The following is a 144179-nucleotide window of genomic DNA, read 5'->3' on the forward strand; positions in this document are numbered from 1 at the left end:
CAGAGTATACTCTTTTTTTTCCCGGTCCATAATCTACATGTGCGCCTCGACCACATACTAGTATCCACGTCCCTACTCGCTCTGATACAATAGTTTGACTACCTTGGTTGGACACACTATGATCATAATCCCTTGGTGATGCACATGGCCTGGGAGGCGCGACCTCCTCTGATTCCGGCCTGGCGCCTGCAGACAGTGGCCTTGGAGGACCCCCTCTTCCGCGGTTCACTGGAGACTGCGATAGTTTGCTATTTCGAACTCAATACAGCCTCCACGGACTCGGTTCTCACAGAATGGGAGGCCTTTAAAGTAGTGATTAGGGGTCAATGTCTGGGTCAGACTTGGAGTATTCGCAGACAACTCGACACTTCACTATCCCTCATTGAAAAGCAGCTGCTTCCACTTGAGACACGGGTTGCCCGCTGCCTGGATCAACAGCAGCGCCTGGATGGTGCTCATGTCGAGCAGGAGGTACTTCTGGACCGACTGAGGTGCCACAATTATTTGGCGTACTCGGCCCATTCTCACTCTGCGGCAGACAAGGCCGGGAGATTGCTGGACTACTTGATCAGGCAGGAACACCCCCAGCACCCCATACAGTTGCTGCTCGATGATCTGGGCCAGGAGTGAAGCACTCAGAGAGACATTCACACACTGATGACTGAACACTACACTCAACTGTATGGAACCCAGCTGGTGGGCAACGCCCAGGACGTGAGTTCCTTCTTCGACACAGTGGAGTTGCCTACTCTTACAGTTGACCAGTTCCTGGAGCTGGCAACCCCCTCACAGAGGACGAGATAAGAGACGCATTGTGATCCTTGTCCTCCGGTAGGATACTGGGTCCGGTTGGCATCCCGGCCGAGTTTTTCAAAACGTACGCGGAACATTTAGTACCACATCTCCAGTCGCTGTTCGCAGAGGCAATCTCGGATGGGGCTCTCACCCAGACCATGCGTACTGCTAAGATGTTTTTTTTGCTGAAACCTGGTAAGGACCCCACGTCCCCTGGCTCTTATCGGCCTATCACAATATTGAACACGGATTATAAGATCCTAGCAAAAGTCTTAGCCAACTGACTAGCCCTGCTCGTCCCTGATTTAGTGCACGCCGATCAGAATGACTTCGTTCCACAGTGTAATACTGTTTTGAACATACAACACTACTTTCTGGTGGCGGAATATACCTCAATCGATTGGCCACACTCGGGCTGCATGGTGTTAGACCTTGAGAAGGTCTTCGATTTGCTGGCTTGGAACTTCCTCTTAGCCGTTCTGGCCCATTTTGGAGTTGGCCCCTATTTCCTTAGTCTGGTGCAGCTGCTATATAACAATCCGTTGGTCTGGATTCGGGCGGGACCCTACGTTTCAGATCCAATCTAGGTGCTGTAGTGAAGACAGGGTTCTGCTTGCACACATTGCTATGTTAGCATAAGCGTATTAGTAGTTAAACGCCATTTTGACACCTTGCTGCTTTTGCACACAACACTACGTGTAACTGTTATTGTAAGTTAAACTGCTTGCTTTTCTTCACATGAGAATGGTCTGTTTTTCACATCCCTAGACTTACACCACGACCTCAGTCTGTACACTGTGTGCAGAAGTCTTCAAGGTCAAATAACTATGTATGCTGTTGATTCAGGTTGATCGACCCACACTCTAGACACAACACGCACACAGCTTCAAATATCTGAAACTCTGATGCCTTTAATATTGCATCGCATGCATGATTCTGGCACTCGAAGAAAAACCTTTCCAAACTACAGAGAGCGTTGCTTATCCTGTGATGTGATTCACATCAACTGATCTTGGAGGTATGGGGTTCCCCATTCAAACCTAGAGACCTTCTATTATTATAAAACCTTGCTCCTAGCCAGGGGAGGGTGGTACACAAGGTGCTATATGACCTGTTTTCACTATCATTGTAACATGATTTCTCCCTTTGCGTTTTATGGAATTGTAACAATGCTGATTGTTTTATTTCCAATCATTTGCCTGCTTATGTTAGCCAAAATACAGCATCTTAGAGCATGTAGTTAAAATGAAACATTTTAAATTTTCCATGTCTCTGATTACTAACGTTGTGGACTGGTATGAGAATAAAAACGAAAGAGTGTGCTTGATTCCCACCATTCCTGAGAGTATCCTAAGTTGCTTGTTCTGGGTTGTCTAATCATTGGTAGCTTCGCTGTAGTACGGAGAACGAATGAGACACTGATGCTAATCGTATAGAGGTTCTGGGTACTGAGGTGAGTGGCAGTGGAACCGCTGGCCGTCCATATTCGCACCCACGTTGACATGGGGATTGTACTGGGAGATGGCATTCATACCATTTCGCTATACGCAGATGACCTGCTGTTATATGCTCGGAACCTTCATAACATGTCCTCCACACTTGACCAAGCCCTCAGCCATTTTGCACGTGCCTCGGGACTACGAGTCAATGCAGCAAAATCTATACTCTCGTGGTTTCTGAGGGAGACTCCTGATCCGGGATACGTGCTGGGAAGGACACCCGTGAGCTGGTGTGTAGACCCTTTCCGCTATTTGGGGGTCTGAGTTTCTCGTACCAGAACTGATCTCTTCAATGGCAATGTAATCCGGGCCACCACGGCGATTCGGTCACAGATGGGTTTCTGGAAGACTCTTCCATTGGCGATCTCTGGGAGGATTGCCCTTATCAAAATGGTAGTTCTTCCCCGCCTTCTCTACTACTTCACTACTCTATCATCTCCCCCCCCTTTCTTCAGGCAATGGGAAAAAGTTGTGTGGGACTTTATATGGGGAACGTCACGCCACAGAGTGTCCATGTACTTGCCTACCGAACTGGGTGGCCTAGCGGTACCCAACTTTGAATATTACTATTTGGCTTCCCAGTTGCACTGGGTTGCCAGGCGGCTATCCTCCCATCGCTTACCAGACACGGCTTCTCTACAGCCCCCGCTGATGCAGGGTAGCCTTTTCCATCCTTGCTCCAAGTCCAGACCCCCTGATACACTTCTACTCAATGTGGCGTGCAGGTGGTTCTCTAGGTGCCTTTTTCTTACTAGAACCTTCATTCCCTAAGCACCCGCTATCCCACTACTGGGAACTCCACGAAGGGGCACTTACACGACGATGACTGAGTTACAGCACTGGGCCTCAGAGTGAATACAGGATGTGGGAAACCTTTTGCAGGACGCCACTCTCATCCCATACCAGGAACTCATAGCGGAGGGGACCTACGCCCTGGGCAGGAGGAGTACACTCACCCAGGAACCCCCATGCACCACACATTTACAATACCTTCATGTGATGGGAACAGTGGGACACCACACAGGCTGGTTCGCATCTTCCCTTCGGCACCACACAGATGTGGACCTCACTCGGCTTTGGCATCACTGGGAGGGGGCCCTGGGGAGGGCGTTTACAGATAGAAAGTGGACTGCCATCCGAGGTCGCCCTAGAAACATTCCCCGTAACAAACGGTTCAAACAAATTCAATTCTTTGTGCTGCATTGGGCTTACCTTACTCCAGCTCAAATTAATAGGTACTTCCTCCGCGTAGATGTGGCTTGTCCCCACTGCCGGCAGTTAGATGCTGACATCCTTCATATGCTCTGGCATTGTCCGATCTTAACTGAATACTGGAACAATGTGAAAATCACCTTGACTACTTGCACCTCCCAAACCATTCCCCCTAGCTGGGAAGCCCATGTATTACACCATTTTAGTAGAAAGAAAAAATATAGAGCCACCATACAATTTCTAGACCTGGGTCTAATAGCGGCCAGACGATTGATGACCAGGCGTTGGAAATCCCCTCTGTCGCCTCACCCACTTGCCTGGGGTCGCTCCCTGCTTAATTGGGCTAAAGCGGAGGGTGTGGCACTACATAGGGACGACCTACTTGGCATCCGTAAATTCCCCATAGTGCCTCAATGGGACACAATGGTTTCTAAGCTCCATGAAAGAGTCACTAACACAGGGGACTCAAATACTTTATCTGCGGCTGGTACTCAGGATCCATCCCTCACCAACAGAGGCGTAGAGTAGCACTGACCTCCAGGTTGATTTAGCTCTCCTGTTTCAGAACTCCATCACCGCCAGACCCTGGCAGCTTTGGCATCCCCGGCTACACTAGATGCAGCAGCAGGTCTTAAGCGACTCCTGTTTAACTTCCTTGGCTTATGTTGTCCTCATTTTGTTGCAACCTATGTCCCCAGTTGAGTTCGAACTGCACTATATTTGGCCCATTAGCATGCCACCCGCTGGTGAGACTCATCAGCACTGATCGGCCCTGTCTAGGGGTATTGACCCATGACTTCATGTGATTGCCGCAAACTACTCGCCAATTTCTCCTTTTGCTATTGAGTACTGCACATTATGCTGTTGGCAATCACTTTTCTTTCTCTCGTTTTTGCTGCATGAGCACTGTTATAATTGTATGTTTTAAAAAAGTGCAAAAATTTTAATAAAAAGATTTAAACAAAAGCAAAAAAAAATTAGTTTTTCATAACTCATTTGCACATCATAGAATCGTAAATCACACTGACAATTCATTATTCCGCTGTTTTGCAGGCGTATCTCCTTTCTTGCCACTTTTGGGATAAAAAATTGTTCTGTTGGTTTCCAAGCCCCTTTATCTGTTGGGGGTAGCCTCTCCCCGGAGTTATGCCCCAACTCGCTACCATGCTAGTCTCTTTTTGTGCCCTGCTGTCTGGCAGGGTCTGGACTGTGAGCGCCGTGTCCGTTTGCTACCCCCTTTTTGTCAGGCCTACTCACCCTGCCGTAAGCCATCCCAAAGTGAGTGGCACTCCTTCTACACACTACCCTGCCGGTGTGCCTCCATAACAAACCGTTGTACCCCTCTTATCCTCCAGCACCGTGACACTGCTGCTACGTAGGTGTGGGTGAGTGGGACTTGAAAATCCTGCTGCACCGGTCCCCAGCTCCACGATACAGTAATGAGTTTCAGTATGGGGAGCGGCCCCTTATAATCCCCCCATGATTTTCCCATCCGAGAAGGCGGATTGCTGCTATTGGGGGTGGTCCAAGCATCACCTGGCACCCCCATTGGCTAGGTGAATCGGCACCTCTGGCACGAGTTTGATGCACAGGAAGCACCCTTTCTGTTTCAGGGCGCTTACAGGTTCCTTTGAGGCCGTCCGTTATGGCCCTGGCCGTCGAGGCCCCCTTCGGGGGCGGCCTCTGCAAATAGCAATAACACAAAATTACAGAAACACAGCAGAATGAGAGGATTGAAAAGTCATATCTTCCTTTCTTTGATGCATGAAGAATTCTAATTTCCCAATTAAGCTACACTAAAAATGCTAAAGTAAGCTTCAATTAAATCCATAAAATGAAGAGAAAGTTGTCAACGTGAAACTTCAGTAAACGTTTCTAAATTAAAGTATTGCATAGTATAAAGCCATACAATGAGAATAAGGCATAAAAAGTAAGACACAGAGGTCTAAATCTCTCCTATCATGAAGAAGTCTCTGTGTAATGTGCGTTTAAAGCCACAGTACGTTGCCTAGGTATACTCTCGAAGACCCTCCTAAATTATTGTCATGGTCCCAAATAAAGACCACCTTCAAACAATACTATCTATAGCAGAACACACTCCTAATTCCTTCACACATATCTCAAGATGACCTTGCATTTATGCCTTCTTTCCACACATACAGTAAGTCTCCCCTCTGGTTGTAATTTCTTTCACCCGTGACTCCCTTCTCGCTTCCTTATCTGTTTCACAAAGAATAGCCTTCTTTCCATTCATTTGGTCAGTCGGTCGGTCAATCAGTCAATCATTGTTACTTTATTTTGACAATACAAAAATGGCATGAAAAGTATACTAAATATAATAAGGATAAAAGAGTTCCAAACATATAATTACATTAAAAAAACAAATAATTCATAGATAAAAACAATTATGATTTACCATTTCATTATAAATTTCATTTTAGATATATAATCATTTAAAACACGGCAGTATGGCACAGATGGGACACTGTAATCATAATCATACTGTCACAAAGCACAGGTTCTGTTTCCTCTTTTTTAGAACATACTGAGGAAAACTAGCCACACAATAGCAGGTAAAAGGATCCATTAATAATTTAAAAAAATATAATGCTGGGCGGCATTGTCTGAGATTTGACCTACGCAATAAAGGGACAATATAAGTCATCCTTTCCTCAGTATACAAACTACAAAAGAATAGAAAATAAAGATCACAATGAGGGGAGCAGGAATCACATGGACAAGGGATGAGGGCATCAATGGACTATATATCTGATGGATAACCCAGCATAGGGGGAATAAAATTCAATTGAAACCTTGTTAGTCAAAATCTGTGCCTAGGATGCATTACAAATGTTAAATACGAGGGAACGGTTGAATCCATTCTTGGGGTTGACAAATATAGATTAACACTGGGCTTAGTATGATTGGATACCTGTCTGTCTTTCCTATGCTTTTCTAGCAATAGGACTTTTAGAGCCGTCCTTGAGATTGACTTACATGTAATTGGATCATCACATAATTTGGCCAAGCCAATACCATAAAAATTGCTCTTAACACATTAAAGCCATTTTGTTTTAGATAAACCACCAAGCTTTAAAGAATCTTTTAAAATATCTTGTGAGAGCTTCAACTCGTCCCTCTTCCACACTAACTGCCACAAAAGAGGAGGGGCGATACGAATATGATCCCAAACTTTTTTCTATTGATGTCCCCCTATTAACCACCATATTTTTCCATTTGTTTTTAGAGTCAAATAATACCCCTGAGTAGCAGAAAGAATCCAGCACCTCAAACCTCCTCCCTTCTATATTCCATTTAGGGGTTATTTTCAGCCTTTTTCCTGCCTCAAGAATAAACGACTTTTCTTCATTTACTCTGAGTTCAAGATGTGTCATAAATCTTGTGGATGCCTCTATCAGAGACTGAGGAGCGTTGCCAGTCCGGCTAGCAACACCACATTGTCTGCGTAAAGGAGTAGGGGTACTGGGATAGAAATAATAATGGGTACATCAATAGTAGACTCGATCAGAGTGACTTCCACCCCATTAGTGTAAAGTGAAAATAGGAAGCGTGAAAGTACGCACCATTGCCTCGCGTGATACCAAAAGAACCAGTCTCTCGTAACGAACACAAGCCATAGCACCTGACTACATCTCACGCATGAAATCAATTATAGGTTTCTCTATACCAATACCTTCCAAAATAGACCATAATTTCTCATGTACCACGCAGAAAAAAACGTCTGACAGGTCCATAAAGGCCATATAAAGTTGGCCCCCCTTGATCACAGTGTATTTAGAAATTAATAAGTCTAGATTAAGGCATTGGTTGATCGTCCTTTTTCCCTTTCTGAAGCCGTACTGAGCATGTGATAAAATATTTCTTTCTTGGACCCAGACCGCTAGTTTGTTTAAGGGCAAACACCCCATTGATTTTGCGATGCTATCAAGTGGCGCAATAGGTTGGTAATTGTTAGGTATGTCCTTATCCCAGTTTATAAAAATTGGAATAATAGCTGTTTTTTTCCAGGATGAGGGAACGCCAACTTAGGCAATAATGTTAAAAACGTTACTAAGAAGTGGAGCCCAGAATTCTTTTCTAGTTCGAAAAAGATCTATCGGGACCAGGTGCTCTTGCTGCGCTACATTGGTTCAAGGCAACCTTTATTTGTCTAGGGTAAAGGATAGATATTCTTCTGGTGCAGTCACAGAGGGCAAGATAGCAAGGATACAGCCACATTTTGTTGCCCAAAAACCTCTCCGAAATAAGATACCCAGGCCTCCTCACTGACATGTAAATCAGTAGTAACTTCTGAATCGTCTTTGAGGAATGGGGCGTTGAGTATACTCCAAAAGGTGCTGCTGTTCTTAAAGACTGCTGCCTGAGCATGCTTAGCCCAAGTCTCATCTTTCAGGACCCCATATCTATTGGTTCTCGCTATTTTATACAAAAAGTGTAGCCGTTTTACCATAGCTACATCTCTTGGTTTTTCTCTTAATTCTATGTGAAGATTCTTCAGTGCCTTAGAACAGGCACCGTCAAACCAGCAAGCTACTCCGGGAGCCTTATTGCACGGGTATTGTAATTCTTTATGAATTTTAACTAGAATTCGTTCAAAAGCTTGGAATATTTTGTCGGTCATTGGGGGGTTCCCAATTTCCATGAACATTTTCACAACCATACTACATGTAAAATTTGGGGCATCAACCTTACCCCATTTCAACACTATCCCATTTTTCCTCTCAATCACAGGTTTTGGGAATCCTTTCCTGAGAGAGATATTACTAGAACCCCAGTATATTTGACAAATTAACCGCGGCATGATCACTAAAAACTCTAAGTTATTCATGGTTTGTAAAATCTGATTTGTTTTAAGTTCGGAGACGAAGATGTAATCTATTGTTGAATTATATGATCAAGAGAAAAATGTATGTTCTAATTGCCCTGTGTCGGTGTCTGAAGAATTCGTTATTACGAGATTATTGATCACTAGTAACCTGTTTAAGGCATTGCCATAGCCATTATGACAGAAATGGTATATTGGGTCCCCCAAGTCATCAATCATAACACACACCCCTCAGTATCTATTCTACTGCAGTTATGAGCGTTAAAATCGCCCAACCATATGATATCAAGGAATCTAGGATGGGAATTTATTAGCTGGTCAATACCCTTTTCAATTAGTTCTGTAACAGAGACCATACTTCCAGCAAAATAATTATTATAAAAAATTAATTTAAAGCCAGTCCCTTCCCTAATGACCCTCATTTCAGAGAATAAGGTAGCTGGGTGAAGTAATTAGGAAAGACATTACTTTAATCCTAGCTGCACTAGCTAATAAAGTGACCAGACCTCCACTCGAGTGACCTGCTCTTGATGGAATTGCTTCTGATTCAAATGTGCAATACCCGTTGATATGGATTTTGGCAATCTCCCATGTTTCTTGAAAATAAAAAATATTGTACTGTGAGACAAGGGTTAGTCAATCATGATTATGCCTCTTCTGATTATAACCAGCTATATTCCAGGAAATAATACCTGGGGTGGCCATTTCTACTCTAAGCTTGGCTGTTTCTTCCTGCCTAAGAGTTAAGGTGGTAACACCCTTATGTTTAGATAGATGGGGTGTATGAGGGGAGGTAGAGAGTGAGTTGCATGCTTTGAGATCGGTCAATGGTGCGTATCTTTTGCTAGTAAGGCTAGAAGGACTAGCCAGTACATTACATGAATTGGAGATGGGAGTGGGTCTCAAGCAGGGCCTCACTATATTGCCACAAAAAGTCCTGTGTGGTTTGTAAAAGAAGCCCAATGGAAGAGCAAAGATCTGAGTGTCAATGCATGGGGTAACAGGCAGAATATGCAAAAGAAACTCAACCAGTCGCTGGTGATTTAAATTGACGACTACACAATCCCCTTTAATTGATTTTGGCACAGGGGACGTGGCTTGGTAGCCGAAGATGGCGGACATGTGAGCTGAGAGCTCCGTGCTGGCTGGACAAATTATCCTGTCTTATCGGCGGCGGCCGGGGCCGGGGACGCATCGGTGGGGGCCTGACTTGCTCGGAAGAGAGCCGGCAGCTAGGTTGACCTGCCCGGAGCACGGGAGTGGCAGGAAGAGCGGAAGCCTGGAGACAAGTGTGCTGCCGGAGCACACGCAAAATCGCGGCCTAGACCCAGGAGGTGAGTGCAGCAAGGAGAAGGGCCGGGGCTGGGGAGCGCTTGCAGGTGCTCTGCTGACGAAAGACCAGGGGAAGGGAGAGCAGAGTGGAGGACATAGGCCGACTGTGAAGAGGCTGCACGAGAGACAGGACGACACCACGGAGGTGCTGCATCGGGGCCAGAGCCTGGAGCGCGAGTACAGGCCCGAGCCGACAAAGACCTGCTTAGTGGACCCTGTGGAGGTGTGAGCCTGGAGTCTGAAAGGCAGAGGGGCTGTACGTGATCCTGGCAGTGAGGCGGCGGCCCCGAATAGGAGCAGAGAACTGGATGTCTGTGGCTGGTGGAGTAGCCCCATGGAAGAGGGGCGGCTCACAAGACCAACGGTAGGCCCGGGTGAAGGTGGCGGCCGGAGGGCAAAACGGTGACTCGCACTGTGTGCGGTACGGACCTAGAGCTGCGCAGTGACACAGTCCACCGAGCCCGAAACAGGTGCGGAGGGAAGCCTCGAGTGGAGGCCTGGGCTGATAACAGGGAATACACTGCTGAAGGGACACAGAAGGCAAAGAGGTCAGTGTGCTCACCTAGCTGGCCCTAGTAAAAGGCGGGTCTACCAAGGCCGAAATGTACGTGCCCAGAACTGCACGGTACAGGGGAAGTGTAGAACTGGAGGAGGCTGATGGGACTGAGCATCCTTACAAAGGAGAGGACTTGGTTCCCCAGAGGGAGTTACCAGGGAGCACAAGACGTATGCTTAGTGCCGCTGAGAGTGGGCCCACAGGGTATATCGATACAATAGTAAATTGAAGGGGAGCGAAACACAGAGGCAGACTGAAGCCTGGAAGACCAGGCATTGGAAGCCCAGGGGGGTACAGGCCAGAGTCTCGACCGGACACCATCCCCTCCTTACGATGGAAAAGCCTAGAGAGAAGCAACCGGGGCCCGCACTGGAGCATGAGAAAACCGCGCAAGAGCAGGTGCAGAAGGAGCTGGGGTGCGAGCTCTCAGAAAACCCGGTTCAACAGCAATTGTCCAAAATGCTAGAGGCTATTAATGACACCAAGCAACGCTCCACCAGGACGTAAGCATAGTGGCAGTGGGTCTGGGCCTGCTGAGAGTGGAGCATGCCAAATTGGCTAACAGGGTGAAGCTGACGGAATCCTCTCTGGCGAACATGGCACCGGTGCAACAGGCATTGACACTCCAGATGGGGGACTTAACTAGCAGGGTCCGCACATTTGAGTGGAGAGCAGAGGATGCAGAAGAGCAGTATAAAAGGATTACTGTGGGGTCCTGGGGTTGCCTGAGGGAGTGGAAGGAGACAATGTGATTAAGTACCTGGAGGGCTGGCTCTGAGAGGTGGTTGCGCTAGAGGGTTTGTCACCTTTCTACATGTTGGAAAGGGTGCACTGCGTACCTGCTTGGCCGCCGACCCCAGGGAGGCCCCCGCGCCCAGTGGTGATGAGACTCCTCCATTTCAAGAACAGAGACACTCTTCTGCAAAAGTCATGGTCTGAGGGGCCTTATGTGGTCAGAAATAGTAAAGTCTCAGTCTTCTCAGACTATACTTTGGAGGTCCAGAGGTGGTGTACCTCCTTTTTGGAAGTTAAGAAAGCTGTATGGGAGGAAGGGATCAGGTATTCATTGATGTTTCCAGCTGGGTTGTGAGTTCTGTAAGATGGGAAGACCCCCTTCTGTGAGGATCCCAAAGCAGCATGGGACTAGATTGGGGCCTATAGAACGGAAGGCCTACCTGCAGTGCAGAAGACAGGGGCACTGCCTAGGGAACGAGAACCGGGTAAAGACTCAGGAGGCGACAGAGGTGAGGAATCTCTAAGAAGCCAAGCTCCTCGCAGACGGTGAAGGAAAGGGCTGAGGCGCTGCAGGTTTTGGCAGCCATGATGCAGAGCAGGAGATCATTGTCGGTGAAGGGATCTGGATCAGGGAGGGGGACTGATGGGTCAGACTCGGACTCGTCCCATAGCAGTAGTGTTAAACTGCCGGTGGTGACCCCCAATACAGCTGATGAGATTATTTAGTATGCTGTCCAACAGTTTCCCATTCCCTCTTCCTTCCTGTCTTACTCTCTTGTTTTGGCTCGGAGCTCCAGAAAGGTCATGGGGCGGCCGGGTGGGCCCCTGGGTGCCAAACAGATCAGCCAATCAAGGCTGATGCGCCACATGCAAACCTTATTGTCTTTTCTTGGTTACCTGTAGTGACTGCTATGCTCCCTTTAGGTCCTTACGCGAACTATTTTGGACCTTTACTAGTTGATGCAGTCCTATCTGCGGTTTGGGCGGATGGCCGTTGCTAGACCATTCTGGGGTTGGGGAGTTGTCCTAGGGAGATTTTTTGTTGTTGATTTTTTGTGTTTTAAGTGCAGAGGGGGGTGGGAGGGTATGACTGGGAGAACTAAAAGCTGGGAGCGCAGCAGGGACCGACGTGAGGGGGTGCACCGACACTGTGCCGTCCACACATAATGCACTAAAGTTTATAACGTGGAACATAAGAGGGATGGGGGTCTATGTCGAAGAGATACAAGGTGTACGCATACTTAAAGATGAGGGACGTTCATATAGCCCTTTTACAGGAGACCCACCTCATTGGTAGTGAAGTGGAAAATTTACTTCGGAGATGGAGGGGTCGGATATGCGCCACTACCTTCTCGGCGTATGCCAGAGGGTGTTGATATGGGTGAGACGTTGGGTCCCCTTCGACCACATCTGTACCAAGATTGATAGTGAGGGCAGGTACATCTTGGTCACCGGGAGACTGGCAGGGAGGGAGGTGATGCTTGGAAGTATGCATGCACCCAACACAGAGCAGGTGATGTTCCTTGATGCCCTTTTAGCCCAGATGGCTAGCTGTGCAGGGGGATACTCTGTGATTGGGGGTGACTTTAATTGCGTTGCAGACATCACAGCAGTCCTATCGCACCCACCTTTCCCAGGAGCACAGGCCCACCACGTGGTAGCAGGGTTCTGGGGTTAGATAGAACATTGGGGCTTAGATGATATCTGCAGGGTGCAACACTCTACTGGCAAAGAATACTCATACTTCTCCCCAATGCACCAGGTACACACCAGGCTAGACAACTTTCTATGCACGCCAGACTTTAGCACCTCCGTTACACATACAGAATACCTGGGTTGGACCCTTTCGGACCACAGTCCCCTAATAATGACACATCAACCTCTAGGGAGACGCCCCCAGATGCCACTGTGGAGATTGAACCCTTTGACATTGGAGGATGCCCTCTTCTGAAATTCCTCAAGGGCCCTTATTGACGTGTTTTTCCCAGTAAATGCCAACTCAGCGTCCTCGGTGTTGGTGGAGTGGGAGGCATTTAAGGTGGTGTTAAGGGGGCACTGCCTGTGCAAATAGATTGGTGCACAGTGGGAAATCAGGCAAGAGTTCTTGGATCTGGAGTCCAAAATCTGACAACTAGACAATATCCAGGGGCATGACGCCACCTCTGCAATGTGACAGCAGGAGGCCCATGCGAGATATAATGATACGCTGGAAAGGCTGAGGTGCCACAGCTATAGGGAATACCTAGAAAAAGTGCATAGAGAGGAAGGGAAGGCCGGTCGCCTGTTGGCGTGGCTGATATAACCTGAGAGTAGAGGGTCACCGATCACGCAAGCCCAGACGGACACCTGTGAGTGGGTATAGGACCCTGATGCCATCAATGATCTGTTCCGCACCTATTACAAGCAGTTGTACACCGCACCTGCGTCGGCTTCTTGCTCTATTATCAGGGACTTTCTGGATACGCAACCGCTCCGGGTGCTAGATGAACAAGTGCAAGAGGACCTGGGGGGCCCAGTGACCCTGCAAGAAGTCCGGGTGGCCAGTGCAGATATGGCGACCGGGAAAACACAGGGACCGGATGGTCTCCCAGCAGAAATGTATGCAAGATACGTGGACCAATTGGCGCCACTTTTAGTGACCTTGTATGTGGAATCCCTACACCTCGGGGGACTTCCTGAATCCACTCAGAGCGCACTGGTGATCCCTCTCCCCAAGACCAAGGAGACCAGTGCCCCAGTCACAGAGTACAGACCGGTATCTATGCTCAACCTAAATTTCAAGATTCGCAGCAAAATATTGGTGCTCAGATTGCTCCCGCACATGCACACCATCATACACTCAGATCAAAATGGTTTCATCCCTTTCCGTAACACATCCTATAATCTATGCTGGTTGTTCTCTGTTCTTTTTCATGACGAGACAAAATCTATGCCCTCAGCAGCTGTACTTCCGGTCGACTTAGAGAAGGCCTTCGATACAGTCGACTGTGAATACCATTTTGAGGCAATGATATGGCTGGGCCTGGGGGAGGGTTGGGTGAAATGTAAAACTTCTTTATTCATCCCCCACGGCGAGGGTTCGGACAGGGAAGACTGTCCTCCCAGTACCCTATATTGCGAGGTACCTGGCAAGGGTGCCCCCTCTCGCCTTTGTTTGCCTTAGCGATTGAACCCCTAGCACAGCCGATCCAGAAAGGCGGGGAGGGAATGGGTCTCAGGCTGGATGGGCGGATATACACTATTTCCTTGTATGCTGATGCTCTGCTGGTTTATTTTGGGACAGATGTGATGGGCACGGCAGCTGCCCTTACGCTCGTGGAGCGATAAGAGGCCCTATCGGGCCTGCAGGTCAATAAAAGGAAAACTTACCTCTTTCCGCTGGCGGAACCGATGCCTAGGCCAGCAATGCTACCGGCTGGCATTAACTGGGTTCCACACTCCTTTAAATACCTAGGCATAAATGTCTTTCATACCATGGAAGATTTGAAAGAAGGGAATTTGGTAGGGCACTGCAGTTTCTCCAAACCTGTGTGTCTTTCTGGCGCACTTTGCAGCTGCTCATCCTGGAACGGATCTCTTTGACTAAGATGGTCATGCTGCCTCGGTTATAATATTTCTTTGTGAACTTACCGACCCTGATGCCCCGAGGACGGTTCAGACCATTGAACTCCCAAATATGGGGAGATGGCAGATGAAGAGTATCTCTGAGGACGTTACAGCCTCCCATGACAGAAGGCTGCCTGGGAGTACCAGATTTCGAGCTGTATATACTAGCCGCCCAGTTGCAATGGCTAGCACAGTGGGTGGAGGGTGTGAATGTTGAACTTGGCTGATGGAACCAAACGATAGCCCTGAAGTATGGTTAGCAAAATTGCTAAGACCGACGGTTGTCACCCCCTATCGTTCAGCGTTACAACTTACAGCCCTGCAAACTTGGAAATGCTGCGTGCCCAGACTGTGGGGTGTCCCCGTGGTATATCCCTACGCTGACCTTAGTTGGGCCCCCACGTGGGGATCCTGTGATCATGTTCACGACCGAGCAAATGTTACCGTGGATGGAGGTAGGTCTGGATACTGTGGGCGACTGTTACCAAGATGGCTCCCTAGTCCCGTTCCCTGACCTGATGGGCAGCTGTGGTCTTCCCCCAGGCCAGTTCCTACAGTCTGATGCTTAGGTCCGTACCGTCGATCAGTTGTGCAGCATGGAAGGAGCTGGCGACCCACCCAGTACTACGATCACTGATCACTCTGGATACCGCGAGGCACCAAGTGAAGTGGCACCATTAAGCCTTGGTCTCCGTGTCCATCGTCCCATTGGGGGAACTCTGGGGAGGTGGGAGAGGGCGGTAGACAGAGAGCTTACAGATGGGGAATGGAGTAAGGTCCTTTGTTCCCCCAAGAAGATATCACGGAACACTAGACTCAAATATACACAGTTCAGCCACATACACAGGGCCTATATGACACCTCACCAAATCAATGCTATGTGTGGTGGAGAAGTGAGGAACTGCCCGAGGTGTAAACATGCAGATGCTGGCTTTATACACATGACTTGGAGCTGTGGCATCATCCACACATACTGGGAGGGGATTCTAGCCAACATCAAAGACACACTGGGGAGGGAAATAGAACCCCACGATAGAGACCTGCTTACTAGGGCTTTTCCCACGTCCAATTAAACGTAAGGTGGGGAACAGATTTATTGATCTGGCCTTGGGACTGGCCAAGCGAAGGATAGCTCTAGAGTGGAAGTCCTCTTTTGGGCCGCGGGTAGCCAACTGGAACTGAGACGTCATTAGCTGGGCCGGAGTGGAGAGTAGAGCCCTGAGATTGGAGGAATCAAGGGGCATACGGAGGCGGCCTATAGCAGATCTTTGGAAGGAAGCCCTGGCAGTCTGGGAGAATCCAGAACAAGAGCAGGATGCGGGAGAGTAGACTGGAAGAGACAGTGGGTAACCCACATTTTGCTACAATACATGGCTAATTTTCGTCCGAGACTGGCGTGCGCAGACAAACGCAAAAAGAACTGTTGATGGACAGAATGCAGAACAATGTCATACATTCACCCCAGTACAGAGATCTGGGCCTAAATCTATTGTTTTTTTGCTCACCATGCCATTCCAGTTTGGACCCAGCCATATGCAAATCAGTCTTGACCCTGTGCCCTATGGGAACAGTCCAGCCCGAACTGCCAGGCCAGGTCCTCCCTGGACTGGATACAAGCATCCTAGGACCAATTTCGGGGTTTCACCCCTCTTCAGCCAGGATAGCTTGATCCCAGTGGCATGGAGAGCACGGGACTCACGTCTGAGCATACCCGTCCCACACGGGGTGACAAATGCAAAAAGAACATTTGTCATCCTGGCAATAGGTCTCGCATTAATTAAGTTTGAGTTTTTGGCATTGCTAAATAATACAATGTTTTCAAAATGAGTATGTTTTTATAATTTTCTATGTTATGTTGAATAATAAATATACTTATTATAAGCAAAACAATCTATTAATATTTATTTTACATGCCAAAACATATGATACGTTATGCATGTACATCTCTCTCTGTGCATCACTGTTTCTGTGTGTACATCACTGTGTCTGTGAGTGCGTCACTGTCTGTACGCCTCTGTGTGTGTGTTCGTCTCTGTCTCTATGTGTACATCTCTATGTGTACATCTCTATAGTACGCGCACAATGAAACACTCACTCACCCTCACTTCCGACACCCCTCAGCGCCCACTGGGCCCAAGAATATCCAAACATCGGTTATGTTGTCCAAGGCGTAGACTTTTATTCACATCAAATCATATAAATCTACACAACCATTACAGGAGTAAAGTACTACTTGGATATATATCAGGATCCACAGCAACAGACTTTTTGCAACATCCACATGTCAAAGGCAGTAAGGAAATTAGGCATAACTTTATAATTGATTAGAGCTTCTCCATATGCATGTAATTAAATTTGTTGGCCGACTTGGCCTACACACTCAGCTGCACACATTGTGCCGGCAGGCCCCAACGCACTACAGAAACATTGCCACATGTCAAAGGCAGTATGGAAATTAGGCATAACATTATAATTGATTTTAGCTTTGCCATACACATGTACTTAAATTCTTTGGCCGACTCGGCCGGCCCACTCAGCTGCGCACATTGTGCCGGTAGGCCCCAACGTGCTACAGCAAACATTGAATTGCTTGAAATATTGGGCACCGCATAGCGCACTGGCCCACCGAGGTACCTGAACACAGGCAGCCTCCCAAAGAGTCCACACGGTCCATACGTTGCGGGATAGGGCAGTAGAGACAGGACCACCGGCAGGTCAGTCCCCTCCCCGCGCCTACCCTTGGCAGTAGAGTCCAGGACCACCAGTAGGTCAGTCCCCTCCCTGCCTATCCACTGCACAGTTCCATCATACCCCCTCTTGGGGTCCATCCAGTTGCTGAAACTCCATTGCTGCCCATGCCTCCTTTGGTGTTAACTGCCAGCGCTCCGCCTTGCTCTCATGCCGGGTGGGTGGTTTCCGACGTTCTTGCGGCTTCCCTGGGTCCAAGGAGACAAAGAGGAGGAGACCCCAGGGACGCTGCCTTATATACCAAAAACGAGATAGGTTTCAGTTCCCAAACGTGTACTCACACGTCATCGCGAAATCTGATCACCCAAACCAGCCTCTGCAACTGAAGCTCGGTTTTCATGGCGCGACTAAGGGCGCCCCTTCCCTAGGCGAGGGGGGCGCCTAGTCATGTGTGAGTCTTTGTCTATGCGTGTACATCATCAAAAGCAGATAGCTTGATATACCGCCACTGCATTGTCGTGGTGATGGCATTACCGCTTTAAATTACAACACCAGCCCAATATCTGAAACAATACCAGATTTGCCTTTTTTGCATGTACTCAGCAAAATGTTTTGCCCTTATTGTAGAACTTGTAAGTAGTGTATGTCGAAAACACATTTATGCTGGATGTTCGGTATTTTACATTTTTTTCCCATTTTATGCTGCACCTGTACTGTATGATTTATTTAACTTGCAAAGCGTCCGGCAGCACTGTGCATGTTTGCATACTGGTACAATAGAACCACTAATCTGCTTCTTGTCACCAGCTGTTGCACATGCGAAAAACAGCCACAGCCCTTGCCTAAACTGTGTCTACAGTGTATTTTATAACTCGTAACAAGTATACGTACGCAATACTTTCATGTCTTTAATCTTATATTTTGCGTTTATACATTACTATGCGGCCCCTGCAGTGTACTTTGTAACTTGTACGACAGGCGCCAGCAGTACACATGTTTGCACACTGATTTTATAAAGCCACTGGTCTGCTTCATGTAATAGGTTTCGTAAGTACAACAACAAAACACACACCTTTCGGAAAAAAACAAAATAACAACTAATTTTAGTAGGGCGGATAGGAGTATGGGAACAGGAGAAATATGGAACACACACAATAAGGACAGTGACAAACACAAGACACAAATGGGCGAAAGGGTGAAGTTTTCCGCTGCAGAGCGTTATTTGCACTGGTATAGTAGGAGGGCAGGATAGGACTATGGAAACAGGAGAGGTCTGGAACTCACACGCGATAAGAACAGGAACAAAGACGAGACACAAATGGGCTAGGTTAGGGTGATTTTTAGGTCTCGCCTTGCTATCGCGTAAGCAATTGCTTAAGCGAGACTATTGAATACGGGTTTCAAAAGTGCTCCCAAAACGCGGATTGCCTTGCTAGCACGCGCACAATCACGCGCATCGTGCCGCCATGCAATCCGCCTTTTGGGAGCACTTCAAAGGGTCCGCTCCCCCGCCCCCAAGCGCGCGTGCCACGCTCCACCTGGCTTGTCTTTTTTTTTATATAAAACTTTAAAAGCGCGAGGCGCGCTTCCGGCCAATGCTTGTTTCATCAGGTTTGGTACATTTTTCAAACCCTCGGATATCGTGCACGCGAAACCCTGCTCTCTTCCTGGTTTCACTACAGCCTCTCATTTCCTTCCTGCACTTTCCTTTCCTAGCCTAGGGATGCCACATTTCACAAAGTAAGTTCCCGGCGCATCGGTTGAACAAAGCGCTGCACCCCATGTTACTGTGGTCCGGCTGACCCAAAGCCCGCATTAGCCAGGCCTCGAGGGAGCGCAGGCAGGCAGTGGTCAGCTGGGTAGAGAGGCTGCTGCTGCAGAGCCTCAAATGTGGGCTACACCGATGCGTGTGTATGGGGCGCTAATCCCAGGCCACGCCGTGTTGCTGCTGGGCGCAAAAGTGGAGCTTTTACTTTTGCACACATGGCTGCTCTGCAGGCGGAGGTATTGCTCACCTCCAACTGAACAATTGCACCAGCAAATTCAGGTGAGTGTTTTGGTGGCGTACATTCACATACTGTACGATTCACCTGACCCTGTGGGAATAAAGATGTTGCCCTAGCTTCTTGTATGCATGGCGGGGAAAGTCGTGACGAGTTCGAGGAACTAATGAGCATACAGTCACCTACTGGTCCATGCAGTTTTGTTTTCCACCTTTAAACGATTTTTTACGTTTTAGGAGAGGACGCTTTGCAGTCTGGGACAAGTAGTTTCAGGTTTTACCATTACAAATAAGGCCATATACATCTTGCTAGCAATCTCCTGTTCTTAAGCATTGTGATGGTGCTATTGCGCAGTTACAAGTACTAAGTAACAATAGCACGTGGCAGGGCTCCACTTAGTAGTTATTAAGCTGACTTCACTATCAGGGGTAACTGAATAACGAGAGCAAGCTGGGCGGATTTAAGCATCGTAGTTCACCCAGTCACAGACAGATTACCCCGAATCGTATATAACCGCGTCAGCCTGCCTTAACTATATTTGTTGCAAACTAATTTATATTCTAGACTGGCCTGACTTGTAGATCCTGATTAATGTAAAACCTGAAACTACATGTCCCAGAATGCTCGTGCATTGCTGAGACTAGAAGGCAGTGTCACATGGGTGCACTTTGGGCAAGTCCTAGTAATTCCGGAGTTAATCTGCTTCAGCGCCACGATCCGGAAATAATGCGCTGCATTAATACAATTGCAGTGAGCAGTGTTCGCTTTTCGTAGCTCCTTCCCCCTCCCCAGGCGCATATCCCACATTCCTGCAAAACAAAAGTTCCAGCATTGCTATAGTTTCTAAAATAAACAGGTGCCCTAAGTGTGTGTTCCCGCGCGTCCATGTAAATGTTTGATGGTATTGTAAATATGCAGAATATACCTTTAACAAATTGTTATCTGCTTTACGTTCCTGTTTAGAACAAAAAATCATTTTTTTATGTGAAAAATAAATCCAGTTTTAGCAAACTAAAAGTGTTTGCAAGGTTAGTCTAGCTGTTTATGTATTCGAGGCTTTACAGCGACTCACTTTAAGTTACTCTCCCGTATCTTCCCCAAACACCTACCGCCCCTTACAGCTTGTTATTTACCAGTAAGATTGTTCGTAATTGTGCCACTACACCCATTTTGTGGAAAAAAACCTCACTCCCTTACATAAAGAACAAAATGCTGCACTGCAGGAAATAAATCAACTGATTACACGCCCAAAAGGACATTCAGCTGTGAACAGATATAAAATCCAGAGTGAAACATAATACGAAAATAAACAGCAAAGCACCAGCAAAAATACGGGCTTTCCTACTCCGCTTACCCAGGCTCCTCCTAGGTGGCTTACAACTTTCATTTCACTGCGTTTCCATAGGCCTTTTTCAATTTTGTTTTCCTCTGGCTGTTTTCTCTCCCATCCCTCCCACTTTCTGTTGCTCCACGCCCGTTTCCAAATATCCCAGACAGTAATCACCTGCTCCAACTGCTAATCCAGGAGGTGCCGGGCCCCCCGCAGCTCTCCAGTTGGCGCTCCGAGTCTGGGACTGGGATCCAGTGCAGATCGATTCATTGAGCAGGACAGCCAGGGAACTAATGCTGCCAGCAGCTACTTTTACCTACCTCACTTGTTCACATATGTACAATTATTAAGGCTGAGTGTTTTAATTGCTTAATTTCAATTACACCAGTCTCTTCATGTTTGGTGGATTCTCTGTGGAGGCTGCATTTTAGGCAAGTTCTGCACACATATATGTAAACAGCTTCTGTTATTGCCCCCCTCACATTCCCGTAAATGTTAATTTATATTAACACATTGGAACGCAGGAAGCTTCTTTGAAGACCTTGGTTTGGGAGAGGGTGACTCACTGGAGGCAGAAGCTGTAGTATTCTTGCTCTTTTCAATTTAAAACCTGTGCTCACAGTGGGTGGCGTGTTCTTGTAACCTTGCTGACCTAGGCTTTACGTGTCCTTTAAGCATTCTCACCCTTTACAGGCCTTCGCCTGTGGCTTTAGCCTATAACTCGGGCACAATGCGTTTGACATCGGTTTAGTTGACTGAGCTACTCTATATAGTTACATGTTAAACAAATGTACATATGTAATTTTGTGGGCCTTTAGCTGTTTGCAGTCCTCTTTTTGGTGTTCGTGAAGTGACATCGAAATAATCTGTGCCGAAAGCCTGGTATGCACTTACCATTCATACACTTCAAAATGGCGGAGAGGGTGTAGAAGAGAAGCTTGCAGTGCACGCATAAGTGAAAGGCCTTCATTTATAATAGAAGTTTGTCAAGCCCAGCACATCACGAATTCAGATGTGCCCCTTCTTACATACAAAACAGGCATTTGCAATGCAATAGGTCTCGCATTTAAGCTATTAGCATTGTAAATGACAATGCCTTTTATTTATGTTTTAAAAACCAAAACATAAATAAAAGTCATTGCCATTTACAATGCCAATAGCTCAAACTTGCGTAAATGCGAGACCTATGGCATTGCAAATGCTTGTTTTCAAAGCAGAGCGTTATTTGCACTGCTATAGTAGGAGGGCGGGGTAATTGTTTAGAAACAGGAGAGGTCTGGAACACACACACGTTAAGTTCAGTGACAAAGAGGAGATACAAATGGGCGCGAGGGGGAATGTTTTCACAGCAGAGCGTTATTTGCATTGCTTTGGCTTGCGTTTTAACCTCTTAACAATGTGCCCCTAAATCTGGACAGAGGAGCATGGATTCAGGACCATCTGTCTAGATTCTCTATTAGTGGAGGACATACCCGAAGACAGCAATGCTTCGCCGCAAAACAAAGATATCCGATCGACACACCTGTCGGTGATGCTCCAGAAAAACGGTGTGCACAAAAAAAGAGAAGTGGCAGCTCTGGGCAACGCGAAAGTTCTATTTCACACAACCAGAAACAAAGCAGTATACAGGAAGATAGATACATGTGGCTCAGATTAGTCACTTATTTTTACGTTTGCATTTTTTTTATTATAGCCCGAACTTGACCCAAAGATATGGGAGTGCTTTACACGAGCACCAGTTACATTACACAAGAATAGATTTTTTAAGGCACGGGGGGAAATAAGTAATTTGGTCAGAATCACAGATTGTTGATCACAGAGACTGGAATCTGGTTCTACAAATCGAAACTGGGCAGCTCTGGCCGCAACCTTAAGTGAGGTGCAACAAGTTTTCATTCAATCTTTTACCTTTACTTAGACGCAGTAAAAAGATCCCCCTGTCACACTTCCAAGCAGTGAATGATCCAGTTCCACTGGGAGTTTCATGCTCTGTAATCCCAGCTGGGCGCGGCCTGTGAACAAGGATTGTGAGCAAAACTAAACTGGAGTGGAATTTCTCGAAAGGCTTTGAAAACTAATACAGCAACATTCATTTGTGATCCCTAAACTAGCCATCAAAGCCATTAAGGATGCTGTGGCTGAAACTAACAAGAGTAAACCAGAAGTTAAGTAAAGCACTAGTGTCTGAGCTCTGAGCGTGCTGCGCATCTTGCACCAATTATTGGCCGTTTAGATAACTCACTCCACGTGCTTGTGTTGCTCTGAGTGGAATTTCTCTTCAAGTTCTAAACTTTGTATGTCCCACATTTCCTAATCGCCAATAAGAGTGGCAGACCCTAAGCATCATACTTCCCTCTGTGCCTTTAACAAAATGTACACACACACTAGCTCGCAAAAAACACATTTGAGATAGTTTTGCACTTGCGTGACAGTAAGCCATCTCGAAGGAGGATTCAAAGCAAATACATTATTAGAATTAAATAAAGCATTCCGCATTAGAGCAACAGTAAATCTGAATTGTTTGTATGAATAAGGGACTGAGATGTTGAAGGCTGAAATCAGTAAACTATCTGGGGTCTCGTTGTAAGACTGCAGAATACGATTGAGAATTTACACTGCTTCTCAGTAGAAGTATACGAACCTGCAGGTCTTAATGCAGTTTCACAGCGGCAGCGAGATTGCATCCAGTCATGGCAATCAGGTGGATCCTTGTGGATCTCGGACCCAGATTCGGGCCGGTGTCGGTGTCATATTCTGTCTTTGTCTCGGTGTAATTCAGTGAGAAAGTCAGGGGCGCCCACACTTTCCTTATTCTGTGCTCAGAGCAGCACCAGCAGCTGCGGTCGGTGGAGCTCTCTCAGTTTAAACTGCCACACTCAAATCCGTCACTTAATGGGCCATCAGCACTCTTTTTGTTCTAAACTCATCCTGGCTGAGAGCTTTACCATCCTTGCACCAATGCATTGCGTGTGTCACTTCACAAGAGCTTCAGCTATGCATGCCCTCGATGGTCAGAAGGTACACCTGCAAATGTTAATGATTACACCAGTAGCCATGTACTAATGCCAATATCAATCATTTTTATGAATTTTAAATTGAAGAAAGACTGAAAAAAATCCTGAAAGTTTCTAGGTGTGTGCATGCATCTCCGTGATGCTGTATTATAAGGGTTGTCAACCAACACCGCCACTCTGGTTCCTATCGATTGAGAGTGCAGCCCCTGTAACTGCTGAAAATATGAAAGCGATCGCTGTAAAAGGAAATACACGCCCGCGAGTGGTGCACGCGCCATAGCGAGCTATATGTTTTCAATTATCGCGCCCGTGACTGGGCGCGATAATTGAAACCACATGGGCTTTGGTGCGCGTAACATACACCAATAGGCCATGGGTGAAGCAATGCACCCGCCTTTGGCCATTGTGTGCTCTGTTAAAAAAAAACACGCACTCAAAGCCCAATAAGGGAACCCAAAAGGAAAAGCACACGCACGAGCGTGTGCGATTCCAGGGTCCGTTTCCAAACACTCCACAAAAGGGCTCTCGCCTGCACGAGCAGTGCTGCGCACTGCATCGCTAGGGGCGAGCCCTAAAAACTATGTTTAATAAAATATATATAGATGGGGAAAATCCACCTAGCTCATGGGCAGAAGCCACAGTTACACTAATTCTAAAACTGAATAAAGAACCGCAGACGATTCATATAGACCCCACTCAAATGCGTCACTTAATGGGCCATCAGCACTCTTTTTGTTCTAAACTCATCCTGGCTGAGAGCTTTACCATCCTTGCACCAATGCATTGCGCGTGTCACTTCACGAGAGCTTCAGCTATGCATGCCCTCGACGGTCAGAAGGTACACCTGCAAATGTTAATGATTACACCAGTAGCCATGTACTAATACCAATATCAATCATTTTTATGAATTTTAAATTGAAGAAAGGCTGAAAAAAATCCTGAACGTTTCTAGGTGTGTGCATGCATCTCCTTGATGCTGTATTATAAGGGTTGTCAACCAACACCGCCACTCTGGTTCCTATCGATTGAGAGTGCAGCCCCTGTAACTGCTGAAAATATGAAAGCGATCGCTGTAAAAGAAAATACAGGCCCGCGAGTGGTGCACGCGCCACAGCGAGCCATATGTTTTCAATTATCGCGCCCGTGACTGGGCGCGATAATCGAAACCACGTGGGCTTTGGTGTGCGTAACAGACACCAATAGGCCATGGGTGAAGCAATGCGCCCGCCTTTGGCCTATTGCATGCTCTGTTAAAAAAAAACACGCACTCAAAGCCCAATAACGGAACCCAAAAGGAAAAGCACACGCACGAGCGTGTGCGATTCCAGGGTCCGTTTCCAAACCCTCCACAAAAGGGCTCTCGCCTGCGTGCATCGCTTGGGGCGAGCTCTAAAATCTATGTTTAATAAAATATATATAGATGGGGAAAATCCACCTAGCTCATGGGCAGAAGCCACAGTTACACTAATTCTAAAACCGAATAAAGACCGCAGACGATTCATATAGACCCATATCCTTATTAAATATAGATTATAAGGTATTCTCAGGCATAATGTCATCACGGGTTGCAAAGGTTATAAAGGGGGTCGTCCACTCTGACCAGAGGGGCTTTATACCAGGGAGGCAGCTCAACGAGTTAACTTTTCAGATAATGGGGGCCATAGATATGGCAGCAGTTAGAAAGGTCCCATTAACTGTAGTGGCAATAGATGCTGCTAAAGCTTTCGATCAAGTGAACTGGGCATACCTGTGGGAGACCTTAAAAAGTTTTGGCTTCCCGAGAAACTTGGTTAAGACGGTGAAAAATGTATACCTTAGCCCCAAGGCAAAGGTGCTGGTGAATGGGGACCCAACAGATTGGTTTAGCATTACAAGAGGCACAAGGTAGGGGTGTCCCATGTCCCCGCTCTTGTTCCATTTGTATATTCAGCCTTTTTTTAACTGGCTCAGGACAGATATTCTAATGTCTCCTTTTAGTTTTGGCGAATTAGAAATTAAACTAGCCTTATATGCAGATGATCTGCTTCTTTACACGACAAACCCCCAAGAAGCAATTCGTAATTTAATGGAGAAGGCGGAGAGGTTTGGCAAGGTTTCGGTGTATAAGATTAATAGGGGAATAACAGAAATTATGGAGTGGAATCAGGGGGTGAGAAGCCAGGGAGTCAAAAATCAAATGTGATACTTAGGTGTAGAGCTAACTCAAAAACTGGAGGATATTGCTGTAGCAAACTGGATGAGAGTCAGTAAGCAGATAATGAGCTTACTTTCAGGATTGGCAAACCTCCAACTAAATATCTATGGGAGGATAAACCTGGTAAAAAGGATTATCATACCAAAAATTACTTTCCGCTATAATTCTATCCCCCTATCTTTCAGGAAAGAAGATACAACCAAGCTACAGGGAAAAATAGGTAGCTTCATTTGGTCCGCGAAAGGCCCAAGAATAGCTTGGAAAAAGCTTAGAAAGGGGCTCGATGCGGGTGGGTTGGCGCTACAGCATTTACTTACCTATTGTTTTGCCTTCCATTTAAAAAAAATTTGTATGTTGGCTAGTAAGACCGATAGATCATCATTGGGATTATTATTTGATGCCATGTTAAAAGATGTGTGTCAAGGTCAGCAACTTTTTCTCTTTAAATATGGAGATCCAAAGTTTTATAAGAAAGTAAGGCTAAAGATTTTGAGGGCGGCTTTAGAATCCAGGGTTTTCATAAGAAAGAGAATGACGAATCCATACTAAGCAGCACGGGCTCCGATCTGGGATTCTCCAGGCACTCCTGAATGCTTGAGAGATCAACTCAGCCAGCCTTTGAGAATGGGAGGTATAAATTACTGGGCTGATCTAAAAAAGGAATTTAGTTTAGTAAGCTGGGAAGTGCTCAGTAACCTTACAAGAGGGACATTGACCAGGTTCAAATATTATCAATTGTACTCTTGGTGGGCAACTCAAAACTGGTCCCAGGAGGAGGAAACCCCGAAACTGGATCAAGTGACAAGAACAGATAAGTGGAAGAAAGAAATATCTTTCTGGTATTGGGCCCTTTTGGAAACTGAGGATAATGTAGAAACTGAAATTATAAATCTATGGGATAGAGAATACAGAGAAGAAGTCATCAAGAAACACTGGTTTCATTCGTTTGGCATGTTACAGGCAGTAGTAAAACCTGCATCGCTTAAGAGGTACCACTTGTATACAGTGTACAGAGTCTACGGGTCTCCACAAAAGTTATCTAAAGTCACAGGTAATACGTATAACTGTCCAAGGTGCAAGTATCCCGCAGCAGATTGCCTACATCTGTTTATGGAGTGACCAAGAATGACATTTTATTGGATGGGGGTGTGCAATTTCTTGGAAGAAGTGCTGAGGACAACAATGGAAGTAAGTACCAGTTTGATATTTTTTGGACTTCCGAATGATTATCAGTTGAATGCACCTAGTTCTAAGTTTACGTTCTATGTAATAATTTTGGTGAGACAAGAGATATGCAGGCTGTGAAATCAGAAACTCCCCCAACCTGTGCTGAATGCTTAAAGCACATTATTTACGTCAGTGAATCAGACATGCATGCGACCGAAGAAGCAGAGATAGGATTTGGTCTGCACTGATGGACTGGAGGGAGAAGACAAGTGAGTCCAATGATTAAGCCAAGTTTGCTGTTGGTCCTGGCCTCCCCAGTAACACTCCGAGGAGCCCCATAAGTGAACAGGAGATGGAAGTGGAAACAGCATTATCTTTGTGGGGAATCTCTGCTCTCTCTATCACCCCCGAGGGTTGTTACATGCTGGTATAGAGAGACAGGGGGAATCCAAACAAGAGTATTAGCAGAATGAGGACAAAAAAAAGAAAAGGAATATTGGAGAGGACAATAACAAAAGGGCAAGCTAAAGGAGGGAGATCTAAACGTCCACCTTGCACAATATTCAAACTACGCTGAGAGCTCTTAAGGGGGTAGGCTGAGTCTCCCGCAGATCCACTGACATTCTTTGCATAATTGGTTCCGTAGTTATAACTGGGCCCTGTTTTTCCTGAATTGCAGACCGCTGCCAAATTGATGGGATCGTTTAGTGGGGGGTTTGGAGACCAAACTCCCAGGCTTACTACAGAAAAAACCCAGGGCTCCCGCCGGCACATCTAGGATTGAATCTGGTGGAGTTATCAAACGGCAAGCGATTTGAACTGAAAAAGTATGATGGGTCAAATTTTCAGGCTGTGTTTGTAAATAACAGTGAGGTTGTGAGTGACTTGAGCTACCATCTTGAATGGTCCCTCGCCTGGGCCACTCGTCCCTTTTCCTTTCTGAAGCCGTACTGAGTGTGTGATAAAATATTTCTTTCTTGGACCTAGACCTCTAGTTTGTTTAAGAGCAAACGCCAAAATTAATTTTGAGGTACTATCAAGTAGCGCAATAGGTCGGTAATTGTTTGGCACGGCATTATCCCCCTTTTTAAAAATTGGAATAATAGCTGTTTTTTTCCAGTATGAAGGAACGCCAACTCGGGCAATAACGTTATTAAGAAGTGGAGCCCACAATTCTTGGTTAGTTCGAAAAAGATCTATGGGGACCAGGTGCTCTTGCTGCGCTATATTGGTTCAGGGCAATCTTCATTTTGTTCAGGGTAAAGGATCGATATTCTTCCGGTACAGTCACAGAAGGGCTTGATGGCAAGGATACAGCCACATTTTGTTGCCCAAAAACCTTTCCGAAATAGGATACCCAGGCCTCCTCACTGATATGTGAATCGGTAGTAACTTCTGAATCGTCTTTGAGGAATGGGGCATTGATTATACTCCAAAAGTCACTGCTGTTCTTAAGAAGGACTGCCACCTGAGTAAGCTTAGTCCAAGCTTTGTCTTTCAGGACTTCATTTCTATTGGTTCTCGCTATTTTATACAAAAAGCGTAGCCGTTTAACCATAGCTACATCTCTTGGTTTTTCTCTTAACGCAATGTGAAGATTCTTCAATTCCTTAGAGCAGGCACGGTCAAACCAGAAAACTATTCCTGGAGCCTTATTGCACGGGTATTATAATTCATTACAAATTTTAACTAGAATTTGTTCAAAAGCTTGGAATGTTTCATCGGTCATTGGGGGGTTCTCTAAGCAGATAGAATTTTTCTTTAACATTTTCACAACAATACTACATATAAAATTTGGTGCGTCAGCCTTACCCCATTTCAACACTATCCAATTGTTCCTCGCAATCACAGGTTTCGGGAATCTTTTCCTGAGAGAGATATTACTAGAACTCCAGTATATTTGACAAGTTAACGTAGCATGATAACTAAAAACATAAAGTTTATTCTTGGTTTGTAAAATCTGAATGCTTATAGGTTCAGAGACTAAGATGTAATCTATTGTTGAATTATAAGATCAAGAGGCAAAGGTATGTTCTAATTGCCCTGTGTCGGTGTCTGTACTAATTGCCCTGTCTCGGTGTCTGTAGGATTAGTTAATACAATATTATTGATCACTAGTAACCTGTTTAAGGCATTGCCATAGCCATTATGACAGAAATGGTGTATTGGGTCCCTCGAGTCATCAATCATACCACACACCAAAGTATCTTATTCTACTGCAGTTGTGAGCATTAAAATCACCCAAACATAATATCAAGGGGTCTAGGATGGGAATTTATTAGCTGGTCAATGCCCTTTTCAATCAGTTCTGTAACAGAGACCATACTTCCAGCAAAATGATTATTATAAAAATTAATCAAAAGCCAGTCCCTTCCCTAATGACCTTCATTTAAGAGAATATGGTAGTAGGGTGAAGTATTAAGGAAATAAATTACTTTAATCTGAGCTGCACTAGCTAATAAAGTGACCAGACCTCCACTCGAGCGACCTGCTCTTGATGGAATTGCTTCTGATTGAAATGTGCAATACCCGTTGATATGGATTTTGGCAATCTCCCATGTTTCTTGAAAATGAAGAATATCATACTTTGAGATAAGGGTTAGCCAATCATGATTATGTCTCTTCTGATTATAACCCGCTATATTCCAAGAAATAATACTTAGGGTGGCCATATCTACTCTAGTCCAGGCTGTTTCTTCCTGCCTAAGGTTTAAGGTGGTAACACCCTTAAGTTTAGATAGATGGGGCGTATAAGGGGAGGCAGGGAGTGAGTCGCATGCTTCGAGGTCAGTCAATGGTGCATATCTGTTCCTAGTAGGGATAGATGGACTAGCCAGTACATTACCTGAGTTGGAGTGGGGTGTGGGTCTCAAGCAGGGCCTCGCTATGTTGCTACAAATAGGCCTCTATGGTTTGTAAAAGAAGCCCAATGGAAGAGCAAAGATCTGAGTGTCAATGCATTGGGTATCAGGCAGAATATTCAAAAGAAACTCAACCAGTCGCTGGTGATTAAAATTGACGACTGCACAATCCCCTTTAATTGATGTTGGCACATGGCCTACCCGGGTCACACATCTCGCCATAATGATCAGGTTATAAAGCTTAGGGTAGCCAATATAAAATTTTGAGAGCCAATGTAGACCCATATCCATCAGCTGCTCCGTAGTTTCCTGCTGACTCACTTTCAGTTCAGGAATATTGGGGATGACAATAACAAAAGGGCAAGCTGCAGGGGGGAGATCTAAACATCCACCTTGCACAATATTCGAACTACGCTGAGAGCTCTTAAGGGGGTAGGCTGAGTCTCCTGCAGCTCCACTGACATTCTTTGCGTAATTGGTTCCGTAGTTATAGTCAGGCTCTGTTTTTCCCAAATTGCAGACCGCTGCCAAACTGATGGGATTGTTTAGTGGGGGATTATTGGAGACCAAACTCCCAGGCTGACTACAGAAAAAACCCGGGGCTCCCGCCGGCGTATCTAGCATTTAATCTGGTGGAGTTATCAAACGGCAAGCCGTTTGAACTGAAGCAGTACAATGGGTCGAGTTTTCAGGATGTTTTTGTAAATAACTGTAAGGTTGTGGGGGACTTCAGCTACCCTCTTGCATAGTGCCACGCCTAGGCCACTTGTACCTTGCTTCAGCTTTAAGGATTCATTTTATGTTCTCCTCTATTTTGGACAGTCTAGTCAAGATGGGCTAGAAGAAGGTATTAAGTAAATGTTCTACCTTTTGGCACAGAAAATCGTCAAAAGGCAGTGTTGACGTACAGGGGGAGTAAAAGGCGCATGCGAAGCCTGAGGTGAAGCTATTGGTATATTTCTACGCATTTTAGTGGACTTTGTCACGGGGCAGTTTTTGGTCTCCCTTGTTTCCTTTTTCCCTGGGGTTCCCCTGAGGGGCTAATGACTGGTATTTGGGATTTGATTACCGGGCCCAACATGGATGGAACTTCATTATAAGCATACCCACCTGCTGACTTCTTTTCCGTATTACCCACTCCTGGAGTATCAGAGGCTAAAATAGGAAGTCTCACCTCCTCTAGGGAGAGACGGTGCTCTGTGCTCCCGACCTTCTTGGACAGTATGTCCGCTGCCCTGGTCAGGAAAGAATCCAGGGTATTAATGATTTCACCTCCCCCCTGTCTTGGAGCCCTTGATTTCCTTTTGACCATAATTTAGCTATGAACACACTGCGATTTTTTTGCACCAGGTGAAAGGGGGTGGCCCAGCCCAGCCTCCTCCAAGCGATGAACGGCCTGGACGGGCCCGCCCTTGTCCTGGGCTTTGCTTGGGCGCGTCCTACTTTGCAGGCCGATCTCGCGCTTTTATGCGTGTTCAGGGCGCGGGGAGTGATAGGATGTGAAGTCTACCGCAGTGCCCAGGTATGTGGTGCAACTTCCCCCAGCAGATCCAGCAGCCCGGAGTCAAGCGGAGCAATGTCTGCCGTGGGGTGACGGTGCGCTTTTATGCGCGTTCGGGGCACAGGGATTGAAGGGATGTGAAGTCTCCCGTGGTGCCCAGGTATGTGTTGCAACTTCCCCGAGCACAGCACAGGCAGATCCAGTTGTCCGGAGTCAAGCGTGGCAACATTCATCTGGTCATCGTACCAGGCAGTTGGAGAGGGGAGAAAACACTCCATCCGAGAAAACATTCACATTGAAAGTTAGACGTTGCGAAATCCTAATGCTTAAGACCTTTGGTCAAGTTTACAAATGTAAAACTTCAATACACGTTATACCTAAATAAATGCCGATACATTAACTGTCAAGTTATAAAAGTAAATGCATTTCTCATGTACACATATGTCCTAATATAGCAAAAAGAAAAACATTTTCTTATAATTACAAATACGCTATAACTCGTTATTTCTGAGAACAAAACATTAGCGAACACACACATTTAGAAAATTTGTGATTACATAGCATGTGCACGTCGTATCTGACTTTAAGTGCACTTTTCTCTTGCGGTTTACATAATATCTTATGAATACATAAGGCCTCAATATGCATATGCGGCCTAATCAATAATAATGAGGATAGAGCCAATTTTATGCTGCTCCAGTCCATCCTCTGATGGTGTATCAAGCCATCACAGATAATAATCAAATCTTATCAGACAAACCATCTAAAACTGTGTTTCTTGAGTCCTCCAGATATTTCATATCGTTATAGGATCTATCGTGACTCTGCTCTAGCGCTACATCTGCTCTTTTTCTCTTCACTCCCTGTCTAACCTGAACCTATCTATATCCCTTGAAGTTCAAGAACAGGAATAGCACACAAAAAGCAATTATCAGGATGGGCTTCAAGATAGCACCCACCATTCTTCTTCCAAAACGTCCAAACTATTTTCCCACAGGGGACAATCCATTTCCTGATAACTTTCCAAGTTCCTGTTGCTTTCAACCCTCCAAAATCCTTTTTCAACTTAGATATATTCCGGACATACTTATCCAGATCAAAATTCTCGTCAGGTATATAAGTTCAGCATTGCTGAACTTTGAGCATCCAACAGACTGTGCCCTCTTTTGTTAGAAGAAAGTCTAACGCAAGTCTATTCTGTAAAAATAATATTGAAACCCACCTCCTCCATAGCATGGTCTTATTAAAAGACTACATGTAGTTCAATATGACAAAGGTATGTAATGGTAGGTAGTGCTCTCAACTACTGTGGAAGGCAACTGCGTGCATACATAACAATCTCTCAGACTCATCGTTTCAACATACTCATGCAGCAACCAGAAATACACATTGGAATCATAATCTCCTCTTGACATATGTAGCATTTCAGTTCCCCATATTTGTACTTTATTGTCATCAGAATGTAAGGTAGGTGGTTCTAATGTTGAAATAATTTCTCCTCCCCTATATGTAGCTGGAGACAACCCTGTAAATATTGTTATTTATACTACTACTATGACTATTAACCCCTTCGATGCTCATGACGGAACGGTTCCGTCATGAGCATCGGTTGAGCTGTGCTCATGACGGAACCGTTCCGTCATGACCACGCCCGCGCTAGAACCCTTCAGCACCGCGGGGGAATCCGCGCAGCGCTGAAGGGGTTAATATGCCAGTTGTGATGCATCTATGTCTATTTGAATTAGTACTAAGTGTAATATCGGCTATAGAATTTGGTTTGGTATTGACTTCTATTTCTTATCTAAAATCTACGGTTTTGGGTGGAATGTAGCAGCTACAGAATCTTTCAATCGATTTCCACCTGTTCAAGCAGCACAAACAAGTTTGATCAATAAGCATCAGTCTAAAGTCTGTATGAGCCTTTCTTTTTTTTTGCACCCTATTCAATGTCTGCCATGATCAAATGCTAGAGTTCACTAACAATCAGTTCAAAAAGAAAGTGTTTCAGTTCATTGACTAACATAGAATACGTATTGACGTCCAGGAAAGGTAGTTCGGTCACGGTAAACATGAAATACCTCAAGGCACTCAGGCTTTTATTAGCAACAGAAGTTCAAATGTGAGCTCAACTGTAGATTAAGTTCCCTGGGATTCAGCTGAATTTCCACTACTATTCAAGGATTCAGACAGTTTGAACTCTCGGTCATTTGCAAAGAAATATGTCCACTCAAGAAAAGAGTACCTCTGACAAGGTGCCCTCGCTCTCTTTGACCATCTGAGTGTGTTTTCTCCTTCTCCAGTGTCACTGAGATTAGAGATCTCTGTGTCTCTCTGAATTTCAGCAAGGTCGCCATTTCCTTGTGAGATCAGTCTTCCCCTCTGTTGTTGTCTTGACCAACGTTCGCCAGCTGCCACTCGCGACTAAAACTACACTAAGCCTTTCGCTTGGGTCTGACTTGTGTTCTGTCACAGTCATTGAACCGATTTAATTTTCAACCTTAGGAATTGACCCTTCAAGACCTTCTTCTGGCTGAAGGAGTGCTGTCTTGAATTCTTGAGAATCGCCAACATCTTGACTAACTTATTCCCATGGTCGTTAGACCTCCACTGGCTCTTCTGGGACAGGAGCTGTTACCTCATTGAGGAGACACGTAACTTGGCGGGTGTAGGCAGCATGCAGTCAATTGGGGAAAACTCTGCACTTCACTTCAGTCATTGTGACCAAAATCATCTGGTACGGTCCCTGCCAATGAGGCTCCAAACAGCTTTTCCTCACGTTTTTCTTGACCAGGGACCAGTCAACAGTAGTCAGGCCATGGGATTGCTCTTGATGAGGCAGGACCAATGCAGCTTCGACCTGATGAGACACAGAGTGTACCACATCAACCACTGCTTTACAGTAGCCTAGCAACACATCATCAGTAATGTTGACAAGCACATTTGTGGGCACTGTACGCAGTCTCATTGTGCTACTCATTATAATCTCATGGGAGAACAATCCTGTCCTTCGATCAGGTATGCTGCGAAGGCTCATCAACACAAGCGGCAAAGCATCAATGACATGGAAACATACTTTGGCAACCAGAGTTGAGAATACGTTTATTAGGGCCCTCTTTAGTCTCCCTGTAAATTCACCCACCATACCATTGAGATTAGATCTGGCATTAAACCCAATACTTCTAACAATTGTGCTTAAACCCTTGCTGTACTGGATTGTACTTTGGTCCACCCAAGACTTAGCAATTTACAGGGATTCTGTTAAGGAACTGATAGCCCCTGATAAAGATGCATGTACCTCTTGACTAAATGTAATAAGGGAGCTGTCAAATAAAATAGGAATGAGAGAACTGTGGACGTCACCAGCGCAGATAGCTCAAGGAAATGCACAGAAAGCAAAGCATTTATATTGGGCCGAAGTGTTGCAGCAAACATGGAGAGTCCACCAGGAGGGGAGCATTCCTGGACTTTTCTTGAATCATAAATGTGTACCAAGGCTAGAGTCCTATATGGATAGAATCTATCCTTTCCAGGCTAAATGCCTATATGTGCAATATAGATCTGGTCTTCTTCCGCTGAAAGTTCATTCCTCAAGGTAGTCTAACATACCTTTCAACTTAAAATATTGCCCAAGCTGCTCATAAACTGTCAAGACTGTTCTTTTGCCCTCTTGATAAGATAGCACATAAAAATGGATAATTGCTATCTGCAGACTAATTGGTGTGAGGCACTACTGCAATGCTACAAGGCTATTGGAAAGTGATCTAAGAGAACAAATAGTTTTTGCGGTCTCATGGTTTCTCTATTATGCATCGAATCAAAGATACAAGGCCTTAACTCACTCTAAGCTCTGATAATTGATATTTTACATAGGATATTATCTCAATAATATCTGGATGCTCCTAATTCTTACATAGGGATTTGATTGTTCAAACCATCGGCTAATTAATTAATTAAGATTAAGGCTTCCAGTTTTCCGTTTTTACTGATTTTTACAGATAAATACAGAGAGAAAGCATTCTATTTCCTGGCTGCATTTATTTTTCAATGCAGAAAAATACAGAAAATTGTACTTCTTGTGAGTGACTCTCCTTGTTGTCCTTCATGAATTCTAGTCGAGCTGCTGAGCAGACAGACACCATGGAAATTTAAAAACAGAAATAGATTCCCTTAAATGCAGGCATTTAACATATATTTGTGTGTAATGTTAATATTTATCTGTCGCAGTGTTTTGTTATATTTGCTTGCTGAATTGGCTAAAACGCAACAGGCATCAAAGTATGAGAGTGCATGTTTATCAGTTAAATTAATGTGAAAATACTCAATTCATTCTCAAAACATAAAATAAATATGGATAAAAACCAATAAAATGGCCCAAAAATAAATATGGATAAATACTGATGTAAATGTTAAAAAATAAATACCATGAAACAGGGAGCCCTAATTAAGATGTACATATGATTTTATTTGATACAAATGTTCCACACATTTTTTTCGATGCCTAATTTAAAGTTAAAGTAGTATTAAAGTACTGACGTGTTGACATTGGATTAATTTGAAATTTTAACCTAATTTATTGTTTTAACTCGTGTGAGTAGGAGGAATATTTATAATATAGCCTTATAGCCCACCGTAGCGGGCTATACCAGCTATTAAAGGCCCGCTGCATCGTTAAAGGCCCGAGCCGAAGGCGAGGGACTTTAACAAAGCAGTCGGACTTTAATAGCCGGTATATCCCTGCTCAGAAGGGCTATACGGCTATTAGAACATTCTGCCACTAGAGGGCAGAATGTTCTAACAAATAAAACGAAGCCTTCAGGGAGCGCGAGGGGATTCAAATCCCCTCAGACTCCCTGAAGCCTTTGTTTACAGCCAGAACTGTGAACAAAGAAACATTGGAATGTTGGAGCTCCGGGCTTATACCAGCCATTATAAGCCCGGAGCACTCCATTGTTTTCAATGGAGTTTCCAACATTCCAATGTTCTAATATAGCCGTATAGCCCGCTGTAGCGGGCTATAGCGGCTATTAAAGGCCCAAGCCGAAGGCGAGGGACTTTAACAAAAGCAGCGGACTTTAATAGCGGTATAGCCCTGCTACGAAGGGCTATAAGGCTATTAGAACATTCTGCCACTAGAGGGCAGAATGTTCTAACAAATTAAACAAAGGCTTCTCGAAGCTCGAGGGGATTTAAATCCCCTCGAGCTTCGAGAGGCTTTTGTAAAACATTGGAATGTTGCTCTGCGGGCCTTTACCGGCCCGTAGAAGCATGGAGCACTCCATTGTCTACAATGGAGTACTCCACATTCCAATGTTCTAATATTGAATATGTGTTATTTTATGTGACTGCAAAACGTTTATGGCTTGGTAGCTGAAATAAAGTTATTTATATGTACATACTATGGCACGCCTTGATTTCAAAGTTCCATTGACCTGCTTCACCAGACCCAAAGCCTCAGGCTTGGATCTTTAATGCAGTCTCTGTTCAACTTGCAAAGCAGTGCACAGCATTCTCAAAACTTCATTGTAGAAGTGTGTCTGTCACTAAACAAGCTAAACCTAGGTATTAACTCCCTCAAAATTATTTTGCAACTGTTAAACTGCCATTCCTGCTTGTAAGATATGCCTCAAGTGTCTGCTGTTGTCAATAAAAGGTTGTAGTCAGTTTTGTTTGTTTCTTCATTTACATATTCATCATTAAGTGTACAAGAATTAAAGAGACAGTATTTTGCCAACTCATCTACATAACTATATCCAACAGTTACATAATCATCGCCCTTACAATATGCTGAGCACTTAACAACACCAATCTGAGCTGGCATTTACAATGCCTCTACGACAGGCTTCTCCAACGAGTAGCTCATGAGCTACTGGTAGCTCTCCAGCTACCTGTAAGTAGCTCTCCTGTGTGCAGCCCACTCTCATAAATTAGAACATTTCGATTGGTTGAATTAATATATGTATTCCAAAATTGAGAGAGCGTATTTGAGATGAAAATGTGTTTATTTTCAGAACTCATGAGCTGATATTTGAAAGAAAATGGGTCAACTTCCAAAGTATATTTAAAGCTGATTTTTTAGTAATAACCATGTGGCATTTAGGAGACTTCATAAATGTTATTACCTCGGTACCAGAGTCATTTTAGCTATGGCTGTTATGTTTTACCAATGTAGAGGCCCCCCATAAATCTTTTTTTATATTATTGCTGGCAGCCAAGACTGATGCACTATGGTGATCGCTAGTAGTAACCGTGCATATGGTGGCAACTAATGTATTATTGTCTGAGATTGCACACCCATCAGGATAAAGTCTGGTGGTGGCTAACATCCTATCCCCACATCCTCTTTTCCTCCGTGCCTCCCAAACAAGCCTTTCTCATTCACCCCCCGTCACTATGCTAAATACCTGACTAACCTATCAAAATATGCATCCAAACACCTCAAACACAGACTTCTTAAATCTTATTCAGAAACCCTAATCTGTGATCCTTACTTCTGTTCTAAAAAAGAAACTACAATAAGTGATTCCATCTTCTGCTCGAAAAGAAGAGCTAAATGAAGGAAAGCACTCCACTCACTACTCCTGATCACGTCCTCCAAAACATTCCCACATGGACCAAGGCTCTTGGCAGCCCCTTCATCCACATTCAGAGCTGCTGCTACCATCTTCATATATAACAATGGGATAATCCTCATCCCAGCAGCAGACCATAATCTAGGGGCCTTTGAGGGCATTTTCCCCATCATGGACAATTCTATACCTAACTGTGACCCCAACACAACGAACAGGTGGCTTAGCTCTTCATCCATTCCACAGGGCCCCCAAGCAGTCTCCTTACATAGTTCCACTCACTTATTCACTCCACCATATTCCCCCCTTAACTCCTCCACTTCAAGCAGCACAAACTTTCCCAACTCTCAACCTCTTCTGGCAGAGTCTGACTCTCCCACGGGGATCCAACATTCTAGCCAGCAGCCTCTTTACCCGTCTAATGCAGGCTTACATAGCAATGAATCTCTCTCAGCCATTCTATTTCTATCCACATCCTTCAATGGCTCCTGCTTACTCACTACTACCCTAAAGTCTGAGCCCCCAATCATGAACAACATCAGTACTCATTCGACCCCAGCATCTCTACATAATCAGCTCATGAGTTCTCCAACGCTCCCAGACAAGCTTTGCTTCCTTTCCAACTCAACCTCCCCCCCTCTGGCCCTTCAGGCCTGCAGCACCAGAACTCCATTCCCAGGAATGCCTCGCCACCTCCTAGCTCCCAGATCCTCTCCACTGCGTCTTATCTCCACCCCTTGCCAGTCTAGATGAGATCTCTCCGGATCTTCAACAATTTAAGGCTGACTTCATAACAGAACGCAAAGAATTAAAGTCAATCAATTCTTCTCCAACTCTACTCTGATCCCACTTGGGGTCCCACAGGGGTTCTAGCTCTCACACACGCTCATCAACCTGTTCTTGGAGCCTCTAACGGAAATGCTGAATTCATCTAACATACACTAGCACATGTTTGCGGATGACACCTGATTGTACCTGAAAATCTTCTCTCCTGAAGATATCAGGTCACTCAACACAACCGTTCAAAACCCAACATTAGTTGACTTTCAACCATCTGAAGCTAAACTCTATCAAAACCAAATTCCTCCTTATCACTCCACCTAAACAGTCTCCCATTATTATCGAATATGTGAAACACCTAACGGCTCTCAACTGTATACCACACATCATTGACTCCATGAGATCTATGGGAATAATACTAGAAAGGACCATGAACATGCAGGAGCACATCAGCTCAGTCACCAAAGTAGTGAACTTCTGAATAAGCATCCTAAGAAAGCTAAAGCCCTTCCTCCCCCTGCTGTTCAAGCGTTAGTCATTTCTAGGTTGGAGTATGGTAGTGCAACTCTTTGCAGTCTGCCTAGCTACAAGTTGCCGCCGCTTAGGGTGACTCTGAACCCGGCTGCAAGGTTCATCACAGGATCCAAAAGGAAAAAACACACATTAAACCGGTTCTGAAATCCTTAAACTGCCTTACATTTGAGGCCAGGATACAGCTAAAAAATTGCCTCAATGACCCACACAGCCCTCAACCTTAATCCCTCTCTGTACCTCGCCCACAAACTGGAACTAACAGGCAGTTGCAATCTTCTAGGCATTCCAGCACTTTACTGTTGAAACCACAAAAATTCCAAAGTAAGAAAACTTATAACCCTGCCTTTTCTGGTACCGTCCAGCGAATCTGGAACTCTTTGTCTCTGGAAACCAGACTGAATCCCTCAATGGTGTCTTTCAAAAAAGAAGTGAAAGCACTAGTGATGAATACTTTCTGAACTAGAAATGTACCTACTCCGCTCTTAGAACAATGTTATGATGCTTGCTCTTCACAGTTGTTTTTCCTCTTTTTATGGGGTTTCTCTCCCAGATTGGTGCTGCTATATCCATTGTTCCTGAACATATTGTTGCTTTCAAAACCCTTATTTGTTATTCCTTATATATGTTGTTTGATACTGACTTTTCGGCGTTGTGACATATCAGTCCTCCTGTATCTCGCATGTTCATGTTGTGGTTTTGCCCTACTTGTTACCTTGTTGAGGTCCAAATTCTGCATTTTGCCCTTGATTTACTGGATTAAAATGACATTCTCGCTTCCAGTGCCCCAACCTATATGGCATGGATTAGACTTTTTCAACATAGCCACATCAATTCCAGTAGTAGGGTCAATAGGAACTCCTCTACTTCTACCTTGAGATGGAAATCCACCTCCACCTTGGGTGGAGGGAACACGCTGCTGATACTTTCCCTGCATAGGAAGTGCATTGATACCTTGATTTTCTCTCTGTGCTACTTTGATTTGGGCCACCATGAGGTTTTCTTTACATTTTTATACTTCATCTCAATCTCGTCATTGCAGTATTTTGCTTATCACAAAATTTACAGATTTATTCTGTCAGCATTTCAAATGTTGCTGTATCATCATGATAATCTCAGGTCTCAATCCTGTCACAAACCTGGACACAAAATGTCCCATATCCTTCGGTTCCATTTTACCCATCCTACTATACTGCTTGAACAACTGTAACAATCTCTCATAGTAAGCATGAATTGTTTCCTTGGATTCCTGAGTAGTACGATCAATTTTGACCCAATCAATATCCTTTGGTGATACCTTCGACATCAACCATATCATTACTTGATTATACTTCTTCATCACAATATCTGATGGACCATTAGTCATTGGATTGCTCTCTGGGTCTCTCTCAGGCCATTTGTTCGCTATTTTGCATTCCAACCACAAATCACCCGGAACCACAATATCAAACAAGGTATTCAAATCAGTTCACAAAACCTTCCAAATCTTCACAAAAGACTCAACGTGTTTGTACCAATCTACAGTTTTCTCTCTCAACTTGGGAAAATCATTTGTGAATGATGTAAGATCGCTTCGACTCCATGGTACATGCACATAACCTCCACTAGGCACTTCTGATAAAGATAAAATCTTAACACGTGTTCCTCCATCTCCGGGAGGAGGCGGTTCTCCTAATAGTCTTCTTGGGCTATGCCTCTTTGGCCATCTAACTTCTCACTTCTCCAGTGTTCCCCGAATTCAAGCCTATTGTCCTCATGTTTCCCAAGTCCTGCTCAGAAAATGTAATTCCTTGACTTTTCTGTAAAGCTTTAGATAGTTCTAAATCCACCTCGTATTTCTGTGCTAATTGAATCAATTTTTCATGAGCGGTCTCACCTTTCGAGTTACATCCTTGCTCATAAACAGAAGCTCATTTGTAAATCCGATTTAACTCCAAACTTCCACTTATCATTACATCCAATTCGAGTTTCAAATTGTATACTTCTACCAAATTCACCTTTACAGCTCACTAAATCATTCCATGACTTATTACTGTAATCTGAGTCTCATTCAACGGGAATTTACAATCCCTTAAAGGAATGTTGCGTTCCCTTAACCACTCATCTATATTCTCATCTGTCAGTATACATGATGTCTCCGGTGGCTTGGACACTACCTTAACCTTAGGCATGCTTTTGGGTACATTTAGATGTGTTTCCCATACAAGGGAATCCAGTTCTGGCAATTCAACAAACTACCTTAAAGGTCCAAATTCTCCCTGTCTCATAGCTGGATCTGCACTCACAGCACAAGGGGGATCCTCATTTATAAGAACTAAGGGGTGAAACTGCACTTCAGAGCTAGTTGAAACCTTTTCTAGGGAGGTCTTGTCTCTATTGGAATGGAAACATCACATAAAACACACTCAGTTGTACTAAGGTTATACATTGGGACTACAGGCCCAATCATGACTGAGATCATAAGAGCATCCAGAATATTCTGGGTGGTAGAGTTATTCGGGACTATAGGGTGGCTAAGTACACATGTTCCCGAATTAGCTTGCGTCATATTCTGGTTCCAGTTCTTAAAGGTATTTCCCACTGCATTAGTGCTTATATTCATCGGTGAATATCTGTTACTAATTCAACTTCCACCTTCCCTCACTTGTGTTTCATTGTATGGAGGTGGACACTCAGCTAGCAAAACATTTAAAAGACCATCACTGCAGTCATTTCCATCAGTTTTAGGTCTCTCATCTACTTCCTTCAACCATCTCCTCTCACTTTCTTTTTGCTTTCCTTTTCAAACTCTTCACTCTTTAGTGCTGGATATAATTTATCTCCTATTATCATATCCATCTCCACCTTTTCTGTTATGCATCCCATCATGCAAATGCATATGTACATACTGTCCTTCTAGTCCTTCCTTGAAACCTCTCATTCTCTCTAGAGTGTGCAGCACATTCCCACGCATTAAGTCCCTCAGAACATGCAGGTCTAGGTATTGGCTTCATTTCATACAAAAGTTGTCTCAAATTTTCAATGATTTGTACATTAAATGTACCTTAATGAGGAAAAGCTAAAATACCCTCCTTTTCTGTGAGCTTGTGCCATTATTTAAGCCAAACACAAGCGTGGAGCCCTATATTTATCACCATATAATGACCTACCGTATCCTCATCTTCCTCTCTTTTGGGAATAATGGAAATAGACACATCTCCTCTAATCATGTCCTGTATCACTTCAAAATATTTCATTTTTAATACAATAGATAAAAAAAGCACAATCAATAATATCCAATTTAACAGGAAAACGGGTTAGGCACAATTTATTTTCAGAATCAGCAACCACTACCAGTGCCACACAATGTGACATAATCAACAAATAACAGCGCAGCTTCACACCAATTGAGTAATCCCAGTGTGGCATGGCATGACGCCGATCTCACTTTTTGAAGTGTTCAACCTCCTTTGTTAGTTTTCATAAACACACTCTTTCAATCTCACTCACGACAAGCAAGTACAATGCAACAATTGTCTGCTTTACTAAACAGATCAACAGAATTTTGTACGCAAGAAAATCTCGTCATATGTACATTCAAGCAAAACCTTGAGCCAAGAAGAATCACCTTGTTCAATACAGCATTTCCCTGGTCAAAGAGTCCACTTTACTAATCGTACTCCTCAATCACACAAAAGACAAGTTCCTATCTTAATTGGGCTGATGATGACGTCTCATGACAAATCCCCCATAATTCTAGCAGACAATGTAATACAGTGTCTTCAGGACCTTTTAATACTATCCTGGGATCTTAGGCCACGCCGGACCTGTTAACAGCTTCACCACGTTAAACATCACATTCGCACAACATACACAACACCTCCACCAGACATCACACAACCATTACAACAACGGAAGCTCAGCTTAAGCCATACGAACACAACCCTATCAAGCACAAACAAATGCCTGGAGGTGTCTTGGCGCTAATTGAGGCAAAGGAATGTTGTGCTGATCTCATACTTCTGTACAAAGAGCCAAGTTTTCAAGGACTTTCTAACCACAGCAAGAGAGGGAGCTGTTTTAAGTTCCATTGGCATGCTGTTCCAAAGTAGGGCTGTGGACCTGAAGAAACTTCTGCCTCCACATGCAGTCTGTCGGACAGCAGGTGCCACCAAATTCATGGCCGAGCCAGAACGAAGGGTCCTGCTGTGGGTGTACCACCTCAGGTTGATCGTGAAATCTGAGGGGCATGGAGGGTCTTGTAGGCCTCACACAGAGCCCTAAAGACAGTACGTTGCCTGACCAGCAGCCAATGAAGTTTACTAATGACCTCTGTTGCTGCGTGAAATTTGAGAATCTTTTGGAGAAAATGTGACACAACATTTGAAGTGTCTGGAGTTTCTTCAGTGAGCCTCTCTGGAGATTTAGGTAAATTCAAAAGACGGTAATCAAGTCTTGAAAGTACAAGAGTAATGACCACAGTCCTTAAAAGCTCAAAAGGTAGATATTTCTCAATTTTCTTGATCAGTCTCGGAGAGTAGAAAGGAGTAGTGGTGACCCTATTGACTTGTTGTTTTAACTTCAGTTTGCTATCTATCATTACCCCCAGATTTCTGACTTTTAACACTGGGATAGGGAGTAAGCCTAGTAAGGATGGCCACCAGGTCGGTGACCAGAAGGATGGATTATTTCCGAATAGTATCACTTGGCTTTTGAATGAGTTTAGTTTCAGGCAGTTTCCATCCATCCATTTGCTCACCTCACACATGCGATTTCTAAAAATATCACTTATTCCTTCCGCTGCTGTTACGTCGGACACTGGACCTGCTCCTATCCGCCACATCAATTCATGAACTTTGGGCTTGAACCGACTGTGAGAAGTTGGCCTGGTATATGCTGTCCACTAATTAAAGTGGGCATCTTGCACCTGTCGAAATAACCCTTATGGGGATTTAAGAGGTCAACGATAACCTTAGAAAGCAATCTAAGTGGTAGCTGTGGAAAGCAGCCTTCAGGCTTAGGGGCAGATTTACAAGCCCCTTGAGCCAGTTTTGCATCACTTTTAACATGGGAAAAGTGACGCAAAAGTGGCGCAAGGGACTTGTAAATCTGCCCCTTAGTCTTTAAGGAATGTTTAGCAGCTTGTTTTACCAGAATGCAACTTTAGAGTATTGGTGCAATGAAAGGAGAACAACACAGTAGTTATAAAAATATGTATTTATTAATATAACACTATTTAGTATGACACAGTATCTCTTACAGAGAGGTAATCACAAAGCACACAATACTTCAGCACAGAAATGACAGTAAATAGCACTAATACGCAGTGGGCCCCAGGAGGGAACCAAACCATATACTAAAATAGTGGTATAAGAACTACGACTCGAGTCAAGACAGTGTTGAGAGGTTGTAGAATCACTGGGACCCCAAGGAACCACCCAAGGTGAGTAAGTAGGGACCCCCACGGAGGACAGGTTCTGTGTGGGAACACGATTGCGTGCGCCGTACAATTCTATGGGAAAGTTGCGGTTGAAGTTTTAGAGTTTAAGGACCCTTCCCAGTGGACTTCGAAGAAACCCCGTGGAAGTTAGGAGGTTTAAGAGCCACCCCACCCGTGGATACCGAGGTACCCGAGTTACCTATCCCAGGGAAGCCGGGTTCATAGGTCTGAAGTGGCGTCGCAAACCGCCGTCAAACCCAATGGAGGACTTCGAAGAAGAGCTGCTGCTGATAGGAAGAAAAGTGTCCGTTGAAATCCAAAGGTGGATTCTTGTCACAGATTACCTGAAAGCAGAGGGGACAGAGTCTGGGTCACTTAGGAGTGACCAGGGGCTCGATAGATGGATGCCCACCGATGTTTGGCGTGTCAGGTGCGTTGATGGAGTTCTTGACTCTGCAGCTATGGGGACCAGGAGATGTCGAGGACAACCAGGAGCCGAATACGAGCTGTCCTGCGAAGGATGTCGAGTGCTGAGGGGTTGGTGTCTGGCGGGAGCACCAACAAGCCTTGGCAACGGCAACCCACTCAGAAGGTCAAGGATGTGTACGGTTCGGACCAGCAAGGCCCAGGAGACTCACCACAGCAAGGGGAGTCAGGGCAGGCCTGGAGAGGCCAGGGATTCCAAGAAAAGCAGAGTTGACCCTCAAGTGGACCCGCAGGCTGGAGGCACAGGAGTTGCGAGAGGACCTTGAGCGATTTCACCAAACAGCAGCCCACGGAGCACTCAGTGAAAGGAGGCCAAGGTTCTTGGTAGAAAATGGTGCTAGAGGTTGGGGCAACTCAAAGCCCAATGCACTTGATCGGGAAATGGCAACAAGCATATGCACTTGCAAATGTAAGCAGTGCACAGGGGTTCGGGTATTGCAGCCCCCACTAGGGATTCTGACATCAAACTTGGTGAGAGGGCAGCTAGAACTTTGAGGGATGGAGAAACCCACCTTCTGTGTTGCTGAAGCCTTTGAAGTCCGTAGGAGCTCAGGGTCAGCAGACCAGACAGCAGTGTTGCGGTGCCTGCAAATGCAGGGGAGTGACTCCTTCACTCCAAGGGAGATAGCTTTGGTTGTCCTTGATGCTCCACAGGTCCTGCAAGGATCCTGTATGGTGCACGGGTACAGACGATGTTTCAGACTGAGAGGGAGAAAAAGTTGGGCCAAACGAAGTCCAGAGTGTCCAGATGGTCGAAGTTCAGTGGTTTCTGGTTCAGAATCTTGCCCACGTTGAATCTAGGGTCCTACAGCCAGGTAAGCCCTTTTGTACCCACAGGAGAGGGTTGGACAGATTCAGGGGACCCTCCCAGGGGAGGGTCTGGACAGTGGGGAGGTTACTCCAATGTCCTTTGTCCAGTGTCGTGCCAGAGCAGGAGCCAACGGCTCCCAGGACTGGTTTGACCTGGACTATGCACAGGGACAACAAATGTGCCTCTCACACAGACTTTCGGTCGATGGGAAGCGCAGCCCTAATACACTAAATCCTGTCTGGGAGGTGGTCACTGGTCACACCTCCGTGTGACAGGATGCTATTGTTCTGCCTTCCCCTGCTCGAGCTTGGCTCAGCAGCAGGAGGGCAGAAATTTGTCTCCGGTCGGCAGCAACCATCTTGTGCTGCCCGGGACTAGAAGGCTGGTACAGGGAACACTAGGGACCCAACAAAGCTTGCTTCTGAGGGGTGGAATCATACCTCCCACACTGGTTAACGGTGTGGGGGTATGATTCCAACATGTTTGACACCAAACACGATAAGGTTTGTTTTAGCCATTTTAGTGTTGGCCATCATGCGGTCGCATAATGCCACTCTATATGTCGTAAACGGCTGCTTCACTGACAACCTGGGAGAATGGAGTCCATAGGCTGCAGAGGGGTCCTGCTCATGCAATGGCACCCTCTCACATAGAACCAAGCATCCTGCCCTCAGGATTGTAAAGGCCTGCTAGAGGGGTAACTTATAGGTTTTAAGTTCAGTGACCCTTAGATATAGTAAACCTATATCTTAAGTAAGTGGTGCATGCACCAACTTACAGAGGCTGCAATGGCAGGCTTGTAGTTCCATTTCGGATGGCCCCTCATGGGTGGCATAATACATGCTTCAGTCCATGGGAGGTCTCTGGGTACCTATGACCTGGGTACATGGGTACGATATACTAGGGACTGACAAGTGTACCCCAGTATCCAATCTGGAGTGTACCTAGGTACATAACATAACAGTTTAAGGAGAAGGCAGATAGACTGGGGTCCTGACTAGCAGGATCCCAGTCAGACTAGTCAAAAACAGTATCAGATTTTGCAAAACGTAGGGATAACCATAAGAAGCAGATCCTACTTTTTTACACCGACCTAATATGGGGCAGTAACTATCTTCACCAAACCCATTAACTCCCTTTTTCAAGACCCTAACCATCCTCTGCTACCATCTGCTCCAGCCCTTTCTGTCTCCTCCAATTCTGATCTTTCAAGGGTGGTTGAGGTATAAAGAAGTTAGATTTCAATTCATATTCACAAATACAATGCAACCCACTTGGCTACACAGTAAAGCTCCAAGTCAGGAAGTCAGGTTAAACATAGATTTATTACAAATTCAAAGCCAACGTAATATAAATCTGTCTCAGAAACATCACATAGAAATGCAGAATTATCAAAGGACTACCAACCCTAAGAACAAAATTAATTCTCAATAGTAAATAACCAATGAGAACATCAGAGCAATGGTACAAAATAACAGAAACACAGCAGAATGAGAGGATTGAAAAGTCTGAGCCTCCTGTCTATGATGCATGAAGATTTCTAATTGCCCAATTAAGCTATACTAAAAATGCTAAACTAAGCTTCAATTAGATCTATAAAATAAAGTGAAAGGTGTCAGCATGACATTTCATTAAAAGTTTCGAGATTCAAGAATTGCATAGCATGAAGCCACAAAACAAGAATAAAACATCAAATGTAAGGCACAGTTGTCAAAATCTCTCCTATCCTAAAGAAGTCTCTGCGTAGTTTGCGTTCAAAGCCAAAGAACATTGCAAATTATACTCTCAAAGACCCTTCTAAATTTTTGTCATGGACCCAGTTAAAGAGTACCTTCAAACAATGCTCTCTTTAGCAAAACACAGTCATAATTCCTTCTTCGATCTATGTTTCGAAAACTCATCAATAACTCTTTCTTCTTTGATCCATATATCTCAAAACAACCTTGAATTGAGCCTTCATTCCACACAGACAGGAAGGCTTCCCTCTGGCTATAATTTCTTTCCCCTTAACTCCCTTCTCGCTTCCTTGTCTGTTTCACACAGAGCCTTGTTTCCATTCATTAGGTCTTCTTACCAAGCACCTGGAGAGGGGAGAAAAACACTCCAGCTGAGAAAACATTTGCATGGCCTTTGGTCAAGTTAACAAATTCGAAACTTCAATACAATTTATAAATACATAAATGCTAATACATGAACAGCCACGTTATAAAAGTTAATGTATTTCTCATGTATACATATTCCATTATATCACACAAAGTAAAACATATTCTTATAAATACATATAAGCTATAACTCGTTATTACTGAAAACAAAGCATTAGCGAATAACCACATTTTTAAATGTTGTGATGACATAGCACGTGCATTTCGTATGTGGCTTTACGTCCACTTTTCTCTTTCGGGCTGCATTATTTCTCATGAATACATGAGACCTCAATATACATATGTGTCCTAATCAATAATAATGAGGCTAGAGCCAATTTTATGCTGCTCCCGTGTCAAGGCTTGCAAGCAGAGGAAAAGAATATTGATTAGGAATGAAAGCTGAAACATTGTTTGGAGAGTAAGATTCAACCATCGTTAAATAAGTATATGGCATGCTTTCAGCCATGGCCTCAATGAAAACACAAGGGGACTTGTGGAAAAGTAAACCTTTCTAAATATTGACAGCACTCAGACTGCTTACAGATTAGCAGTCACATTGTGCTGCAAACCAAGTAACATCCCTTACACAGTACCAGTCAGACACCATCCAGAAGCATTATTTCAACCCCTTACATACTGGGAGACTTGCCCTACTAGAAACACTCACACACCTTTTAATAGCACTCATACACTGCCAAAAATATTCAGGCTTGTAGTCAGACATTACTAATAATGATTTTCTTCCTTACAGATTATGGACAACACTTTTACAACACTCACACAGCCACACTGTACTGACCACATTCTTGGTCCCTAGCAATCACCCCCACCCACAGGAGTGTCAGGCTACTTACAGAGGAACAGTTTCACACAGCCAACAGTGCTCCCTCAGCCCAATGGATTAAGAAACCAGCAGTCACACACTTCAGGAATGGGTCACAACCCTCACAGATTAGGAGTCACACACTACTGGCCGTACTCTCACATCTTTCACAGGCTAGCAGTCACGCACTACTGGAAGCGCTCTTATATCCCTCAGAAATTTGCAGCAACCAGTGTCGGACTGGCCAATAGGGCAATCAGGCAGTGCCTGCTCGGTGGGTTTTAAAGATCAGTGTGTGGGCTGGTTTTAAGCTTTTGCTGTTGATTTCCCTGCCATTACTACTTTTTTTTAACTATTTGCTTTCCTAAAGTTGGCCACGTTTATTTTGGTCCCCCGGCCTAGTTTTTGTCCCGGTCTGACCCTGGCAGAAACACCAATAGGTCTGGCTGATATCTGAAAATGCTTCTTCGATGATTGGTGGAATTAAGTGTGTTGCATTGTAAATGAATGACTTAATGAAAGCAAAAAGGAGTCAACTGATGATAAATAGATTAATAAGTGCAAATATGAGAGGCTGAATGCATGGGTGATAAGTGATTGAGTTTGTGGACTAGTGGATGAATGACTGTGTGGATAGAAGTATTCAAGCACTTTCAGCTTGAAGGCAGACATCTATAGGCTTTGCAAATGCTTTTTGTTTGGCAATAGTTGAAAAGTTGGTTATTAGTAGTGGTAAATATGCATCTACCATTGGCAATGAGGCCACTAAAATGGTCTAGGTCTCAATAAATTATTCCCATTAGTGAGGATGTGGCCTAACGGCTAAAGCGGCTGACCTGGGGAACCTGGTTTGATTCTCGGCAGGGATGCTCAACATTCTGTGATTCTGGGCAAATCACTTACTCTCCCTGTGCCTAACAAAATGAATGCGTCCGTCTGTAATGCAACTGGTGCTCATGTAAAGAGCTCGTATACCTTCGGGTCAAGTTCGCGCTATATTAAACTTGAAAAACAACACACAAAAAACCCTTGGAAGCTTGGCTGCGAGCAAGAAGTTTTAATTTAGGAGGCATGTATGTGAAGCATTTAAAAACAACAATTCAGTAAATAATTAAGACACGACACACAATAAAAATCCCACACCAATTTTTAAACATAGGAAATATTTTTGTCTTTAAATGAAACCAAAACAACAAAAATCCAATGTAGGGAACCGGAGATATGAATTTGTTACCACTTTGTAGTGCTTAAAAGACTATAGCTTAACTCTGGGACATCTGGTCGCTCGACTGGGACAAATGTAAAGTGTCAGGCCAACCGCGATAGAGCTCTGGCCAGATAAACTAAGCTGGAGGTCCCGGTCAAAAAGTGACCTTTGCACTTACAAACTTTTCTGGAGATTTTTCCCCAAAAGTTCTCCAAGCTCTTCCAAACTTCAGGAGGTGTTTCCTGAAAGTCACCTTGTGGGTTCAAAGTGTCCAAAACACAAATCCAAGGGTCTGAAATCTCCTTGATTATCCTTGGAAGGTTGGGATCACAATTCCCACAATGCACCTGGCCAAATCCTTAAAGGTCCACTGGATGCTCTCCAGGCTGGGTACTCTTGGTGGTGATGGTGCAGGGGAGCACTGTTAACCTGTCACTTTCAGGCAGTCCACTCTTTAAGCTTTTTAAAGCAAGGTACATCCACAGGGCTGTAGTTTCAGATAGTGTAGCAGGCACAGTCAGATTGCAGGGCCCGGTGGTGCAAACCAGATTTCCAGCATAGCAATCCTTCTTCTTCTCTTAGTTTCAAGATGCAGATCTGAGAGGCCCTTCACCTCTCACATATTTATTCAGTGTTCTTTGGAGTCAAGCAGGAGAGCACTCCTGTCCAATGAGGTGCAAGGCAACACCCCAGAGCAGCATGACAACTTCCTCCAAAGTGTGGTATATTATTGTCCCAGAAAGCACTATTCCTCCAAAAATTCATAATGGCTTAAATCTCAGCAGTGGAGAAAGAACTCGCTAAACCATCCTCCAGTGTGGCTTATTTCCATAGCTCTCCTCCCTCTAACATCTGCTGATTCCTTCATTAAGCCTACTATATGGCTGGGTCAGAGGGGATGGGGGTAGGTAGGCCTGGTATTCCCTGCCTGTCCTGTTCATGCTTGGAAGCCTCATGCTTTACGTCCCCTCCCCCTGCTGTGGAATTCCAGTGTAGCAGAGCCGCCTCCAGCAGACAGCCTCTCCCCTGGTGAACCACCTATCACTTCATCAAAGCTGCCTGGCTACTCCTGTTAATTCTGATCAATCAGGGAAGACTGCAGAAAGGCTGAATTTTGGCTTACAGAAAAGAAAGTCTTACAACTTATTTTCTGTACAATGTAGGATAAATTCAGCAATGCCACATTGCTGGATTTATCAATATCTGTCTTCTAAGTCTTTGAATTATATTTATTCAATTCCTGGCAATATTTATGCATTCATAAACTATTGCAATGCTAATATATGTGGCTAGGTATCTACAATCTGGAAAATAAAATGTGCAATTTCTCCATCACCAGGGCATATAAATCATCCTTGATAAGGATCCAGCTTATAGTTAGATGACTCCTCCCCTATCCCTGGGACACCTAGGGGAGACCTGGGGGTCCTGAAAATGCAAAAATAATGTAGATCCTCACTCCACTGTGCTCATAGCACAATAGTTGATGTTGGTAGGGACTTTACAACAATGGGGGAAGTGAAATGTGCTTTTTCTCCATCCCCATGGCATATAAAACATATTTTATAAGGACCCTGCTTATAATTACATGACCCCCCCACCCTTGGGACACCTAGGGTAGACCCTGGGGGGGACCTGATAAATAATGTAGATTATCACTTTTTAAGTGCCCCTACCACCAAAGTCGAGTTTGGGCACAATTTACAAATAAAAGCAGTGCTACAGAGCAGGGCTGCGTTTTGAAATGACCTCAGACACTAAGCAGTACACATGCAAGTGCAACAAAGGCTGCTGGCCTCTAAACTTCCATGCGCTGTCATTTATTTGGGTCTTATAGGTAGTTTCAGTCCCTCTGCCCTTTTATCTACTAGGGACTTATAGGGTAGTCATGCTAATTATAGGTGTCCCCTAGCGCATAGTGTACCCTACTGCATGTGTGTGTTTTCACTTGTGTTTTCAACATAGCACTGGCCTGGGCCTGTCAACAGAGCCCGACACACAAAGTCAGTTACCACCAGTACCCCTAAGCAAAAAATGGGGGTGCACAGGGCACACATGATGACTTTGCAACAGTAATGTTCAAGTTGCAAGCCTATCTAGCTAAATAAAAACCTCCTACACACTATCCAGTTGCCACAGAAATTTACATAATCTCTGCTATGTTAGCACTAGCAAGCGGCCAGATAAACACTTGCCCTTTCTTCTTGCTCAATTGCAGAAATTAAGTAATTTTGCTGGTGGCCAGGCAAACAACCAGTTTCAAAGTCTTTCATGCTAGATATTTTAACATACACCGACTGACATTTTCATAGCTTGTTACTAATCTCATCTGTCTGATTGTGTGTTTGTGCATGCACACCTCCATAAGTGTATGTTTTTTTGTGAATAACTCATTGTGCTCACAATAATATTGGGTTTGGGGGCTGAAGTTAGGAGTCACATTTTCACAGTGTGGAGAAAAAGTAAAAAGGTCATGGCCAATTCTTAGCCTTGATAGCCCCGCACTCAAGTAGTTTAAAGCATGAAACACTGCTTCCTGTATTTAGCACTTGTCACCAATCCCACTGGGGAAAGTGAAAGCGAGTTATGCCTGATTGGTTAACAGAATTCTTAAGAGTTAATCATGACCTTATCCCCTGCTTTCTTCTTGAGACACAAATAAGTTTGTATATTGCACTGAGTGATTGGCTTGCTCAGGTATGGAGTGAGTATCCCACAAATGCCTACCGGAACCAGGGAAACTGCTCTGAACTTGATACATATACCTGTCTTCATATTTGAAGCTTTTAAAAACAGCCCAATCCCTAGGATATAAGGACTCTCTCCCTAAGGCCCTGGACATTTCCAGCTCCATTATTGTGTGTTTCCTGCGAGAGGATGACTGTTATATTTTGCAGGTCTAAATTTGTTGAGCTTTCATATTCCAAATGTGAGTTTATCATAGTTCCCGTCACAAGGGATCTAAAACCTGCGGTGACAAGGGTGAAGGTGTGGAAGGCTCTCCCTTCTTTTCAGTAAGACAGATGAGACCTGCTTTGTGGTGAAACTCTCTGCAGCTGGATCATGATTTTGGTGGCCTTGTGAATCTTGGTTTAAGCAGAACAAGGTCTAGCTGCAAAACAGATTCACAAGAATATTATAATAATGATGAAAAGCATGCAAACAAATTACAACCATGAGTAAACTTCTCTAAACACATAAATACTTTGGTAAGCATTGGGGTTATTGTAAAATGAATGAGTGTCCAGTGTTAGGGACCTGCCATGACAAAGGTGAGCGGATAGGTTTTTGGTGACATATGAGATCCACCTGTCTAAGATAGTTGGTTGTTTTCACTACTAAAAAGTGCACTTGATTTCTTCTGCTTGTGTTCCTAAAGGTGTACTACTACAATGTTGAATTTGTAATTGTGAAAACTTATACTAATACTAAAAGTTTGACTGAGGAATATAGCCTACCACTATATTGTCAAGCTAAGTTCAGACAGGTAAGTACACACTTATCGTAATTAACTCCACTTCTACATGTAGACAACACTCAATTGTAGATCTCTGTGGACCACAAACAGAAGAAATTTCCATTAGTATTCAAGGAGTGTAGAGATGAATTTGATACTTTACAAATTCAATTACAAGTCTTCATGATCTCAGTATTTTATTTTCATGAACCCTACCATCTGAGTACTGGCCAGAACAATTGGGACCTCCTCCTTCTCTGCCCTTGGTTTTTGGGACTATGGCTTTCAAAATGACCAAGATTGGACCTTATCTTGTGAATTTAATAATTTATCTTTAACTAAATGAGAGTGGTGTAGAAATGTCTTCCTTTCTTGTTGGCGCATACTAGACCATTGGTAGTGTGAGCAACAATTGAGTTGTCTTGCCTACGGTAATTCTTTATTTCCGGCCTCATCACAATGTGGTCCATCAGCTGCAGCGGATACAAAATGCTGCAGCCCACTTGGCCCTCAATGTATCGAAACAATCCCCACTTCTCAGGCTCGATTCCCTGTTTGACTTTCAGAAAGCTTTGAAGACTTGGCTGATTCCCAATTAAGCTACATTCTGTTCCCTAGACCAGTTAGTGCCTGGACACTGTCTCGGTATTAGAGTGCTTTATAAATGGATACTACATTACATGACATGACTTAAAGATATATATAACTATAAGGGTCCATAGATGTGGAGTTAAGAATAGTCTGACATACAACTGTTCCAAAAGCAGGTGGTTTACTGGGTGCACCTCTTCATGTTCTCTGTATGAAAATAGTATGACATGTTTGTTGGCTTTACTGGGCTAGTCTAAGCTGTAAGAACCAGTAATGGTGAATTGCTCTGTTTATTTTGATTCCGCAGGAGGCTGAGAACGATAGATTTTCACCCACCGAAATTTCCAGGGAGGTTGAAAGGAGACGAATCAGGAGGATTCAGAGCTTTTATCGTCCAGAGGACATACGTTTCCCACACTGGCCATCAATGGCTACTACACAGCAGGTAAACCGCAGCATGCGTGGCAGCTCTCTATGTCTCTGGTCCCTACAAGAAGGCACGGGGGCATAAGGATTGTGCCGAATATGGTAACGACAGCACAATAAGGCACAGTATTTATTACGTTTTCGAGTGTGTGTGTGGCTGTGGGGTCTTAAGTTGGCTTCACTATGGGACCAGTGACAAATTAAGGACATCATGGGTCCTAATACAAGTAAGGAAGCTAGACACCCATCCTCTGGGTTGGCAGTAAAAAGCAAACGCTAAGTGGGTTTCGCTCACACCCTTAATCCCTAGTCCCACTGCACCTGATGCTCTATTGATAGCTACACCCTTATTGGGAACTGATTAAAATGGTATTTAGTCTTTGTTGAGACTTGAGCCCACTGTGGAGTCTGTCACCATAGTGCTTTCCCAAAATTTCCCCACTTAAACATCTGTTTTCTTTGAAAGATTTAATACAGAAAGATATTTTGATTCGTTTTATAACTATAATTGTGATCCTAGTGACCATGGAACGAGACTAGTAAAATAAATCTCCAACATGTGAAATCCAAAACCCATTGGCAAGTTTACACTGAATTCCGCCGGGGGGGAGGGAATCTTTCAAAACGATCAGCTTTCCATGCCTTACATGGCAGAGCAGAGAGTAGTGCTCAACTCCCCCCAGGAAGGAGAAGGAACAATACATCAAAATAACACAGTTAGGGGCATATTTTCAAGGAATTGGCGTAGGTCAGCGACACAAGTCATTTTGCTGCATTGCCTTATGCCAATTCGAAAGGACAGAAATGCACCATATTTACAAGATCAGTGCATTCCTGTCCTTTCAGCCAACGCTGGCACAAAAATTGCAGCCGTGAGCCAACGCAGGCACAATTGCACCATGGTGCAAGGTTGTCTGCGTTGTTTGCATTAATGTTTTTATGTAAGAAGGAACAGCTTCCTGCACAACATCAATCACATGAGGTGTTTTCCCCGTTCTATGTGTGCTGCAGAATGCAGCATGCAGGCAAAGAGAAAAAAAGAGGAAAAATGTAAACATTTCTCCTTGTTACGCCTGCTCTAGGGAGGCGTACGTTTTTGGGCTCTGCCCCAGTTTCAGTCTTTTTGTAAATCTTGAGCAGTGTCAAAATCCATGGTTGTTGCGTGCGAACACCCACACCCATGGCACGCCTCCCTGTTGCAATGTAAGGCAACACAGTGACTTGCACTGCGTGGCCTTACACCTTATTTACAATGCCATGAAAAGCCATGCTGGGTGGCTTTGTGTGGCCTTGTAGATATAAGCCTGCACTGTGTGCCACTAGAGCATCAAAAAAAGTGACACTGGTGGCGCAAGAGGCTTGTAAATATGCCCTAAACTTCAGTAAACTATGCAATTTCCAGGTCTATAAATTCAAGTAAAAAGACTGCATCATTTAAAATCTATTTAATTAAGACTATGTTGGAAAAAGAGGGGGATATTTACAAGTCCCTTGAGCCACCGGAGCATCTCTTTTTTTGATGCTCTGTTGGCGCACAGTCGATAAGGTGTAAGGCCACGCAGCACAAGTCACTGCATTGCCTTATATTGTGGCAGGGAGGCATGCCATAGGTATTGCTGTGGATGTTCCCACGCAACACCAATGGATTTTGACACTGCTCCAAAATTACAACATGGTGTGAATCCGGGCAGCGACAAAATGTACACCTCCCTAGAGCAGGTGTAAAGAGGAGAAACTTTTACATTTTTCCTCGTTTTTTTCTCTTTCCTCGTGTTGCATTGTGCAGAACACATCGAACTAGAACGCCTCTCATGATTGTTTTTGTGCAGGAAGGTGCCACTTCCTGCACAAAAACAATCATGCTAACAGGTAACAGCACAGACACCCTTGCACCATGGTGCAAGGATGCCTGCATCAGCGCACAGCTGCCATTTCTACACCGGCAATGGCTAAAGGGACAGGAATGCACTGCATCTTGTAAATATGATGCATTTCTGTCTTTTTGAATTGGCTTAGGGCAGTGCAGCAAAATGACTTGCAGTGATGTCCCACGCAAGTTCTTTGTAAATATGCACCAGAGGTTCGGGCTTGATGGGACGAGGTAAGAAAAAGGGCAAAGCTTGTGGTGAGACTATTCTATAGCATGGTCAAGCAGAAACAAATTCTGGTATTGGATTGGTACCCGAAAGTTTTCGTGCACTTTGTGTGTGAGGGGGAAGGGTAGGTGGAGGGGTGGAGACCCTAAAATTAACAGAGCAATCGGTTAAAGGGAAGTTAATCTCAAATGCACTTTTGAGGAAAACTTCCAGTTTACTGAAATATATGTATGTGAGTTCTCCTGCATCTGTGCAACGGGAAGAGTTTCCAATAAATACTCCTGTATTCATTTCTGGCATTCTTTTTGGATCTTTAAAAGACAGACGTTTACTCCAGTTTAGCAATTAAATAATGGGAGCACGACTGGCCTTTCACGGACATATTTGTGCATCATGCCCAAGGTTTACAAAGTTCTAGTTTCTCTGGGAAAGAAACTGGGGGTTTCTTTGATTCTGTAGATCAAAGTTTCTTCAGACAATCCACTCAAACTCATCATCCCAATGAGATCTCCGGATGCTCAAACAGCTCCTTATACGAATACAGAAGTGAAGTGTTCAGATGACTGCTCCTGTGGCAGACTTTATCTGGAACTGAAGAGAACAATTGTTCCTTCTACATCTACGAAAGTGATCCTCTCTTCTATAAACAAGCAAACACAAACTAGCTATTTCTGTCACTTGCTATCATCACATGCACACCATCATTCAACCCAACAGAGAATTAGAAAAAATAGGGAATTTCTCTGGCACTTGTAAACCTTTCAAGTGATCTCTGTTTCTGTTACTGGCTGAATCAGGAATTAATGTATGCATCCCACCATAAAACAAGCATTGGTAAAGCAGTAGAACTGACGTTGGCTGTCATCCTTTTAGCTTTGTCAATGTTTGTTTTGTGATGGTTTTGTAAACCTTTATTGTTGGGGAAGCTACCAGACTCTCACTCATATACAAACAAACAAAAGCCTAAAAACAAAATATTTTTTGGCCTCACAAAGAACATATTGCCATAATACTTCCTAGCACCGAAGGGAACTATTTAGCTACTGACCAACACATGTAGCAGCTTACACAACAACAGACATACTGATACACACATTCGGACAGTTTAGTCACTAACCCATGCATTCAGTAAGACACATTTAATCACTCACTTATACAATCAGTCACGCACCTACTAAATCCTTCATCCAGACACTTATACACCCACTTATTCTTCAATTCACCTTGGCATATATATAAAACATATTTAAACTTTACAGAAACCCACAGTCACTGGATGATGTCATCAGTGATGTCATCAGTGATGTCATTTGAAATGTCATCAGTGATGTCACTGACCATGTCATGAATGATGTAATATGTGACGTCATCACCAGTGCATTGCAGGGGCGCGAGTTATAGTTAGCTGAACTAACTTTAACAGGGGAATTTCTATGGTTTTGTATGAGTGAAATGTCCAACTAACTAGAACGTCCCTGAAACCTATGATTTTTTCAGTGAATTTCTAAGGTTTTTTAAATGCTAATTTCTATCTATGCCAACTAGCCCACCAGGTACCTCCAGTATGCGCCTGGGAGCTGCGTTGCAGAGAGGTGGTCCAAGGCCATGCCCCTTTTTACACCTCTCTGCAACACAGCTCTGTGGTGCTTACTGGAGGTACCTGGTGGGTTAGTTGGCCCCCAGGGACCATCAGGACTCAAGTGGAATGAATCCCCGAACATAAAACGCGCCAGGCCGTGCGTTTGCACAGTGGTGAAGGGAGGGGGCGGGTCCTGACATAGTAAGTGTGCAAACGTACCGTCTGGCACATTGTAAATTGGGAGATTAAGTCCCCTTCAATCCTGAGGGTCCCTGGGGGCCAACTAGCCCACCAGGTACTTCCAGTATGCGCCAGGGAGCTGCGTTGCAGAGAGGTGTTGAGAGTCCACGCCCCTTTTTACACCTCTCTGCAACGCAGTCCTGTTGCGCTTACTAGAAGTAGCTGGTGGGCTAGTTGGCCCCCAGGGACCCTCAGGACTCAGGGGAATTTAATCCCCCAATTTACAACGCTCCAGGGGGTGCGTTTGCACAATGGTGCAGGGAGGGGGCATGGACTGATGTGACAAGTGTGCAAATGCGCCCTGTGGCGCGTTTTAAGTTGGGCGATTAAGTCCCCTTGAATCCTGAGGGTCCCTGGGGGCCAACTACTCCACCAGGTACCTCCAGTAAGCACCAGGGAGCTGCGTTGCAGAGAGGTGGTCCAAGGCCACGCACCCTTTTTACACCTCTCTGCAACCCAGCTCTGTGGTGCTTACTGGAGGTTGCTGGTGGGCTAGTTGGCCCCCAGGGACCCTCAGGACTCAAGGGGACTTAATCCCCCAATTTGCAATGCACCACAGGGTGCGTTTGCACAGTGGTGCAGGGAGGGGGCATGGACTGATGTGACAAGTCTGCAAATGCGCCCTGTGGCGCGTTTTAAGTTGGGCAATTAAGTCCCCTTGAATGCTGAGGGTCCCTGGGGGCCAACTAGCCCACCAGGTACCTCCAGTATGCTCCAGGGAGTTGCGTTGCAGAGAAGTGTTCAGAGAGGTGTTCAGAGGCCACGCCCCTTTTTACACCTCTCTGCAACGCAGCTCTGTGGCACTAACTGAAGGTACCTGGTGGGCTAGTTGGCCCCCAGGGACCATCAGGACTCAAAGGGAATCAATCCCCCAACTTAAAACGCGCCAGGAGGTGCGTTTGCACAGTGGTGAAGGGAGGGGGCGGGGCCTGATATAGAAAGTGTGCATATGCACCCCCTTGGCACATTGTAGATTGGGGGATTAAGTCCCCTTCAATCCTGAGGGTCCCTGGGGGCGAACTAGCCCACCAGGTACTTCCAGTATGTGCCAGGAAGCTGCGTTGCAGAGAGGTGATGAGAGGCCACGCCCCTTTTTACACCTCTCTGCAATGCAGCTCTGTGGTGCTAACTGAAGGTACCTGGTGGGCTAGTTGGCCCCCAGGGACCATCAGGACTCAAAGGGAATTAACCCCCCAACTTAAAAGGTGCCAGGAGGCGCGTTTGCACAGTGGTGAAGGGAGGGGGCGGGGCCTGACATTAAAAGTGTGCACACGCACCCCCCTGGCACATTGTAGATTGGGGGATTAAGTCCCCTTCAATCCTGAGGGTCCCTGGGGGCGAACAAGCCCACCAGCTACCTCCAGTAAGTGCAACAGAGTTGCGTTGCAGAGAGGTGGTCCAAAGCCACGCCTCCTTTTTACACCACTCTGCAACGCAGCTCTGTGGTGCTTATTGGAGGTCGCTGGTGGGCTAGTTGGCACCCAGGGACCCTCAGGACTCAAGGGGACTTAATCCCCCAATTCACAACACATCAGTGGGTACGTTTGCGCAGTGGTGCAGGGAGGGGGCGTGGCCTGATGTGACAAGTGTGCAAATGCGCCCTGTGGCGCGTTCTAAGTTGGGGATTACGTCTCCTTGAATCCTGAGGGTTCCTGGGGCCAACTAGCCCACCAGGTACGTCCAGTAAGCACCACAGAGTTGCGTTGCAGAGAGGTGTAAAAGGGGGCGTGGCCCCAGACCACCTCTCTGCAACGCAGCTCTGTGGTGCTTACTGGAGGAACCTGGTGGGCTAGTTGGCCCCCAGGGAACCTCAGGATTCAAGGGGAATTAACACCCCAACTTAGAAACCGCCAGGGGGCGCGTTTGCACAGTGGTGAAGGGAGGGGGCGGGCCTTATGTGACATGTGTGTACTTATGCAATCAATCCGCCAAAACCCAAGCACTTATACATTCACCATGCACTCTCCTTGAAGCACTCTAATCATCCAGTCACTACCCATGCACTCATGCAATGCCCCATGCACTAACTCATGCACTGCTACAATACCCTGAGCAATACCCATGCAGTCCAGCCATCGCCGTGTCACTACCCATGCACTCCTCCAATCACCCAGTGAGCACCATGTACTTATCCAATCACTCTGCCAAAACCCAGGCACTTATATATTCACCATGCACTGTCCTTGCAGTACTCTAATCATCCAATCAGTACCCATATACTTATGCAAGGACCCAGGCACTAACACATGCACTGCTACAATCCTCTGAGCACTACCCATGCAGTCCAGCCATCGCCCTGTCAGTACCCATGCACTCTTTCAATCACCCAGCCAGCACCATGTACTTATCCAATTACTCCACCAAAACCCAAGCACTTATAAATCCACCTTGCATTTTCCTTGCAGTACTCTAATCTTCCAGTCAGTACCCATGTACTCATGGAATGACCCAGGCACTAACACATGCACTGCTACAATCCCCTGTGCACTACCCATGCAAACATCTAACCACCTACACAGTACTGATTCACTCCTTCAATTACCCAGGATGTACCCATGCAGTCCAGAAATCCCTCTGTCACTACCCATGCACTCCTCAAATCACCCATCCCGCATCATGTACTTATCAAATCACTCCGCCAAAACCCAGGCAGTTATAAAATCACCATGCACTCTCCTTGCAGCACTCTAATCATCCAGTCACTACCCATGTCCTCATGCAATGACCCAGGCACTAACACATGCACTGCTACAATCCCCTGAGCACTACTGATGCAGTCCAGCCATCTCCTTGTCACTACCCATGCACTCCTCCAATCACCCAGCCAGCACCATGTACTTATCCAATCACTCCGCCAAAACCCAAGCACTTATAAATTCACCATGCACTCTCCTTGCAGTACTTTAATCATCCACTCAGTACCCATGTACTCATGCAATGACCCAGGCACTAACTCATGGCAACTACAGAGGAGGTCATGCTAATCACAGGGGTACCCCAACGCATAGTGCTCCCTAGTGTATGTAGGTGTTTTCACTGTATTCTAAGTGTCTTTTAGCATAGCACTGGCTCCGGTCCTGGGTAGTCAGAGTTAGTTACCACCAGTACCCATCAGTAAAAAGTTGGGGGCACAGGAGGACTTTCTGCCCCTCTGTTGGTCCTTTCTGCACATCTCTTGCTTCTTCCTGCACTTTTGTTCATCTTTCTGGACTTCTGTTGACTCTTTCAGCATTTGTCTTGCTTTTTTCTGTTCTTTTCTTCCTCTTTCTTCACATGTCCTACCTTTTTAGGCATAGTTAGAAATTACCATTTAAAAAACCATTGAAATTCACTGAAAAAAACATAGGTTTTGGCACATTATAGTTAGAAATTAGAATTTTAAAAAACATTGAAATTCACAGAAAAAACCATATGTTTCAGGCACGTTATAGTTAGAAATTAGCATTTAAAAAACCTTAGAAATTCACTGAAAAAACCATGGGTTTCAGGGACGTTATAGTTAGTTGGACATTTCACTTGTACAAAACCATAGAAATTCCCCTGTTATAGTTAGTTCAGCTAACTATAACTTGCGCCCCTGTAATGCACTGCTGATGATGTCACATATTACATCATCCATGACATGGTCAGTGACATCACTGATGACATCTCAAATAACATCACAGATGACATCATCCACGTCAAAATCTGATGCACCTCCTGACACTCTAATATAACCTTTGATACACCCACTGTAAAATACAGACTACCATTTTCGAAACCATCGACACACCAATACCAGTTACTACATACGCACTCACTGATTGCTAGGTCTGCACACACATCCACTCATTCACCCATACAATCACTCATACATACAGTCACTCATCAATACAACACTATCATATGCACTCATACACCTATACAGACACTCACCCACTGCCACTCATCCATTGAGTTACTCACACACCCAGTCAGTCATGCAAAGAATCAATCACACTACCATTTCCTCACCTATACAGTTATACACACAACACCTCACTTATTCAAACATATACTAACACATACTTACTCTATTATACAATCACTGATACCAGTACACACTCATCCATACAGCCACTCTCACAATCACTGACTCTCACATAGAGTCATTTATGTACTCCAACTCTCACAGACACTGCCTTTTACATATGTAGTTAGTTGGACATGTACCACTGAGACATCTAATCTCTCACTAACACACCCATACACACACTCACTCACCCATACAGCTGTTTCCACATGCACTCTTGAACCCATACACCCAGTGAATCAACCACTCACACATCTATGCACAGTCACACACCTCCCACCCTCCCACACACACACTCAGTCTCCCATACAAATACTCAGGCAACCAATCAATAACCCATATAGACACTCATGTGGCTACTGACCAACACATACAGCAGCTTACACAACAACAGACATACTGATACACACATTCAGACAGTTTAGTCACTAACCCATGCATTCAGTAAGACACATTTAATCACTCACTTATACAATCAGTCACACACCTACTAAATCCTTCATCCAGACACTTATACACCCACTCATTCTTCAATGCACCTTGGCATATATATATATAAAACATATTTAAACTTTACAGAAACACACAGTCACTGGATGATGTCATCAGTGATGTCACTGACCATGTCATGAATGATGTAATATGTGACATCATCAGCAGTGCATTACAGGGGCGTGAGTTATAGTTAGCTGAACTAACTAGAACAGGGGAATTTCTATGGTTTTATACGAGTGAAATGTCCAACTAACTATAATGTCCCTGAAACCTATGGTTTTTTCAGTGAAAAAAAAATATATATATATACACATTATTAACAACTATTATACTTTATAGATAGAATTCTACATAGTCATTATAAGGTCTCTGATACACCTTAGTTTTGCTATACTGTGCTTAGAACTGACGTGATGTCTTATGTTTACAATCTTGACTTCATGAGATGCCTTTCCTTTTACCTTTTACTTTTTCTCCCTTTTTCCGTTGCAATGAGAAATACAGATGCCACATAATGTAATGGGAAATGAGTACTTTACATGTTTATTTTTGCATTTATGCCGCATCTCGAAAAATGTTTGTATTTCAAAACAATTACCTTAATCACTTTCCCCGTGGGTTGCACCTTTTCTTTTAAAAATTTTTTTTTTTTTTTGGTTAAATTGGGGGCGGGTCAAACCAACCTCTTTTTAAACACCCCTCACTGTCTATCACATGACCCGGACGAAGGCCCTTGGCCGAAATGCGTAGGTCGCTTTTCTTGTTACCTGATGCATCCTACACTTTGTTTTTTGTAAATAAGAAAAGAGAGAAGGAAACCAAAATAAATGAATTGAGCAAAACTGACCTGGATTTGCTGCTTTGGTGTGCTGCCTTTCTGTGACTCTTGGAACTTGGTGGACACTCTTGGGGGTTGAACACAGGAAAATCCTTTCATATATATATATATATATATATATGTGTGTGTGTGTGTGTATATGTTCATATACATTTATGTGTCTATATATTTGTGCGTGTGTGTGGGTATGTGTAACAATTCGAGAAATACACCGAAAAACGTAAGCGTTAATGCAACATTCTAATTATAGGTAAAAACTAACATGCCTAAGCAAATAACATTGAAATTCACCAGTTATAGTTTACTCAACTACTATACCTTGCAACTCCGTCATACACTGCTTATGACCTCACATATCACATCACTCACGACATACTAAATTACATAATTTAGCTCAGTAAACTATAATTAGTGAATTTCAGTCCTTTTTTTTTGTTTTCAAACGTTAGTTTCTACTTTATTTCATCACATACCTACAAGGTAAGATCTTATTGCCATACCTGACTATAATGGCACTATAACCTTTGTTTTTTTCAGTCAATTTCAGTTTTTTTAACATAAGGTAAGATCTTAATAATATACTCTTGAAAAGTCACAAAACTTCACGTTTTATCAAATGCATAAATATTTATTGGACACTGCAACAATAGCATTGTCATCCCAAGCCAGTCAGCAGTCAACTGACTTTACTCAGAACACCAGCTCTCCAGAGGGAACATGGAATACTAACATACATTCCAGTTCTACTAGTTAAACCCAATTTAACATATTCTCTTCCCTTGCTTATACAAATAAGACAGTACAACATATCTGTAAAAGAAAAAGAAAACTTACATTCAGAACAAGGAAACAAGGATTAACAAACAAAAAACAATTATGTCTCTAAGTCACATAGTCATGTAAAAAAAAGCAGGTGGTCATTGATTCCATTGGCTTCTTGTTACTACAGGACTTTGACATAGATTAAAAAAAAATCTGGAATTAATATGGGGCGCAACCCAAACATTGGAACAACTTTTTCACCCCTCATCCATAGTAGCTGGACAATTCACCAACTATCAATCAACTGAAAGCTGTTACAAACAGTCTGTTGTACAATTTCAGCACCTCAGAATATGCTCCAGAACATAACAAAATTCTTGAAATCTGGCAGCCAGTTGAGCTAATCAAGCTGAACCTTTGCCTGCACCACCAGGGAGTAGAATATTATCCAAAGGTTTTGTGGTCTGTGCATTGTGAAGATTGCCTCCCCACAAATAGGTCCCAAAAGGGTCTGCACCCCATTCGGTTGCTAGTGCCTCATGCTCAATGGCAGCGTAATTCCTCTCTGGTCAGTGTCCTTGAGGCAAAGGTCATCGTCTTTTTTTCCAATGACACTGTGAAAGAACCATGCCAGTGCCCGTAGCACTAGCATCAACCTTAAGAACAGATTTCAACTTAGTATCAAATGGTGCCAAAATACCAGCATTGCAAATTTCATTTTTTATGTCCTTAAAACAGTTTTGCTGTTTAACACCCTATAGACAATTTCACCCCTTCCTCAACAAGGCTCTTATAAATTCCGTATTGTCAGCAACTCTCTTGACAAATTTGGAATCATATTCTATTAGTCCCAAGAAGGACCACAATCGATCCTTATCAAAGGGTGATGGTGCTAGCTTCATGGTAGTTAACACATTTTCTTTAGGCTTAACCCTGTCTACTGATCTAGTATAGCCTAAATTCTTCAAGTCAAGTTTCAGAAAATACATACCAACAACATTATCAATTCATTAATGTTTGACAAAGGGTAAGTACATACAACAATGTTGTAATTAAGAGCTAAAAGATCAGCACAAAACCTGAAAATTGGTATTTGCTTTGTGGGGAATGGCCAATGGAGAAATCCAACAAGATGTCTCAATAGGTTCAATCAACCCACTCAAAATCATTTAATCTAACATTTCTTTCACTGCAGCTAGAACAATTTGGGGAATTTCCCTCACCTTATGTTGAGCTAGAACAGCATCTGCGTTTAGAACAGTTATATTCACATACTCCCAGATACTCTAAATTCTCTCTAAAGACTTCTTGTGCTTCTTTCAGAACATGAGCTTCAGCTACATCCTAAATCACCATTATCTGGTTAGGTGCTCTTGGATTTATAACAAGAATAAGATTAAACTTATGCATTCAAACCTGAATGGGCAGATCATCTTCTCCCAAAAATACTTTACCTTTGATCTCTATTCTTTCAAATGTGATGGTAGAATGCATAAACCCTACTATGTCATTAGTCTCTCCTTTACACCTGACAACATTAATGTCCTCTGATGACAACACAGTATTTGGACAATGTTCATTGGACATAACTTTGGGAACAATAGCGTACAGGGAAATTGAATCCACCATAAGTGCACCGACACTATCATTTACCACTAATTTTATATTTGGTCGACACTTCCTTCCTTTCATCTGTTGATGGCCACCAACACTAAAAATTCTATCAGTGGGTACTACTGTAAGATTGTTATCACCCACAGATGCTACTCTCTAGGCATACATCTGGGAAATAACCTCTGCAACCATATTTTCTACACTCTCTGTCAATTGCAATACATGTTTTAGACTATGGAAAATACTACCACACCTATGACAAGGCTTGCCATTCTGTTTGTTCTTGAAATATCTAATGCTGGACTTCAGCAGAGCACTTACATCCGAACCAGTACTGCTGTTCCAGACAATTCTTGACACATTGTTACCATGGTTGTCCCTCTTTTCAATCTCTTTCATGCATAATTCCGATTATTCCACCACCTTGGCTATATCAAAGGCATATTTGAGAGATAGATTATGTCCTTCCCACAATTGTTTCCGCATTTTTTAGTTTTGCAATGAACAATTAACTGATCACAAATTAGTTCATCAGTCATTGCACCAAACTGACAATTCATGGATAACTCTCTAAGTCTAGAAACTAATTCATCAACCAATTTGTTATCATGCTGTGGCTGAGTATATCGAATTTATATCTGGCCATCAACACAATACAATAACAGTTATAAAGCGCACAACCGCTTCTGAAGAAGTGTCCCGATGTTCACGCTCTAATTGCGGCAACAAGCAACTTGTCAACCACAGAACAGGAAGTCTGTACATCACAAAGAAAAGCCTTAAGAAACATGCTAACAACTGATTTAAAAGGAGCAAAGCCAAAGGTCTTAAGCAATGAGTTCCAGAGTTTGGTGGTCAGAAAGGAAAAGGAACGAATTCCTCCTCTTGCCTTGCAGATTCTGGGAGCATGTAAACATTTTTGCCCATGGAGCACAATGATCTACCCTGTTGGTAGGCAGGCGGCATTTTTCTTAATCATAAAGGGCCTCCTTGTTTGCAGGCTCTATAGGCAAATATTAGTGCTCTGAATTTAAAGCGGCTAGCAATGGGCAGACAGTGCACGCTCTGTAAAGAGGCCAAAGCTGATGAGCGAGCTGAGATCTTCAGAGTTAAATGTGTTGCCACATTTTGAATGATCTGTTTGTGTCGTAGCAGATAAGATGGTAGCCATCCCCAGATACAGGCTATTAGCATAGTCTAGCTTTGAGGTTACCAAGGAGTGAATGACAGTTTTACAATTCTCCTCAGGAATCAGATGGAGCATGTTTCTGATAGATTTGAGAGTGAGGAAGCAGCTAGCTGACACAACTCAAACCTGAGGTTCAAAAGACAGGTTAGAGTTGAATTTGACATCAAGAGATCTTACTGGTGGGCGTGGCCTAGGAAGATGGCCAAGTAAACTTTTCTCTCCCATCAGTCCGTCAATAATCCAACACTATCCTGTCCAGTCGCAGCATAAACTTCCCTTTGGGGTAGAGGACGACATCCGACTATACCACTGGCAACTATTTGTGGGAATATGAAGGGACCTGACAAAAGGTTTATAAGTGATAAAGACGGCGACGAAATACAGCCTCGTAGCACCCGCCATCTTGGGAGATAGGTCTCGGAGCTGTGTGCGGGCGGAGCGGATCCTGGAACCCGATCAGCATTGCTGACGGCCCCGCAACATGCAGCGGGGATTTCCCCAGATGGAGGATCAACGCCGAGGAACGGAGACTCCTGATGCATTGCCGGGTGAGACGGAAGACGGTGAGCAGTGCCGCAGATAACTGACGACAGCGGAGGGGAACCCTGGCAGCAGAAGGGTGAGAACCGGGCCCTCCTGAGCAGTAGTGTCCACAAATCTGAAGCGATGAGGGACTGCCTAAGGCCTGAACCTAAAGGGATATCCGACGGGGGGCTCCAAGTCATTTATACTGCACAGGGGGGCAATTAATGCAGCGGGGGGGCCTTCCGGACAGAAATCAGCTGTGGAGTGCTGGAGAAGTATCCCTAGAGATGGGAGTGTGAGATGCTGGGCGTATCCCCAGGGGAGTCAATAAAGACGGCAGCCTGATCTCTAACCACATGCTTGGAAAGGAAAAAGGACCTGCGGTGAGTGGACAATAAAGTGCGCAGATCTCTATTTGCTGAATATACCTATAGTTATAGGCTACTTGATCCATAGAAAAGGGCGTCTCCCCACAGGTGGAGGCATAACACTGGGCCAATCTCCTGCAGGGCATACGAGATCTCAGAGCCATAAAAGAAAAGCAAACGCACTGGGGGAAGGCACGCAAATATCGTACGAAGGGAGGTAACCCTGCAAAGTGAGTAGCTAGAATCCGCAGGCACACCCTGAGCTGGGCCCAATCCTCCCCTAATATAGACACTTGCCATTTGGAAAAAAGGAGTTCACGGTATCGGGGCGAGGACACACTGGTCAAGGCACACACTGGGACAGATAATTCATAACACTCCTAAGACCTGGCGATATGGTTAAAGACATAGGGAACCGTGCACCTCAAAAAATTAAAATCTCAAAAAACATCTAGCCGCTCCTGCTAGATCCCAGAGTGCAGGTAGACCCCTTGGCAGAGCAACAAGATAACCTACAAGAAATGGAGAATCCCCCACCTTCTATGGTGGATGTTTTGGCAGCCATACATACCACTTGTGATGAAATGGTACTTAAGATTGGCTATTGAAGTAAATCTATTACGCTGCGACCTCCGCAAAGTTACAGATAGAGTCACCACAAATGAGCAAGTTGTGAATGTCATGCAGAAGGAAGTCTGCACACTGCAGGAGACGGTTACAGAGCTCCAGGAAAAGGTGACCCGACTGGATGAGCGAGTGGAGGACTCAGAGGGGAGATTGCGTAGGAACAATCTGTGCTTTCTGGGCTTCTCCGAAAAAGCGGAAGGCCATCCACGGAGCTATTCCTGGAATAATGGATTACTACTGTGGTGGCTCTGAGGGGCCTTTCAAGTTTCTTTACTGTTGAGAGGGTGCATAGAGCACTTGGACCTCCACCCAGACCGGGAGCGCCATCCAGAGCGGTTATTGCGAGATTCCTCAACTTCCGGGACCGTGATGCTATTTTACAAATGACACACAAAGGAGGACCTGTACAATTCGAAGGACACCAGATATCAATCCCCCAGACTATACCCAGTGGGCACAAGATCAACAAAAATCATTTCTGGTGGTTAAACAGCCTCTTAGAGACTTAAACCTAAAATACAGTCTCCATTTCGTGGCCAAGCTCAGAGTCGAGAGAGGAGAGAGTGCTATTTTTTTCTCGGCTACGTAGGCCAGTGAGTGACTGGATGCCCGAGGATATTTGGAAAGTGGGATGCTCCCATTGAGAAACTCAACGCAAAAGAGAACTCGGGACGCCCCGAGGGACAAGAAGTTACAAAATAGACGTCAGCACACAAATGGAACACATAGCCCGGGACGGATCAGGGTCGGCAAGGATGGCACACTGCAACTATCAGAAATGGATCTGGACTTAAGGGACTCCTCTCAGACACGGATGCCGAGCACTGACAGGCAAGAAGAGAGGGGGGACTTAGAAGCAGAGTCCCAGCCATATCACTGTCACTATCCGGATGTTGAGTCCTGATAAGTATACAGTTGTTTATTGATGGAGGGTGCTTGCAGTCATCCTCTGTTAAATGCAAAGGAACACTAATAATAATAAGGTTTCAGATATATGACATTAAATAAATCTAGAATTCAAGACATGGGCAACGACTGGGGGTCTTTGCTTCCCCCCTAGAGGTGGACGATAAGTAGGGGGCTAGAGGCATGTCCTCGCACCACACTGTAGAGTCTACCACTTGCATAGCGGGAAGATTTTAACAACGATAATGGATTGTTTCTTGTTATTTAGTTTCAAGAGGTAATTGTGTGGACAAAGCAGGTCCTTAACCTGTCCACGACACGATGGGTGGGGGATGCATGACTGCCCAAGGGGTGGGGGTGATTTTTGTTGTTGGGGGGGGAAACTGGGGAAGGCACAGACGCTTGTTTATGAAGATAAGGGATGTGTGACGATGTCAGGGTTTCATGAATGCCAATGGAAATGTTATAGTGCATGGTTAGAAGGATGGGAGGGAACTCAGATGTACAAACAATGGCAGCTACTGTACAAAAGTTAATCTCATGGAATGTACCTGGGATAGCCGCCTATGACAAACGTAGCAAGGTATTTGATTATTTGAAACTTTTATTGATATCTACAAGTAAACATGTCTCTGCAGTGACCAGGACACTATACAGCAGTCAGACAATAATGATGCACAAATTAACATATGAAGAGCTTGCTTTAAGAACCTAAGCACTCTTTAAACAAAGGAGAAAGACAGAAATAAAGCAATGAAGAATGGAAGAGACAGGAAGAAGGGGAAGGAAGGGAGAGAAATGAGAGGAAGAAATACAAAGTAACTAGAGGGAGAAAGTAAAGGAAAAGTGAGGAAAAGGAGGAAAGAAAGGAAGCAATAGACAATGGGAGAACAAAAGCAGTGAGAGGAAGAAGGAAAGGAGGGGAAGAAGGAATTAAGTAAGAGAGAAATCTAGTGAAAGAGAAAAAATATGGAAAAAGAAAAAAGCTGTTAGAAAGGGGAGTGGATGAGATGAAGGATGAGAGACTAAGGTGAGGGTGAGAACATGAGAAAGGGAGGAAAAACATGACGGAATTAAAAAAAAAAGATGAAAGAAAAAGACACGGAAAACAAACAATAAGGAAAAGATGAGAGGAAAAAGACATGACAGAAAGCAGAAGAACAGAGAAAGAACAAGAAAAAAGGGAAAGAAAGGGAAGTGAAGAAAAAGAGGAGAAAAGAAAGAAACAGAGGAAAAAGTAAAAGGAGAGAAAGAAAGAGGTATAAAGTGATAATGCTGCACAAGTAAAGAGCAAGTCAGGAAACAGGGAGCGAAAGAAAGAGGAAAGGAGAGCATGTATAGTACAATTTGAGAAAGAAAGAGGTAGAAAAAAGTTAGAGCAACAAAAGAAAAAATAGAAAGAGAAAAACAGGAAAGGAGTGTAAGGAGAAGAAACAAGAAGCAATGAGAGGAGGTTAGAAAAAAGAAAGTAACAAAGAGAAAGGAGAGTAAAGGGAGTCAAATATAGAAAAGGAAAGAAAAAAGTGAAAGAAAGATAACAAAAAATGGAAAAAACAAAAGCCAGGAATATAAAAGGAGACAAGTAAGAGAAGTTGAAAGAAGTTGAGAATGAAAGAAGAAAGAAGAAGAAAGGAGAGAAAATGGGGAGAAACAAGAGCAAACAGAAGCAGAAGGAACTAACAAAACATAGAAAGATGGACAGAAGAAATGGAGAAATAGAAACTGTAGCAAAAGAAGGAAACAAAGCGGTAGTTAAAGAAAGAAAATTAAAGAAAAGAAACAAAGCAAGAATTTTTCAGAAGAGTGTGGACTACATGGGCCTGTATTTTCAGCTTCCCATGCCTCACAGAAAGCTGTACATTATGTTTTAAAGAGTAGCCTTAGCATTTGGGCAGCTACATATTGTAAGACCCGTTGGCAGGTAATTATCATGGGTGAGCTACTCAGAAGTAGCCTGAGAGCTACTGGTAGCTTTCGATCAACCTGTTAGAGACCCCTTCTGGCCACACATTTCCACATGAGACTCATGCTAATGCAAAGAGAGGAAGACTAAGGGTGAAGAAGACAGATGTGGTGGCGGCCTCCTCTTTTCCATAAGCAGCCTGCTGGCAGATGATTCGTTCTGGAAATTCAAAAGTATTTGCTAGCCCTGATGGTACCAATTAAGCCAGAACATGGTCTGACGGTTTTCCCTCTGGACCTAATATTCTGGTATATGATTCTTGTTTATACTAATTCTGCTGTGATCTGGCATGTCTATAGATGCATGCATAGGACAACAGGATGGACAGCAAGATGGGAACATAGAACTGACCCTCTAAACACTAGTCAGCACTGCCTGTGGAGGGCACAGGACAAGATGGTTGAGTGACAAAGGGCCGCTTAGAGCCAGGCTAGATTAGGAGCTGCAGGGCAAGAAGCAAGCTCCACCAGCTAAAAATGAATGAGTAGAAGACGGTTGATACACATAAAGTTAGATAACTCTGCTTTTGAGAGTTCAGGTCTTAATACTGATACTGTGATCAGGTCCAGTTGCATGCTGAAGATACATAACATCATCAAAGGTCGCAATGGAAACAAACTTGCAAGACTCCCTTTGGATGGTCATGGCTGTCTAACTTATTGTCAGGGGAGTATTTCTATTTTGTCTATGAAATACTGTGGGCCGAAGCAATGGATGTGAAGAAAGGTGGTTGTTTGGTTTATTACTGGCTTGTTTGGTTGTTTCTTGCACCAAATATTTGTCCTAGTAAGGGCAAATCCTACCACTTATACCCAGTTTAGCCAATGTGCAGTTAATAATATGTTAACCTCAATATGGGCTAGGCAAAGAAATGCGATAAAAATGTGTACCATCTGATTATGCAATCACAGCTGTGCTCAGACTTTTTCGATAAGGTGAAAGGTTTAAGAGATACATGTACATTCTCTTCTTACAGTTGTAGACTGTTCATTTAAGGAAATGTAAGGTTAGGCTATGAGAGAGGGGGCACAGTTTTGATGTCAACTGTGACTGAGCACCCACAAGGCCCAAACAATCTGACCCACAGTTAACTTTCAACAGGGTGAACCTGGAACAGTACCAGATTACAGAGCAAATGTGCACATTCAAACTCTAACATCAGTGCCTGTGATTAAGGGAGCACGTCAGTCAATGGGAGAACTAAGGTTTGAAACTGTGGCTCCCTCGCTCAGTAGGAGAAGACCCGTCCTCAATCTGAAGAGGAGGTAGGGATCCCTACATAAAAAGGTGGGGGTTAATACTGCACCTGCCTGAGAGGGGGTGCCTTAGGGAGTATCTTGGGCCTCTATGATCCACTCACAAGAGGTGCACTTGTGGAGGTACACAGATTGTGCACCACCTCATATGCACCTCCCCATGGTTTGTTTCACCTTGAGCCCATTCTGCAATACGGCATGTGTGCAAATGCAGAGGTATTACTTCATTTGCATTGGGCACACTCCCCTGTGAATAAGGGGACTCCCCCTTGTGATCATGCCAGAAAAAATCCTCTTGTAGCGCGATCTATTTTATGGAAGCGTTGAGTAAGCATCTGCGAAACCCTTCTGTAATGCCAAAGTCGCCATGACTGCAACAGTCGGTAAAATTCAGGTTTCTTTAAAGAAACCTTCTCTTGCTCTTGATTATCTTGGTTTTGTTCTGTCAACGTGCTTTTGGTATTTGTGCAACAACTAGCCATATATTGGAACAAAACAGCTCTTATCTAAAAAACATAAAATGGACAAACAAAAGCAACTAAATACAAATGTAACTGAATAAGTCTCACGCCTGGTAAAATTGTCAAAAATTATGAAAAAGGAATATTGTAAAATATTATATAAAATCAATAAATAAAATTGGACAAACATTTTCCATATATACTCTGAGATTCACATTAGATCTTAAGTACTGTTTGCATTCTACTCAGTGATTGAGACCATGCTGTTTCACATGTTAAAGTTTTGAATTTGCAATGAGTCAGCTAGAAGAAGCAGAAATGTGGTCTGGCTCGCAGATATTGTATGACAGATTCAAAACAATGTTGTGTTACTTGGGAGAAAACTGTCCATGCTTGCTAGGTCACTTGATCAAAGTGACTCACTGACAGTGAAGCTCCAGTGATGAGGTATTGAATGATGGTTCTAATCATGAAAGGGTAAGTTGTCAAAGTATATCCGGTCTTGATGCCGGTAGCTCAAAGTTTTGTCTTCCAGGTACTGCTGTAAGGCAAAAATTGACCATGTGCAGATACCTTTTAGAGCTACAATTCATTGCTGGTTCCCTGGGCCTAACTTGACTTGTGCATTATTTAGACTCAGAGGGTCTCTGAGGGTAAAAGATATGAATTGGAGATATAACTGTAACAGCTGCAGACATCTTCAGGTCTAAATCAACTGATTTGAACCATACCCTGCTGTCAGTCATTCTGAATGGAGGATTCTGGACACAGGTTATTCTTAACCCCCACATCACTATGGCTTCTAAAGGATAGTTCCTTCTAACAGGTCAGCACCTTCCAGCAGGCAGACACCTCTCAGTGCCGTAACACTCATAAAATGTTACTCTAACTCTCACAGTCTTTTGAGGAGATGAGAGTCCAAATGTCCTAGTGCGTCCATGAGGCAGAAATGTAGCTTTCCCAGTTCTAAGTGCTGGAAGCAAAGCAATAATTAACCCTCACTACAGAGGTCTGGCGGACAGTAAGCAATTCCTCGGTCAACTAGCAGAGAAATCTCTTCATCTTCTTAAGTTGCAAGGGGGATATTTACAAGGAGCCTGCACCACCAGTGCCTCTTGTTTTGTGATGCAGTGGTGGAGCTACATTAGCTCCATATGTACAATGCGACACATTTGGGCAAAAGCATCAGTTTTTAAGGGCATGCGTCAAAAAAATCTACACGGAATCCGGCTGCGTCACATAGAAATTAATGTATGCAGAGTAGGCGTTCCTTCAGAAAAACTCCCTTGCAACCGACGCAGTGAGATTTACAAGATTTTCCTCATTTGAAACATCTGTCAGATGTCTTGCAAAGCCTGCAACGCTTCCTAAACCCAGATATAGAGACTGACACAGTGGCTTTCAAACAAAAACCTAACCTTTTCAGATCACTTCACACTCTGGGGGATGTCTGTTAATCACATCCCCACTAGTTGTAGTTGGTCTACATATGTGCCAATCATGTTGTCTGACCCCTTAACCAACCAGGGACTACTGCAGCAATGATTTTATCATCCTCTGGAGCAAGGCTATGTGGCGTTGTGTATTGTTTTGCAAAGGGACAGGCCAGGATTGTCACTTCTCCATGGAAGGGGTCCTCAACTCCAGGTCTGCATACTCAAACAGACAACAGGTAAGTACACACATTAGATAGGTAATACATGTATTTTCACATTACATTACACCATATACTTGCATTCACTCATATTACACTATCAGTCACTATGTTACACATACTCAGATCTCCACATACACATAAGTAGACTATGCCCACTGTAAAGTGGCACACAGCCTTACTGCTTTGACTGCATCCAGGACCAATGTGAGATTGTAAACAGCGCTATTCCACCATTTTCCAGAATTTCACATTGGTCCTAACACATTACGCTACTTGCGTCAGTCAAAACTGACTCGACGCCTCTGGATTTGTTGCCTCACTTAAGTTGTGACATTTGTGAGGACATATGCAACTATGCCGCTGATTCTTTACAGGGAAGTTCCCACAGATGCATCTGAATTTCTGACGCACCTTGGGTCCTTGTGCCATGGTGCCCTATGTTGTGAATATGGCACATCCGTGGCATCATAACAGATTTCTGCGCTATTGAAGCTACGCAGGGATACGTCATTTCTTGTAAATATGCCCCCAAGTACAGTCAACCAATCTGTGACTCAAATATTTTGATTAAGGATGCAGTTGTTACACTTGGCAGTGGTCCCTAAACTAATTCTAATAAATATTCCATGCTTCCCAATCTTACTTTCATGACTGTGTGATGCATTTCCTGCTATGCGAAAGTGCCTTGTGGCACAAAACATTTCACAAACTTCACAGCATCAAAAATCTGTGATTTTAATCCCTTGTCTCTGCTAAGCAGAGCTCATCCAACCCAAACCCTGTTCTTCCTAGTTGTGCCTTCCAAGCTTCAAAGGAAAACACACCAAGCCAATATTTGGCCTAAGCTTTCCACAGTGAAATGCCCCAGAAAGTCATGCAGTAACTGCAACCAGGAAGGAATTTTTTCCATGCTAGACTGATGCAGTTCTTCACCCCCGTCATGTTCTTTGTATGATAGCCTTTGAAATGGCTGCCGGGGAGCAGACCAATTATGAGGTGAAGAGGGCAAAAGTGCTATACATGAATAAGCAAAAGATGGGGAGAGGAGTTGGCCTAACGGCTAGGGCGGTCGAACTCGAATCTGGGGAACTGGGTTTGAAACTCGGCAATGACGCTGAACATCCTATGATTCTGGGCAAACCACTTTATCTACCTGTGCCTATCATTAAAAAAAAAGAATGTGTCCTCATGTAATGCAACTGGTGCTATGTAAAGCGATCTGATACCCGATTCGGGTCAAGTTCGCACTATATAAAACTCTGTAAAATAAAAAAAATTAAAAAATGGTGTAGTGGGGGTTGTGCAGGTTGCAATGGGTTATCACTTTCTGCACACCAAAATAAAAAAAACATACAGGAGCGTGAGTAGGAGGACCTTTTCAAATAATTTCATTGAGTTAGGTGCAAAGATGGGTATGAGTATGACTGTGAGCTACCAAGCCAACCCAAAGCACTCACAGATATTGCAACATGAACCTCATCTTGCACTATGAAGAGATGTGTTAAGTGTAAAGGATAGCCTGACCTAAGTACATGCATGTGATTTCTTTTATTTTATTTTGTGGTGGTGATAAGGACATCAGACATTATTTTTAACTGAATGGTCTACCCACTGGGGTTGGCCCATGACCTGTGGCCACAAAAAATAGCCTCGTGCAGACTGGTTCATCTGGTGCACACAGCCAATCTTGTTACCTTAAACCTCCCCTCCATGGCATGTGATCCAGAGTACAGTGTGAGTTCAGTTCAAGACAACGTCAAAAGAGTGATTTGAAGGTGGGGTCAAAGAGGTGGACTGATTATTGCCAGCTTTTCCAGAATGCACATAAGTAGATAAGATATTGAGTGAATATGGAAGGAGAGCGTGCAAAGCAAACTGTGATATAAATTACTTGTGCCATTTGCTTAGTTACACCTGGTGAATTTCTATTTGTTGAGGGATCAGTTGTAGGCAGCATCTATATGGGCCAGGCTGGAGCTATGAGATGTTCCATAGCATGTTTGTGTTCATAACCCTTGGCACGTTCTTGAAAGTTGAAGAACATTTGAGGTCTGAGAATGCAGGTGATCTACCTCATTCTTAGGAAAGAACTGTAAATAAGGAGGGTTTTCACAGCATCTGAAGCTGTTAAGGTAGCATACGGAGTAACTTTAGCCCCAAAAAAGGCAAAGGTCAGTGATCGCCTTAATTTTCTCCAAATATGAAGTGGGATTCCAGGCCAAGGAAATCCAGACTACCCTTGGAGAAGATTTTAATGCTGGGCGGACTAGTGCCAGAGGTAAAGGACACACATGGTGATACAGGCTTTTCTTAAGAGACACCTAACATTAAATGCAAAGTAATAGCAACAGGATTATCTATTGAAATTATTTGCGGGCAAGAGGCTAGGGTATGGGAGGAGGCATGGGAGGATCTCACACGCCTCACTGAGAATAGTGATTGTGAGTAAAAGAATATGTACCATCTTGACAGAATGCCTGGTGTAGTGGAAGGGTACAATTTGGTGCATACCTGGTTCTCCCCTTGTCAAGACTTTTGGGAAGTGCACATTTTCTGTTTAAAGCAGGTGGTTTGGATTGTCGGTGAGCACTATGGTGTGCAGATGTGAGGCTAGACTAGATTAAGGTTAGATTAATTTATTTATGATGTGGATCTCTAATGACGTCCAGAGAGAACATACACAATTTCCAATGGGACATAAAAAAAACACGAATAACATAATCAAATAACATATCATTTAATTTCCTAACACAGCATGACTAACAAATTACCTTCACTGCAGTAAAACCTTGAAAGCTGCTAGTTCCAAAAGTGCCACACTAAAGTGCAAGACGTGCAGAATCAAGATACGACAATTTCATAAAAACAATTAAATAAAAGGGAATTTTCCCTGGGGGTTCCTATGTCACTTACTCAGGATCCCTATACTTTACTGTTCTATGAATACTCCCCCCAACACCTCAAACCATAGCGCCTGCACCTGTTCAAATCTTACCCACATTTTCTCTACAATAAATGATTTAAAAGATTCAAAAATATTTTACAAAACATTTACAAATCTTGTGCACTCCATATAGAAACATTTAATTTTACTAGCTTAATTACCAAAATATAAAAGAATTGAGACCTTCTAAAATAACTTTAGGAAACTTTTAACAAAATATTTAGATTCCATATAAAACATTTCATTTACTCGCTCAGTTATCAAAGTATGGGCTTCCACCACCAAAATTACATTATATTTTGAAAATAAAGATCTCAAACAAGTGTGGTGCCTTTATGGTAGACTTCACACACTTTCACCTTTACCTGTGGGTTTTGCCATGCTGATTACAATTTAAGGGTAACACATTAATTTGTGCTGACATCATGACGCGCCGGGCTCCATGATCAATATTCCCTACAAAATATTTTTGAGGGGTCCTAATACAAAAAGAGGTTATATTACATCAAATCTACTCTTCTTCTTAAAGAATTCTAAATCCCTGATAAAACTCTCCCTCCTTGACTCAAGCTTTTGAGCTGACTAGATAAACCATTTTCTGCTCCAAATTGAATGCCTTTAAAATCAAAAATAAAAGTCTTATAAAATACTAGTTTTTTACTGCCCTTCAAAAATTTCTTTACACATTAAATACCTTAAAGAATGTTTTTCACTCAAAATGATCCTGTACCCCAACAAAGGACCAACACTGGGTCTTGCACATATGCACCAACTATCCCACATTCTAACCATATTGCTTGCACTACTGCTAATGTATTTAAGGTACAGATTTTTCTCAAATCCGATCTAATTTCTTTAGAAAATCCTCTATTAAGAACAACAATGTCATCAGCATATAATAGGCATGGGATAGTGTCTCCCTATTCTTGGGGGTTCTTCCTTCCCAACCTGAAGTTCTTGAGGTAACTCTGATATGTACCTTATTATCCTTAACAACCAGGGGCATAGCTTCAGGGGGGCTGGATGGGGTGTTACACCCCCCTTAATAAATGTACTCCCTAGTAAAAGAGTAAAAATGTGGCTACAGGTGCTTTCATTCGGGTATGTTTCTTGAAATTCACCTGGTATTTTAGAATGTACACACGGACGAAAAAGCTAAAACACAGACTCATTTTCTCTAGTCTCCATTTTCAAGATCTTGTTGGTTATTTTACAGATATTGTGTTTTAAGTACCCCTAACAATCTGCACTCCTTTCACTTTCCACTGCCCCTTAAGCCCTCCTCAAGGACTGCTTCTCATATAATGTAACATGATATGCCCGCGTGACTGATGTAAAATCTGAAACTCACCTGCCCCCCAATCTTACTGACAAAGCTACACTCCTGTTTATCACAAACTGTTTCACAAGTTACTCACACTTCAGGATAGTATCTCCCCCCTCTACTGCACTTTCCTTTACTGCTATCACTAAAGCCTCCAACCGATTAGCAATTTTATTGGGTTTCCAGTGTATTCTACAGTTACTAAAATCTACCGCTAATCTTGTATAATTCCAAACCCCATCCCCTGTTACAGAAAAATGTATCCTAAGTGAAATAGCTGAGTGTTCACTATATGGAGCTGCAATTACATTTAAATCCATAACCATGTCAAATGTTGGATTGGAGGCAAGTATATAGTCAATTAAAGGCCCTGTAACCTTCTTCCAATTAGTATATTTTGCTGGACAATCCTCCGCCACTTGACCATTCGCTATCAGGTATTCGTGTTTTCTTAGTCAATCTAATAAAATTGATCCTCTTTTATCAGTCTTTATTTTTTTAGGTAACGTTGCCAGAAGAATATTTTGGGCTTCTTCTCTACTATGGTTTGCAAACACACTCAAGGCATGATTGGACATTTTTGCATTACGATTACCCACTAATAATAACTGACAAAGATTATCCTGTCCAATATTTAATTTATTGAAAGAAATAACTATTATCCGATTATTAGAATACGAGTAATCTGGTGGAATGTAAACATTCAGAATTAATGAAGAATCCTCTATATCAGACTCCTGGAATCTACTAATTTGTATTTCTTAAAAAGTGTTGCTTGTGTGCTCAAAGTACTTATAAAACCAGTTATACTTATTTCCTAAAAAACTACAGACCGTTCCCCGCAGCATAAATTTTATGCGAGGGGGAAGCACTTCTTCTAAAAAAATACCAATTATCCAAATCTATATGTGTTTTTTGCCATGTTTCCTGGATGCAGATAATATCCACTTGCAGGTTTTTCAAGAATGCTAATTTATGTTGATCTTTCGGAAAACCTGCTATGATCTAGGAAACCAGTTTTAACCCACCATTAGCTAAACTGCTGATTCATATTACCTGGGAAGGGTGAGGGTCCTGGGTGGGTTGTGATTATCATTTAGAGAGCCTGCAAGCCATTTTCACCTGTCCCCCCTCTGTTGTTGTAGACTCTATCTTTTTCTCTAAAATGGATATCCATCTTCCAGCCGAGAGGACATTACAACAATGCAGTTGCAGCCTTGTGTTTGGAATATGACAATAGCCTGTACTTGGTTTTGTGAGAGAATCTAATCTAGAGGGTTCTCAGGGTTTGTCAACTCTTGTGAGAAAAAACAGGTTACTGTTTTAGCACTCATGCTTGAAAACAGCAACATACAAACACACAAGCATAAAGCAACAAAGTAACACATTGCTATCTTCCAATTGAGATGTGACTGTGAATAGCAAGCAGGGAGAAAAAGGGCACCTGCCTAATGCTGGAAACGGTAACAGATGGCACATGTAAATGCATGAAAAAACGGGATGTTTCTAGGATTTTCTATTGTGATTTGTTGAATGGAGTTTACCTTTGGGCAGTATTTAATCAAGTAACACTACCAACAGGTGGCGCAATATAGCAAAAAAAGTGTGGTCCATCGGCATTGTCTCAGAATAACCATCTTAAGTTCTCTAAAGACCTCTTCAGGTGTTTAAAACTCTAAGCCCCTTTCTATTGTTTGTTCTTGTTACTCAGCTGATTGATGGAGCTCAGGAGCAAGAATCATCTACACAAATCTGTGCGGAACCATGTGCTAGCGAGATAGAGAAGACGCTGCCCCTAATTTGCCAACCATCAATCGTCGGGGAAAAAGTAAGCTGTCAAAAAATGAGAACAATGTGGTCCAATAGGTGAAAGATGCAAATTATGCTGCAGCTGTTATGCCCTTGATATTTCTTAAGATGATGGGAGAAGAACTGTTGAGATAGGTAATCATAGCCTATATTAAGCAATGTATACATCAACTCAGAGACACATATGCTGGCCTTGCATGAGTGCAGGGGGCAGTTTGCAAGCTACATGTAACCAATGTCCCCATAATAATGTGACATCAATAAGCCAGAGATATTACAACTAAAGTGCAGTACAGTAGCGTAGCTAGGGGGCAATACTTCACCCCTTTTTTAAGGGCGACACTTCACCCCTTTACTTCACTCCTTCACTTCACTCGCATCCCCCATGCACAAACCAGCTGTTTCTGGATGGCAAACTGTGGCAGGACCGCCCCGGGTGGTAAAAGCGCTAGCTACGCCACAGGTACAGTACATGGGAAATAGATGGGAAACATTTCAGGAATGACGAGGATCAAAGAAGAATTTTGGCATGAATGAGAAAATAAGTGATTTAGTGAGCGGTTAAGATTTGTTGTACCACTTTATCTCCATTGCTGTGCTCCGGCTGCGTGAAATGCCAGGGATGCCAATTACACCGCATTCTAACACTCTGTCCCAACTGTTTACGTCTTTCTCACACTCTGTGGAACGCAACAGGACATCATTAGCATACACTACAATTTTCAATTATTTAGCTTCATGAATAAATCCAGCAAAGTTCTAATTTCAAATAACGTTTTCTGTTTTCAATATGCAAACCAGAAAGATGGAAAGCAGCAGGGGGCTCTAGAGAACCCGGCCGCAAGATGGTCGCCACTTTGTGAGGCTCTGCGGGCTGGATGGACAATCCATTTGTTATCGATCTTTGTGGCAGACATTGCAGCTGCAAAGTGCATGGTAGAGGCTTGGCTGAGACTGGAAGCATGAACTGGTCTGTCCTCCTGACGCTAAATACCCATATTGAGCACGGAGCTCGGCAGCCTCATGAGCCCGGACTCAACATGGCGGAGAACTGAGGCCCGTGACATAGAGGCCGGTGTGGGGTTCCTGAGGCGGCAGAGGGCCGCTCTGAGAGTAGCTGTCTGCGTGGTCTGGGTGAGTTCCCCTTCTGGTGACAGACCCAAGTCGTCGGGAGGGTAGCGGGGTGAGGCGATTGAGCAGACTGTAGCGGTGCGAGGGCCTGCCCTGGATCCGCAGAGAGAAGTTGCTGTCCGATTACACTGTGCTTTCCTTGAGTGGAGGAGTGCGGAGGCCCGGAGAAGGCAGGCCTGTGGACCCGAGCGCCTGCGTGAGAACCCGAGGCATCAGGGAGGTGGATCGGAGAAGCTGGTATGGTCCGCATGGCAGGAGGATGATGGATGGATCATCCCTGTAGTGACCCAGGGAGTACACAGTGATTGACATTCCCTGGGTGCCCTTGCCTGCCAAAATTATCCCTGCAAGCTGAGGGGTGCCGGGGGGAACGGAGGTGGAGTAGGAGAACTGGGCAGAGGCTGCAAGTGTGACCCGGCCTAGAGTGAGGAAGCGCTGGGCCCTCTGAGAGAACGGAGCTGCATAGCCGCGCCTGAAGGTAGCGAGTGTAAAGCTGAGGGGAGTACCCTGGTGTATCTCTGCGAGGGTCGCACGTGGGCCGGTAAGTTCTTGGCTTGTTGCAGCATTGCTTTCTGGGACCCGAGGCAGAGTGCACAGGGTGATCCACCCCTGTGGAATACAAGCACTAGGAAAGGAAGAGTCCGGCTCCTTGTACAGTACAGAGCCCGCTGGAGTGCTGCTTCATACAGCCTACAGTCTAATTGAGACTTTGGGGGCAACGTGGAAGACTTGACCAGGAGGCCCACACAGGAGCCTCAGGAGCCGGAATTCAGGGACTTCCCGTTACGGGGTGCTGGCGGACTCCAAGGGGCCTGGTCCTCCTCCCCCCCCCCCTCCATTGGCCTCACAGCAAAGAACATTCTGGTGAGAGTTTGTAGTATGGGGCTGTGTCAGTGGTGAATGGATTTGTGAGAGAGACTGTGGAAGAAGACCTGGAGGTGCGGCAACTCCGGAGCTTAAGAGCAGGTATCAAAGTGACAGGTGATACCAGGAGCTGAGTGAACAAGATATTACAGTCATTGGGATACCAAGGCCTCCTGAGGCAGTTACAGAGTAGCAGAAGGAGCAGCTAAATAGAGAGACTGCCAGTGGTGCCATCACTATCACTGTTATCCCCGACGGCTGGTGTCATAGAAAAGCAAGGTCCTGGCACCACGGTGGGGCGCTGTGCAATCCAACTACTTTGGACCTTAAGACATCCAATGGGCTGAGCCCTCTGACGTGGTCTGGTTACAATCGAGTAAAGTTCACAGCACTGAACTGTTTTGCAACCAAAGGACGCCTAGGTGGCAACGCCACTCTCCTTGTGCTCCCGGGTGCTGGGTTGCGGCAAGGCGAGCTGCAAGCACTGGAGAAGACACAGCTGAGGTCAGTTGGCACACCGCTTCAATTGGGAGCAAGACCAGTGGTCAGATCACTGTGTGGAATCCTCGGGATCCCCCTGTGGGTGTGCAGAAGAACCCATCTGCCATGGGCAAGACGGACACCTGGCAACCTAAGCTGGTATTCAAACAGTGTAAACCTCCTAGAAGTATGGCACTAGGGAGGAGGCCCAGCGGGGGATGGACTCGGTGGAAGTGCCCCCAGAGGAGCCAGATATCTGTGAGATGTTCAAGGACTTAAAACAATCTCTCACTGCCATTGATCACAAAATCGACTGTCTTGCGACAGATTTGACAGACTGAAAGACAAAGTGACTAGTCACGCTAAACGCCTCGAACAATTTGAACACCTCACCTCCCAAATAAAAGATGATGGAGTAATGACGCGTGAAAAGCTGCTCAGTATGGGAAAAGTTCTGGAGGTGATCCGGAACAAAACGAGGACCTTGAAGCCAGGTCCAGGTGGAACAACCTGCGAATATTGGAAATTCCAGAGTCCACCTCCATGACACAGGAAGAAGACTACATGGAGTAAATGCTGAGGTCACCTGTTTGCATTGTGGAAAGGGCATATAGAACATTATTATTATTTATTATTTATTATTTACTCACTTGTATTGCGCAACGAATCATCCCCAGGGGGATCCCTCGGCGCATGGGAGAGGAGCACCAGAAGATGAAAAACATGCTTAGAATAGCCAGGTCTTAAGAAGCTTTTTAAAACAGCAGTAATTAGTACAGGCACGGAGCTCGTCTGGCAAGGAGTTCCAATAGGTAGGAGCCAGATACGAGAAGGCCCGGCCTCCCATCCTGACCTTCCTGACTCTGCAGACACAGAGCAGATTTTGGCTGCTGGATCTCAGCAGACGTGTAGGATGGTACCGTTCGAGCTTCCTTGCCAGGTAGGATTGACCCAGCCCGTAGAGGGACTTATAAACTAGGAATAACAGCTTGAAGATGGACCTCTTTTTTGTATGAAGCCAGTGAAGTTGGCGCAGGAGGGGTAACGAGGGGGTCCGAGCCGGCTTGTTGAGAATAAGACGGGCCACCGGGTTCTGGACCACCTGTAACTTAGCGGCCAGGTCCTCCCTCATCCTGACCAGTAATGAGTTACCATAGTCCAGTCGGCTAATCAGAAGTGACTGGATAAGGGTCTGTCTAGCCGTGAACGGAATCCATGGAAAGATCCTACTGAGCATTTGCATGGTTCCAAAGCAGGCCCCGGCCACTGATTTTACCTGCTCATCCATTGCTAGATTGTTATCAATTTTTATACCCAGGTTCTTCGCCCAGCCTCTGGGGGAGGGAGCATCTCCTAATTCAGATGGCCACCATTCCGGGGTCAACATATCCTTTGCCTTACCATATAGAATAATTTCAGTCTTTGAGGAGTTGAGCTGAAGAAAGTTCTTCCTCATCCACTCCTCTATACTGATCATACACTGGCGAAATTTAGGCCTAGTTACCGCAGGACTTTCCTCAATAGGGACTATCACCTGGGTATCATCTGCATAAGATATGGTTTCAAACCCACATTCGCGGATGATGGAGGCCAGGGGGGCCACGTATATGTTAAACAAAGTGGGGCTCAGAACTGAGCCCTGGGGGACCCCTTTATCAATACTAGTGGTCCGGGAACTAAACAGTCCAAGCTGGACGCATTTAGAACGGTCCGCCAGGAAGTTCTGGAGCCACTTAAGGGCCCTGCCTCCGACACCAATCTCACATTAGGCCCAATAACCCCGCCAGGGACTCCCGCCAGGTCGATAATAGCTCGCCTCCTGAATTACAGGTACAGGGACACAATCCTCCGCCTGGTGAGAGATCAACAAGAAGTGTTTTATCAGAGAAATACTGTATTGTTTTACCATGACTTCACCCTGGCGGTTTAGGCAGCTAGAAGAGAATTTATACTGGTGAAGAGACTACTGCAAAAGCAGGACATCAAGTACTTTCTGTTGTACCCATCGAAACTGCTAATTTTCCATGTGGGCAAAACTTTGTACTTTACTGATCCTAAGCTGGCCCCCAAATTTGAGTGTGAGCTCCGCCCAGCTGTCAGGAGAAGGACAGGAGGATGAAAGTCACATCAGCGATTATGATTTAAGACTAATGACACACTAGCCGCTCCTGGCCCACAGGGTGACACATGGTAATCCACAGGAATGTAACTATTCTTCACTTTAAATATATACTATTTCATTTTCCTGTGGATGTCTGCCTTCCAGCAGCAGGGGTTTACCCCCCACTGTTCTGTAAGGGTCCAGCCACTCAGCTACTTCCAGCTGGGAGGAATCGGCGCCTAATGGTTCCCCCCTCAGGGATGATTCCTTTCATTTGTAAAATTATTGGCCAGAAATGGCTGAGCTGGGATTGGGGTAGTGATACTCTGTCAGTTTGGGCAGCGGTAGTGGGAGCGGGGTGGGTTAAGCTTGCGTATGTATGGTTGATATACTGTTTTATTTTATTGTTCAGCACCCCATCTGTTCCTTTCCCTTCCCACAGGTTTCCTCCCGCCTTAATGAGTCTCGGACCCTGCCCAAGGAAATGAGTGAGAGACTGACATACAGGATCGGGATGTGTGCAGAGAGAGAAAATAACCTGTAAGGTCCTGGGCTTGAATGATAGACAGAAGGTGCGATTGGTAGCAGCCTATTTGAACCGACAGGGGGCAGACATCTGTTTTTTGCAGCACACTTGAGCGTGCCTACGAGCAAAATGGTTGGGGGAAAAACATATAACAAGTTATTCTAATTACGTGTGGCGGTGAACATTCTCATCAAGAAGGGGCTGTTATGGTGCACGCGAAAGGTCCATTGTGATGCACAAGGGAGATATGTTTTGGTGACTGGCACACTGGGGGAACACCCAATCAGGCTGGTCTCAATGTATGGCCCCAATGTAGGTGACCCAGACTTCTTTGGAGAAGTTTGGAGGCTGATTGACACCATAGGGCCAGGTGCAATGCTGTAGGGAGGTGAGTATAATATAGTCCTGGATCCATGTAGAGACAGATCAGGCACTGCATGACGCCCGCACCCAAGGGCAGCGGCACAAGTGCACATCATTATAGCTCATAATGACTTAGTAGACCTCTGACGCAGAAGAAATGTAAACAGCGAAGAAGGCACCTGTGTGACTTCTGTAGGCCCTGCCTGGTCCAGAAATGACTATTGGCTAGCCTCTAGGGATTTGCTCGACTGGGTCACCGATGTCACTCACCCCGCCAGGACTCTATGAGACCATGCCCCTTTGCTGGTTGAGCTGGTGTTACCAAAATACATAAGCAGAGCATTTTGCTGTGACTTTCCCCGGGAGCTCTGCGAGACCAGGTGTTTAGGGAAACAATCAGGACAGTGATAACAACCAAATTCATATTAAGTGTGAAATACTCTAAGTCCCCATCCACGCTTTGGGAGGTGTTGCAAAGCAGGCGGGTGTTCTGTGATCACTGCAGGATCTTAAACGACTGGAAGAGGAGATACTTGGCCTTAAGAGTGAGTTCTTTGCCACTAATGATAAAGTAGTCTTGGGGTGTATCAGGACCAAGATAGGGGAGTTTGAGGATGCTGCTGTAAGGGAATCTCATTTTCTGTGAAAGAGGCTAGTGCTAGAAGGTTTGGAAAGGGAGACCGGACTGGCAGGACGTTAGCAGGTTTAATCAGGAAGCCTTAGGTAAACGATTATATTAGCGAGCTCTGTACCACTAATAATGAGGCGGTGATTGGCCAAGTGGCAGTCCAGGCTGAAGTGATATCCTTTTACTCCTCGTTGTATGAAGAAAATCAAAGGGATGTTCCTTTCGATCTAAACTAATTTTTACTATATCCAGCTGCTGTGGCTTGAGAGCAGACATCGGAATTATGTGGATGAACCGTTCTCAGAAGAAGAGGTGGTCAGGACCATCCGTGCTTTACCTGGGCATAAGGCTCCCGGTCTCGATGGCCTGTCAGCAGGATTTTACATAGAATATGCAGCATTGTTAGCACCGCATCTTATATGTACGAGGAAGTGGTGCAAAAAGGTGAGCTCCCCGTCGCTTCGTGAGGCGCTCATCACCACGATTTTAAAACCAGACAAAAATCCATTAAGAATGTGATTCTTATAGGCTGCTGTCCATGATCAATTTGGATAAAAAAATTCTAGACAAACTCATTGCTTCGAGACATTTACCTCTGCTACCTGCCATAATGCAGCCTGACCAGTGTGGCTTTGTCCCTGTAAGGGCCACATCCCACAACTTGTGCACCTTTTCTGCCACAATGCAAGAAATTAATCCCTCTCTCCAGGTGACAGCATTTTTTTTTTATGCCACTGAGGCGTTCGACTGCCTCAAATGACCTTATTTATTTGCGCTTCGATCATGAATAGGAATCAGCTAAAAATGTATCAAGCTCATCGCTCTCCTATACACCAATCCCACAGCAAGGATTAGAGTTTATGGCGTGATATCTCCCCCTTTTTCGGCAACCTGGGGTACAAGGCAGGGCGGCCTATTGTCACCCCTATTATTTGCCATCTCCATGGAGCCTCTTGTGGCCAGGTTGAGGCAGCATCATGTACACCGCAGGCTGGCATTCACGCCGCAGGTAACACTCGTATCTTTATATGCTGGTGATGTCACTCTGTATGTTAAACGCCCAGCAGAAAATCTTGACCCCCCCTTATAAGGGAGTTCATATGGTTTGGTGGACTCTCTGGTATACATATCAAATGGGTTAGATCAGTAATATTTCCACTGATGGCTGCCACTGAACTATTTCAATCAGAGTATCCACTCTGCTGGGTGGAGGGCCCAGTGAAATATCCGGGTATTTGGCTGAGCCACGATGTTGAGGAACTATGGCGCTCCAATTATGGTAGACTCATGGAATGGATGGCGAGCTTATTGGAGAATTGGGGGGGACTGCCTCTGTCCTTGGCGGGATGGCTGGCGATAGCCAAAATGGTAATCCTCCCCAAATTTCTTTACTTCTTCATCAACCTTCAGATCCCTCTCAGTAGCAGCTTCAGACATAGATTGAAAACGAATCTTATATCCCTCGCCTGGGCTGGGATCTCTTGGGAAACTTTAACCCTGCCCTTCGAGCAGAGTGGATTGGGAGTGCTGGACAGGGATCTTTACTATAACTGCGCACAAACTCAATTTCGTTTTCATTGGATATATCCCATGCAATTCATGGCTGCACACGGCACAAGAGCATGATCAGGTGGCGCTGATGCCACTGGCCATATCCCTATTCAGAACTCAGACCAGACCATAATCTAGGGTAAACACGGTAGGATGCATGGTCTGGGCTTGACATGGACTTAGACACAGAGTGCGGCTAGCGGTGATTTATGCCCCCTCTGTGCCACTGCTATGAAACTCAACATTGCCGTGCTTAGCAGACGTAGGGTCATGCACCAGACTGAGGATGCTCTGTCTTACCACAATGGGAGATAGGAGATGTGTTCCCGGGGGGCACCTCTGTGGAGCCGTGCAAGGCGATGGAGGGGGAGGGATTGTATGGGCTATACAGTCTGACTTACTATCTGTCCCGTGGTGCTCTGCAGGCTTATTATGCTTCTTTCCTGGAGGAGCCTCCCACGTTTCAGATACATGAGGACTTCCCAGGTAACCCCTCACCCCGCAAACCTTTTACGCAGCTCTATGCAGGCATGCAGCGTACGGCACCAGTATGCAGCCCCGGGGCTCAGCAGGAGTGGGAGGAGCAGCTGGGCACACCTATAGCGGAGGACCAGTGGGTATTCTGTTGCATGCAGGCATGTGAACTGTCCCCCAACTATAGAGTGCGCCTGATACATTTTTAGTTCTTACATAGACTATACAGAACACCAGAGTGGCTGCGCAGAGTCGGCTTGAGTGATGATGCGAGGTGTATGCGATGTAGGGTGCATTTGGCGTCCTTCCTACACTTGGCATGGGATTGCCGTTATGTTCGACAATATTGGAGACTATCTTAGAGGCAATGGATGAGATCTTAGAGTTCATTTTGGAGCGCTTCCCCCTGACAGGGTTGCTGGGCTATGTGAGATGTGTGCCTGCGGATAGAAGGAGACTAGCATTGATGCTCCTGCTGCTCGCTAAACGCAGAATTGCAATGTACTGAGGCCACCTCCAGATACCCCAAGAGGCAGAATGGCTTAGAGACGCTTCGTTCTGCCATGGGCAGCTGTCTGCTTCCTGGGAACTGATGCCTGCACTGCCGCGTCATGCCGTGTCATGCCTCGACATGCCGCGACACTGCCGCCACAGGGTCATTTGGGAGCCGCTACAGCGGTACTTTCGGACAAGAGCACAGGATGAGAGAAATTGCCCTTCCTTGGACTTAGACCCACATGCAGAAACCCGAGTAGAACAATCGCGGATGCATGGCGATTGTGATGAGGGAAAGACAGTACACTTTATGAGGAGGCCGACTCCCCTTCCCCCCTTCCTCTCCTCTCCTCGTTTGGTTTTCTTTTTGTTTGATGTGTGCTGTGAGTACACCAGATTCCTGAGGATCCTAAAGCAGGATGAACAGATTGTAGCAAAGTGTATTTCGAGTGGGCGAGCTGATGGACACGAGATGTGTCATATCTCTGTAGTTCTCCGTCACTATATAACATGCAATGGACACGGTGGTCTATATCTATACGCAGCTGTTTTGAATAAAATTTAATTAAAAAAAGATGGAAATCAGCTGGCCCAGTCTTGTCCCACTCATCATCGGGGTTGGACTGGGACTGAAAATAGGCACAGGCAAGAAAATAAAAGTGGCTGTCTGTATTAGATATTTAGACAAATAGCCTATGTTGCAAAGTCGGGCAATTTTGAACTTATAGACATGCTGTATACGTGTTAAGCAAGGTATGGACGACTAAATGGATTTGAGCTGCTGCAGGCAATATTTGTTTTATTATTAGGGAAATCAACAGAACAAATCGGCCAAGCAGACCATAAAGCTGACCCACAAATAGCCAAAACAACAGCCCACACACCGGCCTGCCAGACCAGCCCGTCAGCAGGGCCGGACTGGCTACCCGGCGTTTTGGCATGCTGCCGAGCTGGGGGTCTGTGTCACTGAGGTGGGGGCTAATTTTGTTGATGGAGACCTGCGTGTGCTTCAAAATAAACAAAGCAAAGCGAATTTCGTTCAGCACACGCAGGTCCCCATCAACGAAATCAGCCCCCAGCAAAACGCCCGGTAGCCAGTCCGGCCCTGCCCGTCAGGCCGCCAGGCACCGCCTGGTTGCCCTATAGGCCAGTCAGACCCTGCTCGTCAATTCTAAACTCTTTGAGGCTTATTTACAAGCCCATTGCCCCACCCGTACGTCACTTTTCCCATGTTAAAAATTGCGCAAGAGTGGCGCAAGGGGCTTGTAAATAAGCCCCTTTGTATGTTGTTCTTTCTCAGATATCCTTGTGCTTTGCAGTCAGTAAAGTAATGATACCAACATACCATTATAAATTGGTACTGCCAGAAACAAAACTTTTTCCAGCACTAGCCAGATGAAATCCCAGCAGACCAAATCAAATGTCTTATTCACATCAATACTTAGTGAAATTGAAAGTATTTGATCACTTTTTTGCTATATCTGGTAAAGTCACCACTGGATTGGTCTGCTGAGTGATATCCCTGCTCCTCGTGAATTATTACAATTTTGTGATTTGAAAACCACAAACCAAAAAGGAAAATTAAATGTCAGAATTTAGTCAAAAATAGTGCAATTTCATGGAATGTCAATCAAAAATAGTAACACAAAATTCCAGTCCTCCGTAAGCAAAGAATGATGGCCAACTGGGGAGGAATTACAACTCTGCATCCAATATTGAGCAGGGGCATGAGATATACTCTGCCAACAGCCTATATGTAAAACTTTACTCTCATTACCACATGCTCTAGGACGAGTCTTCCATTCATCGTGCCATATATTTTCACATTTTAAGCATTGCCACTGTTTTCTTAATTGTCATACCTCAATTTCATACTCATCTTCCAAGGATCAATAACTGATACTTTAGTTCTTCCCATCACTTTGTAGGTCACTTTCACCCCCAAGGAATAGAGGCTTTGTGCCTGGTTAGTTTCAGCTCACTTGCTTCCCTATGCACAATTATTTTGGCAAAAAACTCTATCCAGCACTGCAAAAAGTACTGATACTGCATTATTCCAGAGGGTTCTAATATATCCACAGCTCCATAGGATTTTAGCAAGGTCCATTCATTTCTTCAACATAGAACACCCCATCAACTCTACACCAACCCCATAGCCCACAGTTTCAAACTATGAAAATCAACTCTATACAGCATTTCAATGTTCTTAACCTGAGGCTCAATTGTATAGCATGTTCCCTGGGGTTTAACCGGACTGTATCTTCCGCCATTCAGTGTGTTGCACATGATTGTCCTATAGATTCAAATAATGATCCGCAACAGCTCTTAAATCCATACATTAGCATCAATTGTAGAGTAAAATTAAGGTTCACCATAGACAATATTACATCTCTGTAAGGTATGTCTAACCTCAAATCTATTTCTAATCTCAGCTTTGCACTTGATTTGATGTCATTCCTGCCAAGGCACCCATACTTCTAGCAGCTCACCAACACATTCACATGTCGGCACTGGGGTTTGTCTCCTATATTTTTCCTTTCATTGCTCTGATTTTGTAGCTGTCTTCAAAGATGTAAGCACAGCCTGAGGCAGTGTCCTTTGTTCATGGTCCTTATGTAGGAAATAAAATTGGTTTCCCCCATTGCAAGCCTGTCATAGTAATATTGCATATTGCCACCTTTATAACCTGACCAGCACAGAGTGGGCAGTGAAATGTGCAAGGTATATCCACATCACAGTAGAGTCTTAGGCTCAACAGCAGTCTTATTGTAGTCCTCAGGGAGCCAGTATTAGGTATTCCATGGAGCTTATACACCCAGTAGTATGGTTCGATGCGTGCGGTTGTCGGTACTGCTGGAGTTTCGGTTGAGCAGTCATACATACTTTAGACTGGAGAGGGATATAAAGGCTCTCAAGACTGGACACCAAGATCTCAATGGAATGCAGGGTTATTCCCTCAACCCTTGTATACATCTCAAAAGCAAAGTATACTGGGTTTGAGGTCTGAAAATAAGGCAATGGACTCCGTAAGGATTCTTTATTTGAAAAATGAAATTTATTATACTTTAACCAAAATGCAAAACTGGCCAACACGTGTTTCGTGACAAAAGTCTCTTCCTCAGGGCCACTAATAGTCCCAATTATTAATCCATGTGTATATTCATGAAATAATGACCATCCAATTTTACAGCGACATGTCTATGTCCGGATGTTAATGTATATGGTCGGAACACTCAACACGATCATAATATTGTTGGACTAAAGTGGTTATCATGCCGTGATTAAATGACAAGAACTACCTTCATCTTATAATAAGATTTTGCTACAAAACGACAATAATTGTATTTGTTAATTGTTTTAACAGTAACAGTAACAGTAAAAAATGAGTACGTGTCCGCCCACCCAAATCGGGTGGGCGGACATGTAGTCATTTCTCTGACAGTCGTCGGAAGGGGTAAATCATGGTGTAGACAGAGTAGTCGCCGCAGTGATTAACCCACAGGTCCGCCTGCATCTAAAACGCTGCATGCGGACCGCATTCTTGGTGGTGAGGATACTCCATACCTGTTGCAACGGAGTATCCTTGCTGCAAAGCAGGACCTAAGTCCAAAGCCTAATACAGGTGCTTTTAGAAGCACTGTGCTGGCTGGGCAATGGAATTACCTTAATGATAACCGCGTTAAGTTATCTACACTGACAAGTCCCTGAAAGCAAGTTCTCCAGTAGGGGATACTGTGTTCAGCGCCTGTCTGAAGGGTCAACCTGGCATGTAGCACATGCAAGTTCCTCTGGTGAGGAACCTGCTTTTAAGCACTATGAAGAACTGGGCAGTATAAATAATGTAATGCAATTAACATTCAAGCAATGGAATTCCCCAGCCCAAGAGGATACTGAACCACACACGTGCCAGTAGCTGGGCACAAAAAAAATCAAAAATAATCTGTGAGTCTTCAACATTACCTGTTTGAGAAAAGAATTAAACACATTTCAGAAAGACTTCTCCAACTGAAGTAAAAAGCCTACTGGCAGAACAGAATCGCCTGGCCAGGGCTTGGTTGAGGAAGATCAAACTAAGGTCTAAAGTGAAGGAAGGCAGAATGAAATATTCCAGACTAAGACCTGCTCAAGGAAAGCAGGAAACTCCCAGTTCTTGAAGAACAGGCAAAAACTGCAAATCAAAGATACTTATGGTCTATGACCTCTAACGGTCTTTCCCCAAAGACACGCCATGCCTCCTCAGTCTCCGGACAGCCCACCTCATGGTCCAATGCCCTCTCCGCAGTTTCACAAAAGCATGGGCACCACCACCCAGGGCAAAGGCCCTGGCTCCTTGGTAATGCCTTCCTTGCACATGGGGGCTGCAGACTTGTACTACACAAGGACAATGGCCCTTCTTCATTGGGGCCCTCTCCAGGCACATAGGGATTGCCGACTTCTCCGCACAAGAACAATGGTTTCTACTTCTCCTGCCATAACTGCATCTCTGACTTCTCCAAACAAGGGAACGGACTCATACTTCATAGTGGTCCCCTCCAGGGCACACAGGTGTTGGTGACCTCTTCTATATAGCAGTCCTGACTGGACTGGGTATCTTACACTTTGCTCACCGGGATCCTCTCAGCAGAATCCCTACTGGGCCTCACTGGCTTCATGCGCTCTCCTCTTTCTCATGTAGGCACAAGGGTGGTTGTCCAGGCTCAGGGCACATTGTCTTGACTTCCTGGGTCAGGGCCCCTCACCCAGCAGAGAAACTAGCAGTCATTGCTCACTAATCTTGGTTCCAGCAGCTAGAAGTCTTGGATATCTTCTCCTCTGTTGAAAATTGCTGTTGAATAGTTTGTGGGACTTAGGCTTCTATCTTTATAGTCCAAATCCAGACCCTGATGTGATTTAATGTCTGGTTCTTTGATAATATAGTGGTGGGTGTCAACTTCTTTGAAGGGCCCTCTTTTTTGTTCTATTTTCTATCACAGGGACAGTCTGTCACAGCAGGAATAGCTCCAATTGTGAAAGAGCCACAACACATGCCAAGAGAGCAACCGGGGATCGCACCTGGCTTCAGCCTCCACTGAAATATGACTCACAAAGGCTCAAAGGCCTAAGCCTTCCTCTCTGTCATGATTCCATAGTCCTTCAGGGCCAACCTTATCGGACCCTCCATCTAACTTTACCATGAGCTCAGGGCTCAGGGCTCAGTGACCAGTAATGTTTCCTGGAATCAAATAGACCTTTGATGTGCAGAAAGGATGCTCTGCTCTCCTTCCTCCAATGAATGTGTTCCTACCCCAGTTCTCAGGAATGCCAGCAACCCACATCTCCTGTCTGGGAGTTGCATTAGACCTTTACCACTCTGAGGATGGCACTTCGTGGGTCCCTCCCTTTCTAACTAGACCGCATTACCAGTAAACAGACCTAGGTCATGTATGATCCATGACCAGAAATTGGTACAAGGGATCTACATATACATGCAGCTGGGGAACTCAGGGCAGTTGTGCACTTCTGTCATCATGCAGGGGAGTTTTCCGTCCCAACAGAACTGCTCCCTGTAAACAGAAAAATGTAGCTTTTGGGCCTTATTTTCAGAAAACGTGGCTATGATTAGGTGGCACTCTAGGAATACTACTTTCCCTCAGCTTGCCGGATGCCAGTGGTGTTCTATCTTTTGAATCTTCCCAACAACCCCTTTGGCTTTTATCTCTCTGCCATGTAGCGCACCGCTCCCTTCTTTGTCAAACATTTGAACATCAAAACATGTGCACTGGAGGTCATTGGAATAAACGTGAACCCCACCATCCAGCAAACAACAGGCAGGTCAGTCAGATCCCACTGCTCCTGGAAGGCACCCACCTAGCTTAGTTTGCTGAGCTTAGTGGCACGTGACATCAAGAAGTTGAAGGTTACTGGTGCCTTGAGCGGTAGATGTGATTTGTTTCATGGCCAGTCATTGTTAACTTCTAGTGTCGTGTAGTTCCGATAAACCTATATAGGATCTGCGCGTTTGGACAACATACACATACCCCCACCGGGTATGTTAGCCTGTATACCAGTTAGCTCACAGTGCCACTAGAAACTCCTCTTACCAAGGAGAGAATAGTTCTCTGCAACTATTGAACATGACAACCCTGATCCCTCACGAGATGGTGTCCTGCTGTGATTCCAAGAATCCTCATGCAAAATGAATGAGGCTAGTTTTCAGAGAAAACCCCATGTCCTTTAGGCATTACCGTAACTAGCTAAAAGGTCAGTACTGAGAACCGTTATATAGTGTAATGTCAGGGGAATATAGGTGAAAGTTCGGGTTGCTACTTGGGTCTATATCGGGCATCTGTATGAAACATAACACCCATTCCTCATCCGACTGGATGACATATGAAAAATGCTACATGTACTTCTAAAAATACGTAGATAATCTAATAAGCAAAAATGTGTAAAAATGGTAAAATTCTAGTATAAGCTGTAGAAGTCCCTTAAAAAAAGAAGTCCCTTAAAATATGTTCGTATATATGGTTCGAACAACTATGAGTGCCTGAAAGCCATGCAGTACTAAAAAAAAAGTCTATTGCTTAAGATTCCAAATTTAGGTAGTTTTGAAAGAGGACAAATTTTTCCCAGCACACAATGAGCCAAACATTTATGTGTCTTGGCTGGGAGACGCAACATCACTGTTGCTTGCCAACGCAGATGACGATCCCTGCAACACCTCACAGATCAGGTCAATCGAGCACAGATGATCTTCTGCAGTGCTCACAGCCGATGATGGGGAATCCTGTGTAGTATCCGTGACTTGTGTGCCTGTAGAGGAGCCAGTCTCTGTTCCAACAGGAGCTGAGGCGTCCCATGGGGCCTCCAAGAATGCCGACATCAACATGGGAATACGCTGAGGACACAGCAATACATGGGCCTTTAACGGGTCCTGTGAAGCATCCACGTCCAGTGGGGCAACCGATGGAAGTGTTAGACAGAGATCCAAAATGCATTCTTGTCCGCAGAATAGGCAGCGGAGGACAGGCTGAACACAGTCAATCCAGACTGGTCGAAATGAGAAGAACCAAGACTCGCTCAGTTCCCAAAGGCGAGGTGTGCCCAGATGGAGTACCATGCGATCCCGGTATTGGTGCTCCAAGAGCGTTTTCTTCATCTTCTTGGTGACTGGGATGTCCATTGCGTAGCAGAAAAATGAAAATCAGGATTCCTGCTATTAGGAACAGGATCAGTGGAAGCCCTCCAAAAATGCTTCCAAACACGGAGTGTATGAAGTTGGGAATAACTCCAAAGATTGTCTGAAAGGTGCTTAACAGTCCAGAACCTATGGTCTTTAATAGGTGTACTATACCCGTCATATCAGACATGTTAAAGATACGTTGTACCATTTCTGCGAAATGCAAAGGGCAGTTTGTACGTACTAGTGGTAGTAACTCAGTTGAGGACCTTGCGAACTGAAGATCATAAGTATTTCGGGCAGAGGTTAAAGGCATGGTTTTCTGTAAAAACATGGTTTGTATACTGCTCAGAGTATCAAACCGTATAAAGGAAACATTCAACAAAGGCCAAAACGCTGACTCCCTGACTGTGTGGGTCGGCGGAAACAATACTTGCATACAGCAAGTAACCCTGGTGCTTACAATGACAAGATGTGTGTTTCCCAGGAGCAACCCACAACAACCTTGATCAATCAACATCAAGTAACTCCCATTTGAAAGCAACTTGAACACTGGATTAATCACGGTAGCTGGGGAACCTTTCAAGTGACAGGATAAGTTAGCAACTGAACCATTACAGGCCCCATGAAGCATGATATCCTCGCATATAAGAGATCCACTAAAAGCGTTCTCGTAGTTTGTACCTGTAGCTGTAAAATCTTTGTTTCGGCATGATAGCCATAAAAGAAGAACATATATATAAGATGAACCCCAAAACTAGTTATATTATTAAAGACAGTTAAAAATGTGAGAAGGAAACTGTACATCCAGATTAGCGATTTATGCAGTTTTCAGTAGTACTCGTCGCTTAAACCACATAGCAGCCAGGAATTTTGAAACAGCGAATATGGTAGATCTCGTCACATCTGATTTGAGTATTCGGAACGCATTCATGCAGTGAGCGAACCCCAGATTTTTACACAAAGGTACGAGCCAATACCTTCTAGGGTTGCTATAAGCCGGGCAAAAAAATAAAACATGGAGTTCATTTTCATTATCGCAATTGCAAACGGGACAATTCATTGGAGAAGAGGTAGACCACCTGGTCGTAAATGCTCTAAGCGGTAGGGTTCGATATCTCCATTGCAGATACAGTTTCCTGGCTAAAATGGGGTAAATGTCATCTAAAAAAAGTTCAAAATTATATACATGTTTAATCTTTAAAAAAGATTCTGTGAGAGTGCCCACCTCTTGATTATGGAGGAGAGAATCCAACTTACTATCATAGAACAATCTAGAGAGGTGTTTGCGAGAGATCGCGTTACAACTATTCAGAGGGTCGTCCCATAAGGCAGGTATGCCCAACCTACCACATTCGCTCGTTACATACATAAGCCAGGGAATTTTCCATATCTTGGGCATGCATAGTAATTCTGCCAATTCCAGCCTGTAATTTGATAACTCAGGAGTTGCCCAGAGCCTACGCCAAAACCTTAAGGGTTTGATGCCAAGCTCATGGGCGATCGGTCTAATACCCAGAGCTAACCTCAATGGGAGGAGTGGAGTGCTGGATGGTAGGGCCAATAGTTTTCTTAGAAATTTATTTTCAGTCATGCTGATGTCAGACTTACAAACATGACCCCATAGTTCACCCCCATACATCACCGCACCCCTGGCTTGTGTTTTATAAATCTCTAGTGGTGGTCCTATTGGCTTTATGGTCGACTTGTTAGCAAGCTTTAGAATGCCCCCTGCCAACTGTGCCAATTTCAGTTGGGACTTGGTTTGCTGGGGGGGGCACGTCATACTCTCATTAATAGTTACCCCTAAGTAATCAAATATCTTGACCCTCTCCAGTCTTGTAGTGCCTATTTTTGGACTGGGGCGAGTAGTCGCTGGTGAATTGAAAATCATAAATTTAGTTTTTAGTGCATTGATCTCCAATCCCCGCTCAAGGCAAAAAGACTCAAATCCATCCAGTATGCGTTGAATCCCCATTGTACCGCTTAGAAACACTTCCATGTCCCCACTCCTGCATCAAAATCTATATGGCAATTCCCAAGATTGCTTGCTTAATTCCCTACCCATCGCTTCATATCTGCCTGCCTGTTTTTCTAGGCAATACTGAAACTGGAAAGTAATGACCGGTAATGTTATATGGCCATGGATTAACCATTCTGTGGATGGTGATTCTGCCACAGTAAAAGGCAGAATCCAGTTTTTCAATCCGCAGCATTGTATATTTCGCTCCCCTTTGTGCCATTGTTATCTGTTTCTCAGTTAGATTGTATGCAGAAAATAGTGACGTACTGTTGATAAGACGCCAAGGCACATAACCAGCGCGCAATGATTGCAACGTCCAGCTTAACAACATAATAGAACGTAGTTGAGATCGTCCTTGTTGTAGTATGGGCAAGTCCTGTTCTAATATATCTATAGCAGAAGATACAATGTTGCCCAGTGAATAAATCCTGGATGTTAATGTAATCATACCATTGTCAACTTCAGCTAATGCCTTTCCTAGGTTAATTCTATCTATTTCACGAAGTATCTCTGTGGCTTCTTGTTGAGAGATCTTCCATATTTCATTATAGACAGCATATAAGAAGCGTGTCTGACATGGCTTTCGGGGACCTAATAAAAAATCCCTTAGATCCACCTCATCTGTGAGTAAGGATAAGTGCTGTTTCACCTGGGACAGTGTCAAGTGTTCAGCCAATTAAGGCATAACTTCCCAATACATTATGATGTCACCACCCATGGGTGTTCTCTTTGTACATAGCGTTGGCCTGGCCTATGGATACTAAACCCTTCTGTTGATTGACATCTACTTGTGTCTGTGGGCCAAACTAACAATCCCTTCCAATTGGGGTCAGAAGTATTGTACTGTAAGATGTAATCTATTGTATCCCCTCCATGTGATGTAAAATTCATATGAGATGGTGTGGGAACACGAGGTGTATTCAAATCCTTGTTTTTGGCTAGTCCAAGACAGGAAGTCTGTTGCACTGCGTCATTCAAAAAGATTATTTGCTTTGGGATGAGGCAAGCGCGAAATAGTGCTTCTGGTCCCTGTACCTGCCAGTCCTTTGGACCCTAGACTGATTTAATGTCTATTGTGTTCTTCCATAAGTCAAAACCCTGTTCAGACAGTTGGGCAATAAAGTATGCAGAATAAATCTGTTTGGTGTTAGCATATTTTACTGTGCAGTTGTAGGTGCAACCGTATAATAATATGATGTCTGGTCATAAGTGTTAAACCCTGAAAAATAGGAAAACTTCTGAGCAAATGTTTTTGAACTACCTTTTGGTGGTGTTGGGTAATGTTCCCATTGGTGGTAAGTAAAAACATTACATGGGATAATGTATTTATGTAAGATGTGATGACCATAATGTTGGTAACAGTACATAGTGTCAAAATCAGATGTGTCCTCTAACATTTCAGTGTTTGAAAATGCAGCGGATTGTTCCAAATCAGACAACATATTGTTTACAGTTTCAAAATCTCAATCATCAGAAAATGAACTGGAAGTAATGATATCATTTAGAGACATTTTAAATAAATGTGGAATTTTCAAAAGTTCAGTGGGCCCAAATACATCATAATCAACCTTGTCCTAAACTATACCATCAGGAATTGGAACAGCTGTAATGTTCATGAAGGACAGGTCTCATTGTTCACGTTGAGATGACGTATGAGGTTTCAGGACCAAGTTCACTTTGGAAACTGCAGAGCATTCTGGGAGATAATTTCCTTTCATGAGTAAGCAAAAACCAGTCACTAGGCCAATTCAGAATAGAAGAAACAACATTCCCGTTATTATCCAGTGTTGTAGCCATGTTGATACTAAGTAAGTCTTTTTCAGAAAACTGTAGAAGTCACAAATTTGTTGCTTACGGGAAACTGGTGCTGGCATTGTTTAAGGTTCAATGGGATCCAGAGAAAAAACGTATCGTAATCGATGAAGTTGCCAGATGCAGTTCGATCTATATTTGGTAGCTCAGCAGGTTTTGTTGAACTGGCAGACGTCTCTGATAGAGGCATATTTATGTAGACATTGGTGTTAGTCCAAATCGATATTTGTCTTTCATCTGTGTTGTGATGTTCTGTTTCTAGAGGAATGAGTACCATTTCAATGTTGGAAATTCCATCATAACGTGTTGGTGACTCTTCAAATGTTACGAGTCTTTCTGTCTAAACTTCCTGTATGGTAGCGAGAGGAGAGTGTCGGCTACCCAGGAGCCCACAAGGCCTACTACTCAGTATCGGCCACGTAGTGTGGTTTGATCAGATCAATGGAGAGGAATCTCTTTTCTTTGTTGCCGGCAAGAGGCGGAAGAAGTACTGTTCTTGTTCCTTCGACAGCCAAGACAGGGACTGGCTTTCTGTGTGATGGCCCAAATTCTTTTTTGTCTACAATCTTTTCTCTGACCAGATCCCCGACTTTTGGGATCCAGGCAGGTCTTGCTGTGACTGATTTGACTTCTCCAGAGGCGGTGCGCTTTACTTGCACGTTGCTTAGTAGTGCCCGGGATTAATTCAGATCCTGTAAAACAGCCATACGTTTATTGATGTCAAATGGTTTTTCATCCGCCACTGTGCTTTCACAATCGAGATCAGGTACCCACATTCTCGTCCCAAATAGGAACTTGTAAGGAATGACACCTCCTAGGGAACTTCATGGCATATTATTGAGTGCCCTCTGGACCCCGTGTAAGTGATTGACCCAACTACCACCCGAACCTAGTACTCTTGCTATTAAAGATTGCTTTAAGTCTTGGTTTTTCCTCTCCACAACCAAATTTCCCTCTGGATGGTACAGAGAGGAGTACCGCAATGCAACACCCAAACTTCCCATGGCTTCCTTGTAAGCCCCAGAGCTAAGCGCAGGGCCACAGTTAGAAATGTAATGCGCCAACTGCGTATGTCCCCTTGAAGACTTGCAAATCTTTTATAACAGTTTGAGCGTCAGCTGCATGCTGAGACCATACCCAAAGGAATCTAGAACATGAATCCACTGCCACCAAGATATACTTATAAGCCCCATCCAATTGTAGGGGGCCGCAGTGGTCCAAATAGACACAAGCGAGAGGTTTGTCTGATATCAGTAAGGAGGTCTGGGCTGGACTTGCTATGGCGGAACCCTTCATCTGCTGGCAGATGTCGCAATTCAGGACAAAATTCTTTGTCTGTTTAAGTAACCCTGGCCACCAATACCGTTGTTTCAGTAAAGAAACTGTTGCGTTAACTCCTGCGTGTGCAGAACCTAGACCCTCGTGTGCAGCTAGAATTAAACCTAATCTACGATCCATGTTTGGTATTACTCTATCCCCTACTCCCGGAATTTGAGTATACGGAATGTTATTTGTATCTAACTTGTAGGAGTACTTGGGGGCGTGGCCAAGTCGCCAATCATAAGACGTGCTATGGTGGTGTGGATGGTGATCCGGCACTCCGAGGCATCGTTTGCAGTGTAGGAGACTTTGGTGTGGCTCAGGCTGGGGGCGAATGTCCGGATTGCGGACTGTGGCTCGGATCAGCACTGACCTGAGGTTGCTGGATGTGGTGAGGACGAACTCCACGAGGGAAGCCGTGGCCTTGAGTTGCGGACTGGCTGGAGCTGAAGTGCAGAACTGTGGGACCATCAGGGGCTGCGTCCGGACGGCAGACACGACACGGTGAGCAGTTGCGATGGGGGGCTTGTCCCATCAGTAGCGGGGCACAGGCATCCCCGGAAGCCACGCAGTGACAGGGGCCGCGGGCGGGCTTGGGGATCGGCCACCCAACCTTGTACTGTGCGCCTGCTGACGCCCCCGCGGTTATGCCACCCTCCGCCTGGCTCCTGTCCCGCTCCCTCACTGAGATGGGGAAGTCTGTCCCACCCCCTTACCTCTCACTAATCCCAGCACGCCATCAAGGGCCACATGGAGAGGGCCAGGCCCATGTAGGCTGTGGAGGCCGTGGCGCCATATTGTGTATTGGGCAATCCATACCTGCTGACCGCACCCTAACCTGCGCTGGTGGTACCAATCCTAACACCGGACTGCGTGATTGAGGTGCCCGACTGTGTCGGCTGATAAACTGTTGGTTCGACCTGACTCCCCTTCGCTGGCACGCTGTCTTTCTGGACCCCTGGCCTGCAGCTTCTGCAGAGCAACTGATGGCACCTTGTGATTCCTGGAGTGTATGAGCCGTGGCCCTGCGTAACGCTAGGCAGAGGCACAACTAATCTGTGTGTGGGGCTCATCCCTTGTCGATCTCTGGGCCATCCGCCAAGGGGTCCTGGTGCGCCGAGACCGCAATAAATTTACGCTGTGGGGAATGGGGCCTAAGGACCCCAGGCAAAGTACTCTGTCCTTCACGCCCTCTGGCACCAGCACTGCTGTGCAGCAGCCCAACTTGGCGGAGGGTGGTGACAAGCCTGCAGCTGAGGTGGCTGGGCCCGACGGTTTATTGACGGAACTGCGGGCTGGATTCAAAGCCTTGGATACCCGATTTGAGGCCCTCGATAGAAGATTGGACTCCACGGGGGCCCGGGTTGATTCACATGAAGGGCGTCTGACAGTAGTGGAGGGTAGAATATCTGATCTGGAGGATGGTGCCACGCAGACAGCTTAGAGATACAAGAGGTGGGAAAAGCTTCTTAAGTCTGTCGCCATTAAGAATGAAGACTTAGAAGCTCGGTCGGATGAACAACATTCGCATAATGGGGGTGCCTGCATCTACCAACACGGGGCGCCTGGACTGCTTTGTGGAAATGCTTCTAACGGACATGCTTGGTTGCGAGTCCTTTACTGCCACCTTTGTCGTTGAGCGTGCACACCATATTTTGGGACCACGACCCAACCCAGGGTGCCCACCAAGACCAATTATAGCCCGTCTCCTAAATTTCAGGGATAGGGACACCGCCCTATGGCTGGCACGTGAGAAGGGCCAGCTTTTGTGGCAGGGCTCGAACATATCCCTGTACCCGGACTTCACTGCCATGGTCCAGGATGCCCGCAGAAAATATGCAGGAGTGAAAGCAGCCCTGCGTAAGATGGGACTATGGTATGGGACGTTGGACCCAGCACGGCTGAAGGTTGACGTTGACGGCCGGTCCCGGGTGTTCGACTCCCCTCAAGACGCCCAAGAGTTCTGTCAGAAGTACTCCAACGCTGCGAGGAAGAAAGACACGGCATCGCCACAGCACACGCAGGATATGCCGGACTCCAGTGCAAGTGTGGACCTATTCTTCGCTTCCTAGCCGCACCGCCCCTGTTTCAATGTTGTAATCCTGGGACATTGCATTTGCTATGTTTGAGCCACACCACCAAGGCTTCGTGCCAGTGGCACGTTAGCACGTCACCATGGGTGCATACTATGCGAATATACAGGCACCTGGTGCCAATGGTAGGGGATGTGGCAGGGTGTTGCCACCCCCCCCAGTGCTGTTGCATATGACTCAAGTTGAGTAGGGCCATGGTATATTTATTTCTTGTTTATATGACTCTTCACTCATGGTTATAAAGGTTGGGGACTTCCCCCTGCTTTTGGGTGGTGGGAGGAGGGGACGCGGGTTTGTAGACAATTATTTCTAGTTTGTTATTATTGCAATTGTTCTTTACAGTGGTGCGTACGTGGCCTAGTTACCAGTGTGTCAGAAACACAGGATATAGATCATGGTTAATAAGGTTGTAGCTGATGCCAGTGTGGTACTGATGTCTTGGAATGTTAGGGGTTTAAATAACACCCGTAAGTGTAAGCAGGTGACCAACTATATGCAACGATATTAAGTGGACATTGCATTTTTGCAAGAGACTCACCTTGCGGCAAATATTAGGACATCAGTGGCATCAGGATGGGAAGCACATAGATATTTTGCAGGATATAGTTCTTACACCAGAGGGGTCGCAGTGTTGATACATAAACAGGTGCCGTTCCGGGAGGAGGAGGTCTATCGGGATGCGGGGGGTCGCTATTTATTGGTTAAGGAATCCATGCTTGAACACTCTGTGTTATTTGTTGATGTATATGCCCCGAATGTAGATGACCCTTGGTTCTTTGAAGTTATCCACAACCCCATAGTTTGTATGGGGGCAGACTGTATTTACATGGGTGGGGATTTCAATCTGCTGCTGGACCATTATCACCCATTACTTCGCGGCATATACTCCGCATACCATTACTTCACAAGCATTACAACATATGCGATGTAGCAACGCGTAGCCTTTAATACCCAAGTTGTTACATCGCATGGGTTGTAATGGCTATCCACATATTTGTGAGGAAACGGATGCGCTTCTGTTTCCTCACAACGACGTGCTCCTCTGGCGATGCTGGAAGCCAGAGAAGAGAGGAACCACGCTTGAAGGAGAAGATAGGAACCACGAAGAGAGAGAGGTAAGAGGGGCTGTGTAGTTTTTAAGGGTTTGGGGTAGGGGGAGGGACGTGCAGGGGTAGTTTTTTAGGTTTTAGGGTAGAGTAGTTGTGTTTTTGTAGTGTAAAGTAGTGTATTTGGATTTAGGGTAGTGTCGGGTGGTCGTGCAGGAAGTGTTTCAGTGTAGGGACTGGACTGGGGTAGGGGTAGGGTCATGCTGGGGGTAGTGTTTTAGGGTTTAGGGTAGTGTTGTGGTGTTTGTGTAGTGTAGGGTAGTGTTTTAGGGTTTAGGGTAGTGTCGGGGGTCGTGCAGGGTAGTGTTTCAGTGTAGGATTCGGACTAGGGGTAGGGGCAGGGTCGTGCTGGTAGTAGTGTTTTTGGGATTGGATTAGTGTTGTGGTGCTTGTGTAGTATAGGGCAGCGTTGTAGCGTTTAGGGTAGTGTCTGTGAGTCGTGCAGGGTAGTGTTTCAGTGTAGAGACCGGACTGGGGGTAGTTGCAGGGTCGTGCTGAGGGTAGTGTTTTAGGGTTGTGGTGTTTGTTTAGTAAAGGGTAGTATTTTAGGGTTTAGGGTAGTGTGGAGGGGTAGTGTTTGAGGGTTTGGGTAGTGTTGTAAAGTTTGCGATGTGTAGGGTAGTGTATTTGTATTTAGTATTTAGCGTAGTGTTGGGGGTTTTAAAATTCAAAGAAGGAGTTGAAAAATTATGCGATGTAAATGTCTCTTTAAATGCTTTTGAATACACTTGCAATGTAAATGTATGCGAACTTAAAACTTGCGTAGCAACGGTACTTGCGAACTAAAAACAACGTTGTAAAAGTATGCATTGTTTTGGTTCATGAAGTAACAACATATATTCTGCTGAACCCATGGGGTGATAGCACAGAGCACACAATAGTCACGAAACCGAGAGCGAGGCGAGTGGTGCTGGACACCATTGAACAGCTAGGGTTGGTGGATGCATGGCGAAACCACTGCACGGACCGTGAGGGGTATATGCATTATTCTGCACCCCATAACACGTGGACGGGGTTGGACTACTGGTGGTTATCTGCAAAGGTGGCAGTGTGGGTCAATGAGGTCGCTCAGATACCACGCACTTTATGCGACCACTTTCCCTTTTTGGCAAAACTGCGTATCCCTAGAGCAGGAGGGGTAGAGCGGCCTTGGTGATTTCCGGATATGGCTCCAAACGACGCTGTGTTTGCTACAGAGCTTGGGGAAGCGATAATTGAATACTTCACGATTAACGTTGGTTCAGTGGACTCTAAGGCTACCCTGTGGGAGACCTTTAAGGCCTATGGAAAGGGGGGCAGTGTAGCTCACAGAACGCTGGCGTGCCTAAGGCCCTGCGCCGCACACTCATGCAGATAGAGGAGCAACTTATAGAGATAGACCGTGGTGAAACTGCTACTGATTCCCCCACCTTGCAGAGGCGGGCAGTACTCCTGGCAGAATTTCGTGAAGCCGGAGAATGAGAGGCACATTTCTTAGGTAAATACGCCGTCGCCAGGCGGTATGGGGAGGGTGAAAGGCCTGGTAGAACGTTAGCCAGATTGATGCAACAAACCCGCAGGCCTACCTACATTATTAAGTGGGGAAGAAGGTGAGCGGATCACAGTTAATGTAGGGGTATTGAGAGAGGTACTTAAGAATTATATAATGTTATATACCTCCAGAATAGCCAACCTCCCCTAAGACTATAGTGACTACCTCGACAAGGTCTCACTTGTCTGGGTGGATAAGGCCCATCAGGAAATCCTGGCAGAGCCCTTTTCAGAAGACAAGGTAACAGATGCCAACAATGCGTTGGATGGATCTAAAGCACCTGGGCTAGATGGATTCACAGGTTGTTTCTACAAAAAGAATCAGAGTCTTCTAGTGCCTCACCTTATTGATATGTATCAGGAGGCCATTGAGGTCGGAATGCTTCCACCCACTTTGAGAGAAGCGGTTATAATTTTGTTACCCAAACCCGGAAAAGACGTCCTGAAATGAAGTTCATATCGTCCCTTGTCTCTCTTGAACTTAGATAATAAAATCTTAGCCAAAATGCTGGTGACTAGACTTGCCTTGATTGTGGAGAAACTGATCTCGCCGGGGCAACCGGGGTTTATCCCCCACAAATCCACAGCCCTGAATACCCGTAAGCTGTTTGCCACGCTAAATAGGATGCTCTGCATCTCTTGCATCCTGGCATTCAAGTTGATCTAAGATCTCCCTGACCTGTGTCTTCGCTTCTTGTTTTATTGGGTACTGTCTCTGTGGATTTGGAGTAGTTTTTAACAGGATTGTATGGTGAGGTGACTTAGAATCCCACCCAACATGGTTGCGATATAAAGCTGGAGCAAGTGCTACCACCCACTCCTGCACATATGTATGTTTTAAGTATATTGGAACGAGGTCGTAAAAAGCAGGTAAAATGTCTGTTTCACCCTTTGGGCAATCCATATCAATTTCAGGCGGCCAATCTTTCTCAGCTAAAAGAATGTTATAGCCATAAGTCAGGTTCTCCCAAAAGAGACCTTTAATTTTTCCTGGTTTGTCCCCCTCCATTTGGAGTGTTATCTTATGTAACCTATGTGGGACACTTACCCTTGTATCAGGTATCTCCACCATGATATGCTCATTCAACTCCGCTGTCACCAGAAATTCCATCAGGTTCTGGCAAGCTATTAATGTTATCTCTATTCCTAAAGTTATATCTCCTTTAGGAGGGCTCCTGTTGAGGAGACCCACTCCCGGATTGAGATCTATTCTCTCTATTCGTTTTTTCATTTTTATTATCCCATTTCTTCTCGGAAAAATCAGGTTCTTGCTTGGTGTTCTCTTTGTCAGGATCACTAATTCAGCATAGGTGTCTACGATAATTTTAGGTAATTCACGCTCTTGTTGTAAAGGAGTGAAATCCCTCAGGCGCTGGTTGCATCCACTTTAATGTTAGCTAAGATGATAGCTGATACCTGGGCAAAATTTCCTACCTAAGTTCGGAGCAGGTTATGCTCCATACTCATTCTGTATTTGTCTTAATACATCTGGTATTACTGCTAATTACGGGATGCCATGAGTTCTGGTATTTATGGCTGCGAAAACTGTTCCACATGTGGTATAATCTGGGGAGCTATCCCCATTGGCAAGCAGATTGTTAGCATTCTGTGTTTTTCCTGAGGGCTTGTGTGTGGAAATACTGCCTCTAGCTGTGTTATTTTTTTATCTATCCATAATGGCATTTGCTCACGTCTAGTGAGCATTTTGTTCATAACTGCGTGTAGCGCTTGTGGTGTAATTTTAGTTGCAGATCCCTGAATTTGTTTCTCATCACAAAGTGAGGCAGGTTTCTGTAAAGTTTTGTTATTTCTTTATGAAGTTACTGGCATTGAGTCAATGTCTGGATGCAGTGTGTAAGATGCTAGGACTGGCCAAGTGGCTCCGTCTCTTCCGAGCGGACCGAGTCTCACTTCTTCTTTTATGTGTGGGAGGGCACCTTTAAATCAGTTTATGTGCTCCTGATAGGTGAGCGGGATTTCAATGTCCTCATATGGACAGTATTCATCTGGTGTTTCATCTTCAATGTAAGAGTGAAATGTATTTGGTTGTGTATCTGCTTGTGGGAATTTATCCCATGAATAGAATACCTCTGTTCTGTATGACTCGTGAGCCTCAATCACGAAGGTTACTGTCCCACCCCTAGGAGTGACTCCATAGTCTGCTAGTTTTAAAGTAAGGGCAGTTCTAACATTTTCTGAAATGTTGATTTCCCCTTCTTGTTCTTCTTCCCTTGCTGCAGCACGATGTGCTGGTGCAGCGGCGTCTTCGTCAGCCATTATTTTGAGGAAGGAAACAGTTTCAAGGAAACTGAGATAAGGTTTTATGCACAATAGGAACTTTTTGTCCTTCAAGCTTGATAAACCTACAGCCAATACATAGGATATGCCTACTCAGCTGTGGCGGATAGTTCCCTTCCCACTCCAGACGTCTCTGGGGAAATGTGAGTAGGGGTTTCTGAGAACAGCACGACTAAACTACTCAGATTTGACCGTTAAATAAGTACCAAACCAACGATGGCAGTGCCATGTCATGTAGTTCCTATAAACCTATACAGGATCTACGCGTTTAGACAACATACATTGTAGGACTGGTGTCCAGACTGATTCTAGACCCTCCACCGGGTATGTTAGCCTGCATACCAGCTAGCTCACAGTGCCACTAGAAACCCCTCTTACCAAGGAAAGAATAGCTCTTGGCAACTATCGAACATGACAACCCTGATCCCTCAGGATCGTGGAAACAATGCGATACTTTTCACTCAGTCACTCGAGCTCACTTCGTCAATAAGCATTTATTGAACCAACGTCATTCTAGTGTAAAATAGGTGTGCTGAAACAACCATTAGACAGAAACAGATATAAATGATCGTAAGCACCAACAGAGTAAAAGGATGGTAGATTTCTACCATAGTGCTAAAACAATGAATGCAGGCAAGTATAAAAATACATGACAGTAATAGGCATACTCCTACGATGCGACCCTAACTAGATGTACCCAAGTGTACCTAGTATGTATGTGGATGTAGAGCCATGAATCACTCTAGGATAAAGTCAATCCCATTACCTGAAGTGAGAGACTGTGGGACCACGTCTTGGTCTCAAAATGGCCACCCCGCAAGGGATGTCAGACCACTGTGAGCTGGAGTCTGCGTGCAGGAACCTCAGTATCTCTCGCCAGTGTGTCAGCATGGAAGTCCTTTTCTCCTCTCTTGTCTCAGCAGAGATATGGTGTTTATATAACCAATGTGGTATCCCCAGGGGATATACCTTGCTGTGTCATGTCGGACTAGGATGACGGAAGGAATGACCCTTATACATTGTTATTATACTGAGATGGTGTCCTGCTGTGTCCTGCTGTGATACCAAGAATCCTCTTGCAAAATGAATGAAGCTAGTTTTCAGAGAAAACTCCACGTCCTTTAGGCATTACCGTAACTAAGTAAAAGGTCAGTTCTGAGAACTGTTGTGTAGTGTAATGTCAGGGGAAAATAGGTGAAAGGTTGGGTTGCTACCTGAGCCTATATCGGGCATCTGTATGAAACATAACACCAGTTGATACAATGTCTTTTAAATAATATCTTTTAATTATAGAATTGTATGTTAGAGTGTGCCCTTCTGACCAAAAAATTTAACAATGGCCCACTACAGGTCGGCACTGGCAGCAGTGTGGGCAGCTGCACAGGGCCCTGATCTACGCTCACCACAATGGGGCCTGTTGCAGTGTGCCAGTAAACATATTTCTATTGTACACTCTCTTCACATTGCTCTTGAGCCCCGTCCCCATCATATCATACTAAAAGTTGTGAGAAGAACTTCTGGCACTTTAAGGGTGTGTGGCTTTTCCAGGGGAAGGGGGTCTACCATGGCAACATTGTTGATGCATGAGGGACATGAGGGCCTTGCAGCGCTAGATAATGACTTCATGGTCCACAGGTGTGCGGCCAGTCCTTCTGGACCTTGCAGCACTATGCCATGGACGACCAGGAGAGGACTTCCCCTTCCTTGAGCCTCGCTGTGCTGGCTCCTGGCCTCACATCTGGATCATGGCTCTGAGACCAAAGGAAGTGGGGCCCCTTCCCCATGGCTTTGCAAAGCTGGATTGGGTCTTACAGTGCTGGGCCATGGTTGCAAGGCCAGGGAAGGGAGTCACCTGTAATATCATGTTGCTGACAGGTTAGAGGGGCCTCCCACATTCCTTTTCTCCCAGAGCCCAAATAATTATTGAACCGTCCCTAATGTACACTCAGTGCAAACAGTTGGTGGATATAATTACTTGCCATTGATATCTGCCTGGCTTGCTGCCCACTGGTTTGAATTTCAGTAGGCATGCCTCAGTTCTGAGTTAATTAGTGTGCCATTAAATTGGCCACAACTCATTGAATGCTACAGGAAACCACATGAGCATCCTCTCACTTTGCCTTCTGTCTTATTTCTGCCCTTCCTCCTCTATTCTCTCTATTTCTTCCTGTCTTTTGGAATGTACTTGCTCCTCGCTGTCTGCATATCTTCTTCAATGCTGCTTTGCAAACCTGCATTTTTTCATTTTTCATTTCAAGTTGGCTGCTTTGTGATATCCAGATGGGCCCAGTCCAGGGCACCACTTGCATACCAGCTCCAGTGTCCATAAAGAGTGCCCTGGACAGCTTCCTCGACCACCTGTCTTCTCCCCCGTCCCTCAATGTACTTGGTGGGGTCTCATCATTCTGGCCCACTTTTAGCGCTCTCAGAAGAACAGTGAGGAGGTTGATCTTTATTCCGGTGGACTGCTCTTCAGTGCCACAGTGCAAGTGCTCCCTATGTTAAATTGATGTATGAATTAGTGACTCCATGATTGGCTTGTTTGGTTTACTTATCAGACCCTATTACAGTGCACTGCGTGTGCTCAGGGCTTGTAAATCAAATGCTGCTGGTGGTCTTGCAGCACTGATTGTGCCACCCACCGGAGCAGCTTGTAAAGTGTTTCTCAGGCCTGCCATTGCAGAGCCTGTGTGCAGCTGGTACTGCCATGTTGACTTGACAAGTGCACCCTCTTGTCAGTCCGTAAACCTTCCCTTTTCTACATATTAGTCACCCCTAAGGTAAGCCCAATGTACCCTCATGGGCAGGGTGCATTGTATGTGAAAGGTAGGACATGCCCTGATGTGTGTGGCATGTCCTGATAGTGAATTACAGCCAATTTCGTTTTTCACTATTGCAAGGCTACCTGTCCCCATAGGCCAGAATGGTCAGTTTGATTATAACACCTTATAATCATAACTGACCCAGGGAACATGGTAGAAACACGAATTTAGTATGCCCGAACTCAGAATGATAAAATATATATTTTAGTGAAGTTGGTTTTCAACATTCTGTGTTTGAAAATACCAATTTTAGAAAGTAGGCATTTTCTTGCCTAACTATCCAAGCCTGCCTCTGCTAGGTTGTGTATTCCAGGTCTGGTTTCTGAGTGACAGGGGTTGGGGTTGGGGGGCTCCAGGAGACAGGGTGAGTGAGCACAAGGCTGAATAGACCTATCTGCATGAGGAGTCGTGAGAGGTGTAGCACCTGGGCCTGATTAGAGCTGTGCCTGCCTTCCACAATGCTGGCTCCACCTCCTGTGGTGTGTCTGAGGACCCTGGCCCACACTGACAAAGGAGGAAGGTGTACACTGGCAGAATGCCCCCAGAACTGGTTTGGACTGTTTAAAGACACTCTCTGCCTTCAGAGACAAAGGATTTTGGTGTATAAAAAGGGGGTCCCAGACCCCAGGACTTTAGATCACTTCTGGGAATCGAGACAAAACCTTTGCTGAGGAGAAGAACCAGGAAGCTGAAGGAGGAGACTACCCCTGTGCTGTGTGTTTGGGGATTGGCCTGCAGTGGTTACTTCATTGCCAAAGAAAGGAGATGAGGACTGAGGGTGCTTTTCATCAACTTGAATGAGAATCTCCAAGGGCTTGAATTTTGAGCTTGCCTCCTGCCTGAAGACTCAGGGATACAGGACTTCACCAACCAGCTCCCCCCCGAATTCCCTTGCTGGGAATTGAAGTGCCTGAGTGTCTGGGAGCTGGAAATGTGACTCAACGTCGAGAAGCGTGTCACTGCCGTTGCATCACCAGAGAAGCGTGCCGCCGCCGCAGAGGTCACCGTTGCATCATCGGAGAGGCGTGTTGCAGGGCCTGTCACAGCTCAGAAGATCATCGAGTCGCCACACGGCCGTCGGGCGTGCACGCATCGCATCAACGTTGTCGCATCGTAACCAAGACGCCATTTTGTCGCATCGCACCAGAGAGAAGTATCGCATCGAGGCGCCATCGTGTCGCATCGTACCGGAGAGCACTAAGAAACCGACACATCACCTCCCCACACAGTAAGGAAGCGAGCATCAACTCCCCCACGCAGCAGTAAGGAACCGACGCATCCACTCCCCTGAGTGTAAGGAACCGATGCATCACCTTCCCTGCAATCCTTTTGTTTGCTTTGCGTTACGCATCCAAGGTACTTTGAGAGTAAAGTGTCGCATTTACAATCTTAAGAGAACTGAGCTATTTCCGGTCATTTTAAAGTCTATTTTTGAGTGCAGTAGTGTGGATTTTTGTTGTTTGGTATTGTGTTAAGTCCATATAAAAATTCTTATTTTTATAATACAACCTGTGTGGTGTCCATCTGTAGTGTTGTCACTGTATGACCGTATGTGTTCACAAATGCTTTACACACTGCCTCTGAGATAAGCCTGCCTGCTCGTGCCAAGCTACCAAGGGGTGAGCAGGGGTTATTTTAGGAGTGTAGCCCCTTACCCTGACTAGACGGAAGGTCCCTATTTGGTCAAAGGTACCTACCTCTGCCAACCAGAGACCCCCAAACTGGTTCAATGATTTTGGCCAGTACACAGTCAGATAATAGCACGGTTTGTACTGTCAGATGTCCAGTAGGGTTACCCATTTGGGAGACATTTTCAAATGCCATGAGTGCCCTTTTGGAGTCTGTTGTGTTTTAGCTAACTTAAGTTAACATTTTTCTCTCCAATCTACTATTTGACAATATTGTGTCAAGATTTTCTCAGGAGGAGAAACTCTCTTCTCTGCCCCAAAATTTCCTGCAGTACGGCCATTACTGATTTTGCTTGCTTGCTACCATCCACTTCCGTGTGGTCTCCATGAAAACAGCAGGCATGCCAGTTGTAGATTCAAACTATGCTAGCTTTGGAAGTGGGAGCTGGCCTCCAAAGAAAGGTTTAGGTACCTGTACTTACCTTTTTCCCAAAATATGCACTGCATGTACTACCCAACATGTTGCAAGGTGTGTCATTTATCCTTGCATATCTAAGGGAACATTGCTTTCTTAACCTTAGAGAAAGAAGGGCATCACAACTGGTCCGTTGATTGCTTCGGGCATCCTACACAAAGCCACACCTTACATTTTCCTTGTATTGTTTGTAGTCTTTTATTATGCATACAATTGTGGATTTCAAATGGAAATGAGAAGGTTGTAGCACATAGTTCCACATTTCTTCCTCAGTCTCAGATCCTTGCTTTGACGCACAGTCCTCTCCCTTCCTGGAGCAAGCTACCCCTCACAAAAAGGCATATCTAGAGTTAATTTTCATGTCTGACTTCAGGAACAGTGGAGCTTCAATCTCAAGTTCTGAGGGTCAATTGCGCATGGGACAGAGGCTGGAGGTTGGATTGCGGCCAATGTCCCCTTGAGGTAATATTCATGTCTGTCTTCAGCAACTCTGGAGCTTGAATCTCACGTTCTAGGGTCATTGTCCATAGGGTGGAAACTGGAGATTGGACTTCGGTCAATGCCACCATGAGGTAATATTCCTGTCTGTCTTCAGCCACTGTGGAGACACTCTGGAGCTTGAATCTCAAGCTCTATGGTCATCTGTCCATGGTGTGGAGACTGGAGGTAGGGCTGGGGGCTAATGTAAGATATCTCACTATCAGTGACTTGAGATTTGCTTCTCCAGATACACAGTTGACTGTGATCCTCATTTCTTCTCTTTAGGTTAGCGTCATTAGGGAATGCCAGGAAGAAGTGTTGTTTGAACCGGAGCCCTGTGGTGATGCTGTGATAAAAGAGGGAATGATCAAAGGATGGAGCAGGAATGTAAAACAGACACTCTACAAATTAAAGAGAAAGGTCTCAGGAGTGACCAGTGGTGTAGCTCTTGATGTGGCGGATGCTCAGCAAGATAACGAGGTAGAGGCTTTCCATTTTTTTCTGTGCATTCCATTACATCAATCTAATGCTCTAATTCTGAGTATTTCTGTGTGTTCTGTCTTGTGTACTCATTGAATTTCATATCAATACTGTGCGCTAGCATCCATCAACCTTCTGGATATGGATTAAGTGGGATCCATGGAGAATATATGATCACGTCGCCTGATGAGACCAGATCCGTTGAGTGTAACCCAGTTAAGAATGTTGTATAAGGAGGTAGCCTGGTTCCAGAATGAAATTTGGGCACGCCAGTGAATTTGGAGAAACACTCCTGTATACTTCCAATACTTATGTATGTGTGTGAAGTATGTGCATAACTTAAGCATGCCAAAAAGATAGCCACAGTGTTTTTCTTCCAAGATGCAATTATAAACTAATAGACAGTGGTGATTGTAAAAGGTAAGTAGCTAGTTTTTGAGTTTTTGTCTGAATCTAAGACAGTAATCCATTGTTGCAGTTGGAAGAGTTCAACCCCTTGGTGGAAATATGATCTTTCAAAGTTTTTTGCACAGTCGGGATCTTGACATCTGCTGACCGCAGAGTGCGATTTGGTGATAATGTTTCAATTTGAAGTTAAGGAATTAAACAGTGTTGTATGGCTGGCATTTTGGTGAGTAATCAAGATGCTGATTTTTTTAGGCTCCCTGGAGCAAAAAATGAGCCACCCTTTGAAGATAGAGTGGAGGCTATTGGCATAATTCACTTGTTGGCAGAGGAGGGAGTATGTGCAAAAAAGGAGACTAATGCAGTCACTACAAACATACCTTTTTCCTCTGATATAGCGCTGCATCAGAGGTATTTTAGGTTTTGAGACAGAAGACTGTGAAAAGGTCAATACTGGAAAATGTTGACTATTTGCAAAAAGGACGATGAGAGATGACATTCAACATCAGGGCAGCTTTGGTGGGGGTGTGGCTTGCCTGGGGACAATGGTGGACGCGTGAGCGAAGAGCTCTGCACCAGCTGCCAAATAATCCTGTTATTTGAGCTGATCTGGGTCGTGCTGAAACACCCTACTGCTGCCGGAGCACCTGGGAGAGCGGTGGGGACGCAACCAACAGATCTTGGAGGTTGCTGTCGCTGGGATCCGACAGCTGCATTTTCCCGGCGTGGCTTTGAAGGACAGTGACTGCATTGCTGGAAGGCTGGGACGGTCTTGCCGCTACGCGAGGCTCCGGCTGGAGTGCTGTGCACAGGCCGCAGGCGGCGCTGGAATGTTTTACCGAGTACACTGCAGGGGCATCTTACTTGGAGTAGAGTGGGGGTGTGGGAGCGTGAATGCCCGCTCGATGAGCGCCAGCGGAGGAGATCGGTATGCAGGGGGACCCTGTTGCCAGGAGGTGGGGTTCGAGAGAGCACAACACTGGTGAGAGATCCCTAATGTCCCCCTGTGGATGACACAGCAGCCCTGCGAATATCGAGGACAATAGTGGTGGAGGGTGACCCTGGGCTCTGCGGAGCGGCGAGCCCTTGGTGACTGCCGGTGAATCCCAGCTGTAAGTGCACAACGCGGCCTGGCCGCCATCTTGGGACCGGGCTTCGAATCATGGACTGAGCCTGCTTGATACACTGGCAGTGGTGTAGGCCCTACACACATTTGACCGGAATTCAACGCCTTGCCTGTGTAAGGTATTGATGAGAGGTTCCAACAGGCTTTATCTCCAGAGCGTCTAGTATTGACAGATGGCTTGATTTACTCTGGGCTTGGTGAAAATTCACCGGAGAAGCACGCTACCTCCACAACTCAATACCACTGTCCGTTACACTGACTGTTGACGCTACCGGCGGATTTTGGAGGTGGACCCCTGACGCTCGAGGGCATATACTGGGAGGGCCACAAGTACTGGTGATTTCCCGGATACCGCTACGTGAGGAGCGTCAACTGGAGGTGTCCTGAGGTGCGATGGCACACATCCACGTAGGGATCTAAGATTCCCCTGTAGCAGACTAAGAACCCATCATGGGCAAGCCCAGGAACAAAACTACTAGGGCGGCGCTGGATCCTGATGATAGCGCAACCGAGCACACGCAGCGGGGCCAGGGGGACCCCATCCAGCAACAGTTGAAACAAATCCTTGACGCCATCACTGACACTAAAGCCACTCTCCACCAGGACATAGGTACTGTGGCGGTAGGCCTGGGCCTTCTACGCGAGGAACATAAAAAACTATCGGACATGGTCAAAACCAATGAGACCACTCTGGCAGATATGCTACCAGCGCAAAAGGTGGCTGACCAGCTGTTGGGTGCTCTCGCAGACAGAGTCATTGTCCTAGAACGCAGGCCTGAAGACACAGAAGGCCGCAATCGGCGGAACAACATTCGAGTGGTTGGATTGCCCGAGGAAATTAAAGGGGGTAATATGGTGTCCTACCTAGAGCACTGGTTCAAATCAATAGTGGCTCCCGAGGGGCTGTCCTCCTTTAACACACTGGAATGAGCTCACAGATTGCCTGCTAGGCCCCTGGCTCCAGGGCGACCTTTGAGACCAGTAGTGGTACGCTTGCTTCATTTCCGAGACAGGGATGTATTGCTGCAGAGAGCAAGGGCAGAGGGACCCTTCCAGGTGCACAATAGTAAAGTCACTCTGTTTCCGGCTTATACCCTGGAAGTCCAGAGGAAGCGAGCTTCCTATCTGGAGGTCAAGAAAGCTCTGAGGGCCCGGCCCGACTGCGCATTGCCCTTGAGAACACCACACACTATTTTGATTCTCCTGCGGACGCGTGGGACTGGCTGGAAGGCTACAAAGGTGGGTTGACGAATGTGGTGAGCCATGAGGGGACGAGACCGAAGAACAGTACTCCTGGAGCACGTGGGCTACGAAGATCGTGGAGGAGAGTCCAGGCGAAGCTCTCCACAACACAGTCTGTGAGGGAGCAAGCCGCGGTACTGCAGACAGTGGTGTCCTTATCGCAGCGTCGAAGTCCACCTCCAACAGACGATGAAACAAGATCTACTAAAGAATCAGCAGACAATGACTCGGACACGTCAAATGGTAGCAGTATAAAATTACCTGTGGTAACACCCCAAAGTGTAGATGATATCGTGTGAGAATGGTGTTGGGTCCCGACGGCTGTCTCCCTCTACACTTCACTGCTATCACACTATGTATAAGATCCCTGAGCTAACTCTGCATTATTGCGGCTGGTGCCATACGAGCTAGGCATACGACCCTTTACAGCCGCATCCACTACTGCCTCTGAATTAGTCGGAGGTTTTGTTTGTTTTAGTTTGCTAAAGTTTGGATGGGAGCTCGTTCAATAGTTGCTGTCCTGTGTCCTTGGGAGGGGGAGTTGGGGGGGTTGGGGCTGTTCTATGGGGGTCTGGGCGTGAAACTGATGGAACTTTATATGACTGTTGGGCACAGATTTCACCATGGGATCGTTGTTGGATTTTAAATGCATATCATGGAATGTCAGGGGCCTGCATACAATGGACCGCCGATATAAGGTACATGCTTACTTAGTGCGCAGGGGGATTCAAATAGCCTTCCTCCAAGAAATACACATCACGGGACAGGAGGGCATCGCTTTGCAGCGCAGGTGGAGAGGCTAGGTTTTTCACACTGCTTATTCTGCCTTTGCGCGTGGAGTGTTAATTTGGGTTAGTGCGGGGGTCCCTTTCCAGCTTGTACAGCAGATCACAGATCCGGAGGGTAGATTTGTGATGGTGATGGGCAGGCTTAATGGCGGAGATCTTACAATGGGTAGTGTGTATGCTCCTAATATTGATCAATCGACCTTCTTCGCTCACTTGTCTGGGAAGCTGGCGCCTTACTTGACTGGCGCTGTAATCATAGGTGGGGATTTCAATTAAGTCACAGATGTCCTTCTGGATAGGTCTTATCCTCCCCTCCCTTCAGCGCCCACTCATAAGACTACTAGGGCCAAGAGGGATTGGCAGACACACTGGGGACTTGTGGACACTTGGCGGGCACACCACCGGACTGAGCGCGACTATTGCTTTTTCTCAGCACTCCATGAACTCCATGTTCTACTGGATGCTATACTCTGTTCCCCAGAGCTACACACTACAGTCACACATAACGAGTACCTCACCAGGATGCTCTCAGATCATAACCCACTGCTGGTTCAGTGGTCTCAGGAGTACCCCGCAATTCCAAATTGGCGCTTAAACCCGGAGCTTTTAGAAGACTTAGTCATTCGGGAGGCGGTCAGGACTGGCGTAACTCAGTACTTCCTTAAAAATACGGGCACGGCATCTTCGATCAGCATGGAATGGGATGCTTTTAAAGTGGTGAGGGTCCTGTGTATTTCCAATATGGCTGGGGTCAGGAAAACTCTCCTCCAAGACATAGATACTGCAGACCAGCGCTTACGGGACCAAGAACGTGCTTGACCTGGGCAACCTCTTAGACACAGGGAATTGCTGGACGCAAGGGAAGCAGTAGCCGTGGGAGTTGAGAGATTGCGCTGTTTCGACTATAAGAAATATATAGCACGTGCTCATGCCGAGGGTGGCAAATCTGGCACGTTACTGACTTGGCTGGCCAATCCAGAGAGGCAGGGGACGACTATTTTAGAACTATATAGCTCAGCGGGAGAGCTTTGTCGTACACAGCAGGGAATTAACAAACAGTTCCACGCCTATTACACGGAGCTTTATCAGAGCAGGGTGGAGTCGAATGAGGCTGTTCTTGGGGAGTTTCTAGCGGCGGCTGATCTTCCAGAGCTGGATAGCTCGGAGGCTGAACAATTAGGCCAAGACATCACGCTGGCTGAAGTGAGAGGAGCGATTAAACATATGGCACGTAGGAAAACCCCCGGAGCAGATGGATTACCGGTTGAGTTCTATCTCACCTATATTGATCTGTTGGCACCCAAATTAGTGACCCTCTACAATGAGGCAAAGAAGACGGGACATCTTCCAGTCACTACCCGCGAAACGATAATAAGCCCATAATTGAAGCCAGGGAAATCTCCCTTGGATAGAACTGCGTACCGACCACTGTCCATGCTTCCTACCGATTATAAGATTCTGAGTTGGATATTGGCTGCCCGCTTGCTCCTTCATATGGCCCATTTTTTCCATGAAGATCAAGAGGGATTCATCCCAAAGCGGAATATGGCTGTTAATTTGCAACGGCTACTCCGCATTCTAGAAGCTGATACATATTTCAAGACACCCGCCGCCATCTTTTCGGGTGACATTGAAAAAGCTTTTGATAGCTTAGAATGGCCCTATTTATTTCAGGTTATGCACACGTTTGGGCTTGGGGAGGACTTTGTGAACTGGATGGCCTTGTTATATAGATTTTCCACGGCACGCGTTAAAACGGGGGGCCTGATTTCAGACACTAGTGCGGTGATTCGGGGACACGACAAGGATGCCCACTATCCCCTCTATTATTTGCTTTGGCTATTGAGCACTTAGCAGCCCAGGCCAGGACGAGGCGTGGATATGGGGGTCTTGATGTACATTGTAATATCCAATACATTGCACTCTATGCTGATGACCTTCTCATGTTTTTGGCAGATACGGGAGCTGCCCTTCTCGGGCGAATTGTTTGCTTCAGGACCTTGAGCTGGTGGCAGGCCTTAAGGTGAATTGGGCAAAGTCGTGCCTGTTTCCCGCTGGCCCGTTGGGGGAGGGTCCTCCGATTACTAATAGTGTCCACCGGGAATATAATTGCTTGACATACTTGGGCACCCGTATTTATCATACACAGACAGATTTGCTGGAGGGCAACGTGGGTAGAGCTATCTGGGGACTTCAGGGAAACATGGAATTTTGGAAGACGCTGCCGCTGTCTGTGGCGGACCGAGTGGCCCTGCTTAAGATGGTGGCTCTACCTAGGCTCCTGTATTATTTCAGGACCCTTCCCATCTGGCTCCCAGCACAGTTTTAAGCGACTTCAGACGATGGTCACGGGCTTTCTTGGGCTTGCTGGCAGACGAAGGGTGGCCCTGAGGACCCTATCACGCCCGAGAGAGGAGGGAGGTCTGGTGGTACCGGACTTTGAGTCCTATTATCTGGCAGCCCAGTTGCAGTGGCTTACCAAAGTGGTGGCTCTGGAATTCCGAGGAGTGGGCGAGCGGGAAGATGGGCGGGCGCCCCGACAAATACTGTCCTGCATTATCTTACAACAACCGTTGCGACTTGCAACACTCCAAACTGAACTTAAAACATTTCGGTTGTGTTGGAACAGGAGTCAGAAAAGGGCGCAGATTACATGCCCCTATGCCCCTGAGATTCCTATAACCATGTGCATGATACTACCACACGGGGGGCAATTGGTCGGCGCTCAATCAGTAGCACGACCTGGGCCTGACAGCATTAGGAGCTCTGTAGGACCACGATGTTCTATTGCCGTTTGAGACACTGCGGGATCGACATGATCTACCTCGTGGGGACTATTTGCTTCATTCGGCCCTAATAGCAGCCATTCAAAAGCACTGGGGAGAAGGGCTTTCTGAACCGCAGACCTCCATGGTCTGCCAGCATGTAGTGCTAGCAGCGGGAACCATCAAGGAAGTTATATGTTTACACTGGTGGATGACACTCAAGAGACTCACTCCACTGGTGGAGCTGAAGCAGAAGTGGGAGGCGGACTTGGGTGGAGAGATCCCTGAGAAAATATGGTCTGAGTTGATTGAACGACCATGGAAATGTACTCGAAATGCCCGATTTCAACTGGTAAAAATATTTATCTTGCATAAGGCGGATCTGACTCCAGCTAAGATCAACAAATGTTTCAACGTGACCACAGCGCTCTGGCCGAGATGTTGAAAGGAAGGGGCGGATTTCCGTCACATGCTATGGGATTGCCCCAAGCTGGCGACATATTGGGGAGAAGTGTTAGAGCTGGTATGTGATATTACAGAGAGGGATATTGAACTAGCGCCAGGTCCCTGCTTACTTCACTGGGTTCCCCACACCTCCAAAACCAAGATCACCAGCAAGTTCTTAGATTTGGGCCTTCTGTTAGCCAAGCGAGAGATTACAGCACACTGGAAATCTAAGCGGGGTCCGAGTTTCAGGAGATGGAGGGCCGTCTTTCTCAGATGGGCGGAGTGCGAGGGTGCCTTCAGGGTGCAGGTGGCTAGCCGCGCGCATAGCGAAAAAGCCTTAGAAACTGCAAGGGCTTGGGAAGCGCTCACGCTATTGTTGAAGACGTCAGAGACAGACTCAGATGGAGACTCCGCGGCAAGCGACTTGAACGACCGGCACTGATGCCTGCTTGCTTCGCGTATGCATGGAAGAAATGGATGTCCCCTGCAGTCACTTCTTGTTTACTATATTCCTTTATTATCATCCAATGTAATATATAGTTCATATGTATTAGAATGGTGTGCTCTGCTTAATTGTGGTTGTTCTTAGCTTCATCTGCCTTGTGTGCCATGTCGGGGGGGGAGGGAGAGGGAGGGAATATGTGGGTAGGGGGGGTTCCTGGTTGGTTATCTTTTCAAATAGGTTCTTTTTCAAACACATTTTATTATAATCCTAAATAACAAGAGCAAACATTTGTGAATAAAGTCACATAATAGCCATTCATGGTTATCCATATTACCCAATCACCATCTTGGTCGCTCAGGCTCCCCGAACTGTCTTAAACTTCCTGGGGCGTCTGTAGCTTTGATAGATTACCCATATATCACCAATACATCAATCGATACCACTGATCCAGCCTTTGATCATTGGTACCATGGGGCTAACCCTTTTTCTTGCGATGTCCCTCTTTGCTACAATAAGAACTTAATGGTACTTGATGGTACTTGATGATACTTTGGTATCTAGCTAGGTCTGTGATTCCCTGCATCTACCCTCCAATAGTTCCTCATTAGGGGACAGTCCCACAGTGTGTGAAAGAAGGCGCCCTCTTCCAGCATTCCAGTATCTAACACTTTTGGATCTTCCAGATGTATATATTTGTTCCCTGGTGTAACACGTCCTGTGCAGAATCTTGAGCTGAATCAGCCTGAATCTAACCATGATCGATACTTTTCGGGGTAAGCTAATGACCTCCTACCATATGACATCCTTCAGTGTGGATGTGTCCTCATCCCATCCGCTTCTCAGTTTCATCAGATCCTTACATGTGTTTTTCATTACCGTGATGTATGTCATGGAAACCACCTGCCCTTCAGTGCTTAATTGTGCCCAGAAGCATTTTCTTCTGCCATGTCTCTGTTGTTCTTTACAGATGCTTCCAATGCTTGCTTAAGTTGTAGATATTAGAAAGTTTGGAATTCATGCAGGTCATGTTATTTTTTTAAGGTGTATGAATGAATGAATGATCCCATGCTATTGCTGCCCTAAACCTTACCCACCGTTGATATCCTTATGGTATTCCAGTCTTTGAAGAGAGTCAACCTGGTCATGTACTTTTATCTTGTTCCTACCCGCAATGGAGTTCTTAAGTGTTAGCCTTTTCACCCATTCCATTGAGTTTATGCCATTTTTTAATCACAGAATTTGTTGGGGCAGGCCATCATCTGGCATCAAAAACCCTTATTGAACGTGTGCATAGTGCGTTACGCCTATGATTACACTAATGTATTGTAAAGGCTGGCTTATCTTGGGATGCAAAGGCCCATCCAGCCCCAATGATTATTATGTGTGCCTTGACAATATTTTATTATGTTTTGCGATTTGATGCTTCCCTTATATGTGGATCTCTGCAGAGGCCACCAATGTAATCTTCAGACATCCCTACCTCCACAATAGCATCATTTTTAATTTGTCTATCTTCCAAAAATTCCATAATGAATTGCATGTCCTGCAACATGTACATCAGCTTCGGTAGTGCCACCTTATTTAACAGTGCTGCAGGGCTCATGAGAGACAGAGACTCTGCCAAAATGTGAAATTGGTCTCCACACCCTGTAGCAGAAGGCACAGATTGTCAGAGTAATATGTTTGTGGATCAGTAGATATATAAGTGATCATAATCCACCAAAGGACATTGTTAGATGTATGACCAAGGGGGGAAATTGAGCATTTGATCCAATTGATAACAAGTCCCAAATATTAGCCATATTTGTCAGTAAGTGATTCGACCTCACCACGGTTTCATCCAGGTCAGCTATTTATAAGAAGATGCCTTTCATGCAAAGCGAAATTCGTTCTTCCAGTTTTGTTGCTTTGTTGCGCACCTCATCTGGGAGTCTGTGTGCATTAGTTTGGCTAAGGGTTTGAATGTCAACTCAAATATTTTTGGGGAAAAGGAATATCCCTGTCTCTTCCCCTTATGGATTTAGAAGTTACTAGATTGTCTACCATTATTTCTTTTTTTTGGCAGTGAGAGAACATAGAGTAGCTTACCTGGGATATTAAATAAGGTCCAAAAACATTTTGCCCAGGGGTTGAAAAATAGATCTCCATTGCACTGAATCAAAGGCTTTATTTGCACTCAGAGGTATCACTGTTATTGGCTTTTCTGCTGTCTTGGTCGGGGCGTAGTTGTCATAAAGCCTCCAAGGTAACATAAACCCTGACTGGTCGAGATGGACCAGGTCTGTTAATGTTGGCAAACACCTTGGAAAGGATCTTTATTTCACTATTAATATCGATATCGATTGGTATAACATGGATTCCTCTTTCGGTGTCCTTTCCGTGTGGATCAGGACTATATGGGTTGACCACAGATCTGCACACAGAGTGCTCTGTTTATGAGATTCTAGGAATGTATTCAGCATTGGATCAGCTATTACCTCTGCCATGGTTTCATTTTTTATGTTTAAATCTTTTTATAATTTTTTTTTGTATTTCCATACATACATCATCTAGGACAGCAGTTCACTAACATGATAGAGTTGCATAACAAATATTTGACACATATAGCATTTTGGAGCATTAAATCGTGAATTGTTAGCTGTGTACCTGCAGAAGGTAAGCCATGTGGGTTGCATATCAGATGCACAGTAATGCTGATATTGGTGACATCACCTCATCTATCAGTCTCATAGCATATACCTTCTAGTTGAGACCACAATAAGGGTACAGGCATGTTGAAATACAATCGAAATTTCAACTCTGGTAAACTATGAGCTAAGCGGCCCCCAGCCAAGGAATAATTCTCTAAAACCTATTGTGTAATGTGGTGATCGGAATGAGAGAGCTGGGGAATTGCGTGGCGCAATCAAGGGGGCATGCTGTGCAAAGCTGATGTTTGGAACAGTATGCTCACTTAGACATGTGGGCTTCAAGCTGAGAGATCACTATGTGTCGTCTGGTGGCTGAGCAGCCGTCTAAAAGTCTGTTAGTATAGTGTCCCAGTTGTTAGCCAAGTAAACCTAGTGTGTCTTCTTTGTGTAGGGTGACACTCTCTGCCTGAGCCCAGGTAATCGCTGAGTGCTCCCATGCTATATGTGTAGGGGGAGTGGGGGATTTCCATTTTCACATGATTAGGCTCTTGGCTAATAAATGACCTAGGTCAAGAAACCACTCTGTGGCTCTATGTTTTTTGTCATAATGGCGCAGTCCCACCAGTATGCATATTTCCCAGGTATGCAGCACTGGGCACCCATACAGTATTCGAGGCGGGTTGTGACCTTGTACCAATAGGATTGTAAAGGTGGGAAAATCCATAGCATGTTTAAGATATGAACTTAAATGAGGATGCATCAGGGGCAAGCAGCATCTGTGCGTGGTAAATACCGATTAACCTTGTGTGGGGTAAGGTATGCTCTATGGAGGATATAGTGTTGTATAAGGTGGAAGCAAGCATTCCATGGAATGCGAGTTGGGGTCTCCAAAGCTAACCTCCATTCCTTATCTGTGCATGAGTGGCCTGGATTTGCCTCCCAGTGGCAGCATAGAGGGAGAAGTGATGGAGCCATGTGTGTGCGCAGAGAATCAGTGAACCAGTGGGTCAGATGCACACCCGCCCCCATGACGTGTAAGTATTGTATGTTGAAATGAATGGGGCATTCTTGCTGCATATCACCCCAGAGGTTTCCCAGCACTCCGACCAGTGAGTTATACAGCGGCGGCTCCCCCGCTAAGGCGGAGGAGTGTTGCCCCACTTCTTCGGAGTAGTGAAAGAAAGGAAATATAAAATGATAATAACTTGAGGTTATTATCATTTTATGTATTCCAGCTGCGGCAGGTTCGCAAGCGGGTCAGGGCTCTTCCGATGACAGAGGAGCAGGGGGAGGAGCGGCCAACTCCAAGTGCGAGTGAATGTTTGGCGGGCCCTGGTGGGCCGGCCAAACATTCATGCGCTCTTGACATGTTCTCCACGCATCCTACATTACAGCCTGTGTGGAAAACATGCCCACACTCCAATTCCCTGGCGGAGCGCCGAACCACAGTGCTCAGACAAATCACAATACTGCACTGCAGCGTTGTGATTGGCTCAGGTGAGCCTGAGTGCTTACCAATCACAACACTGCATTGCAGCATTGTGATTGGCTCAGGAGTGCTTCTTGTTCCGACCCAGGGGAGAGCGGTGACGGAGACACAGAGAGACGTGGCATCAGGTAAGGGATTTTATTCATTTTCAAACACTCCTACCCCTTTTTCTGCCTACCCACCCCAATCCGTGCTGGCCGCCACTGGAGTTATAGCGAAGGAATTCACCCGGAGGCAGTCCCTCATCCTCTATTAGGGACCCCAGTGGTATGAGGATGCCATCAGGGAACAGGTCTCCAAGTGTGTGGATCCCTGCAGCATGTCAAGTAGTCGGTTCAGCCTGCAATGTAATCGGGCCTCTGCGGGGTGTACCGAGTAATGGAAGTGCCTGCACATATGGGTGGTTATTTTTGGTGATAAAAAGGCAACGTTTATAGCAGCAGTAAGTGATCCTTAGAACTGTGGGGCCAGGCATCTGGGTTGGTTATCCAGGGGTGAAATAAGTGAAGTAGAGCTGACAGGTCTCAGTCTGTTAGACAGTGGCAGTATCAGTTAGATATGAGCCAGACATCCATCGGGCTACCTCCACAATAGCATCATTTTTAATTTGTCTATCTTCCAAAAATTCCATAATGAATTGCATGTCCTGCAACATGTACATCAGCTTCGGTAGTGCCACCTTATTTAACAGTGCTGCAGGGCTCATGAGAGACAGAGACTCTGCCAAAATGTGAAATTGGTCTCCACACCCTGTAGCACAAGGCACAGATTGTCAGAGTAATATGTTTGTGGATCAGTAGATATATAAGTAATCATAATCCACCAAAGGACATTGTTAGATGTATGACCAAGGGGGGAAATTGAGCATTTGATCCAATTGATAACAAGTCCCAAATATTAGCCATATTTGTCAGTAAGTGATTCGACCTCACCACGGTTTCATCCAGGTCAGCTATTTATAAGAAGATGCCTTTCATGCAAAGCGAAATTCGTTCTTCCAGTTTTGTTGCTTTGTTGCGCACCTCATCTGGGAGTCTGTGTGCATTAGTTTGGCTAAGGGTTTGAATGTCAACTCAAATATTTTTGGGGAAAAGGAATATCCCTGTCTCTTCCCCTTATGAATTTAGAAGTTACTAGATTGTCTACCATTATTTCTTTTTTTTGGCAGTGAGAGAACATAGAGTAGCTTACCTGGGATATTAAATAAGGTCCAAAAACATTTTGCCCAGGGGTTGAAAAATAGATCTCCATTGCACTGAATCAAAGGCTTTATTTGCACTCAGAGGTATCACTGTTATTGGCTTTTCTGCTGTCTTGGTCGGGGCGTAGTTGTCATAAAGCCTCCAAGGTAACATAAACCCTGACTGGTCGAGATGGACCAGGTCTGTTAATGTTGGCAAACACCTTGGAAAGGATCTTTATTTCACTATTAATATCGATATCGATTGGTATAACATGGATTCCTCTTTCGGTGTCCTTTCCGTGTGGATCAGGACTATATGGGTTGACCACAGATCTGCACACAGAGTGCTCTGTTTATGAGATTCTAGGAATGTATTCAGCATTGGATCAGCTATTACCTCTGCCATGATTTCATTTTTTATGTTTAAATCTTTTTATTACATTTTTTTGTATTTCCATACATACATCATCTAGGACAGCAGTTCAATGACATGATAGAGTTGCATAACAAATATTTGACACATATAGCATTATGGAGCATTAAATCGTGAATTGTTAGCTGTGTACCTGCAGAAGGTAAGTCATGTGGGTTGCATATCAGATGCACAGTAATGCTGATATTGGTGACATCACCTCATCTATCAGTCTCATAGCATATACCTTCTAGTTGAGACCACAATAAGGGTACAGGCATGTTGAAATACAATCGAAATTTCAACTCTGGTAAACTATGAGCTAAGCGGCACCCAGCCAAGGAATAATTCTCTAAAACCTATTGTGAAATGTGGTGATCGGAATGAGGGAGCTGGGGAATTGCGTGGCGCAATCAAGGGGGCATGCTGTGCAAAGCTGATGTTTGGAACAGTATGCTCACTTAGACATGTGGGCTTCAAGCTGAGAGATCACTATGAGTCGTCTGGTGGCTGAGCAGCCGTCTAAAAGTCTGTTAGTATAGTGTCCCAGTTGTTAGCCAAGTAAACCTAGTGTGTCTTCTTTGTGTAGGGTGACACTCTCTGCCTGAGCCCAGGTAATCGCTGAGAGCTCCCATGCTATATGTGTAGGGGGAGTGGGGGATTTCCATTTTCACATGATTAGGCGCTTGGCTAATAAATGACCTAGGTCAAGAAACCACTCTGTGGCTCTATGTTTTTTGTCATAATGGCGCAGTCCCACCAGTATGCATATTTCCCAGGTATGCAGCACTGGGCACCCATACAGTATTCGAGGCGGGTTGTGACCTTGTGCCAATAGGAGTGTAAAGGTGGGAAAATCCATAGCATGTGTAAGATATGAACTTAAATGAGGATGCATCAGAGGCAAGCAGCATCTGTGCGTGGTGAATACCGATTAACCTTGTGTGGGGTAAGGTATGCTCTATGGAGGATATAGTGTTGTATAAGGTGGAAGCGAGCATTCCATGGAATGCGAGTTGGGGTCTCCAAAACTAATCTCCATTCCTTATCTGTGCATGGGTGGCCTGGATTTGCCTCCCAGTGGCAGAATAGAGGGAGAAGTGATGGAGCCATGTGTGTGCGCAGAAAATCAGTGAACCAGAGGGTCAGATGCACACCCGCACCCATGACGTGTAAGTATTGTATGTTGAGATGAATGGGGCATTCTTGCTGCATATCACCCCAGAGGTTCCCCAGCACTCCGACCAGTGAGTTATACAGCGGCGGCTCCCCTGCTAATGCGGAGGAGTGTTGCCCCACTTCTTCGGAGTAGTGAAAGAAAGGAAACATAAAATGATAATAACTTGAGGTTATTATCATTTTATGTATTCCTGCTGCGGCAGGTTCGCAAGCGGGTCAGGGCTCTTCCGATGACAGAGGAGCAGGGGGAGGAGCTGCCAACTCCAAGTGCGAGTGAATGTTTGGCGGGCCCTGGTGGGCCGGCCAAACATTCATGCGCTCTTGACATGTTCTCCACGCATCCTACATTACAGCCTGTGTGGAAAACATGCCCACACTCCAATTCCCTGGCTGAGCGCCGAACCACAGTGCTCAGACAAATCACAACACTGCACTGCAGCGTTGTGATTGGCTCAGGGGAGCCTGAGTGCTTACCAATCACAACGCTGCATTGCAGCATTGTGATTGGCTCAGGAGTGCTTCCTGTTCCGATCCAGGGGAGAGTGGTGACGGAGACACAGAGGAGAGACGTGGCATCAGGGAAGTGATTTTTATTCATTTTTAAACACTCTTACCCCTTTTCCTGCCTACCCACCCCAATCCGTGCTGGCCGCCACTGGAGTTATAGCGAAGGAATTCACCCAGAGGCAGTCCCTCTATTAGGGACCCCAGTGGTATGAGGATGCCATCAGGGAACAGGTCTCCAAGTGTGTGGATCCCTGCAGCATGTCAAGTGGTCAGTTCAGTCTGCAATGTAATCGGGCCTCTGCGGGGTGTACCGAGTAATGGAAGTGCCTGCACATATGGCTGGTTATTTTTGGTGATAAAAAGGCAACGTTTATAGCAGCAGTAAGTGATCCTTAGAACTGTGGGGCCAGGCATCTGGGTGGGTTATCCAGGGGTGAAATAATTGAAGTAGAGCTGACAGGTCTCAGTCTGTTAGACAGTGGCAGTATCAGTTAGATATGAGCCAGACATCCATCGGGTTACCGCTGAAGCTGAGAGGCCAGATAATATTGCTTGGAGTTGGGAACTGCCAACCTTCCTTAATCTGTAGGCAGTGGCGGTGCGTCCATTAGGGCGCTGGGGCGTTGACCCACTATGACATCAAGGCATCGGCGCCCGCTATCGCATCGGCGATGCCTTTGAATTAAATTAAAGTTAACTGTTAAATTAACTTAAATCATCCTCCAAATAACGGGCCTGCCTGTCACCGGCCGGGGCCACGCCTGGGGGAATGGCTCTATGAAGGGGGTGTGTGGGGCACGCGCACTGGCAGCAGCAGCAGGTTTCTCAGATCAACTGCAGTTGAGTCGACACAACACTGACACAACAGTCAAGTCAACAATAATATGCAGCAAGGGTCAGTACGCAGGTTCGATTTTGGGCTGATCATTTTTCAGACCAGCCCGAACATGCGCACTAGGCTGCACGTTAGGAGACCGAGGGTTGTTGCATGCTGCAGTCCCCGGTCTCCTAACGAGCGAGGAGTATCCCCTGCTCAAACAAATCCTGGCGCTGCTGGAGCAGCGTCTGGATTGGCTCATTGGGCGCGGCGCGTGGGTGGCACTACTGTACAATCATGACCAATCACGGTCATGGCTTATGAAGCCATGCAGACAGTGATTGTCCAGTCAAGCGTGTATTAGCGTGACTGTGACTGACTACCATGGCTTCGGAGCAGACCGCGGCACGCTCCACAGACACCTCGTTTGCTGTAAGTGCCTGCCTACGGCTCACTCGTGCTTGGGTCACCGATTATTTAATATATATAATCAATTGGATTTGGATCGCTAGAGACAGAGTGAGTAAACTAAGTTTTGACAGTTCTAAATTTATATTATGGTCTGATTTTCGGTATTTATAATCTCACATGCCCACATCCTGGGCAAATCACTTAACCTCCCTGTGGCCTGTGCCTGAAAACAACAGAACAAAATGATTGTGTCCTCCTGGTTTGTGCAATGTACAGGGTGCTTGTGTAAACGCTCCGATAACGTTAGGTCCAGATCGGGCAATATAAAACTGGCAAAGAAAGGGATGAAAATTAGTCAATTACATAAAGGGGCAGGGAGAGTATGTCGGTGGAAGAAAGAGGCAGAGGTGAAACATGACCTTAATAATGTTCGGCAACGCCCGACATTAGGCATCGCACCAGTAGGCTTCTGAGAGAATGTGGGACCGACACAGAATATTCTTCTAAAAATTAGGCACAGGCTGTAGACACCAAGACTGCGGTGAGGGGAGGAAGAGATGGCGTAGGCCGAGCTGCCCCTCGACCAAGGTCTGCAGGAAACTGAGGAGCCCGAGCCCAAGCCCGCCTTTGGAGTCTCTGCTGTCGCTGGGAGTGCCTGAGCACAGGGCGTGAGTGCACTCTACTACCCCCTTACTCACTGCAACAAGGGACGGGGGGAGAGGAGGGTCGAGGCTGGACCTCCAGTTCAACGAGGTGGTACTTGTCGGTATGTGACTGACCCTGCCCCAGCCCTGTAGGTCAGCACTGACATGGTATTGATTTGCTTCCAGCTACATCACCCTTTCAGAGGCGCCATCTTGACATATGACTGTCTGCATCACAGTCCAGCCTGACATGTCATTCACCAGGTCCTACGAAGGCTTAAAAACATGGGCCTGACATCTAACTGACTCTGCCCCATCTCTGTCAGCCTTTCAAATGCACTGGGCTGACATGTGCCTTACCTAGCCTTGCAAGTCTCTCAGAAGCACTAGGCTGACATCTACCTGCCTCTGTCCCAGCCCTGCCAGTCTTTCAAAGGCACTGGGCTGACATGTGACTCATCTAGCGCTGCAAGTATTTCAGAGGCACTGGGCTGACATCTAACTGACTCTCTCCCAACTCTGCCAGCCTTTCAAAGGTGGTAGCCTGACACGAGAGTCTCTGCGTTAAGATCTATCAGTAGTCAAACCTAAAATGTGACTGACTTTTCTCCATCCCTGCCTGCCTCTCAGGGGATCACTACCCGTGTTCCTCGTTATGCTATTTTTTGATGTCTTCACAATTATAGAATGCATGTTTTATTTTTCCCATCTGTGTTTATCCGTATTTATTTATTTGTCTTTTCTTATTTGTACTGCTTGGCGAAAAAACGAAGGTGCAACTGTTTTATTACCATATGTATTTAATTCATAAATGTGGATTCGCACTTCCATTTTTTGTAGAGTTTTATTGTGCAAATGATAAACTAAGATGAAAACTTGAGCACGTCATCACCAGCCCTGGTGCCCTCTGCAGTTAGTTACTCTGTCACTGTTCACCACATCCCATGCCATCCGTATGGGCGTTGTGGACACGCCTGGCAGCAGGGGAGAGGCTGAAAAGGAGGGCCGACGGCGGCTCCCGCCTTTTGCCATTATTAACAATAAATACCGTCATATCGGTATACATCGGCAATGTCACTTTGCTTCTTGCACGCCTGGTGAAATGTCAATTCTTTGCACAATGCCGGCTGCCTCTTTAACACTTTTTTAGGTCGAGCCTCGACAGCGCATGCGCTGTCGCAAGACCTGTAGTAAACAAAATACGGAGTGTAATCCCGTTTGCCACTTGGCATTGGCTCACTCCTCCGTTGCCCAGCTTTCCTGGGTCATTATTGGTTGGTGCTCCTGCTACGTCACTTCTGTTTTCAGAAGGCAGCACCGACCAACTACCGTTTAGTTACGCTAGCGGTCTGTCTCTGTTTCTGTTATGATTGTCCTATGTCCACTTGAGGACACCGTACCCGCACTCCCTACGTCACCAGCTGTCACCACTGGAATGTTGACAGTTGACAGCTGGTGGCCTGGTGAACGGTAGCATTTGTTGCGCTCCGAATTCCTCGGAGCCTGTGTTGGTGCATAATAATGAAGAAGCTCACTTCAACCTACACAGTGTGCGGAGTTGTGTTTACAAAATATGGCGACGAGCACCAACACGAGAATCTACGCGTGTGATTGAGGAAGGAGTAATAAACGAAAAAAAAGAGGAAGAAGAAAATAATTTTGGAAGGTCAGTCCAAAAAAGAAGAAATTTGAAAAAAGAAGCACGCTAAACGAAAAAGGATTGAAACATTAAATTACGTATGAAGTTAAGGACTGAAAGAAAGTATAATCTGGCAACAGTGTATGAATGAAAAAGAAAAGCGCGTAGCGAAGAAATTTACAAGCGTGAAATTTGTGGCGCATGAGGTAGGAATTTTGAAGGAAAACGGGTTAAGTCAAGATCAAGAGAAAGAAAGGAAAATGTGAAGTAATATTATGGCTTACCGTTATTTCAGGTAAACGGTCCAGCATGGTATTATCAACTGTCAACTGAAACGACATTCGTGACGTGAGTGCCTAACCTCGAAGGCTTGAATCAGCTGTTTATGTGGCACGCTAGAGAACGTACTGATGTGGACGGTATCAGCGGCCATTTTGAAGTGGAATAAACGCAGCGTTGCAGTCTTCTGCCAAACGCATGACGACGCTACACGACTCCACACGGAAGTGAAAAAAAGATGTCGGTGAGGAGAAACTTTACGAGTGAATGATCGTTTGTGGAAGAAATCTGAAGGGGAACATGAAATGGATGTAAAGCCAAAATAGCAGGTACTGTTTGAAGTTCGTCTACAAGGAATGAAATAAAAGTACTGAAACAGTGTACTGTGTCAAGGAAAAAAAATGACTAGCAGTGACTTCTAGTAACAGGCATTTCTATAGGAGTACTCCAGCACTAGTACCCTTAAAATTGAAAAGACTGTGCATAAGCTGGACCTACACAAGCAACATATAAAAAAAATATATGAGCAAAATTAAATTATGTTCACGCTCTGGTGAATGAGGAAATTACTACTTTGCCCACACGTACATAAATAAGCTCGTAGTGAGGAATAAAATTTTAAAAGTACCATAAGTGTAACCTTGAGATAGTGTTATAAAGGTTGGAACATTAGCATGGCTTCAGGTTACCTATGGATTCTAACACCTCCACAAGCCTTCCTTCCAGGTAAGGGTGAGCTGGAAATAAAGTGGGAGGAATGGAGGGAATACTTCATGAATTATATATCCAATTTTGACGATGATGATGACTTTAGGGCAGAAAAAAACCACAAAATCTTGCTACATAGTTTGGGAGATGGCGGTATAAAGGTATACAATAGACAAGGGGAGAAGGTGAAGGAGATGTATTCGCAAATGCTATTGACGACCTAAACACCTATTACAAACCCACAGTCTGCTTGGGAGTGGATAGATATAAATTCTTCCACAGGAAGAAGGGCAAGGAGGAATCGATCGATGACTATGTGCCGGCGTTGAAAAACTTAGCTCTTAACTGCCGCTTCGGAGACTTACAAGACGAGTTCATAAGGGACCAAATTGTGATGCAAGGGTCTAACAGTAACATCCAAGACAATTTGTGGGCAAAGGGTGAGTACCCTCTGCAAAAAATAATTGACATTGCAAAGAAGGCTGAACTAACAGGACGTTGTGCAAAAGCTGTCATTGCTGAGAACATAGAAAAGAGTGAAGGAGGTACTGTAAACAGGGTTTCGGACTCTAAAAAAACCCCCAAAAAAACAGAAATTACAGGAACTACAAACCAGCATAAGATAGAACACAGTACAGCAACAGACGGCGCTGTTATAGATGCGGAAGCACTAATCACATGGCTGATGACAAAAAGTGTCCAGCACGAAGTGTGAAATGCGCATATTGTGGTGTAGTAGGTCACTTTCAGAAGGTGTGTCACAGAAGGAATACCGGTTCGGTAAAAATTGTGGAAAATGAGGAAACATACAATCCGAACACATCTGAGGATGAAGAGGCAAACATGTTCGTGATACATGTTAATGATAAATGCATTTCAAGTGTCAATGTGACGAACAAGTCACGGACAAAAAAAACTGTTTGTAAAATGACAATCGGAGGTATTGAGATTAGTATTGTAGCGGACTCAGGTTCACCGTATACAATAGTGAACAGTGAGGTATGGAAGGAGAAATTTGCACCTCATCTTGGAGAACAGCTGGATAAGGCTGACATCTCTATCAAAACGTTCACTGGAGACCCAATAGAGGTATGTGGATTCAGAAAATTGAACTTTGCCTTCAAAGGAAGGGAGTCGGTCTGCAAACTCTATGTATCCGCAGTGGGACCCTCCGTGTTGGGGTGGATGGACCAAGGGGATCTGGGAATTAAGGTTGACCCCAGCAGGTCAGACCAAGTCCTAGTTGTGCATGACAGTGAGAATTACAGCAAGTCCTTGTTAGATCAATTTCCCAGTGTCTTCAATGGGGAAATTGGTGCACTTAAGGGGTATAAGCACAAAATACATGTCAAGAAGGATGCCATCCGAACAGTGCATAAAGTACGCAACTTGCCATTCTCAATAAAAGAAGAAGTAAAGATACAAATTGACAAGCTTCTTCAGGATGGAATTATAGAACAAGTAGAAGCTTCTGAGTGGGTAGCACCATTGGTTGTGGCTAAACGGCCTAATGGCAGCTTGAGGCTGTGCATCGACTTACGCGATCTCAATCAAAACATAGTGGTTGAGCAATACCCACTACCAAAGATCAATGAAATGCTGGCGAAAACGAAGGGTGTGAAGTGGTTTTCGACAATAGACTTGAAATCCGCGTATCACCAGGTCCCTTTGCATCGTGAGAGCAAGAGACTTACCACGTTCATAACGCCTTTCGGATGTTGCCAGTTTAATAGGGTACCCTTTGGTTTAGCCTCTGCGGCAGCAATGTTTTAGAGGCTAATGCAAAATATCTTTGCGGACGTACCGGATTTATTGATGTTCCAGGACGACATCCTCGTCATGAGAAAGTCCAGGCAAGAGCACGACGATAAGGTAAACCAGGTTCTGGGCATACTTGCAGAAAAAGGTTTGACAGCAGAATACAAGAAATGTAAGTTTGCTTGCCGCAAAGTTAATTATCTGGGACACGAAATAACAGGTGAAGGAATCCGTCCAAAGAAAGAACTATTGGAAGCCATCAATGATGCCCCTGTGCCCAAGAATAAAGAGGAGTTACTATCCTTCTTGGGATTGGTAGAAGTTTACGCAAAATTCATAAAGACTTTCTCTCACAAAACGGAACACTTTCAATTCCTTAAAGCAGGAAATGTGCTCAACTGTACCATTACAAGGTTTTGACCCCTCACTTGACAACATTATTACGACTGACGCAAGTTGTAGAGGACTGAGCTGTTCTAACTCAAAGGGACACCAGAGGCAATGAGTGTACCATAGCCTTTGCCACACGCTCCTTGAATCCGAGTGAGGAAAAGTTCTCAGTCATTGAGTGTGAGGCACTGACATGCGTTTGGGGCCTTGAACACTTCAGGCAGTTTGTCTGGGGTGGCAAGGTTACACTATGCAGCGACCATGAGCCACCGACAAAAGTCTTTACCACTAAGTGATTGTACGCAGCATCACCTAGGCTTGCATGGTTATCAATGCTGTTATGTTGTAGAGTATGTCCCAGGGGTAAAGAATGCTGTTGCAGACTTTTTGAGCCGTATGCCCATACCTGAACATGAGAAAAATAAAGATAGTGATGAACTATGCATTGCTAGTGTGAAGGAAGAATTAGATGGAATCTCACTAGAAGAATGGATCTCCGAACAAAACAATGATAAGACTTTGTGTGAAGTAATTGAGAGGGTGGCAAAAGGCTGGGGTTCCAAGTCAACCTTGCCTGACAGACTAAGACATTTCTGGGAGGTGAAACATGAACTATCCAAGGAAAATGATTTACTGTTAAGGGTGGGAAAAGCTGTTCCACCTTACACGTTAAGAAGGAAGATAATAGAGATCTGCCACAAAGGGCATCTGGGCATTGCACAAACTAAGAATAGAGTAAAGAACAGTTACTGGTGGCCAGGAGTCAGTATAGCAGTTGAGAGAGCAGTCAGGGACTGTACCTTATGTCTAAATTCAGACAAATCACAGGTGACTTTTAGACCCCCATTACAGCCTATTCCCTGTCCATCCATGCCATGGGAGAGGGTAGGAGTGGACATTATGGGACCCATAATGGAAAATGGTGAACAGGTATATGTAATTGTCCTTATTGACCATTTCTCAAAATGGCCCGAGGTTAAGTTCATTACCCAACCAGATTCCTTGAATGTGGTAACATTTATTGACGAAGTCTTCACACGTGAGGGACTGCCCAAAACCATTATCAGTGATAATGGGCCCCAATTCACATCTGACACTTTCAAAAACTACACCCAGAGGAACGTAATCTGTCATAATACCACCTCTGTATATCACCCCGCCGGAAACGGGGCGGTAGAGAGGTTCAACAGAGTCATCAAGGGCATTGTACAACTGGCTAACAGCAGTAGACGGGATTGGAAACAGGAAACCACATCACACCATGTGTCACTACCGGACACAGCCCATTCAAACTGATGCGAGGTAGAACCCCATTGTCCAAGGACAATGTAGATTGGGCCAAAGCAGCAAAAAGGGTCAATTGGTCAACAGAACACGTTAAGGGAAAAATGAAAGTAGCACAAGATAGCTGCAAGGAAAGGTATGATTTGAAACATGGGTGCAAACCCATCAAACTTGAAATTGGGAACACAGTCAAAGTTAAAAGAAGCGGTCACGTTAGCAAAGGCAATGATAGATTCGCACAGCCCCTTTCTGTACGCAAAGTGTACTGCAATTCAGCATTGCTCAGTGATGGTAAAGTGTGGCATTTCTCTGCCCTTTCACGCTGCAGGAACACCCCTGTTGAGCATGACATCGATACTCAGACACACACCCATACCTATGGCAGTAAATTCACTGGATTGTCAGATGAGGAAATGGACTGCGAACCTCAAACCCACAACATGGCTGAGCATCCCGCTCCAGAGCTGATCAATACCCCTCCTATCCACAGTGGGCCGTGTTCCAACAGAGCGGGTAGAACGAGTAGAGTGTTACCTCCCACACCTGCACTCAACACTGTCCCCACCCATGTCACCAGCAGGGTGGGAAGGAGGTTATTACCACCCTTTAAATTGTCAGATTATGTTCGTGAGTAACTCATTGTTATTCCTCACCAAATGTATCCTTGTTACTAGTTATGCTTCACTGTTGCCTTCCTCCCTACTCTTCTTCTCTTTTTATCTTCGTTTTTCTTCTCTATCTCTTCCTATCTCTCTTTATCTCTTTCTCCTCCTCTCTATCTCTCTCTCCCTTTCCTTAGGGGGGAAGATGTGTTATGATTGTCCTATGTCCACTTAAGGACACCGTACCCGCGCGCCCTACGTCAACAGCTGTCACCACTGGAATGTTGACAGTTGACAGCTGGTGGCTGGGTGAACTGTAGCATTTGTTGCGCTCTGAATTCCTCGGAGCCTGTGTTGGTGCATAATCATAAAGAAGCTCGCTTCAACCTACACAGTGTGCGGAGTTGTCTTTACAATTTCATGCATGGACTACTTCCTTTATTTGTTGTTTTTGAATTGCCTGCCATGGCACACGCTTCACTGGCCGCCGCGCAACTTAAGGTGAAGGAGAAACGTTTATGTACACAGGCGCCACGTAACTTTTTTATATGCTTACTTTGCGCCGTCGCTGTTCAATGCATGTTAATTATTGCTTTCTGCCTCTGGTGGATGACTATATCGGCACCGCCACCCCTTTTACTTTTTAATTATTTATTTCCGCTGCCAGGAACACACAGCTGTATGCATGGGCGCCGTGCTTTACATTTCAGCACGGCGCCTGATTTGCTCTTGCACCCCTTGTTAATAATGTTCCTGTGAGATGGTTTGTCTGCCCCAGTGACACATCTGCCTACCACGTCTGTGTGCTTGTTTTAACAGTGGTCCGAAAGGCACCAACTACTAGTAAAGCGCCGCAGCGAGCGCCTTGTCTCAGCAGCGTAGAGAACACTCACATCCGCCCTCTTTCTTAACCCCCCTTTTCTCAGCACTTCAGGCAGAGGCATCGCCTGCTGCAGCATTTCTACACAGCTCGTGCCGAGAATGTGGCTCTGTACTGTGTGCTCCTCTGCAGTGTGTACATACGGATAGCAGACATGTGCCAGGGACTGCGGGTGTGCCGGCTGCTTGTTTGAGATGATGCCCCCTCAGGATGAATTGAGAGCCGAGAGTTGGTTTTGAGCAAGAGGACCCAGGAAGTTGGGGCGCTGCTGGTGGAGTGTGTGATGTAGGTGGTTTGAGACACCCAGAATCATCACCACAAAAATATGGCCGTTGTCTTTTGTATTTGAACCCAGGGCTCTCATACGAGTCTGGGTGTGTTTGTAAAATATATTAACACGTGAATGTGTGGCAACTTCAGCTGCACAAACATTTTATACACTGTGTAGCTAAATACACTTTTTATAGATGAGCACTTGAAACTCATAAGGCCCGATTCACAGAACTAACTTAAGACAAAATCCTAAACTTACTACCATTTAGGTACTCACAGAAGGCACTTACTCATTTCGGTATTCACAGAAGTTAGGAGTCCTAACCTTACTACTACTAAACTGAGAAAAATCCTAATTTTTAGACTTTCGCTATTCACAGAAGGCATTTAGGAGTCCTAAAGTTAGGAGTCCTAACTTTACTACTACTAAACTGAGAAAAATCCTAATTTTAAGACTTTCGCTATTCACAAAAGGCATTTAGGAGTCCCAAAGTTAGGAGTCCTAACTTTACTACTCCTAAACTGAGAAAAATCCTAATTTTAAGACTTTCAGTATTCACAGAAGGCATTTAGGAGTCCTAAAGTTAGGACTCCTAACTTCTGTGAATACCGAAATGAGTAAGTGCCTTCTGTGAATACCAAAATGTGAATCGGGCCATAGTTTTTCGTTCTTTGGAAAGTGCATCAAATACACTGATAAAGTCCAGGCTCTGCTACATTGCCCATCACTGCAGAAAGGCTGTGGTGCGCAAGCCCCTGCGTCTGCCAAAACTTGTACAGACCATACGTATTTATTTTATTTATTATTTATTTATGGTTTTATAAAGCGCGTAGTCACCCAGTGGGTATCCCAGCGCTGAACCTTTTTTACTCGCAAAGGGGATTTGGTCACTTAGAAGTGACGGCTTAGGGGAAGAGTAGGGTTTTGAGGGATTTTCTGAACCGAAGGAGGTTGGGTTCCGCTCTGAGGCTCAGAGGGAGTGCATTCCATTTAATTCCTGTATTGACCGAGAAGCGGCGGCCACCTATGCGGGCCTTTTTCACCTTGGGAATCGTAATGAGGTTTCCGTGCTCCGAGCGGAGCGCTCCGGTGGGTCTATAGGGGGTGATCCAGTTGTTGAGTATGGGAGGGCCGGTGTTCTGTAATACCTTGTGGGCGAGACAAAGGGCCTTGAAAGTGACCCTTTCCCTGATAGGGAGCCAGTGCAGCCTCCTAAGTGCGGGTTTGGCAGACGATCTAGCCGGGGTGTTCGTTAGGAGTCGGGCTGCGGCGTTTTGAGCTTTTTTTGCAGAGTCTGAAGAGTGGATTCTGGAGAGCCCAGGTAAATGGCATTGCTGTAGTCCAGCCTGGATAAAATTAGGCCCTGGATCAGCATGAGACGCGGCTGGAAAGGTAGTAGCGGGAGTACCTTCCTGCAGGATTTAAGTAGACCGTAGCATATGCCGGCCGTCTTTCTTGCCTGTGTCCTGAAGGTAAGATCGGTCTCCAGCCATACTCCGAGACTCTTGACCTCCTTCTTGGGAGTGGGGGGTTCACCCATGCAGGCAGGCCAGATGTTAGAAGGGAGGTTCGTGGTTTTATGTCCTAGGAGCAGGATCTCCGTTTTGGAGCCGTTTAATTTCAAAGCAGAGTCACTCATCCACTGATGTACGTTGGAGAGGCAGTCGTGGAGATTAGAGGGCTCTAACTTGGGGTGGGAGAGTGTCACCACCAATTGTGTGTCGTCAGCATAGCTGACGATAGTGACTCCGAAGGGAGAGACGAGTTCCTCCAGTGGGGCCATGTAAACGTTAAACAACGTGGGGCTCAGGGATGAGCCCTGAGGCACGCCGCACTGGAGGGGGATGGAGGGGGAGCGGCTTTCGCCTTCTCATACTTGGTAGGAGCGTCGAGAGAGAAAGGACGATAGCCATTTCAGCGCTCTGTCTTTGACCCCGATATTCTCCAGACGTTGCGTTAAGACCTGGTGGCTGACCGTGTCAAAGGCCGCGCTTAGGTCTAGGAGGACCACTGCCACTGATCCTCCTGTATCGATGATTTCTCTAGTTCTTTCTACTGCTGCGAGGAGAGCAGTGTCCGTACCCTGACCTGGCCTAAAGCCTGTTTGCGAGTCGTTGAGGAGTTGGGTTGACTCTAAGTAGTGCGACAGTTTTTTATTCACAAGTTTTTCGGCGACTTTACCTATCCAAGGAAGGAGTGAGATAGGTCTGTAGTTGGAAAGGTCTGCTGGGTCAAGCGACGGTTTCTTGAGAAGTGCTTTGACGACAGCCTCCTTCCAGTTTGAAGGGACCTCTCCCTGTTCCAGCGAAATGTTAATGAGGGCTGTCAATTGGGGAACTATGGTCAGCGGGATGTTTTTAGCGAATCGTATGGGGACTGGGTCACTAGGGGCTCCGCTCTTGATTGTGGTGAGTATAACACTTATTTCCTCTTCTGTAACTGGGCCGAGCGACACCAAAGAGGGCTTGTCGGGAGGGGGCCGCTGCTCCTTAGCTCTCTCTATGGAGTCTGAGTTGGCGGTCGGGAGGGAGGTGAGGATTTTTTTTATTTTTTCGTCAAAGAAGGTGGCCAACTTGACGCATTTTTCCTCCGCTGCTTTGGGGTCCATGGGTTTCTGTGGGGGGTCAGGGACATGGAGGAGTTCTTTGAGGATGGAGAAAGTCTCCTTAGATGAGCAGGAGGAGCTTTTTATTTTTTCCTCATAGTAAGCCTTTTTGGCGTCTTGTAGGGCACGTTTATATGCTTTCATATACCTGGGCCACCACAGATCTAACAGACTGACTCCAGGAGCATCCAGAAATGTGAGTTTAGGCAACGTCCCACAGTAATTTAGTAATCCTCTGTAGGTCATATCGTAATTGTGCTCATACACCCAGTGTGCAGTAATTGCCCCAGTGCCATCTTTACGTAGCCCATGGTAGCAGCATTTGGTTAGAGGTGTGGTCCTTCATCGCCAACCACAGGCAGGGACCAAAAACAGGTTATATGACCCAAGTGTCCATCCCTTCTGAAGCAGGCACGTAATATTGACCAATGTGGTATCATTCTGTGCGCTCTAAAGTGACCAACATTTCACACAATACTATGGTGCCGATTACGATCCGGTAGAAAAACTCCCCGTGCGACTCGTATCCGGTCTTTTTACCGTACGAATCGTACAAGTTCCGTACGAACTGGCAATCACGATTCGCATGGGAAAAAGTCCATACGAACCGCATTCGGAATCATTCCCCACACGTCCTCGGGTCGGAAAATGTGTCCGACACGTCCTCGGACGATTTACCGTACAAACGTGAAAAGTCAAATCCGACTGAGGAATCACGATCCCACCCGTGCGTCCGAACTCACAACCGTATGGTAAAAACACCGTCCGCACCGAACTCCCATTGCAACCATGGAGATATGTGCCCGCATACGCGCCAAACACTCCCCCCAGCATCCATACGTTCGAGTCGTACTCCCCGTTAATGTACACCCCCCCTGTATGTACACCCGTGTAAGTGTCGAACCCCCACCCGTGTACCCACACCCCAGTACGTTCGAGTCGTACCCCCACCCCTGTACGTGTCGTACCACCGTGTACCCACACCCCAGTACGTTCGAGTCGTACCCCCACCCCTGTCCGTGTCATACCCCCTTGTACCTACACCCCAGTACGTTCGAATCGTACCCCCACCCCTGTACGTGTCGTACCACCGTGTACCCACACCCCAGTACGTTCGAGTCGTACCCCCACCCCTGTACGTGTTGTACCACCGTGTACCCACACCCCAGTATGATCGAGTCGTACCCCCACCCCTGTACGTGTCGTACCACCGTGTACCCACACCCCAGTACGTTCGAGTCGTACCCCCACCCCTGTACGTGTCGTACCACCGTGTACCCACACCCAGTACATTCGAGTCGTACCCCTACCCCTGTACGTGTCGTACCACCGTGTACCCACACCCCAGTACGTTCGAGTCGTACCCCCACCCCTGTACGTGTCATACCCCCTTGTACCTACACCCCAGTACGTTCGAGTCGTACCCCCACCCCTGTACGTGTCGTACCACCGTGTACCCACACCCCAGTACGATCGAGTCGTACCCCCACCCCTGTACGTGTCGTACCACCGTGTACCCACACCCCAGTATGTTCGAGTCGTACCCCCACCCCTGTACGTGTCGTACCACTGTGTACCCACACCCCAGTACGATTGAGTCGTACCCCCACCCCTGTACGTGTCGTACCACCGTGTACCCACACCCCAGTACGATCGAGTCGTACCCCCACCCCTGTACGTGTCGTACCACCGTGTACCCACACCCCAGTACGTTCGAGTCGTACCCCCACCCCTGTACGTGTCGTACCACCGTGTACCCACACCCCAGTACGTTCGAGTCGTACCCCCACCCCTGTACGTGTCATACCCCCTTGTACCTACACCCCAGTACGTTCGAGTCGTACCCCCACCCCTGTACGTGTCGTACCACCGTGTACCCACATCCCAGTACGTTCGAGTCGTACCCCCACCCCTGTACGTGTCATACCACCGTGTACCCACACCCCAGTACGATCGAGTCGTACCCCCACCCCTGTACGTGTCGTACCACCGTGTACCCACACCCCAGTACGTTCGAGTCCTACCCCCACCCCTGTACGTGTCGTACCACCGTGTATGTACACCCCAGTACGTTCGAGTCGCACCCCCACCACAACCTCCTAAGTACGGAGCGCACCCCATGCCCCAAGATCACAACCGCATGTACG

This window comes from Triturus cristatus, chromosome 11, assembly GCF_964204655.1.
Source record: "Triturus cristatus chromosome 11, aTriCri1.1, whole genome shotgun sequence".
Classification (NCBI taxonomy): domain Eukaryota; kingdom Metazoa; phylum Chordata; class Amphibia; order Caudata; family Salamandridae; genus Triturus; species Triturus cristatus.